At 38.6% G+C, this 144,179-nt stretch overlaps 3 protein-coding genes and 1 long non-coding RNA gene across 8 annotated transcripts in view; all 4 read left to right on the top strand.

Annotated features, from left to right (window-relative positions):
- The window catches only part of COLEC11 (collectin subfamily member 11), a 26,258-nt gene extending 17,558 nt beyond the window's left edge, over window positions 1-8,700 (top strand). For 3 of the 4 annotated variants that reach the window (XM_088136548.1, XM_007424692.4, XM_088136541.1), the window contains 4 exons: window positions 4,335-4,406; window positions 5,863-5,916; window positions 6,494-6,589; window positions 6,736-8,700. In XM_088136548.1, the coding sequence (XP_087992674.1) occupies window positions 4,335-4,406; window positions 5,863-5,916; window positions 6,494-6,589; window positions 6,736-7,145 (632 nt within the window). In that variant the 3' untranslated portion in view covers window positions 7,146-8,700. The remainder of the gene's footprint in view (window positions 1-4,334; window positions 4,407-5,862; window positions 5,917-6,493; window positions 6,590-6,735) is intronic. The other variant, XM_007424694.4, reaches the window with a different exon arrangement.
- Window positions 8,701-27,758: 19,058 nt separating this feature from the next.
- Window positions 27,759-44,151, top strand: ALLC (allantoicase). The gene is given in 10 exon segments (XM_088150125.1): window positions 27,759-27,848; window positions 28,543-28,594; window positions 29,158-29,241; window positions 32,447-32,560; window positions 34,475-34,554; window positions 36,214-36,346; window positions 37,329-37,484; window positions 39,385-39,458; window positions 40,889-40,997; window positions 43,757-44,151. Coding segments are annotated over 10 exon segments (1,287 nt in total).
- A 322-nt stretch (window positions 44,152-44,473) lies between these two features.
- DCDC2C (doublecortin domain containing 2C) lies at window positions 44,474-86,049 on the top strand. Its single transcript, XM_088150117.1, has 13 exons — window positions 44,474-44,772; window positions 49,321-49,372; window positions 51,074-51,150; window positions 54,648-54,779; window positions 56,142-56,279; window positions 60,995-61,043; window positions 65,211-65,361; window positions 69,380-69,480; window positions 73,614-73,676; window positions 74,022-74,078; window positions 75,604-75,627; window positions 79,694-79,754; window positions 85,958-86,049. The coding sequence occupies exons 1-13, from the start codon at window positions 44,474-44,476 to the stop codon at window positions 86,047-86,049; spliced, it is 1,296 nt and encodes a 431-aa protein (XP_088006243.1).
- Window positions 86,050-95,063: 9,014 nt separating this feature from the next.
- Window positions 95,064-104,274, top strand: LOC148217022 (uncharacterized). 2 transcript variants are annotated; one of them, XR_015797842.1, is made up of 6 exons: window positions 95,064-95,278; window positions 97,457-97,523; window positions 100,010-100,059; window positions 101,176-101,252; window positions 102,235-102,334; window positions 102,863-104,274. It is a non-coding gene; the product is annotated as an uncharacterized LOC148217022 (long non-coding RNA). The 2 variants fall into 2 exon arrangements; XR_015797841.1 differs by lacking the exon at window positions 101,176-101,252.
- Window positions 104,275-144,179: the final 39,905 nt, after the last annotated feature.

Raw genomic sequence — 144,179 nt, 5'->3', positions numbered from 1 at the left:
CTGTTACAAGGAGCAAATTAATTGTGTTTACATATAAAGTTGTACTTATGAGCTAGACATGTGTCTGTTTCATTTCAGAAGCAGCTATATGTAAGGAAGACCACAAGGAGAGTTGAAAGGCTGAAGAGTTCAGATGAATTTTTCCTCTTCCTTCTCAATTGTTCTTTAATGTTTTCTACTCTTGAACTTATTGCCAAATGTGGTTCCCCCCCCCCCCATCTTATGCTTTTCTGCATCAAATACTCTTCTGAGTCAATGTGGCTTCACATTTGACTGCTCTCTTCTGCTACCAGTTAAATCTCCTCTCCCCAGTCTAAACCAGGATAAAGGGTAACAAAATGTGTGAAAGCTAGAGACTGGCAGCTACAATCTGGTGTATCTTGATGGTGGAAAAACATGTACATCAGGTTCAAGTGGGTGCAGGCCAAACAAATCCAGCTTTTTTCCTAATGTGCTCATCACCTTTCCTGGAATATATGGAGATTTCCTCCAACTTTTCAGCCTGATAAATAGCCATAATTTTATTGAATGGTAATCAGCTGAAGAGGCACTGACAGGAACTTTTTGTATGCCTTGAAAATCTTCATGACTTCATCTTGAATGTGAGAATTCAAGGACTCTTAAGGTTTGTCTGCATTTGGGAATTTCTCACTTAAAAATAAATATTATTCAGTTTTTCTTAAGGGTGCAACTTCACCAGTCATGAAAACCTCAATTATACTTTGTCACAAGAGAATGATGATTATTTGAAGCAACTGCTTGCAAGACAGAGAAATTATTTGAAAGGGGCAGTTCAGACAGTGAATTTCATACAGTATTTGCAGGCTTTTACTGGTCAGCAAGAGGGAGCACTGATTGGTTCTTTCCTTGCATTTCAAGTCCGGCTGCCTGGAAGACAATTGCTGGCCAGTTTCAAATCCTTGGGAGGAACAGAAGAATGAAAACAGTGGGATGGAAAGTCCTCAGTTCCCTCACTAGAGGCTTGACTGGCATCACGAGTTGGTAGTCTTGGGTACAAGACAAAGGCCTTTGAGGGCCATTACCGATCTGTGGATGTCCTGGACATGCTGCTTCTGTATTATTCTTCCCCTCTATTCAAAGCTGTAGTTGTGACTAAAACAATAGTGGGCTAGCAAAGTTGGGAACTCCAGATAGAATGTATAGATATTTGTGTTTCTGCTTTCCTTTGCAGCTCTGGATATTGCATCACAGAAGCCATTTTCTCTCCCTCAGGATTGTAGTCTGGGGAGGGGAAGGATGTTTCCACCGTATCAGTGTTGGGACAATTAAGACCCAGACTTCCCAGTGAGCATGAGGAAGATTGCTTCAGTATATGCATATCTGTCTTATCTGGCAGTTGATAATACTGTATATGAGATGTCTTTTTTTTTTTGGAATGATCATGAGCTGCAAGCTACGTTTCAAAGTGTCCACTGATTAGATGCTTCTGCTACGTAGTCACAAACGGTTCTCATGTGTAATCCTTGTATTAATAAAAAAGGCTTGGCAGCCTCCATAATAACCCACAAAAGGAATATTAAAATCTCACAGTAAAGGCAGTTCTTTGCAACACTTTGTAATAGAGTTGAGACAAAAGGAACTGTTTAAAAATTGGTTGGCTAACAATAAGGAAAATACTTATCATATAATATAATCTGGTACTGAGATTATCATAAGTAGTTCTGTACTGGTTCATGTATTTTTTCGTGTATCTGCCCAGATTGAACCTGGGCCTGAGGTTATAATCCAATATGTTCGCTCAGTTTGGGGTGACTCACACTAAATTTATTTGGACTTGTTGCTGAGTTGACATGTATAGGATTTTAGCATGAAATATCTTAAACTAGAATGTGAGTTTCTAGAATGTGCCTCATTAAATGCTTGTATCATCTATCAGAAAACAGGCACTATAGTCTGCTGGAGGCTTCTGGCCATTACATGTGGAAGATCCTTCTCCTGTCTACCTCCCTCCAAATGTATCAGGGCTGTGGTGCTCAGTGATCCTAAGCAACACAGTCATCTTGCTGTCTTAAGACATCGAGAGACACCGGCTAGAAATCTGATAGAGAGATTCTTAGCTTTCTGTGCAAATTGGATCTCATCAGTGCAAAACTTTGGATTCAATTCCTGAAGTGCAGAGGGAGGTAGCACTTTTCTGCAATTCTTTAAAGCAGCTGCATTTTTTCCTGGGGTCAAATGCCAGTTGCAGAAGGAACCCACGCAATCCTGGTAAAAGAAGTAGCTGCTCTAAAGAGTTGCAGACAAGTGCTACAGTTGGGCTCTAAAGGACCATTTGGGAATGAATCCAACATGCTGTACAGGACTAAAGCAAACATCTGACTACCTGCCTAACAGTGAGCGCTTTCATCATACTGAATCTACATGTAAAGCAACTGTTTGTTTTTCTCCTTCAGCTTATTTTAAATGCTACAAAATATTTCTTTCAGTTGCATTCAGAGAATGGATCTAACTCCTTTCTGTAGATTCTGATACTGTGCATATCTATCAGCTGGAAAAGTCAGATGCTAAAAAGCTATGGAGAATATTTATAATGGGTTTGGCGTGGTAATGTGTATGTTTGCCTTTTATCCATTACAATTGCTGAGGCAGCCATGTGCCACATAAAGTGCTATACAGGATTGTCGTTAAAGCTGAAAAGTTGTCTTGCTTCTTATTGCTGTATGCCAGTCATACTTTGTGGAATTTTTTTGGACTGGATTTCTGAGGTTATTATGGACTCCTCAAGTTTCAAGTGGATATAGTGGAAGAGGGAAGGTGAACAGTACATCCCTTTTGTTTTCGGTTCCAGACAATATTGATCTTACACCTAAGCTGAAATCTAGCCTTTCCCAGCCTGGTGTCCTCCACATGTGTTCACCCTGGGTTGGCTGAAAGGAGCTGTAGGCCAACTACCCAGAAGCGCATCAGACTGGGGAGAATGCTGGAATCTCAGACTTGCTTTGCAAAGGTGCAACCTGTGCATTCCCATTGGATTAGGATTTGCAGGATGCTAATCTTTGGCACTGGAATTGGGCTCCTTCCATCAGCCTTGCCCCCTTTACCTTCCTTTACAGTTTCACACCAGGTTGAGATTGTTCTAAGTGCTGCTCCTTGAGACAAATGGGTGAGAATGGGGAGGAGGGGAGGACCTTCCAGATGGCTGGGGGTGGGGTGGGAGGTACTGGTTCTTCCTTTCCTCCATAGTGGGACACAGGGGAGTAGTGAGGCCAAACTGCCAGTCATGATTTGTGAAGAATGGGGGAGGGGAAATGGGAGCAAAACATTAAAGCCGGGAAGTGAGATGTTGGCAGTCCTGCTAATAGAAAACTACCCTACCAATCTGGAGGAAACGCTGTAGAAATGTCTTTACCGTGTTTCCTCTTGAATAGAGCTTAGCTCCCTGACCCATGTGTACCCCTGACCTCTGGGTCTAGAAAGGGCTTTTGTTCATTCATTCATTCATTCATTCATTCATTCATTCATTCATTCATTCATTCATTCAATTTATATGGCCACCCATCTCAACAAGTGACTCTGGGTGGCGAACAGAATTTAAAATAAATTAAAAACAATTAGGAACATTATAAAAATTAAAATACATGGCAGCCGAGAAACATCATAACCCAAATCACTAATATAATCAAGAAACGGGTCCCTGAACACATTTGGGACCCCAGGCCCAGGCCGCAAACCTGGTCTTTAGGACCTTACAAAAGGCCAGCAGGTTCGGGGCCATCCTGATCTCCAGAGGGGGAATGTTCCACAGGGTGAGTGCTGTGGCAGAAAAGGTACTCTTCTGGGCCCTGCCAGCTGGCATTCCTTAGCCAACAGGACCTGAAGCATGCCCATCCTGCCTGACCAGATTGGATGGGTAGAAACAACTGGGGAGAGACAGTCCCTCAGGTAAAATTTTCCAATACAGCATCGTTTGTACAGTAAATCTAATTTGTTGTTTCTCAAGCTTTAAGCTGAGTAAGTGAACAGAGGCCAATGATAAAGACGGCTTCATTTTATCTGGAGTTCTTTGGTTTATAAACACATGTTAGCATATTTTCGTCTTTCAGTTACCACTTCTGCACTCATTTTTTCTCTTTACCATATGCAGTCCAAGCAAATATGATACACTCTTCCTGTGGACCATAACTGGAAGTAATTCTTTCAGCACACATTTTTCCTTTTCATCCTGTCCTTTCTCTTGCAAATTCTGTTCCTTTTAGCTGTAACTAAGATTTAATTAGGACATGCTATGTAAAGACAAATATGGTGTTAGAGGTCCATAAAAACAGACTTGTGCTCTTAATTTGCCTTTAATTTTATATATCTATCTATCACAGGAGAAATGGGAGACAAAGGGCAGAAAGGTAGCATGGGACGACATGGAAAAATTGGTCCCATAGGCTCAAAAGGTATATTTTTCTTCATTCTGTAAGCTTTGAACAGTACGTTAAATTTATTTTTTTCTAATGGCCTATATTTAGGTATTTTTAAAGAATAAACTTTAAAAAATAACTTAAAAGTCACATACGAGGCTCAATAAAATGATAACTGTATGAATTTGAGTTTCTTGGATGCAGGACAGAGAAAATTAGAAATATTATCTATTCCTAATTAACTGATTTATAAACTATGTTAACCAGTATATTTTCAGTTAGTGTCAAGAAAAATTTAGTACGTTGATTAACGCTTATTGTCATATCCTTCAGGACATATTTTTATGACGGGTTGTCTAATATGTGGTTCCAGATTCATCTGCTATCATTCTTCAGCATTTTAGTTAAGCCCACGAAGCATGGCCACACCCAGTGTGGATAATGAATTACTGGAGTCCTCTCAGCTTTAGTCCACTTGGGGTTTACCCAGCATTTCAGCTGTGTAATGTGGTGGGAACCAAGAAGGACTTGACTCCCAGCTCATTATTACTATTCTGGTACAGCTGGGTAAGTAGATGAGATAATGCAAGGGTGTTGTTGATTACTGCCCCATACCTCCTCTTATATACTCACACATGGTAACACAATGCCTAGAACAGCCCAGGCTATCATTTAGCTCACCTCTTCTTCCTTGTGAGCAAGTGTGAGAGGGAGATGAGGCTAGCACTATTAGGAACGCCATCACCAGGACACTTAAGCATTGGCAGGTATTATGACAGGGTAGGGTGCTGGAACTCCCATCCCCACCTGCCAAAATAAGCTGGAGGGAGGCTGGCTTTTTCAGTGCCCTCCCCCAGATCTTATTCAGTCCTTTATCCAGGAAGAGATGAAGAGCCCCCATTTCCCATCTCCTCCAGTATGGAGAAGAATGTTTGGAGAGGAAAATCCTCATGAACTGTATGGTTGGGTAAGATGGAGGAACCCAGGGAGATCATCTTATAGAAATGTCCTGGAACATCTACAAACAGACTTGCTGAGTTGCCACTGATATTTGGATATGAATTCTCACTGCATCTGGAGAGTCCCAGGTTGCCATATTATGAACCCATTCATATTCTTCTAATAATGATTAATTTTACATATATAAATAACATGTGTTATTCAGTACTTCTAATATGCCTGTATCGCATATGCCACTGTCAGTGGCATTTTGCGAGTGACACAATAAAAAATCCTGATGCATCTTAAATTTTATTCCCCAGCAGGAATGTATTTTCTTCAAGAAATGGACAGATTTCATTCAATAAAATTCAATTTTGTATATTTTAATTTTGAAACACATTTATGTGTAAGTTACATTTGATTTCATTAGGCATTACTTTCACAGTTATGTATGGTTAAGATAATATCCAAGCTTGGTAATGTATTGATATCAGACAAATGCTACCCTGTTTGCTGAGAAGTTTAATTGTCTTTGTTTTTCCTTTCTTAGGACAAAAAGGAGATAATGGAGATATAGGTCCACCTGGTCCTAATGGAGAGCCAGGTAAATTATATCAGAACTGGCTGTAGTATCTCTCAAGACCCATTTTGCAATTAAATAACTCTGAAATTATGTGAAAAGGGTTAGTGTCTTATAAGTAGGCACAAGAAAGTATGACGAGGCATGTTATGTCTATGCCTGTGCAAGTCCTCCTCCGAAATTCAGCTAATACATATGAAGCAGCCTCTTATTTTCTCCATACAATTTCCCACCATGCAGGAGATTACAGGAAGGAATCTCAGTGAGAACAACCTAGCCGTAGTAGTGGTTTCATGTGGGTATCAGAGCAGAAAAGGACTGCTTGAACACAGTTATCTGGGTTCCCTGTTCAGAAGCAAGGTATCCCTGTGGTCCTTTCCATGGGGAAGCCTGTGTGGAGAAGATGAGCACTTGGAGCCAGAGTGATATAATCTGAGTTTATATGACTCTCAGGACTGGTTGTTGGTGAATGCAAGGGGAAGAGTACTCCAGTGATGCACTTACATCTGGCTTATGGGCTTCTTGTCAGAATCTGGTTGGGCTTGACGGGAAAAGAGCGTTGCATTAAGTAGGCCTTTGGGCTGTTCTTATGCTTCCTTAGGCATTCCTTGTGAATGTGGCCAGCTACGAACAGCCATTGGTAAAATGGATAATCAAGTGAGCCTGCTGACAACAGAGCTGAAGTTCATTAAAAAAGGTAGGGAAACATATTCCCCCTTCCCTTCTTAACTATAAGGAATTGCATTCAGAAGAACCTGGCTTGCTTTTTAGTTGGTCAGCTGTGTCTGTCTTCAATGGAATGCATTAAGTAGGTTTATAGAAATGCAAGTGCTCACTTTTCAGCACTGCCCTCCCCCGCAGCTGTTGCTGGTGTGCGTGAGACAGATAATAAGACATACCTGCTGGTGAAGGAGCAGAAGCGGTATGTGGACGCCCAGCTCTACTGCCAAGGAAGAGGAGGGACCCTGAGCATGCCCAAGGATGAAGCCACCAATAATCTCATTGCTTCTTACATCAGTCAAGCTGGCCTCAGCCGAGTTTTCATCGGCATTAATGACCTTGAGAAGGAAGGCAGCTTTGTGTACTCAGACCGATCCCCTATGCAGACCTTCAACAAGTGGAGCACCGGTGAACCAAATAACGCTTATGACGAGGAGGACTGTGTAGAAATGATAACCTCTGGGGGCTGGAATGATGTGGCTTGTCACATTACAATGAATTTTGTATGCGAATTTGACAAAGAAAATGTTTAATAAAGTTTCCCCCTGCCGTGCTCTCTATCTGATTTTTTTTGTGGGGGGGTGAATAACTTGGGCAGTCCAACTATCACTGTAACCAGGACTCCATTTCTGAATTGGGATTATATGGAAGTTGGTCTTTTGTTTATAAGATCCAAACGTTCCAGCAATCTTCTTCATATCAGTGTGTAAAACTGTCCCAGGATGTCCTCATCCTTGCTTTGATTCCCAAATTTTTCAAACAACCCCAACATCACCACACAAACACACACACACAATGAAAAACCTTTGTAACATTTTTCTTTCTTTGATGCAAGTTTTAAGTATGGTCCTTTCCCTCCATACTTGTGAGTATATGGGGGGGACAGGTAAGATAAAAAGAATGTAGGAAATAAACCCTAAATATTAGATAAGCCTATCTATAGTTACCCACTGTGTGGAGGGGAGGTAATATTTCTCATGTGTGTTTACTTCAGTCATATTTGGCATGAAGGTTTGCTTTTGTTACTAATAAAATGCCATTTTTGATGTTTTGATCTCAGAAAAACTAATTTTTTCATGATGAATTAGAAGTATCTCCTCTTCTGTCATTTTATCTGCAGGTGACATGAGCCCACAATATGTTCAGTACTTCTGCCTCAAAAAATAGTGTGTGTGTGTGTGCATGCATGGGGGGAATTGCATTGTTTGGGTGTCCATGCAATTAGTGAAAGTGTGAAACATCTCTTAGGTGAAGATATGTGGCTGCTGGATGGAGACTAGGTAAGCCCATTCCTGTACAATTCAGAAGGGAGTGTCTGTAACAATACAGTAAACTATTTTCCACAGCAATGCAACTCAGCAAATCCACTCATTTTTGAAATGAAGACTTTCATTTATTTCTGTAGGGCTTTGCAAAAGAGCTTCCCGGCTGATTGTGGCTGCCATGAATAGGCCAGGATCTAGATAGAAGTTGGCACACAGGAACATGAAATACTTTTAAGAGCACTGAGAAGTTGTTGAACAATGGCCAGTAAAATATAAACACCAGGAAAAGCAACAAAATATGTTGGCTTGTTAACTGACCCTAACCCTAATTACTCCTAAAGGTGATGGATTATAATATGCTTAAAAGTATATGACATTAGTATTGTACAGCTGTAAATATAATCTCGGTATTTCAAATATCAGTGTTTACCCTTTAGAAGGGAAGAGCAGAATTGACACAATTTGCATTCCTGTAATAAATATGGCCCACATCTAGGCAGTACTTAGGTATATCTAACCTATTTGAAATCACTGGGTCTTAAACTTAATGCTGTGGAGAAACCTATCGACCAGTGTTTGTCAACCTTAGCAACTTTAAGATGTGTGGACTTCAACTCCCAAAATTCCCTCAGCCAGCATGCTGGCTGGGGGAATTCTGGGAGTTGAAGTCTACATATCTTAAAGTTGCTAAGGCTGACAAACACTAGTATAGACCCTTGGGCCAAAAACCTCAATTTGTTCACTTTTTGAGCTGAATAAAAGATGTACAACTATTTTAGGATGTTTCAAATAATATGTCTATGATTTCTTTTTTTAAAGAAATCATAGACATATTTAAATTATCCTTGAAACAAGAGGTCGTATTTTTTTTCATAAATATAAAATGTCTTTAGGAGAATAGCAGTTTCTGAGAAATAGCACACTAGTTCCTCATATCCTCTATTATATTTAATGTTTAACATTTAAAATACTTGCAGCTGTAGATTTCCTGGACTAAATTAATTTAACTGAACAGTCTAGGTAGCATTTAATACGTTATAACTTGACAATAGGAAATTAAAAGAAGCAAGATTATAGAAAGTATAAAACTTTATTTTCTTAGGCTTAGGGTAGCTGCCATACCTGTGTTTGTGTATGTATGGTTGGGACTAGAGAAATAAATTCAAGGAGATCCCTGTTGTTCATTGCAATTTTGTGATGATCAGGCCTGGGCTGCAAAAGTCTGGATAACCAGCAGATGGCAGCAAGAGCTTAATGTTTTCTAAATCTCTAGGTTATCATCTAGTACAGCAGTTGTTGTAATCTTTGCATCCTAGGCCTGACAGCACATACAATTGTTAACATGTTTCTGCTTTATGCTTGCCATTGTTGGCAAAGAAAAGCTAAGAATCACCCATCCTGGTATTAAGTGGCAGCAACTTGACTTAATTAATGTTAACCATTTATTCCACCTGAGACTAAGATTGGGCACACCTGTAGATTAGCTCTTTGTGAAGGTCTGTATCTGTAATTAGGATGGCTGAGTTCTTAATCCCATGACAGAAGTACATTCAATGGAATGTAATGTGCTTCTACCTGGATTACAACTAAGGAGGTGCACATGAAATGACTGAAATTAAAATTAAATTTAGCCTTTTCTTTCTTATTTCATCAATGCATATAAATCTATGTGAAGTCTGAGATAAATCCCAGCTGTAAGAACTGGGTATTAATTTAATTGGCTTCTCAAGGTTCTTAGTGCTGGAAGTAAACTGAGATAGTTTATTAATATAAGTGAGTTACAAAAACTGACTCCAGCATGCAGACAGAACCTAAAACCGATTAACTGACTCTGCTTGACTTTTGGGGCAACCCTTACTCTCGTCTCTCCCACAAAGAGCATCAGTGGCTTACAGTTTCACAGCAGCACAAGGGAACAAGTCAGTTAACTAATATTTCTTCAGACTTGTCTATGGATAACCAACTGTGTATGCTTATTTAATAAATATAATAGAAGTAATAAAAATGGTCAATTTGAATATTTGCTATGATTGATTATAGTTCTGTTTTAGGCTCACTTTCCTATGCTATATTAAACTTACCTACATTGATTGTAACGGGATTTCTAAATAAGCCACTGCAGAATCGGTCCTAATGAGCTGTAGAGTACATTAGATGAACAAAACATTTTCAGTTAACATGAGTAGTCCTTATTTCCTCCACCACTATACCAGTGAACCCCCACAAATTGTTTCAGAGTTTTGTTTGTGGTCTAGTAGTAAAGATGTTAGATAAGGACCTGGGGGACCCACAGAAGCAGACTTGGTCAGTGGGTGGATCTTTAGCTCTCAGTTCAACTTATCTCACAAGGCAGTTGTGAGAAATGAAGTTCTATGTACTAGTGTTAATTTATTCAGTGCTTCAGATTCAGTCCCAAAAAGGTGTTTGTGGGGATGTGAACATAATTAAAGGAGTTATACTTTTTCCCCGGGATCATGTGACAGCTCCAGAAGACAGCCACAAGGTCCCCAGAAAAGATGAAGCTGCTTTAAAGAGTTGCAGACAAGATGCTTTATTGGCACTTCCATGTGCTCCAAGCCACTTTTTTGGAATTGAATCGGAAGTGCTTCATGGCCCACCTAATGCACACCATCTTGAGTTCATATAGGAAAGGAAAGATATAAATGACCAAAATTTAAAAAAAACAGTGGGGTACTGATCTCAAATAATTTAAAATTTAAATCGCTAAGATATAAGATACTTGCATACTTAGCTTAATATACACAAACTGGCAAGAGGTTCCACTAGATAATTGAGAACCTTTCCAATCCTTACAATCTGTGATTCTAAAACTGAACATGTGTTTCCAAAAAATTATTAGCAACTAGCACATGAATGCAAAGTAATTATTAAGAATGACTCAATAATTTTGTTTCTTGTATGTTTGCTTTCAAAATAATTATTGTTAACATCGTATGCATAAGAAAATAAAAAGTTTTATCTTATTTTGTTGTGAGTTTTTCTCCTGCTCCCAAATATCTTGCTGCAAAAGCTGAAATCTGATAATGTACCACTAATAAATTTTTAAGAGAATTTACCTGGTAATTTATCTAGCTTTACAAAGTTTGACTTTTTTCTTCTGTTACAGATGCTTCTCTTTCCACAGGTAAATTATACTCTCTATGTAGCCAACTATTCCCTTTTTGCCATATTAAACATTACAGTTTGGCAGCAAATCTTGGAAGCCTATCAAGGAGGACCACATCCAATGCTTTATATGCAACTCTGGGACCAGAACTTGTGAGTCTTTATTCTAACTTTTCAGTTGTCCTTTTGGGACCACATGGCCTCCACATGGATTCAGAATGAGTCTGTGGAGACCCAAAGCCCATGAATGCCTAGAATTCCAACACATTTGCAGGAAAAAGCTGATTCTATGGCCCTAGACTTTGACCATAAAGCACTGCACCAATTTTAAGACTGTAATGCTGGGCAGTCGAGGGGCTGAGAGATGTCAAAGTGCAAGGAAAGGCTCTTGGCAGTCCAGGTCCACTTGGGAACCTGTGTTACTCTCAAGCAGATCTGCTGTCTGGATGCAGTTCTATAACCCAATTGTCTGAAGACAGATTGCACTACAGCACTGAACTCTGCCTTTTTTGGACATGAGGCGGTGCTTGCATCAGAAGGGATGCTGCTGCTTTCATCAGGTTAATTGGTCTGACACCATTCCCCCACCCTCAGGCAGATGCCACTGCTTGATGGTCCTGAGATAACACTCACTGGAAGATAATCCAGAGAAAGAACCAATATCCTCATGTTGGTGCTCCTGTGGAGGGCTGCTAGAACCTTTGCCTTACATCCTAGAACTGACTACTTGGATCTAGATTTGGTTTATACTCCGACCTTGCTCTTTCCTTAAAGCCTTGGCTATTAGCATGATCTTGCTGTTCTTGCAGACTCTTGGACTGTAGCTTAGACCTTAGCTCTGCTTTGCCCCCTCATGTTTGTTCTTTAGCTAGAAAAATTTAGCAGGCTTAACTAAGTGCCTAGTACATAGACTTTTTTATGGAGACAAGACACCATTTCCTTTCAGATGTAAATATTGCTTTAGCCCATAGGACTGAGTTTGGCTTGCTGTTCCCTTTCCAATTTAGGGAATATGTTATCAATTATTCTTGTGCATAACTGGCCCCCATCATAGGAAGGCTAAGACAGGCTTCTCAGCAGGTTTGTGCTGTGGCCACTGACCAAACAGGAATATTGGTCTGAAGACAACATTTAAATTTGACATAGGCTTATTTTGATATACTGTATTTGATCTTATCTTAAAAGCAACAATATGGTTTTTGGTTACTGAACACATCAGGAAAGCTACTGTGACAAATGCCATAGCCACTATGCAGGGTAAAATAGTCGCTTCTAGATGGAACTTAACATTTCATGAAAAACTCTGAAGTGGGTCTCATGATCATTCCGGCATTGCTCAGGAAAATAGATGTGCAGAACAAAATGTATTGCCACATATTGCTCATATAGAACTATTGAAGACCTCAAGATGTTGTACCCATCATAAGCTGTAGGGAAGGGCTGTAAAACTATGTGACATTGTTCCTAGTATGAAAGGCATTAAAGTTTATACTATCTGTAACAAAAATATGTCCAGCAGGCTTGAAGTAATCTCTTCTGCTCATGACAATTAGTTGAAGTTGTGCTGGGTTAGCAAGCCATTTGGTTAAGCAATTTAGTCCTGAAGTTCATTCAGTGGTTTACACGGGAGTGATCTACTTAGGAAACAGAATCGAACAATTACTGAAATGGATGGGATCTTGATCCTGTCCATTTATGATGAACAGCAGGCCCTCCTTCAAGGCTATGAAAAGGGAACAGTTTTTAGGCAGCATTGCAGTAGAGTTCTTGAGGATTTTTCTATGGAAGAGAAGCAATTAGTGGCACATATCTGACTGACCGATGGAATAATGAGAACATTGACTCTTTCATGTGTGAGAGGGACAACAAAACTATTTTGCTTGTTTGGGACAACATTTGCAAGACTGGCTTCCTATATATTTTCTATTTTTGGCTTGCTTTAACAATATGTAACTTTGAGGCAGTATGTTGATAGCTGTTGTTTTTAATTTAGGGCACTTCCATTTTCCAGTCTGTCTGATCCCAGTGCTGTAGATCTCAGAACACAGAAGGCTGACAAGGAAGACCATAAGTCAAATGATGCTGTGCCTCCAGCTGATCAGTAAGGGATCACAAAATCCATAAAGTATTCAGTGACCTGCTTAAGCTACAGCAGGTCCTGGAGCAACAAAAATCCTCTCTTTCCCTCCTCCCCTTCCCTCAACATACAAAAAAGAAATAAAATAAATTGCAACCCCAATTGCAATTCTATCCATTTTCCAGAACATATTATGTATATCTTTCTGGCCATTTATAAAAACCAACAAACCAACATGAACAGCTGCTATAAACAGCCACAAAGCTCCATTCTTCTGCTCCATATAAAGACTATTGCTACCCTTGATTGGGAAAGGATAGCATTTTTGCCCATAGTGTCTGTAACCAAGATTTCATGTTTTTGTGGTGACTGAGATTGGAGGAAAGGAAACAGTATATTCTATAAATATAAATATAGAATATATTTATATCAATATATAGTTTATATTGATATAAATCAAAGGTTCCCAAACTATTTGGCATTCTGCTTCCTTTTTGATTTATTACTCTTAGCCTCCCCTCTTTTAACAACAAATTCATAATTAAAATTTAAAATAAACAGAAAAATTAAAACTTTATATTAAACTTTATATATGTCTTTTATTTTTAATTAAAAATAAAGCCAAATGATTACTTGTAGCAATCCCTGATCTTCCTGCTACAAATGCACTGGGATTTGCAGAGTCTTGTCTCCCTCCTTCACATCAGGCCACCCAGCCCACTTCCCTTAATTTTCCCGCTGCCTACACACCAATATTTGCAGGGCCTCCTCTTTCTCTTTTGCATCAGCCTGTCCACCCCCAGAACCTCCAGCACAGAGCAACCAAACTCCACAGTGCTTCTTCTTGCCACCAACTTGCCTACTCCCACCAATCTTACCAGTCTTTTAGGTTCTTAATTAGAAAAGCACTGTATTTTCAAAGCCAATTTTGTTGAAAAAGAACCATATCCTTCCCTCCTGTCCCAGAATGTCTTTCCAATTTGGGAACCCCTGTTCTAAAGCCTGCAGACAAGAAGCCTGAGCAGAGTGCTGACCTTTGCCTGGGGGTGAATGAATCCTGCAGCAACAACAAAAACATCCCCTCTCTCACAGCTTACCCAAAGAAGAGCCACCTTTGTTTTTTTAAGGACTTATGAACAGCTGGAGCCCGGAAGCTGGGAGGTGAGTTGAAACGAAGGTTCCCATCAGTACCAAAACTGGCTTCCCACAAAGTCTGTAGATCATTGCTGCAGACCAAAAGGGTGTGTGTGTATGGGGCGGGGCTGTGTGTGTGTGTATTTTTGTGATTATAGATGCATGCAATTGAGCTAGACCTTAATCAGTTCAGCTGTGGAATACAGACTAGAACAGTTTTTCTTAAGCTACTCCCAGGATCCCTTCCCACTTTTAAAAATGATGGAGGACCCCAAAAGAGCTTTTGTTTGTATGGGTTATATTTATCAGTATTTATCATATTAAAATTAAAAATTGAGAAATTTGAAAATATTTATTTGACTTTGCAGACCCCCTGAAAGAGACTCTCAGGGGTCTCCAGACCACACTAGGAGAACTGCTGGACTAGAATATGGGAATACTCAGTTCCAGAATTGATTCTGGGCCAGTACAGGGACTGCATGTACATGTTGCTAGGCTCTTCCACACAGCAGCCTCAAGATACTTATGTCTCATGTTGAAACTGGCTGGAAGTGAAGCTCACTTAAGAAATTACTGTCTGGATTTCAAGCCATTCTTAGCTTTGAACAACAATGCTGGCCAGGGCCTGGATATCTTCTGATTTATAGCACTAGGAACATCTACTTGCCTCCTAACCACCTTGTCTCCTAACTGCTCATTCCGAATGTTTTGAAAGAAGAAAAACAAATGATCTGAAAGAAGACCAGGTTGCATCATACATATTTGTTCTTAGTTTTAATTTAAAAATTTCAGATGACTTAAAGGAAATTACCAAGTGTTAGTAAGAAACAACTCCCAACACTACGAATAGCAGCTGTATTTAGTGCAATCATCACACTACAGTATACATTTTAGGAGAATGATATTACTATATTTCTTCTTAAGAGAATATTGAGTAATAGAAAATCTGAAATGTTGATCACTGTTCAGATGACTTTTCATATCAATTTGTCAAGCTATTTTTTTAACTTACAAATGAGTGTGTGAAAGTTACTCTCAGATTTTATATCGGAGATGGCAATAAATATTGACTGTCCAAAAATGTAGGTATATGTTCAGTATCAGCAGAAAGGTCACAACTCACAGAGATAGAGGAACTGTTTTACTGCAGACATGAAAGAAGTCATATACTGTATATGCAGAATTGCCTACAGCAGAACACAGGAACCAAGTCTTGTGTGTCTGTGTGTGTGTGTGTGTGAGAAAGAGAGAGAGAGAGAGCATCCCAGGGTTTCAAAACCTAGTATTTTTCCTTCCATCCTTTTGAGTCCAAGATTTGTGGCTGTTGTTTTTCTGACCTGAGAATTTGAGACATCTGTTCCATGTTTACATAATGGCTTTCTCTGTCCTGAAAATTATTGATTCTGTTCTTGTCAGCTTTAGCCCATACATTAATGATCCTTGCAGCAAGCAAGTAAAGCTAAAAGAAGGGGAGAGAGATAGGATTACCTCCCCCACCCCAATGTGAAGTTTTTCATTTTCTTGTTATGTTATGGAATTTTGTTTAGTTACTGTTGAAATGTGTTCCGTACAGTCCCATTCAGGAGGTATTAGAAGCAGTACTCTCCATTTTGAGCTGAGCAGTCCTGTCCCCTACAAAGTCACATTTGTGATGTCAGTTAAAATTCGGTATCCAGGTATAGAGAATGAATACTTGCATGGTGGAGGTCTCACATATGGCTTCTGGGCAATTTTGAACCCAGTTAACTTGAAGTGTTAACTGAGTATTGATTAAACTAGTTTGCAGTTTTATTCGCTCAAAAATCCATAGTCTGAGTACTGTTAAAACCATCCAAAATGATTGAGAGAGAGAGAGAGAGACAGACAGACAGACAGACAGACAGACAGACAGACAGAGACAAAATGTAATCAGGACACAGATTGGGAGAAAATGCAAAAATGCAAGACAATAATTGTGTTTAGGAGAGGAGACATGTTGCACTGTTGCAAATCTGATGGGTTTGTATTTCTTCAATACATACAAATACTGACTGGTTGGAGCCACAGACCCATTAAAATGTTAGCCAGTACTAATTGAAGCACAATGATTTCAGTGGATCTGTTTGGAACATATTAAAACTAGAGCCAGGCTGTATTTAAATACAAAAGGAACACTGTTGGCTTTCCCCACAACCGAATTAAAGTGCTATCCAGTCATCCTTGAGCTGGCAATCAGTTTACTGGCAGTTATACCAAGGGAGACAGCCTCTTCTACTTTATCTGCAAGTCCCCCGTGGCACAGGGTAGTAGCAGGAGGAGAGCTGGCCCCATGTTCCTCCAAAAGCTCTTCTGAGGGATGTTTTAAGAGTGGGCTTAGCTCTCTTTCAAAACTTTGCACAATCAAAAGTCTGGATTGTGGTGGTGTGGTGTAGTGTAGTGTAGCGTAAAAATGCTAATGCCATCCTGAAAAGCCTGGCAGCTGCCTGAAATAACCATTTCAGTTATTTTACAGGAAGTTGCAAAGAAGTGTCAGGTTCTGAGCACCAGTCCCTTCCCTTTGACCAGTGTGAGAGATGGATAAAATATGTTATTATTGACAAATAGTAGCTTGAGCATGCTAAGAGTGCAGCTGTGTGAGAGATAAGGAAGTAGTGTTAAGTGTTATGGTTATCAAATAGTGGCAGATGGAGAGGAAGTTGTCTCCTTGTGTGGGACAATGTAAATGCAAATTAATTTGGAGCAATCTTTATCAGTATAATGCAATTAGCTGAAACCTTGAGTAATTGCCATAGATGAGGTGGGAGGGACCAGGGAGAAATCCTAGAGCGGCCAGAAAGACTGTACACCCAGAGTACCTTAGCCAATGGGGAAAAGGGGATTTGCGATTGGGAATGTATATAATTAGGCCGGAGTGTGTATGTGGGTGTGGCTTCTTATTTGCAATGAAGCCCACCAGCCTTTGCAAACGCTTCCATTCTTCTGATTAACCCAGAGAGAGATTTGTGGTGCTTGTTTCACACACCAGCCACATCTCCAAGCCCAGACAGCTGATATCCTGTTTTAGAGAGGGAGAAGCATTGCTTTCAAACGTGCCAGGTCTCTAGTCCTAGGGATCAGATGTCTGGAGGATCATCACAGGTGAAGACTGAGTTCTCTCCCTTTACGGACACTTCTCCAAACCTGGGAATCAGAAGTCTGGACTGGGACTGGTGATAAATAAAATGGAAGAGCTGTCTATTTAATCACCAGTTTCCAAACCAGCAGATCAGATGATCGCCAGGACTGGAGAGGTAATAGGTAAGATGAGAGAACTTGGTTTGAAAGAAATGGACTTTTCCACTGCCCAAATCAGAATGATTCCAGGATTGGAGGAGATGGGGCATAACCTAACAGCCTGTTCAATAGGTGTTGAGTTGATCCTAGTACCTTCTGACATAGCATCTTGCAAAGGGCATCAGAAAATGATTATGGGTTGCTGCACACTTCAGGGGGAAAACCGTACATTAACACCTGCACTTAAGACAACTTAAGGTTCCCTCAGGTGTATGTTGAGGATGAGATAGAGGCAAAGTTGGAGGACATGGTAGAAAAAAGAAATTGTCCTGTGGTTAGAAAGACTCTAAACAGGGAAACCACCTATGAGTAAACACACAATAAGAGGAGGGATGGCTTTATTACATTATACTGATTCTTAGTTATACTGATACTTGCATATAGCCAATCAATATTTCTTTCCTCCTCTGAAAGGTACTCTAGCACAGCTATCAGGAATTGGCAGCTGACCACAGTTCTCTGGTACATCAGGATTAGATCCCCTTTGTGTGCGATTCTCCTCCCTTTGTACCGCACTATTTTTCCCAGTGAGCTATCCGATGGATCTGCCACTAACATCTCCAGGGTGAAGCAGTCCTGAGTGTGGAAATCAGTGCATGCCATCCAACTTGTGCAATGCGCAGTGTAATCATTTCTGTTGCCACACTGCCCTCTAGTGCCCCTGGGTGTGAAAACCAGGCAGTTGGGTTTGCTTTACCACAAGCACTAGTGTGTTAAATGCATTGAAATGTGACAAGAAACTTTCTGCTGCTTCCCGTGAGGGCTGACTGGGTAACTTCTGACTACTGCCATCTCTCTCCTCAGTATATAGGTGTGTAAGAGAGGAATACTTATGCATATCAAGCATTAAAATATTATTTATCTTATTTGAAAAAAAAAATAAGATATCTTATTAGAGCGTTATTTATCTTATCTGAAAAAACTGAACTGAAAACTAATTCTAAGATTAGCTTTGCCATTTCTCTTTGGCACGGTTCTATGCCTTTAATGACTACAGAATAAACACAGGGGCCTCCCTCACTGCTTTTTAAAGAACTGAGAGAAGATGACAGAAGTTTAACTACTTAAGGGACTGCCTGTCCAACACATATTTAAGCAGTGATTTCCCCCAGCTCCTCTGACAGAAAGCAAATATGATAACCATTACTAGAATTAGGGTAAGAAAGGCAGGCTTTTTAGCTGACGGTCACATTTAGAACTTATGAAACATACCTAAAATGTTATCATCTGAATACTTTCTCGCTCACAAAATTGCTCCTGATAGGTCATGACTTGTTCCAAAATACTTGTTTGCCAGAGGGCAAACATGGAGAAGCTCCCCTCACCAATCTGCTCTAAAGCCTTCAAGATATCAGGCTGGCTTCTTTTCTGCTGCAGCCACCAATTCATTTTTAATTCTGACACGGGGTCCAGAAATTGAAATAAAGCTGGCAGTTGATTTTTGCAGCATGACCAATTCCTGAGTGCAGGAATGGATGATGTTGTCCTCCTTCCACTCCCAGCTCACTGCAAATGCATCTTGCACCCATATTTTCCAGCTTTGATTCAAAACTGCTATTTTCCACCCTGAGCTGTTTTAAGTCCTTCGAAGCAGATGGCCTCCAGGACTACATTCCATTTTAGTGGAGCCCCAGCTCTGATTGGCTGCAGTGCCTGGCAGCCCCCCCCCCCACCGCTTCCCTCCAGTGGTGGCTATGTTGTCTGCTGGTGAACAGTTGCTAGGTTTTTAAGAAGCTTGTTGTTGATCAAACAATGGCCAGTTAAGTCAACAGACTATCCTTAACCTAGAAGCTCATGCTCCATTCAACCCTTAAATATCCTTTTGGACACCTTTTCTGTTTCTGCCCAGGCTGGGTGAAGCATACTCTCCTTCCTCTCCCATCCCCAATTACAGTACCACAAAACTTTCCTTCACTTTCCTTTATTTAAAAAAAAACATTTTAAAATCGCAATGCAATTTTGTTATTTTGCAATTTTGTTTCTAGGAAGCTGAATTATCATTTCTTCCTCATTACAAAGTTTTGTGGACCTATAGAAAAATGTAGGTGCAAAGAACAACCTGCTCCCTACTGCCTTGATTATTGTAGCATCACAGCAAGGATGGGACCACAAGGAGAAAAAAGTTAAAGGAAAGGGTCTCTATTAGTATCAGAGAAGATAATGTGTGTGTGTGTGTGGGGGGTGAAGGCATCCATGTGTGCAAACATCTGGGAAAGCTTCATGAGAACTAGTAAGAAGGGAACAATCCCTAAAAAGAAAAGGTAGGGACTAGTAGACCAGTCCATATGGGAGCCAGCCAATGAAGCTTGCCTTCCCTGCAAGAATGTGAAGAGCAAGAAGCAGTGGAAAGCCAATCAGGTTTGGTTGTGGACCTACCTAGTTTGGATTGAATACCAGCCCAACCCTGTTGCCAACTCATAACAATCCAGACTGGAATTTATGAAGTTGGAGTAAGAAACAGCTGGGAATATGGGATATAAGAATCTTAGGCTGAAGTGCAGAATCGCCTTACATATACATTGATACAATTGTGTCATAAAGTAATCTATTCCGGTCAAGCATTTAAGAATCAGAATAAATTATATTTATGCTGGTTTTGTGCATTTTGTTCAAAAGTATATGTGCATGTCATCCATTCACAACCATAGCAAATCAGTGCCTTTCTCATAAAGAGCAATGAGCTTATTATATTATTAAGGACTGATCAAAGAAAAAATATCTAGGACTATTATTGTCGTGCCCAAAAACAGAGGGAACAACTGAATATAACTGGATAGTAAATAAGGTTGAGGATTAAATCCTCTTAATTCCCCCAACAAACAATCTTGTATCACATCATTTTCCTTGATAATCATCTTTTAGACTGGAAGGCAGTTCACACATTCACTGGTAAATCACTGATGATGGTGAGAGGTGACTACACACACACATCATGCATATTCATGTTATGGTTTCTTTGAATTATCCACTGCAAACCATTATGTAGCACAGGGCCACCCTGTGTTTGATCTGGGTGTGATTCACCACTTGATGTAAACTTGTCTGCTTGAAAAAGCATTAGAATATTTTGAAGGTGGAGGGGGGAAGCAAATGTGAAATGAAGGCAGCACAGAAAACCTGTATTTTTAAAATATTTATAATAATATGGAGAGATTATTTTTATTCTGGACCAAAATAAAAGAAAAAAAATCCATTAAAATGTGTTTGCAAAAGAAGAGTATCTATAAGTATAAAGGCTTCCTACCAAAAGAGCCTTTGCCACTGCTGTTCTAAATACATAAAACATTTGAACTGTCTCATTCTTTTGTCTGAACTATTCCAAGATACTCTATTAAGCATATATAGGTTATGTGGTAAAATCAATAGTAATTTTCAAAATTAGAATGTATTATTACAAAAACCCATTGCAAGAGTGTAAGGACGGCAAATTACTTAATTACAGTAGAGTAACAATCAAACACATTCTTCGCCTTAGTTTTCAGACCATCTTTAGATCTGAAATAAAATATGTATTACAATCTCTCTAAATAGTAGAAGGAACATACATACTTGAATTAAGACAGTGGAGTCACCCAGTTCCTGCCACTAAACTGGCACTTCTTGTGGCAACACAGAAAGGATGATAAAAATATGCTTTCAAAACTGCTATCCAGATTATTGAATTGCAGTTCCAATTATCCCCAACCAAATGCTTTGGTTATCTTGAATTTGATTTGTTAGCAAGGTGGCAACTGTAATATGTTCCCCATATGTTGCCCCCTTTAGCGACCTGGCTGCAGCACTTTGCACTAACAGAGGTTAACAGTACATGGACAACTATGCCAGGTAATCTCTACTCAGATATCGCCAGCGTTGAATAAAGGAAGTCAGGACGTCAGGTATACCCCTAGGTTATGAACATGCTCCTTCATGAGGAATGTAGCCCCATCCTCCCAAATTTTGGTGACAAGGAACCATCTCCCTGCAGGGGCCCCATTTTGCCCAGATTCTTCTGACTCAAATGATAGAGAGAAATAGAGATGGGCATCATGAGCACACTGGTGAAATTTTATTCTAAATCTCCTGATGACTACCCAATAACCTCATATAGATACTGAAGATCCATAGAAATAGAACAGAAATCTGGGCTTCCCCACCATTCAGCTGCCATACAGCCAAAGGATGGTCACCCAGTTCTGTCCTCCAAATACAGCTTCACAGGCAGGAGTGGAACCACTTCAGTACAAGGTCTTCAGCTCCCAGTCTACAAAGCCAGTTCAGAAGAATACCATCGTTGGTTGGCTCAAAAGCTCCCAGGAAAGGGAGGGGAATCAACGTGTATTCTTGAGAAGGGGGAACACTACTGAGTCACTTAAGGCTTCTGATACCCGACCTGCCCAAAGATGTATTTACCAAATTCTAGTCAATCTCCTCTAGCTTGATTAAATCAGACATGAAGGCAGGAGTTGAGAGAGCAAGTAGACTAGTATTGCTATACGCTGTATCTGGAGTCACCCTTGAAAAGATTCCAGAAGTTACAACTGGTGCAAAGTATGGCAGCTAAACTTAAATTATGCAGGATTAAGGATCATGTGATATCTATACTGAAAGGTCTGCACTGGTTGTCCTTTGCTTACTATATGTAATTTAAAGGTTTAAACACTTAGGACCCGATTATCTGAGGGAACATAACCTGCTTGGCCCTTAAGAAGGAAGGGTGGTTTTGATGATGCCCCCTCTGTCAGAACATTATCTGGCACAGAGGAGACAGCTTTCTCCTTATGGCTTTCTATGGAATCTATTTCCTCAGGATTTCTGTTTGGCTCTCATGCTTTTATTTAAAAAATCTGTAACGTTGATTGATTGGCCACCCCATTCTGTTATGTCTCTGAGCAGCTTACAAAATACAACATCAAATACAGAAATCATCAAAAGTCTGGTTTAAAAAACCAGAACACCATATAAGGGGTTGCTCAGCCACGCTAACCCAGGGCTTGGGAATAGAAGCAGATGGTAAGAGCCCATTTAAATAGGGTCAGGGGGGGAGCTGTTGAATCTCAGGGGGAAAGGTGTTCCAGAGGGCAGGGATCATGAAAGAGAAGGCCTGTTTCCTGAATTCCACCAAATGGCATCACTTAATCAATGGGACCTGGATTATGCTGACTGTGTCAGACTGTATGAGGCAGGAAGAAACAATGGGGGATAGGTGATCCTTCAGGTATGCCATGAAGGGCTTATAGGTGATAAGCAGCACCCTGAATTGCAAATGGAAACCTACTGGCAGCCAGTGTAGCTTGCAGAGCAGGAATGTCATATGGGTGTCCCATGACTGGCCCATAACTGTTTGTGCTGAGGCATTCTGGCCAGTTCTAGCTTCTGAGTGATCTTCAAGTGCAGCCCTAGTTAGAGCTTATTTCAATAATCCAATAGTGAGGTGACCAAAGCAGAGTGACAATCTTTAGGGCCTCCTGGTCTAGGTATGGACACAACTAGTATACTAGATGAATTTGTACAAAGGCCCTCTTGGCTATAGCTGTCACCTGTACTTGAGGAAGAGCTGCAAATCCAAGATGAACTCCAAGTTGTGCATCAGTCTAAAAGGGAAGTGCAGTCCCATTCAGGACCAAAGATGGAACCACTCCAGAAGGGGGAGATGTGAGAAAATGTGAAACTAGGCTGAAACTGACAATTGTGGACATAACCCAAACATGAACCAAGCATGTACACAATGAGGGTAAAAGCCAGGAGTCTTGTCAAAAATAGTCCTTTAGAAAATAGATAAAGTTATGTGAAAGAAATGTCACCAGAAAACAGACAAAAGAGTCTGGGCATGGAGGGCAAGGAAACACCAATTCCATCAACAGCTACCAGAGTTGCAGATCAATAAGATGAGGATTTGGGGGATAAAAATCTGTGTATTCTGTTAGAATCTTGAGTGCCTCAGCTTTCAGTTGAAAGTTATTTGCAAATGTTCTAATTATTTCCCTGCTGTTGACCTGGTCTGTGTGTCTCATATGTTGTAGCCACACCTATCTGGACCACCCAGGTAGAGAGCAAGTGGGGATAGAGAATCCACATGCCTTGACTGTTGAATAGGAGAGGTGAGCATTGAGCCCCAAGGCATCCCACATAAGAGGAGTTTCTGGCTTGATTTCTCCCCCCACCCTGGCCAAGACTGGGTGGACCTGCCCACAAAGAAAGGAGAACCTCTGAAGCACCAGGCCCCTTGCTCCTTATCCAGAAGGATACCATGGTCAATGGTATTGAAAGCAACTGAGAGATCAAGTAGAACTAGTTTTGAGCAGCCCCATGATTTTCATGGAGACCACGAAATCCCAGACAAAGCAATCCCTATGAAATCCCCATGAACCACAGCAGAGTAGAGACTATCCTGGCAGTGGAGTGGGTGGTACACCGACTACATCCCCTTTCTGCCTTTGTGATTCAACACCAGGAACAGACTCTGAAGTCTTGCACCAGATCAGAAGAGTCTCCTGGTAACAACCCTGGAAGCTCTGTGGGCTACAGACACTCCATCCCCCATGCATGACAATCTGTTTGGGAGTTGTACTAAGTACCCAAAAAAACAAGCAAACAAACAAACCCAGAGCTGGATCAGACTGAGGCCAACCAGCTCACATACAGAAAACTCAATAATGAGATGGTTGGCCACTCAGCCACAATTAAACCATGTCTGATTTTTTTGCTTTTGAACCAACCACCACCAAAACAGAAAGCAGGCTGACACAGCAATCTGGATTCTGATGTTTGTAGGGCTGTCTCATTAGTGGGACTGCTAAGCAGCCATTTTTTTTTCATCAACTGACTCAGCACCATATTTCTTCTGTTTCAATACAACTAATTGCAAGGACAGAATTTGTAGACAAACTAAAACCTTTAATTCCCTTGATCACTCTGAGCCAACCTCTTCTTTTCATCACACTCAAGATGTCAGGCTTTTACCTTGGCCCCAGATATTAGGAAAGCCCACATTCTCATCCTGGGGTGCCACACCATTAAGATGGGGCAAATCCAAGGGGCAAGATTACAAAGAAAGAAATGTATGAAAATGTCTCTGCAAAACTCTGCCATTCCTAAATGAAGTAAAAAATCCCTAACGATCTCAGTGCCAATATATTTCACGTTTCTCAAACATAGATCTGGGTATCCTGCTTATTTCTACCTGCACTGACAGCCACAGGAAGACTGAGCCTTTATGGTTATTTGAGGGGAGGGAAGTTGAAGCTGCTATTCAGAAGCTGCAGGTGGAAACAATAACCAAGCATGCAGCTCTCAATGAATTATTTAAACAATTTCTCCCACACAGCTTTGCAGCTAAATAAATGTTAATAATTTAATACAATAAAAAAAATAAAGTCATGTACACTACTTCAGTGTATAAAATGATTTTACCTGGTTTCTGTTTAAGATGATACAAAGCAAAATGAATGGAAGTGTACTGTGCCTAAGTTGGCTTGGTGAATGCATAAGAAGGCATAAGAAACCCAGGAATGGGTAATTAATATCATCAACACTCAGAAGAAAAAAAACCCCTTTTTCTATTGTGCTCCCATGATTTTTGGGGAGTAATGGGAATCTGTTAACCTACCATGTCTTCTGACCATGCTTAGTCCTCATGACAGCAGGCCATCCACAATGGGGAAGGGCGGGGAATCAGAAGATGCAGTACATGTCAAAAAGAGGCTGATCTTCCATCACACACTTGTGGCCACCATCATGGTTTTTTTGATGCCCCTGCAGATGTCCCTACATTACAATGTTTTTTCCTTGTGCTTAAAAGGATTTCTTAAAGCCTTGTACTTTGGCATTTCCTTCAGCTTACTGTTATCTTCTCTGCATGGCTGTTTTTGCTACGTTAAGGACTAGCATATGTTTTACACAGAGAACTTTCTGAGGGACACTGGTTGGATTGCTTCCATTCATTCAGGGGGTCCATATTTAGCACAGCATATATGTCCTAATGCAATCAAGGTCATGCAGAGTTTCTACAGGCAGATGCAAAAGGTCCACCTTATCTTAAAAAATTTTAATTGATTAAGAAGTGACCTGCTGTCATAAAAGCCTGCCATCTTCACCTTTCTTTCCTCCTGGTGTGGGAAAAGAAAAAGAAGAAAGTACTATAGCCCTTGTCATCCTGTAGGAAGCAGGAAGTTTCATCACCAACAATTTGTACCATTATATACTGTAAATTCAGAGAACTTGTTTAAGCACAGTAAAAATTAGCTGTGCGTGGCTTATTATGAGAAACAAGTAATGTTAAAAAATTATGGATGAATATTGCTTTCAAAGCAAGAATTAAAAAGGAATTCAGTACAATAAGCTGTTTAGTTTAGCAATTTTTCATTAGAAATGGTCAGTGGAGGATATAATTGACTTGATATTTCATATGTCATCAATTGGATGATTATTACCTTTACCTGCTCTTACAAAGTTTCTGATATACCGATAAAAAGAATTTATTTTTTACAATCTTTTCTTTTCTTTTTTTTGAGATTTCTAACATATCATTTCATTTTACAGGCAACTGCAGACAAAAAAGAAACAAAAATATCAGCATGTCTCCCTTTCCATAAATGAATAAAGATTGTTCTAGATATGTCCACCAAATTCCAAACCATCTTTGTTTTAACGATAGCAGTGTCATTTAGAGCAGGAGTTCTTAAAATGTGAGTTGGGAGCTTTCAAGGTGTTGTTAGCAGCTGGCAAGGGTGTGTGAAGAGCCTTGATTTTTTTTCAAAAAAAGCCAATGAGCCTTGCACAGGTACAGTGGACATGGTAAACTTGTTCCAGGTTACAATGGAATAAAATAACTCCTGTCTCCTGTTTCACTGAAAAGAGTAGGTTTTCTGTCAAGATTGGGTCACGATACAAGGGAATGATAACTTTTTTGTTTCAGGCAACAGCAAATGTGCACACAAGGATCATGACAGTTTGTTGTACTGCCTGGGCTTTGTTACGTTAATTTAAAATCTGCCAGTTAGATACAAATATTAAGGAGTTTGAATCTGGGAATATTTATGATGTGTAAAAGGGTTGTACATATTTGTTGGAGTAAAAATGGGGTGGATATTTGGACAGAGGAGGAATTTCTCACAGAATCAATAAAATTTAATGTTTGCCTACTGATTGTATAACTAGCTTATTTTAGATTGTGTACCAATAACCCCCTTGAAACACTGCAGATTCATTAGAACTGCTGAGCAGCAAAACCGTTCAAAAAAGTAAGACTGATTTATTTTTACAATTTTTTCTTGAAATGCTGTGGCAAACGTTTCACAGTTAAGAATGTGTAAGTCTCTCTGTGTGCAAGAATATTAGTTCCTTACCTGGTCAATAGATTATGAAGAGGCCCAATTTAATAGTATTGAATTATTACCCAGATCACCCATTTGTTTCTTGGTTGAATCTGATTGTACCAGCTTCCACATCTGAACTGTTCCTTATATGGATTTTACTAATTCCTGCAGTAATGTGATTCATTATTTCTCACTTGCAACTTTGGGGAGATCTTGTTTGGGCATAAAGCCAGGTAATAAGTTATTATAACATTAATCTTAAAATAAAAGTAAAAATCCTCAACCCTACAAGCATGTAACAGAATCTGTCCTCCCATACCTTATTAACTGGTTAAATAGGAATTGGACAATGAAAATATAATGTTTGTTCAATGGAGAAAAAAAACCTGTTTCTTTCTAGAAATACAGCTCTGGACTAGATTTTTCAGTCTTCATAAATGACTCAGACCGAGAACAGTGAAGACTATGGGTAGGGTATTATTTGCAAGCTGTATTTAAGTTTTCATTAGTGAATTCAGCTGCAAAACGCTCTGACAGGATTTTTCACTTCTATTTCAGCAGTCTTGCCCTAATATAGGTGATGATGATGATGATGAAGAAGAAAAAGAATAGTTGCTGATGAATGAACCATATTCTGGGAGAAAAGGAAGGAATTACTTAAATAAATTAATTTCTGTTGGGGAAGTTCTTTTACTTAGAATTATCTTAAGATCTAAACCACTGCAAAAATACACTGCAGTGTATTATTTTCATACTAAATGTAATCAGTCTATAATACTATAATAATCATTTAAAATTACATAATTAATTCAGATTTCTTTACTTCTTAGGGTTTAAAGAATTTAAAAAAATGAACATACAGCAAGGAGATAATTGTTTATTTTTGTTATTTTCTAAAGTACTTATTTATTTCAATTTTATCTTTTGAAGAAAAAAATGGCTGTTCACCTCCAGGAAGAAAAATCTAATATTTTACCCGACTTTCTGAATTTGAATGATTTAGGATGCAACTCTACTGGAGGAAAGGTACGCTCAGTGCAATTCATTAAAACGAGTATGAGTTAGAAAAACAGGAATGTCATAAATGGAATACTCTCACTCCCAATTTTCCACACAGTAACCAAAGCAGTAATAGGCACCCTAGTACCATCCAGATGTTTTGGATTTCAGCTCCCATGTGCTGGAGAAAGCATGGCAAAGAGCAGTGGTAAATCTCATGGACACCCAATTGTCTACCCTGCCTTTACTCTTTAGAAATGAAATAGCTATTTTGATATTGGAGCCTGCTCATTTGAAAGTATTTCAATATAAGTAATAATAACAATGAATTGTTGGTTCTAGAAAGCATTTTCAAATAAATGTGCTATATAAAACAGGACACAGCTCTTAACTGAAGGTTTATAATCCACCAAAACAAATCCTATAACATGCACATAGACACTCATGGTAAAAAAAAAAAAAAATCCAATGTGCACACATTCACCATAGAAAGATGATACTGAAAACATACATATATAAATCTAAGTAATAATAAATATGGCTCTTTGCTTATAGACTACATTTGGCCCTTCATACTTTGCAGAAGCAAAAAAGAAGGAGGATGTACCAAGGGATCAGATTAGTTACTATTCTGGTTAACTCCAATGCTCTATGTAAAATAAAATTAGCAATCATTTTGCAACTGCTGTTATAATTCCTATTTTGTTTTATTTTTATAAAGATTTTATTTGCAACAGATGATTTCTTTGCTCCTGCAGAAAATCTCTTGAAGGTATGCTCTTTTCTGGAGTATGAATGGGCTGTGGTAAAGGTTATTAGAGGAAGTTAATAAAAATCAGGAATTGCATTTCAGGTGTTTATACATTCTTCACTTTTCAAGTAACTGGTATGAGGACTAGTTTCTTTCTTGGGCAATCCAAAGGAAAGCACTGTAGGGATTAGCTTCCTTGGGATGAAATGGTGTTGGAGAATTATGGTAGTCCAATATGTTTCTATAACGAGTATGTAGTACTCCTTCATGTGATGCACAATTGCTGAGTCTGAAAGGGGCCCACGCGCACAGGAATATACTTCTGTGCAAAAAGAAATTGTAATTCATTGTCCCACGAACAGCCTTTGGACAGGCATTAGTTTTCTTTAGATTGAGGCCCGAAATTAGAACATATATGGAAGCACTAAAAAGTCTTATTTCAATGTTTATTAACTATTAGGCAGTGAGGGGTTCTTCTCTTATGGAAATAAGATTTCTATAACTTTCAGAGTCTGTCAACTTGCTCAGAATACTGTAAGATGTTATAATGCAAAGCCAATTTTAGCCATCTTCATTGGTTATATTTTTCTAGAAACAAAGACCATGCTGATCTATTCACTGACTGGAAATGAAGAGATGGATGGGAGACCAGGAGAAAGCGTATTCCAGGTAACACAGGGGAGAAGAACTTCTGCTCAGCATCTTTGTTAGAATATTCCATAGCTATTAAGAATATATTATCTCGAGGGGGGTGGAGCTGGCGTCGCGGCGATACGGCGGGCGATCCTGGGCTCCCAGGATCGCAGCCGATATCTCCTCCCCCGGACGGTCCCGATGGACCTAAGCCGTCCCGTAGAGATGGCGATCGCAAAGGGCGCGTCCCGCGGATCTCAGGGACGCCGCAAGTCCCAGATTGATCCCGGGAGAAGCTCTTGAAGCCGGCGGAGGAGAGGCAGCCAAAATGGCTGCGAAAGCCGGGACAGCTCCAAAGGAAGAAGGAAGAGAGGGGTGTCAACTGGGTGAGATGGACTTTTATTATTCAACTATTCTTAGAGAACACCTTAAGTAACTTAAAGAGATTTTTAAAAGTGAAGAAAAGTGGATTAAGCGGCGAGATTGAGCCTTATAAAAAAAGGGGGGGAAATTTTTTTTCTTTTCAACTTTCCCTTTTTAGTGGAATTGGCAAGATGTTTTTTCTCTTAAAAAAATATATTTTTAACTGGATTGGCTTTTTCTTTTTAATACTCAATAACTTTTTATCTTAAGCCTTTTTTTTGACTAAGATTTTTTTATTGTTATAAGAAATTTATACTTTTTGATTATGAAATGGGGAAAGTGGAGTTAAGAGAAAGTAAATGAAAGAAAGATGCACTGCCATCTAGAGGCTCGACATAGTGCTTTTTTTCTTCTATTGTGATGCATGCTCAAGGACCCTGTGCTTTCTAAAAAGATAGTGGGATGTGCATGTTTATACAGGTGCCATCCGTAACTATAAACAAGAAAGTGGAGTTGAAAGCGATTTTGAAAATATCAAGATGGAAAGTTTGAGCTAGTCACAAGAGCCCTGATTAGTGGCAGTAGCTCTTCTTTCTGCTAGAAGCTCTGCTTTGCTCTCCATTCCCCCCTCAGTTGGATTTTTTTAAAGAGACTTAGTCTTTTCCCTCCTCTTCTTTTTTTTTTTCTCCTCTTGCTTCTTTTTTTTCTTATTTTTGGCAAGAACAAAGATAAAGAATCCTTTGACTCAATGAAGGTTTATCAAGATAATAAACTATACGAGAAACACAATGCAGAAAAAGATCTTTAAACTATTGAGGATGACTATAAAAAACTGGAAGAAGAGCTGCAGAAATTTCCACAAAAAAAAAGAAAAAAAGATATTAAAGCTAAAATGGACTTAATTAAACATAAAACGGGATCAATGGAAAAGGAAGAAATGGTACAAGAAATCAGAAACATTAAACAGAATTATTGTGAGGCTTATAAACTGAGAATTAAAAGGGTTAATCAACTGATAAATGAAGAGGGACAGACTTGTTCTTGGCACTGAGGGTGAGAAAAAGATTATACAAGATTATAATGGAAAATCGTACTAAGAGAATGCACAAAAAGAAGAAGTAAAACAATATTGAAAGAAACTACTTCAGATGTTTAAAGAAAAAACGAGGGGAATACAACAATGATGGAACTGACAGAAGCTTCAAAAAGCAGAATGTTTGAAAGGACATTTATTATTGCTTTCTCTTATCCAATAATATAGAAAAAGGAATAAACAGCTAGATATTTTGGGATATTGAATGAAAAGGGTGAACTTAAAATTATGCAAGCGCTGGAATAAAGTATAAATCTGAGATATATAGTTAAAAATTGTATTTGATTGTAAATGTTTCAAGAGATTAGACTAAAATTTATACATGGTTGAATATAGTAACATATAGATTTTAAACTAGAGACATTTTTGTTGAAACATGTAGTGAAGAATCTGGTTAGAACTGTAACCCGGTCAGAACTGTAACTGATATTGTAACTGATACTGGTTAGAACTGTAACTTTTAAGAATTGGAAAAATTAAAAAGTACTTATGCAGGAGGAAGTTATTGAAAATTATGGAATGTGCAGAGATGAGTTAAATTGAGATTTGAAATTAGAGTAAGAAGATAAGTAATTTTATATGACACTGAGAAAATATAGTAATGTAATGGATTAGGAAATTTTATAATAGAAATTTGATATTAATTATTATATATATACACATATAATCGATAGATGAAAATGTATTACTAATCCTATTGAAAGTTAAAATTTCTTGTAATAAATGATTCTATAGATTAGCTATGAATGATTAATAATTGTTAATTGATAAGTATACAAGTATATTTTGAATAGATGATGTGAGAATTTAAGATTAAGAAAGGGGCACCAACGAGTTGGTAACTGGTTGACACACGGTATAAAATGGAAGATGCTTTTTTTATGCCTTTCTATGTTTTTGCTTGTTCATGTATGTTTTGTGTTTGTTGTAAAAATAAAAAAATATTAAAAAAAAAAAGAATATATTATCTCTGCTTCCTTTTCCCCCGCCAAGGTAATTCCTGTAGATATGCTTTCAGGGCCCTTAAACTATCCCAAGAACTGTCCTCAGTCTCTATTTTTACCCATCACTAGTTGACGTTATCCAGCAATCCACATGCTCCTTGACAGTTCAGCAATTATTGTAGACATCCATACTGATAACGAAATTATTCCAAGAAAACATATTAATAGAATAATTGTGTGGGAGGAGAACAGTTCCCAAACAATAGATTAGATCATCTTGAATTTAAAAGAAATAAAACCCAATGTATTTCTTATCCTTCATATATTTATGTTTGGTCATGGGTAGAATTTACCACACGCTGTTCCATTTAAGTCCTCTCAAAATGATATCCTTAAATGGACAAAGATGTTTGTGAGCAATCATTGAGAAGGTTTCACCAACTTCTAATGCGTATTAATAAACCACCACCACACACTAAATTGATTTTTTAATTCACCTTCAGCTTTTTCTCCCTTGAGGATATTCAGACTTTATTATCTGTTTTATATTTGGGAGTAATTAGAAGTATTACCCACAACTAGGTTTTGGCACTTGGGGAATGCATCAACAATTGAACATTTACCACAGACACGATTCCGCTCTATTACTTAAAAAAGAAAAAACAGATGTGAATAGCATTCAAAAACTCCAGTCTTAAGTGCTGCCATGCATTATAGTTTGGTTTTTGTGTGTGTCAACTTTCTTGGTTATACTAAATTCATACTTACAAGTTTCTTGAATCTGTATTAACTTTGGTGGAGCCCTACTGTTTCTTTCTTAAAGTATGTCTTTGAATTTTAGGTCATGATCGGTTGGGAATGCCAGGCATTATTTGTGGGTTTGATGTAGATACATCTTATTTAGCTGGCAACTGTGCTCCATGGATATCAATTCAAGCAGCTTGTTTGAAATCAGGTAATTAAATTATTCCATAGCTAACAGAGGGCTTGGCGCACTAGACAGCTATGCAAAGGTGCTCCTTGCTATGGCTGCTGCCTGTGAATCCACTGGCAGATGAACATCAAGGAGGATTCCCAGATTGTTCTTTAGGAGGCGGGAGGACAATCCTTTCCCAAACTGGCTGAATCTCAATTTTTGAATCCACTTTCCTATTTACCATCAGCACCTCCATCTTGTCTGGATTCAGTTTTAACTTTTTCTGTCTCATCCAGCTGATTATTAAACTTAGGCAACATTCAAGATATCAACTGCTTTTTTGGAACTGGATGGTAACCAGTAAAGACTTGGGTATCATCACCATACTGATATCCCACTCCAGAACTCCAGCTGATCTCCCCCAGTGGTTTCATGTAGATGTTGAAAAACACAGGGAAAAAAATGGAATCCTATGGGAAATCATACATCAATGATTTAGACACTGAAGAGTAGTCCCCCAGCAACAACTTCTGGGCAGAATCTGACAGGATGGACAGGAACCATTGTAAAATGGTGTCCTCAAGACCCAATCCTATCAGACAGCAGTAAGGGAGAACAGGGGGTCTTCTGCTCTCAGTTGTTTGATCCCATGAAATGATCATTTCAGGGAATTGGAGAACTGGCAGCAAAGTAGCTGTTTCCCCCTCTTTTATCCCCCCCCCCCAAACTTTTCCTGCAATCCATGGCAAGAGATGCAGGGGAAGAAGGAGGAAAGTAGGTCTTTTGGGCAGCAGTTCTCCCATCCTGTGGATCACTCTGTGGGATTGGAAAACCCACACCAAAAAGACTTCTTCCCCCCACCACACCCTCTTCATCACGGGGTACAGCAGCTGAAAGTCACTTCCTCCCACTACCCTACACCCAAACAGAAGAGAAAGTAGTTGGAAACATCTACTTAATTGTCATCCCCTGAGGTTAGTGGCCCTAGCCATCTGCAGATTAAGCACTGCAGTACCTAATCTGCAGAAGATGGGTAGACAGCCATTCCCCCCTCTTTCCCTCCTTTGACAGTTCTTCAATCCCACAGACCACCATAAGATAGGAGAACTGGTGAATAAAGAGGTGTTTCCTCCCCCCTTCCCTTTTTCTTGTTATCTGGCAGCCTGGATATTTGTTTTCAGGTCTGGCAAGTCTAGCAGGAGAAATGGGAGAGGTGGGTCTTTCCTACTACAGGACAGCCTTGCTTCTCCTGCTACCAAAAGAAAAATGGTCCTGGAGAACAGTGGCTAAAGATCAAAGGGTATGTGTGTGTGTGTGTGTGTGTGTGTGTGTGTGTGCCCCCAGCAGCATCAGTTGGTCAATAGAAGCAAGGCAAGTCCCCACTCCTAACCTTGCCTCAGTCTGAGGTGCCACAGACAGTCGAAACTATAAGGTTTGTTTTGGCAGAAGATGGAAGGTACCACTGCAGGAAGTGCAGGAAAATATGAGTGCAAGGTGGGTCAAGTAAATGGAAACCAAAGTCATTGGTTTCTTCTGGAAAGACTTAGCAATACATCTTCCTGCTGCAATCTGTTAGTAACCTGTGCAGAAGAACCCTAAATCTTCTCCCTTGAACTGCTACTAATCCAAAGACTAGGCACATTTTCCATCTGTGGCTATCGGTATTAACGGGGGAAGCAGTTGGGTCTCTGAAAGAAAATATCAACTCCCTTTCCTGCATGGAATGGCCCCAGTCTAAATCAGAATCCCCTGCAACAGCTTTTAAAGTGGAGATTCCTTTGGGCCAGGGTCACATGTAATTTGATTCTCAGTCTTTCTCCAACAAGCCCTTTCTTGGCAGCATAACATAAGAAAATATGGCAGGGAGCCATTTTCAGTATGTTATGCTGTGGGCAGAAAGATCTGGGTTTTGACAGAGTGGTCTTTTATATTTCTGGTGTATTTTCTTTCCAGAAGAGGTACCACTGCTTCCCCTAAGAGGGAACCGAATAGGAACTACAGCTTCAGAGGAAGAGTTGGAGGCTGCCAAGGAGGTACTGTGGCTCCTGAGCAGAAGAAAACACTAGATAATGGCTCACCCCTTCATTTTACATACTGAAACTGCAGTGCATAACGAAACATTTCTTGACTAATTAGCATTGTGGAAAGGACCTTATGAGAGAACTCTCTGGCTATTATAAAGGATCAAGGAACTGAAGCACAGTAAGGGAGGGGCCCACACTGTGGCAAGAAGTAGCCAGTGATGGAAACGATCTATCCTATTGCTGTTCAGTGATGGAAACGATCTATCCTATTGCTGTTCCTTCTTTTTTGCTTTGCTTTGGCTCCCATTTTTCTCCTCCCGTTTCCTCAAATGTAATCTCCCTGTATCTCTGAGTGCCCTCTTTCCTGTTTCTGTCTAGATTTTTTTCATGTTGTTTCTGTATTCACCTCATGTCTGTTGATCTTTGCTGAGTTTAAGGACAATAATGGGCATGTTTCAGTCTCCTAGCAATTCACACATGGGATCATGCAACGTAAGGCTTGAAAAACAGACGCCAAATTCACGCATTTCTCATTCTGCTGGAAAGAAGTGTAGTGTAGACTTAATAGCTCTAGTCACATCTTCCCTTCCATAAGTTCATTCTGTGCACAGAAGGGGGATGATGCTGAAGCAAGATCATGCCCTGAAATTAACTGAGTGCATCAATGCATAAGAATCTACATGCATACAACTGTAGACTTGTAGATGTCCCTTTACAGAGTGTGCGTTGGACATTCTGATCTCAGGAACGGGATTAACAGAAAGTTTGAGATTTGTCAAAGAGATTTGACAGCGGGCACAGCCCCATTCTGAAACACCTAAAAAGAACTGTGCTACAAATTTTGTCTAAGGAATAACTTTGTTTCACAGAACACTGTTTTGTGCAAGTTCAAAATATTATTTTTCTTTGTAGAAGGTATAGTGATTCTTTTCTTTAAGAAGGTTTGTTTGCCTGTATTTTTCATAATTCTAGTTTCAATATTGTTTTCCACCAATTTATCTAGGAAAATCCCAAAGCTTTGCAAAGTCCTGATTCTTCTGTAGATTTCTTTTAAAAAATGGTAACATTATCAGTCATCCAATCTTACACTAAGAAGGCCATATTTCCAACAAGTTTCAGGTCAACACTGACCAATTTTGCACTGAATTTAACCATTCTCAGTAAATGCTTTTTGTAGAGTAAGACTTTTTGTATTTTATAGCTTTCTTGGTTTAGCTTGTTGACCAGTGAAACCTCTTGACAAGTTAAATGTATGCAGGCCTGTATATTATATTTCATAATTCTTTAATTACTACAGCTTCAAGCCAGGCTCAACAATGCAATAAAATAATTTCCTAACATAACATAATACTAACTTGGTCCTATTAGTTATTGTTCTTTTAAAGAAAGTTGATAAAACATTAGAACTTTTGTGCCTCAAAGATAAGAAGTTTAGGTAGTACTGTTCCTATATTTATGATATTCTCAAAACTGTTTTGGAATCTTTAAAACTGACCAATAAATGCAGATGCACTGCAATTTGAATCATGTAGAGAAATGTGTTTTTGAAACAATAATGGCAAAACAAAAAGCTAAAATATATAGGATTGACTTATTAGTTCAATTATATTAAAATAATTCTAAATAAAATTGTTGACACAAAGACAAATAAGTAATGCTTATTTTCAGATGAAGTCACATGAATGGACTGTTTTGGTTCCTGTATCAGAAACAAAATCAGGAAATCTTGATACTGGCCATAACTATTTTTTTGTGAATTCAAAGCAAAGGTGGACTCATCTAAGATTCAACTTATATCCTGGTAAGACCTATGTAAGATGTGAATCAAAAGGCATTTGGCTGTCTGTTTCATTCAGTCCTATTCATGAATAGTGTTAATGAACATAATTATGGGCACTAAAAAGAGATAAAAATCTTCCTTTAGATTGAAGTTTTAGATTAATGTTTCCTTTATTTTACACTTATGTGTGTGATCTTGTACACATGCATGTAAATATGTCTTGCTCTTAGACAAAACTGCTGGGATAATTCCTACCTTACTATGAGATTTAATGGAATTTTGAATAAAATGAAACAGAGCATATGTTTGTGTTCTTAATAAAATTATGAATAAGTGGATCTCTTTTCTGTAATTATGAAATAATTGGTTCTGTCTGTATGTCATATTTTCAGTAATAAACCAGCAATAGAATTTTAATTTTAATGTCAAATCCAAGTAAGTGTATTACCTATAATTATTGATTACAAACCATACAATTAAGCGTCATGAAGATTGAACACATTTAAATGCAAATTTATATAAATCCTAAAAGGTGATATAAAGTATGCAAATGTTTGTATCAGTTGCAAGAGCTATCAAGTAAATTGATCTCCTGCGTAGCTAGTATATTTTCCAGTTCTTTCTTTCAGATGATGGTTTCCTATAAAGGTCTATAAATAGTGAAACTGTTAGGATGCTTCATATGGGTGTTCTGTAGTTGCATTCTGCAGTGGGATCCTTGACTCGATGTCATGTGCAAGACTGAACTTAATGTTGCCATTTCATTTTCAAGAATGGTATCATGGGTGCTTTGATTTATTCTAATGTAAACTCACATTTCATTTAATCAGTGCACTGATTAATGAATGCAGTTGAATTCTATTGTAGTATTTATACAGTATTTGTATATTTAATGTGGTTTTATCTTCTTTTTTGGTATTCTTTACAGTATATTGTTAGCTGCCTTGAGAATTCTATAAATAGAAAAATCAGACATTAATTGATTATTTTTCTTTTCCTGCAGATGGTGGAATTGCACGTTTAAAAGTATATGGTACAATGTTGAAAGACTGGTCACTTTGTGGCCTGAATCACTTGAATGACTTGGTAGCAACAGTGAATGGAGGAATTTGTATTGGATATAGTGATGCTCAACTGGGTCACCCCCAAAATATCATAGGCAAGAGCAAGAATGGACATGGTTGAAGGCTATTTTTTTAGATTTCATTTAATCCAACTACTACAGCATAGTATGGTAATCAAAGAACCATGAATCATGAAAACCATTCCTCAAAACACTAGTGTTGTTGTTCACACGTAGTACATTACTGTAAATGAAACATTTATTTATGTTAATTATGCTTGTGTTTGGCTCCCAGTAAACACAGCTGAGATGAACAGGCTCTGGGCAGAGGTAGTATTTGGTTAATTCATTCTGTTTTTTCTGAGAAAACCATTATTTTGCTAAACAAGACTTCTTTGATTGTTTAAAATTGACTTCTCCAGTTTATAAATGTACTGGAAAAGCAAGACTGTACATGTTGGATATAAATGTTCAGATACATTGCTTTTATGCTCTTCAATTTTCTTGAAGACATTCAGGTTCCATCTGATAATGATTTGTGGTGGTGTTTTTAAGCAAATATTTATAAGTTGCAATTGAAAATACAGAAGTTGACCACAGGGAAAATGTGGAAGATCCATACAGTACTAGCTCAGTGTTTCCTAAGTCAGCAGGACTTTGTAGGAATTAAAGTCTAACAGATTCGAAGGGTACAAGATTGGAGAGGCTGTACAAGTCATTTACAGAAAAGGAGTTACAGGGAATCCCAGAGTTAAGAACGCCCAGTTTAAGGACGATCCATAGTTAAGAATGGAGCCTACTGTAGCAAAATTGAAATTAAATACACAATGATTCAAATTAAATACACAATGGTTCAAGTTAATTATACAATATTACTGTTCCGTCTTACATACAAATTCAACATAAGGACAGACATTGGAAATGGAACTTGTTCTTAAACTGGGGACTACCTGTATTAAAAATATGACAACTTTGGGATCCTCATGCTTTTCATTGTAGCTTTTTATCACCAACTTTAAAACACACTAAAACTTACTGTCATGCAAAATGAAAGTGCAGAAAGCATAAAAGAATAGAGTGAAAATCATACCTAAATGAAAGATTGTGTTAGACAAATGCAGTTAAATAAGACGCTAATGTATATATACTTAATATATGAAACAATCAAGTATAATTTGACATTAAACTAATTTCTAAGACTATATTTATATATTGATTAATAAAGACCTGCTTCTGATTAATTGTCCAACATTTACATAGAAATAAGAATGCTTCTTTTAAGGTATTGTTTTATGATTCAAGCTTATTATGATCTAAGGCATGACTTCAAATAGCATATCCAAGAATTTGATGCACTGGATAAAATGTTTGATTATTTCTGTAAGCAACAGATCCATATGCCATATCTCAAAAAATCCCCTTCAAAATCCATGGTTTCAAAAGATCCATCATATGGGCAATTTAATGCAGACAAATCCATAGCCTCCTTGGATATGCAGAGCTAATTGTGGGCTCTTCAGGATCTAGGAACAGGAAAATATAATTCTTCTGCAAAAGTTTCTGCAACATTTATTTATATACAAGTTTAATTAAACTAAATAGTAATCAACTGATCACAACTATATCAGTAGGCAGTTAAGCTTAATGGCTCTGTTAAATGAAGAAAAAATCTCTCCCTTCCAAACAAATTAAAATAATTGCAGATGATATGTAAAGGTGAGCAAACTCTCAGATCCAAAATGTCATTTCTGTAAAATAGTTTGGCTCAGATCTCATGAGATTGCCAAATCCTGAATGACTGTGGCAATTTCATCTCAAAATTGTATAAAATATGTAAGAATGTCAAAATCTGGCAAGATTTCATCATTTTTTTCTTAAAAACATTTTAATTTAATGTTATCAAATTGTGGGTGCTGTTCTGGTTGACCTTGGCAACTTCAAGTACTGTGCTGCTCACCCCTAGTTTACACTTTTGAATTCTTTTGTATTGGCATAGGAATAGGAAAAGCAAAGTCCATGAAAGATGGATGGGAAACGAGAAGAAATTTGGAAAGACCACCAATTTTAAAAGTAAGAATTCGTCAGTTACAATTAACAGCTTATTACTAAATACAGTGGTACCTCAGGTCACGAACGCTTCTGTTCACGAACAATTTGGGTCACGAACAGCTCCATTCGCAAAATTTTGCTTCCGTTCGCGAACGCCGGATCGGGTGACGAACAGGATCCACAGCCATTTTCCCTGCCGTGACACGTTGTCATGGCTTCCTGTAGGGAGGGGGACTCTCCCTCCAAGCAATAACCGCCTCCCCACTCGCCTTCCTGTCCTCCATGCCTCAAGCAAGGTTAGCGTTCTCTCTCTTCGTACTGTACTTTGTGTCATATTTTTGTGGTTTAAAAAAAAAAATACATATGGTTCAGAATGGATTAACCATATTTACATTGGAGCTTATGGGAAAATTTGATTCAGGTTGCGACCAAAATCGGTTGGCGACCAAATTCGGAGGGGTCAGAATGGATTAACCGTATTTACATTGAACCTTATGGGAAAATTTGATTCGGGTCGCAACCAAAATCGGTTGGCGACCAAATTCGGAGGGGTCAGAACGGATTAACCGTATTTACATTGAACCTTATGGGAAAATTTGATTTGGGATGCGACCAAAATCGGTTGGCGACCAAATTCGGAGGGGTCAGAATGGATTAACCGTATTTACATTGAACCTTATGGGAAAATTTGATTTGGGACGCGACCAAAATCGGTTGGCGACCAAATTCGGAGGGGTCAGAATGGATTAACCGTATTTACATTGAACCTTATGGGAAAATTTGATTCGGGTCGTGACCAGAGTCGTGGAACGAATTAATTTCGTGAACCGAGGTACCACTGTATAGTTTTCGCACGACAGGATATTGATCTCCAAAGCAAAAGAATACGCAACATCTAGCATTCTTTACCTATTTGCCAATATATTTTTCCTAATATTTTTCAAGTAACTGCATCATTTATATAATGAATGAATTATAATGAATACATAGACCAGAATACCGGAAGCAGGAAGTGTTTATATACTACTTCATGTTAGGTGAAAACATGCTTTTAAAATTTTGGGATTGGAATGCACAAATGTATTTTCTGCAAGCGTCATGGGTATTGGTCTTCCTATCTGCATGGCAGGATCTGTTCTTCTGGAGGGCAGGTGGCAGCTAATCAGTGTAATAGAGCTGATCTAGAAACTGGCTTATGTTGGTAGAATAAAATGGGAGGAAGAACGAGTCTGCTATCTTGAGCTTTTGGAGAAAACTTGGAATGTATATAGCAAACCAATATAAATTAATAAATCATATATAAGGCACAAATCTGTTTAGCTATATCATTATGTTTCACAAGGGGAGAATGTGCCTGCAGGTGTAAGCAAATCGTGCTTCCTGTTCCCTGAATTAAAAAAAAAATGAGGAAGAAATCCTCTTCTAAATAAAAGTCTTCTTTTTTATTCCAGGTTGATGACAAGGGAATGCTCCTCATACCAGGAAATGAATGGGCAATCTTTAGACTGGGTCATTCAGGCACAGTAACTCACATAGAAATAGATACCAGTCATTTTAAAGGTAAATTATGTGCCAGTTTCAAGGATCTTCTAAATGTCTTCTATATGGAGAAGTTCATTACTATCCCAAAAATACTTTTTCTGAAAAATAGGCATGAACACATTTTGGCATCTTTTGTTAAAAGGTAGCAATTTTATACTAGGTTTAGCATAAATGTTTGTAACATTCATTACCCAATAGTTCAGCTTTCAAAATTTCACAGATCATTCTATAACTCATATATTATCTAATCCATGTTTCTTTCAAGTACACGTAACTGTATGCTTACCCTAAATAAATGCCTTAGGTTTACTTGCCCAGCGACTGCCCCCAAACATCACTGCTCTAGAGGAGATCTGCATGGAGGAATGGGCCAAAATACCAGCAACAGTGTGTGAAAACCTTGTGAAGACTTACAGAAAACGTTTGACCTGTCATTGCCAACAAAGGATATATAACAAAGTATTGAGATGAACTTCTGATATTGACCAAATACTTATTTTCCACCATGATTTGCAAATAAATTCTTTAAAAATCAGACAATGTGATTTTCTGGATTTTTTCCCCCATTTTGTCTCTCATAGTTGAGGTATACCTATGATGAAAATTACAGGCCTCTCTCATCTTTTTAAGTGGGAGAACTTGCACAATTGGTGGCTGACTACATAGTTTTTTGCCCCACTGTATAAGAGGAAAGACATGAAAATTATAACCATGTAATAAAATGCTTTTTTTCTAAATTGTTTGTCAATATATAATTAAAACACGTTTGAATTGCTCATAATACATCAAACCCCTATATATCTTTTTTCATATATGTAATATATCTTTTTAAAGATATATTACATTTGAGAAAATCCAGTATACATAACAGTACGTGGTATAATTTATGTAGGCTTTATAGTATGAGTCTGTTTTTGGAAGTAATTTTTACAAATCTGAAAATATGTACTCTGAGGAACTGTGCATAGGGTAAAAGTGTTTCTAAAAAATACTAAGTTTATCAAAACCAATTGTAAAAATATCACCATGTGATGAATATTACACAGCTTATTTGGATTTTGTGTACTGAAGCCAATATTTTAATAATTCTTTTTCTTAGAATTGAAATAAAACAATTTTTTTTAATTGTAAGCCACCCAGAGTCACCCTCTGGGGGCGATGGGCAGCATAAAAATTTAATAATAAATAAATAAATGTTGACTCTTTTAATTCTCTTCTCACTGATGTTTTTTTATGAATTAAAATGTAATAAAATATTTATATTTCTGACTGTGTATATATGCAAACATAATAGTTTGTGCTTCAATTTATTTCAGAGTTAGGCACTGGAGTGCCCATGTTGCTCGTCTCTCCCTTTCTTGGCATTGACCAGATTCCTGTCTCACCTAATTTTTAAAATATTCTTTTAATTGAAGAGAATGGAAAGTTCCACTTGACCAGGAGGGAGGGAAACCTGAGAATGGAGAGGCCAGCAACAGTCTGAGCCATTCCCCAATGGACTCTCCCGCAGGGATTCTTTGCGGGATCTTTTTTTCTGCAGCCTCTGGAAAGATCTAACCCATTTTTAACTCAATCTTTTTTTCTTTTTGGTGGCTTCTCCTTCCAACACCAAATTTAGTCCAGTTCTGTTCAGCTCCCAAAGCATCGTCCTGCTGATGGACAGATAGGCTTCTAGGCCTTTTGATATAATGCATTTCCTTTCCAACAATCCACTGTGTTGGAACAGAATAACTCATGCTGTTTCCCACTCATTACTTTCTGTGATATGTCTACATGTGATAAGTAATGCAAAACAACCTGTTCTGCCCCAAATCCAACCAAGCTATTTCCAGGTAGGCAGTTTTACCACTCAGTAGAGAGGCATTTGCAGCATGACTTCCTCCAACGGGAATCAACCCAGGCACGCCATTTTTATTTACAAGAAATTTGGGGGCCATGATTAGGTGCCAAGTGGGAAAACACTAAGAAGCTGAAAAAAATCCAGAAAAAAAGGAGTTTTCTGTTTGCAATGTGAAACAGCACACATTTCTCAATTAAATTTATTTTCATCCATTTTTCTTTCAAATCTCTAAATACAACTCGCTATAGCAGACTTGCTGTTTTTATCCTATTTACTTCAACCCCGAAAAAGGAGGGGGGGTGCTAGAGAAAATGTTGTTATTATGTGCCCATTCATGTTTCAGTAATCGCAGATGTCTGAGCCAAAAGATTCTCAGTTACCCTTCACTTTCCTGAAAGCTGATAACTTGATCATTTGACCCACTCTTGCTCATATAAATGGAAGTGGACTGATTGCAGATCTAGCCGTCAGTGGACATGCCGCCAGCCTGCACTGGGTGGTAAAGGCAATATGGATGGAAAACAAGGGCTGTTTCGACCATAAATAGCAACACCTAAATACATAAACACGTAAATAAGCAGGAAGTGGAGGTGGGGAGGTGATGTTTAAATTTTTATTATTATTTGAAAGCAGAGATTTGAAAGTCGCACTGACTGTCTAGAACAGTGCTTTTCTGAATCTTGGCAACTTCATACTGTGTGGATTTCAACTCCCAGAATTCTCCAGCCAGCATGCTGGCTGGGGAATTCTGGGAGTTGAAGTTCACACTGCTTGAAGTTGCCAAGGTTGAGAAATAGTGGTCTAGAAAACAAGGAAGGGTCGCTCCCGGTTATCACTTGCACGGGGACCATTTAGTGCAGGCCTCTAGCTTAGATTGGAAGTTGAAAAAACATAGCGGGAAAAGGCAACGGCAAACCACGTCCACATTTTTGCTCAGGAAATCGCACCGGCTTGTCTTCCAACTCACCAGGCTCGAGCTCCATTGAAGGGGAAAAAGAGACGCGCGGTGGGATTCCTAGTCCACGGAGCAACAAAAAGGAGTTTGGGAGTCCCCTGAGTGTTGGGGGAGAGTTAGCCAGCCATCTCCAGCCTGCCATCGGCTGCGGCGGGACGACTCGTCCGGTATCTGCGGGAAGCTGCTGCGAACCGCGGGCGGCGCTCCCAGCCTCACGTTTCCCGCCTTTTAAGTCCCAGACCTGGGAATCCCGCCGTCGGAATTCCTGGGACTTCCAGACTAAGGTTTGCAGCGCGCCGGCTTCTCGCCTTCATTTTCCCCCAATAATGTTTCCAGGCAACTACTCCACCTTGCAGGATGCTTGCCATAAGCTGTGAGTCACAATCCTTCCCCTTCACGTGACGTCTGGCCCGGTGGATTGAGGTTAAGGTGGGCGAGACAAAGCTGCCCATCGGAGGACTTGTCGGGGGTGGGGGGGGGGGCTTGGGGTAGGGGGATCAGTGTTGGTGACACTATGAGGTAGGAGGTTGGGGAAGCAGGATCTTTTAAACTAGGGGCTGGGCAGTCTCTGAGGCCTCCTTTTCTATCCCACTTACTTTGCTTTAGGAGTAGATGGGAGGTTTATGTGGTGACTATTGTTCGGATGTACCGCGGTGTTCTCTGTCTTCCCCAGCCCCTGCCTGAAGTAGTAGATTCAGCATGGTGGGAGCAACCCGACCTCATGCGTTGTACAGTTTGACAGATTCCACCCCTGCCCGGACAATTTGGGTCTACCGAAATGGTGATCCATTCTACTTGGGGAGGAAGTTTATAATCAACCACCGATACGTGCCCACCTTTGAAGCTTTCATGATACAGCTGAATGAAGGTGTGCCAACACCCTTTGGGGTGCGGAACCTGTATACACCCCGGCAAGGGCATGTTATTACAGACCTACCTGACTTGCAGCAGGGAGGTAGATACGTGGTTGCTGGCAGGGAAAAGTTTAGGAAGCTGAAGTAAGTATGAAGACAGTATAATCTCAGTCCTTTGGACAGTACATCCCAACCTGCGAAGTTTCTTTTTCCTCCCCTTCCCCCTCAGTTTTATTAGATAACAATCCAAGGCAGTACGAATTCCAAAGAAAATTGGTACATTGCTAATTTTGAACCACTTTCCAGTATTCCCAAAGAAAAAAGAGACGCTGATGGCAAAAGACCAGGCCTGGCAGTTTAGCGTAAAACTGGGAAAATATTAGTGGGAAATTCAAAGGTCCTTGTTGCAAAGGTTTTTCTGCATCCTTTTGCTGTGTAAACAACATTGCCTTTGCAGTACTCATAATCCGCAAGAGAAACTGATGAAGTCAGTGGATACGTAGCTTGCCTGATACGTATCTTCTAGGCCCTAAATTCACTGAATAATGGTTTTAAAATCCCACTGAATAGAGACATGCCCCAAATTGTTAGGTAATCTAAAATTCTTACAGAAGAAATATTTCCTTCTTTATATTTTTCTTTCTCCGCTGTATTGTACCTTTCGATAGGGAGTCCATCTTTGGAAGTATATGACTGTCCTGCCTCCAACACAACTCTGTTTGCTGTGTTTCATATTCCTTGTTCCTTCCTCTGCCTTGGATTTATCTAATTATTTTAAGGGCTTGAGTACAATATGAAATTCAATCTGCTCTCTTTCCCTTGCCATTCTCTTACCTGGATAGGGGAAGAGTTGCAAAGAGATAAGAAAAGATAGCTGTATTCACACAACATACTTAACTAGATCCATTACACACTTAGTGGCCACCTAAGCTTGGTTAGTTTTATCTTTGGCCAGATGTTGTGCCATTGCATGTTGTGTGATCATTCAGGAACCATAAGCTCAATAACCAAGCTGTGTGTTTTGTGAATATAGCCTATGAATAGAGAGCTCTTTTCTCATATGCTTTTTCTTGCTGGAGCAGGGAAATTAGGAGCAGAGCTACAACAGTATAGACCAGTAGCAGATCCTTCTAGCTGAAGGATCTCTCCTTTGGGTCACATACTTTCTCTTCTCTTTAAATAATTTTACAGAAAGTGGAGAACGGCAGAAGCATTGATTTGGCTTAAATAATAGCTAATTATTTGTGGAGTGGTGGTGAATGGCTTGACACTAGCCTGTTTACCAGTGGCCAGCTGGTAAAATCATTTGCTTACCAGGAACCCATATTTACATCAGTTTAACAATTGCCTACATTGAATTGAAAGGACTAAGAAGATGGTTGCATTTTTAATGATAACTTTTGATTTTCAGTCAGGGTTAAAATTTTACTGTCATAAAATTGGAAATGACTTCAGATATAATCCATAATCTCAACTTGTTCTCATGGTATTTCACCTATATGCAGAATGATTCATAGTTAAGACTCATTTATATCACTGAGACTCACATCCAAGTAAATGCAAACTGGATTCCACATTTGTTGAGCTGTAATTTATTGCTGAGTTTGCTGAAACTTGGTACATCTAGCTTTGGTCAGTTTATGAGATTTGGTGTTCATGCCAAATGAAATAGGCTGCTGCCTGCAATTCCCACTGTCAGATAGTGATACATTATTTTATGTTATTATGTAGTGATGTGCTTACTGTGTGATACCTGGTCAGTCTATTTACAGAGCACAGAGGACATAATTTTAGCCTCTATTCCTTTATCCCAGCAAAAGGAAATAGAATTGTCAAAGATTCATTACTATTATTGCTATAATTTAAAGTAAAAAAATAGAAATAACCCATGGTGCATTGCAGGTTCTATTGTATCAACCATGCTGTTTAATATCTACAGTAAACTACAGTATTGAGAAAAGCTGTGGTAAGGATTTGGAGTCTGATATCCTTAATGATGATACCCAATTATATCACTCTTTTCATTTTGAAGCCCAAAATGGCAATTTTAATTTTTTTTAATTTTATTTTTTTTCCTAGAATCATAATGAACTGAATTATAATAAATTGAACATCAGTGTGGATACAGCTAATTTTTGATGGATAGTGTGGTTCATCTTGTGGTGGTTGTTGCTTTGTTCTTGATGGAATCATGTTTGCATAGAAAGTTGGCTGGTGTGGGTCTTCCGGGCTGTGTGGCCGTGTTCTTGAAGTTTTGTTTCCTAACGTTTTGCCAGCACCTGTGACTGTGGGTGCTAATCACCCCCAGCAGCCCCTTGTTAACAATTCAATAGAAGAAAAAACCCTGACTAATCCCCAGGAAGATACACACAGATGCTGACACCAAAACAAGCAGCCACTCAGTAACTCAACCCCCCACACACACCCCCAATCCCCCCTTTCCCCCCCCTCAGATCTCTGTAAATACCCACAGAAGGGTCACATTATCCTGGGCACAGAAAGAACTGCTCCTGTCTGTGCTCCTGCACTCTGAAGATGCTGGTCACAAGTGCTGGCGAAACGTTAGGAAACAAAACTTCAAGAACATGGCCACACAGCCCGGAAGACCCACACTAGCCATCGTATCCCGGCCGTGAAAGCCTTCGACAATAGAAAGATCAGACCTCTTGCCAGCTTTCCAGAATTTGCTAATGAATTCCCAGATACCAAATGGTGAGAGTTCCTTTTCCATCTTAGTTAGCTATGGCAGCTGTGTCCATTTCAGCAAAATGTGATCAAGCCACAATGCTCTGTGCTCTTGTAGATCTCTAGAGAGAACCACGAAAATATATGGTGGCCCGGTTCTCATGACATGCTTAACTTGAAAAGTAGGTGAGGGTTTCATGTGTCCTGCGAATACTAAAAAGAGTCTGTTGACAAGAGTCCCTAAGGAGGTTGGATTTAGCACAAAATTGACCCAGTTGTGCATAAACTAATTCCCTACAGACATCTAACTTAAATACAAATTATCTACCTGAAGGTTAACTTCAGAGCTTCTGTTGGGACTTCAGTTCTTGGGTTGTTTTGGTTTGTCCCTCTGTGTCCCTTCCCCCTCCCCCACAGAAGGTCACAAAGGGTAGAAACCTTTTTCTCTCTGTAGGAAAACAAACTAAAAATGTCAGGAAGTGGAGAAGAAACTGACAGCCTCTTATGGCTGAGGAATAAACGCATGGCTGGTGAGTGATTGAGTTGATCATGTGCTGCCAATTCCTGAAGGGGAGGCAATTGACAGAGAGAATGGAATTATGGTTGGTAGTGTTTGCAAACAGGGCCTGTAAGTAGGACTAGTATGGTACAAGTTACAACTGGCTGCAGTCAGCAAGAATGTAGGACTCCTCAAAAAACTGAATTGGTTGTGAGTCAGTTTCTGTGTCAATTGTAAACTGTACCAATGTGGAGAATTGGGGTGATTGTCCTTTCCTCACCCCAAGCAGTTTAAAATTTCCATCCTCCTCCTGAGAAGCTTTGAGTGATGCCAACAGTGGCAGGGAATAGGAAAATTCATTTTTTTCCCCTTTGCCTTGGGATAAAAATAAACAAACTGTATTTGACTCTCTCTAATTGCTGCTTTCAACTTCAGTATCTCATCTATCAAGTTAAAACTCTCTCCATGGCTGTGAAAATTGTGATAAAATGTGTAAATCTCTTGTTAGAGGAACATATAGTTTTAAAAAGTGATTAATAATAAAAACAGATCCAGTAAAATAGGCATAAGTGGGAGTTTATTATCTGTTTAGCTTTTAGATCAAAAAAGCTTTTTTTCCCCTTTCTGCTTATACTGTCCATTATTTTGGCAGGTAATTAAGTAATATTGAAATTCCATGGCTTATAGATGTGTCAAATATATGTAAAGATGTGAGCAGCGAAATTGTTCATATTAAATTAATATTTGTAAATGGTGACATTTGAAGTAAACAAAAACTACAGCACAAGTTATTTTGATGTAGTAAGGTATTGTTATTTTACTTTTTTTTTTTTTTGCTGCATAGGTATTTTCTGTGAAATAGCTATTGTGAGAACCCCAGTATTATTATGTGTAGGTTTTAGAGGACTGGTAAATGGCTAAATATGTGCACACTGTACTAGGTCACTGATATAGGTTTAGGGTTAGGATTAGTTAATAATATATATTAAGACTCACTTAATCTGAGTCCGACCTGTGTATCTGTCAGCCTTCCCAGGCAGGCCAGACAGGAAACATGACCAGATGAGCTAATTCTACTTTATTGTAAAGCTACATAAGCAGAATCTTGCAAGTTTGAAAGTACAATTCTCTCACTGTCTTCTTTACAGCCTGAGAAGCTAGGGAGGATCCATCCTGAGCCTCTTGCTCCACGCATTATGAACCTGCAGGCTATGCCCTCTCTTATCTGACGATTCTCTAGGCAGCATCTCTTTGCCCCATCTCTCAAGTTCTTTCCCACATACCATTATAGTATCTCTCTTTTAATCTTGTTCTTTTAATCTTCTTTACTAGATACATTTTTTCCCAGTAATGGTATAACTTAGTTCTGGCATTTGATTGAAGAGAATCTGTGTAAATTGAGCGTCTACATAAGACAAGATTGGTCTGTTGGACAAGATTGCTCTATTGGACCACATTCACAAGGTTGATTGACAAATTAGTGAGACTATATTATATTTTTCTTGCAGTTACTCTGAAATAGGGACAAAGAAACCTCAAAGAAAGAAGAGGGATGAGGTGGTGAGTATCTCATCAGTACCATGTTCAATAATTTCTGGAGAAAACAATGACTCAGTTTTATTAACTTATCATATACCAATTTAATTTAATTCAGTACATTATTGTTTAGTAAAATATAGATATCCTGAATTTATTTTACTACTTTATATGCCATAGAGTTCACATATTTAGCCTACATTTGATTACAATACCGTAAAAATAAATGATATAATTGGTTGATTAAACCATAATACATGTGGGTGTGGGTGTGGGTGTGTGTGTGTATACATGCCCTGACCTTTCTCCTCTCACTTTCTCTAAGTGGAAGGAAAGCATATAATTACTATAAGTTGTAGTCATTGGAAAAGAAGACAAGCTGATCCTTGAACTAGAGAGCCAATATATATAATCAACTGATTTGAGTAATTCTGAAAATACCTTCACGTTTCACAAGAATTGCAGGGCCACTGATAGTTTAAAACCATGCTGTGTAATGGGAAAACACCCCCTCCCCTCCCCCCTCCTCCTCCTCCTCCCCCTCCCCCTCCTCCCCTTCCTCCTCCTCCCCCTCCCCCTCCTCCCCTTCCTCCTCCTCCTCCCCCTCCCCCTCCTCCTTCCACTCTCTGACAGCCAAAAGGAACATGGCAGTGATATCTCTAGAGGTGCACATTAAGCTGTAATGTGGTTTGGCAAAGCCTGTTGTAAGAACCTAACCACTGCATTTTATTCAGTAATCCAAGGACATTCAATCTGGGGCTTACTGTAATATGAAACCAGTCATAGAATTGTGGAATTGGAACATGAAGCAGGTGAATGTACAAAACTCTTATTCGGAATCTTCCAGTTGAGCAAAAGTTGCAATGAACTGACCATTCTCTGCAGAGCACAATTCAAATAAAATAATATAAAAACAGTAGGAAAAAACAGGTCCCTTGCTTGGTCCCTTGTTTTTCACCTTAGGGCCCCACAGGTAGATGAGGTGATAGTCCATGCTCACTGTTATCTAAGATATATACAGAAAAATGGCCAAGGGAGTGATTTGTGGGCCTATACAGACAGCCATACAAACTAAGAAAGAACAGCATAGAAAAGGTTCATTTTAACACAGCTCATAAAGAGGAGCTACAGAGGTATACTTGTCTACCAGCCTGTTTGATTTGTTTTTGTTCTCCCTTACCCATGCTGTACACATAGTGAATGTTCTTGCATTCAGCAACTACCAGCATCCAGAATTGTTTCTGACTGCAGATGCAGCATCTTGTCTGACTCAATCAGTGACAGGAGCTCAGCAGCAGAAGTACCGAGCAGCATTTGTTACTGAGCATCTGCACAAGAAACAGCTTTCTCTTTCATAGTAGCGCCCCCACACCCCCATTCTCTCCTCATCTAGTCTCTGCTGCCAATAGCAGCAAGCATGGAACTATGGGTTTTGATGGAAAAGAATGTTTTAAAAATTGAAGGCAACTGCAATTTATAAAGCAACAAGACATGGAACTTTATGTGTAAGAACTGTGAGTGTCATTCAGTCTGGATAATCAAAACAGAGTCCTGGATAATATTTGTTTAATTCTAAGAGAATGCTTTTTGCAATATGTTCTAGTTAGAATTCGAATAATTAGAAAGGTACTCGGATTCAAGTCTGAACTTGTCCACAGTTGTAGAGATGTGTGGAGCAAAGATGAACTGGCCTTTCAGATTCTGGATTCTCTCTGTCTCTTGCAGATTCGACCAGTAGTCCATAGTAATATAAAAGTACCTTCCAAATGGCAATCAATTTATAATAAACCAAGAAATATTAAGTGAGTATTTACTTTTAAAATTGTTAGCACAGTATAAGTTTTTAACAGTTCTTTTATTGCAATATATGTCCAGTTGAAAAAAAGGATATATGAAGATGGCTTGTGGGTTGGGCTGGAACTGAAATCCTTGTTCAATGTAGAATATCATCATCATCATCATCATCATCTCCAGGGAGGCACTATTATGACATGGTTGTGGGGCTTCCATGCTCAAAGGAGGATGAGAGCTATGCCAGAGGTTCAACCAAACTGGACAGGTCTCATCAGAGGAGCCAGACGAAGAGTGTCTCTCCCATAAACAATATGGTGAGATGTAATTTACAGAAACCCATACTGGATCAGTCGTTGCCTGGATCAACAAGGACTGCACTAGGTGTTCTAGTTCCTGGACATCTGGTGACAAGTGGGCTACAGGACTCAGGACTGCCAAGGTGAAGAAGATCACTACAAATACCTGGGCATCCTTCAGGCTGACAACATCAAGCACACTGAAGTCAAGAAGGTTAGTAGTGAATACATCAGAAAAGTGAAGAAGATCTTAAAATCCAAACTCAGTGGAGGAAATACCATCAAGGCGATTAATACCTGGGCAATTCCAGTCATTAGATATACAGCTGGAATAGTGGACTGGATTCAAGCAGAACTAGAAGCCCTGGATAGGAAGACCAGAAAAATAATGACAGTGAATCATGCCCTTCATCCACGCAGCAATGTTGACAGACTCTACTTACCAAGGAGCATAGGTGGGTGTGGAATGTTGCAAGCACACCAGACAGTCAAAGAAGAAAAAATGGCATTGGAAGAATATCTGAAGGACAGTGAAGAAGATGCACTGAACCTAGTACACCATAAAGGCTTATTGAATACCAAAGAAATCAAACTGCACAAGACCAAGCCTTAAGAACAAATGCATACAAAACCAGAATTGAGAAGACAGCAATAGACAGCAAATGCCGCCTCTGCAAAGAAGTTGAAGAAACAGAAGACCACCTATTTAGCTGCTGCACAGACTGACAACAAACAACAGCATGACAAAGTAGCAACAATGGTGCACTGGAATATCTGCAAGAAATACCATTTGCCTGCAAGCAAGAACTGGTGGACCCCAAAACAGACAAAGTAATAGAAAATGAAGAAGCTAAAATGCTCTGGGACTTTAGAATTCAAACAGACAAGCACCTGCCACATAACATCCCAGACTTAACAATTGTTGATAAGAAAGACAAAAAAGTCTGGATAGCGGACATTGCAATACCTGGAGACAGCAGACTAGAAGAGAAAGAACTGGAGAAAATCACAAAATATAAAGACCTGCAAATAGAAGTAGAATGACTATGGCAAAAGATAGATATGGAAAGATAGTATCAATAGTTATAGGCACCTTAGATGCAATCCCCAAACATCTGGAGCACCACTTGAAGATTATTTGCATTGACAAAATCACCATCAGTCAATTGCAAAAGGCAGCTTTACTTGGACCAGCTTACATTTTATTTATTTTTATTTATTTGTTTAAACCATTTATATGGCTACCCAACTCACTCATGGTGACTCCGGGTGGCTTACAAAAATTACATCCTGCAACAATACCTTTAACACCATCGAACAACATCTGCCTATCCCAGGTCCTTGGGAAGGACTTGATAGGTGGATAAAAATGCCAAATCCAGTCTGAACATCTGGCTGTGCGACCAACAACAACAGCAACAACAACAACAATAATTTATTAAACTTTTATGCCACCTGACTCTCAATGACACTGGGTGGCTCACAACAATCAAACAAAGAAGTAAGTTTGGGCCTTCATTGTGCTTCTTTCTTACTTGCCTCATAGGGCTTTTGTGGGGATAGGGGGAAGACAACTTTGCATGCTGCCCTGGACTCTTTGGAGCATGTGTGGGATCAAGCAAAAAAGTTATAAACCAATTTCCCCCAAACAGGTATATTTGTTTATCTGATGGGCAAAAGTCTGGGGAAAAGTATTGCAAGCAAATTAAAGATGTCAGTTTGGTTTATGTAGGCGGATGCAGACATTGGTCTTTCTTGGTTTTTATTACGGTAAGATCTTGATTCCAACTTGACCACTTTAGCAGACAACAAATTCTAATTAGGTTTTCTATAGAAGATCCTGAGGAACTCATATTTTATGTGCTCAGTATTGACCTTTGAGTAATTTATCTCACTTTCCTGCAATTGCGCTTACAAGGATGATGCTATGCTGATAAATCAGCACTAATATCAATCTTAGTTTTTCAAAATTTTGGGGTATATAAAAAAAGAAAAGGCAGGGGCAACATTTTATAATATACACAAATGGGCTGGATTATGCCCTTAGTATGAATGGATATTGGGTCTTTCCTTAAATCTATATAAGTGCCACTAAAATTCATTTCATCAAAGAACATTTTTAATATATGTATAATGAGATTTCCACTAGATGGCCCCAAATATCTTATAAATAAACTTTCATTGCTTTAGAATCCTGTTTTAAAGAATCAGCCAGACATAAATATTTGGCCTGAAACCAGGTTTACATAGTTGATTTAGGAGGTTAGTGAATACATTGTAATTTTGGTATGTTACTGTACTAAGAATGATATTGGAATGTTTTTACTAGATAATATACAACAGTTATAATAATACTTAAAGCAACAATCTACAGTTGCTGCGAATAGTTTCAGTGATATATTGCTGTAGAGATAGAAATAGGACATGAAACCAAAAAGTACATGAATTTTCCAGAATTATATGGTATAATAGTATTCTTCACCCCTCCAGGTCAGTTGTATTATATAGCTTTTCATGTAACAGAGCAGATATACCCTTAAGTAATTTGCTTAAGGGAATTAATAACAGCATTGAGAACAATCCTTTGCATAGCAACACTTGTTAGAAATTCCATCTCCCTACATACATGTATGCTTGGAAAGAAAATGGAGGAATGGAAATTCTGGAATAGCGATATTGCATGCATAAATTATCCAAACTTTCTTTTTTTTAATTAAGATGTTTGTATCCTAATCTCAGTTGTATTTACTTAGAAGTATAAGTCCCATTGATTTCATTTTAACAATGTCTGAGTCAGTATACTTGAGTCCCACAGTAGTTCCATGTATCATTGCAGGTTGAGGAAGAATCATTTTCTCATACAAGCTTCAGTGGGAAAATCAATTGATTCTATTAGCTTTTTAAAAGGATTGTACTTTATTTCCTCTGGGAATTATTGAGGACATCTTCAATTGGTATAGAGAGAAAATAATTAAATTTTCAAAGGCTGTATCTTTCTTGAGTTCTTCAGCTAGACATATTTTACTTTTGCAAATATGAACATTAACAACCTAAGGAGTTTAGAATTTATTCAATAAATTAAGATGTGAAATTTACTGCTGGATCTGGGTGGATCCTTAAATGAAATATCGTCAAAGTGATTTGCTTATGTATTATTCTCAATAACATGTCCTATTAAAAACAGGTTTATATATGTTTGTTTTTGACAGTGTTTTCACAAATGGAGATATCTTGATACCACCTGTGAAAATCCTTATACCTAAATTTACACTAAATAATTGGAATGGTGTCCTTGGACTTGTAAATGAAAAAGTAGTTCCTCGCTCTGGGGGTATTCATAGGTAAGATAATCTTATAATAACATTCTTATAAGAGTGGCTTAGTATATTAATTTTTACCCCTTCTAAAAGTGCAGTTTTAATTAGATCTTTAGGGCAACTGTGATAATCAGAATACTATTTTGCAGAAATTTAAAATGGTGCAGGCACAGCCTCACACTGTTACTCATTAAAGTGACCTGGCTTTTTGCAGGTTTCCATGTGAGCCTAAGAAAAAATGAGATAAAGTTATTGCAACTCTTAAAACGTATTTATCTTTTTCTCAGGCTTGCACACAATCTGTGCTTGTGCTTGCACAAGTTCTGAAGTACTTCTGAATTGTTTTTGAAACCCTAATCTCTACCACAAAAAGCACTAATAGTTCAGAACAAATTTGCTGCTGAATCAAATGTATTAAAATGCTTTGCAGAATAGCTAAATACCAAGCGCTCTCATAATCAGGATATGAGGATAATAGTTCTCACACACTGTTGTTACCTGGTTGCTACTAGTTGGTGGCTGACTGCTCTAGTACAAATACCACATTCCTTAAGCTCTCAATGCTCCCCCAGATCATTGTTCTCCAGAGAGCCAAGTAACTAGGAATCACTGTTGGGAGTCCCCTCTCCCCATAAACTACACTTTAATTTAGGTTTTACAAAGTAAACATGGTTTATATTAAGACTTGCATTGAGGAGTTGAAAGTTCAAACAGTGGTTAATGTTGACAAAGGAAGAAAGAGGTCTCCATAGGGCCCTTTCTGATTCGTAAACCATAGTTTGGAAGAAGCCGTTTTTTCATTTGTTTTTGCTCTTAAACATTTAAAACTCCTGTCAGTCTGCGTGCAAGTCAGTGGAACATAAGATTTCTACATGAGTCTTGGGGTGCGTGATTTGGCTTACAACTTAAATAACCACGTTTCTTTGCAGCAGTGCCAGCAGGTAGCACTGCGTGGTTCTGATAAGCCATTGTTTCTCTGCACTTGCCTTCCACTTGCATTAAAGATCTAATACTGACTTATACTGAAAGGTTATTTTAATGTATATTGCTTTTTTCCACCCAACCTAAAATTTGGAGTTAAAAGCAATAACTACTAATTTTCTCAATATTAGAACCAGAAAATTATCTGTCTACTTTGGTCATTGTTTCTGTATACTTTTTATAGCCATTGTGTCTTAATTCTCCTTTTATAATAATTCCATTCTGTTCCTTCTTGGGTCCTGAGATTCCTCAAGTTTACCAGTTCTTCTCTCTGTTTTGGTTTTACGTAATTCGTTGAAGACCAAAATTAGAACGCAAAATATAAAAATAAATGATTCATAGTTAGTAAAGTTTATAATGTATTTAGGCATGCTTATACCCATATTAATTTGCTTTCCTTTGTAGATTGTTTACTTTAAATGGTCAGCCTGTATACGGACCTGATAAATTAGAAGATAACCAATTTTATATTGCATGTGGCAAAGAAAGATTCCAACGTTTGCCATACTGGCAGCATCCTAAAGTTCCAGAAAATATTCGTCGGTAAGCTTTCTCTTATCTAAACTGATCTTATGTTGCTGGGTTGCTGGCAACCAGCTCTCTAGCTGAGCCAAACCCCCCTTATTTTTGCTAGAGTTAAGATAAAGATTCATGATTATTTGGATTGTATGTATTTTGCAGGAGTTATTTTTGCTGAAATGAAAAATATGAAGTTAACTTGCAGATTAACTGTTTGAGTCCTGTTTTAACCCAAAGCTTTTTAAACACACTCATTTTTCACTGTTACTTCTGATTTGTTTAATATTAGTTTGCTGGAATAATAAAGTACCTATTTAAAATAGAAAATGATAACTTAATTGTTTCTATGTCAATAATATTGAGTTATAACATTGAAAGATTTTTTTAACAATGGTATCTTTATAATTGTTGCTGTTCCTTTATTTTAACTATTGAAGGCATAGTTCTAATTAATGTTAGTTACTGATTTTGTTTTATTTCACATATAAGATTTGTAAAATATTATAAAGCAAATTCTAATTCCCCTGCTGTGCCACAAGGTACAATAGATACCATTATTTTAAAAAGTAATAGATATATTGTTGATACATTCCATAATTTATAGATTTGGAGATGATTCATATAGAGGATTCAAGAAATACCACTCTGAATCTATTGTATTCTGAATAATCTTCTGCTTACCTTTAAGGAGGTCTTTCTCCTCCATGAAAAAAGCAGACTGAGTTTAATAGGTAATGATAGAGACACTACTCTAAATAGAGCAGAGCAGCCTTTAAAAAGGTGAAAGTTCAAACTAAGTTAGGCTGGTTTTCACCATTTTTCTCTAATATTTCTTATGGTATCTCTCTCTCTTTTTTTACTCCCTGTTTTTATTTCATGGGACTAAACCATCCCTAAACCATCTTCTTCTCTAAATTCTTGATTTGATAAGCTGTAGTAAGGCAGATGTGTTCAGATCTAGTGGGGAAAAAACACTTTATAATCCACCAAAAAGTATCCAGAGATTCACAGGCAACTACTTTCAGTGCACTCAGTTCAGTATATTGCTGGAGATGCAGCTTCAAAAAACATCCATTCTTTATAATGGTCTTTATGATTCACATATGTGGACAGAACTGCATTAGGAACCCTCCAGAGTTGACAGAAATGTGTGATGGGGACCCTGCCTTACATGTACCATGCAATTAGGTACAATTCCTGCTGAACCCCTTCAGTGATGACATGTTTTTCCTTGAGTTCTTTGTTTTGTTAACAGTTATTATATGGTTTATTGCCTTAGAGATCCTGTTTTGCAAAGTGCCAGCATTGCTCAAAAGTAAACTTAGGATGAACAAAAACTGTGGGGCTTTTTGCCTCAGTGAAGATCACGCAGTACATTCTTGTAACTATTCTTCACACTTGTTCCACTGTGGCCACTTTTTGGGAGCAAGTTCAAAAGCAGTAGACTTGAAAACTGATGTAGCTCTCTCGCTTAACCGCCAATGAATCCCCTCCACTTCAGTACATAATCTTTGATGTTTGTAGAAAACTAAAATCACCACAATTATTACCTACTATACCTATGTACCATATTCAACATACACATTCAAATGGAAGGAGAGTCCATCTATTAAGCTTTAGTTTCTTTTTGAAACTGCAAGTAATAAGGAAGCAGAACAGATTATATACAGGGAACAATCTTGTTTTTAAAAAATGAAGCAAAGTTACCTGATCCATTTTTTGTGGAAAAATTTTTCGCAGATTTATTAGCTGCAACTCTGCTGCAGTTGGTATATGTACCCATCATACGAAGCCACCACAGAATGTGGAGTTGGATCTGTTGAGGTGGAACTGTGATCCATAAAAACTTATGAGATACAAATGTATTGTTTTTATGATGCTACAAGATTCTTTATTGTTTAGATATTACCTGATGTTACCATAAAATGTTTTTTCTTCAGAGGCAGGGTATTTACCCATTAAAAAAAACACTGCATAAAAAGTATGCAAGCACGTTTTCTTCTAGATTGGGAGCTTCCTTAATGTCAGTCTACAGAGAACAGTATGAAATAGTGGAAATTGTTTAAGAAATTAGTAGTTTATATAACCAGTGAATATTTGAATATCAAGTGACATTTGTAACTTGAGGAAAGAAGGTGGGGAGTTGGTACTTCTTTATAAACCCAGTGGTCATACAAATATTTTCATGCTTTTCAGTATCATCATACCACATTTTTCTAAGAAGAATGAAGTTGGTAAAAGTAGCCATACAAATGCAAAGTTCAAGTGTTAGTTTATGGACTGTAAAAATGTGTAAACACTGATTGATTGAAATCAGAAGGGCTGGAGATGAGGCAGTAGTTACTTAATGAGATAAAGCTGTTAGGAAGAGTAAATTACAGGTATCTCCAACCTAAAATTTTTTCAATGTGTTTGGCTCAGTAATTTTTCAGGTATAGACCAGGACTCCTAGGCATGCACAATCGTCAAATATCAGTAAGATGAACTAATTACCCAAGATAATTTTTGCCATCTAACTGAAACTTTTATGGGGCTGAAAGATGTAACTGTAAATAAACACAGGAGGTACTAACAAAGGATGTTTTGCTTCACAGCATGCTGGTTTATTTATTAAAAGAAACTTAAAAATGTCACGTGAAACAAGGACCATGAAAGATAACAAAGGGAAAAAATGGTGCCTACAGGCTATATGAGGAGAACGTTCCAGAAATAAAGTTATGGATGGACTGTAATAATAGTAACTAGGGATGTGTTAAACTCACCAATTCAGCAATGAACTGCTTCAGAAAACTCCAGAATGTTCCATTCCCTTCTAGACCTTGCCAAAGTTCCTCCAGACCATGATGTTTTATGGGCGATTTGACAGTTTCTGGAAGTACCGTATTTTTCCGACTATAAGACGATACTTTTTTCTAAAATCCTTACCCTAAAAACTGAAGGGCGTCTTATTCAAGGAAGTCAGCCGAGAATCGCGCGGTTCCAAACTGCCCATACTTTGTTTCTGCAGAGTGTAAGGTTTGCCCCGTTCGACAGAGAAACTCCCGTGACACGTGTGGTTCACAAAAGAGGTTTACTCATGCGTAACGTAGCAGTCACAAGCAGAGCCAGGACTGGCTTGGTACAATTGCATCACTCGTTATATTCCCCCCTTCCCGCGCTTTTTTCCGCCCTGCGATCGCGTTACCACTGCGGATTATCGGCCCCCCAATAATCCCTCTTGATTGTCCATGATGGCAGGTTCGGTCAGGGTCCATTGTCCTTGATTGGCAGTCCCCCTCCGGCTTGGGTTGGTCCCCCCCCCGTTACGTGCAAGCCCGAGGGTTCTGTGTTGCGCGGCGAACTTGTTTCGCTGCCTGCGGCCCCGTTCATTGTTGGCTCGCGCCGTTATCAGTGTATAGTTAAAACTTCCGCTGCGGTTTTCCTGTTTGGCTGGGCGCAGGTGGCCCATTAATTAGCGGCGCTTTCAGTTCCTCTTTCCCTCGCTAGCTGCTGCCGGTGGAGTTCGCGTGGTCTGGCTGCGAGCTTCCCCGAAGCCCCGTGCTGAGCGAGCTTCCCCGAAGCCCCGTGCTGACCGAACCTGACACAGAGAGGCTTCCTCCTATTGCTAGCCTCCAATCACGAGTGAAATAGCTTGTCTCCCAAACAGACTTCCTCCAATCACAAGCCTGATGTAACTGACGTCAGCTGATGCTGAACAAACCAATTAGAGGAAGGCTGTTTGCAGAGACAAGCTATCTGCAGTTTCACTCGTGCTTGAATGTAATCAGTTAAGCAAAAGAGCCTGGAAATAGAGCTGCAGAGAGACGGTTTGGACCTCCTCCCACCGAGTGTATCAGGTCAATGTTAACTAATTACTAAATAAAAATGTGTTCTGCACTATCTTTAAAAAATTGATTTTTAAATTTTGGGCTGGAAAAGTGGGGGTCGTCTTGTACATGGGGGCGTCTTATTGTCGGAAAAATACGGTAATTGCCAAACTGCAATCTAGAACTGATCTGAAGGGTCCTGTGAGTGGTCTAGCTCTGAAACAGGCCTGTTTCATTCAGAACTCCATGATATCTCAAAGGTTCCCTTCCTTTATCTATGTGCTTTGCACATCCATAGCAGTAACAGTTTAAGTTACAAGCAGTTTGAACTGCTTCACATCAGAAAAGAAAAATGGGAATGAAGTGCTTTCAAGACAATGTCTAAGAGTAAATAAATTCCTGAAAGGCAAGGTCTAGGAAGAATTTCTAGGCCCTAATGTTAGATCATGCCCTTAAATTAAGGGTGAACAGTGTCCAGTACTGAAATGCCTTCGGTACAGCTTCCAGAGCCCCTCCAAAAGATGTCAACATACTGAAAGTTTTAATGTGTCCTACTGGTAAATTATTAAATACACAGTAAATAATTATACTATATTAATTAAATTAAATTTGAACAGATTTAGTTTTTATCCTGGCTTTATTGATTTCTTTGTCCTTATCCTTGGCTCATAAAAGATTGCATACTAGTGCCTTAAATCCTAGGATGTCCTTGTAAAGGTTTTTTATTCTTTCCCCTTTTTACTTTCTTAAAAATTTTGCTCATGCTCACTACTGAGATTACAATAGTCTGTGGCCAACTAATCTGAAATTTATTGTATGAATTTGAATGGTAGTTCTGACTCTAATTATATTAAATAAAGATTATTGCAATGATACTATTCATTGCTACATTTATAAATAATTACTTTAGGTAAATTGTCCTTTGCATTTTAGAGCTTTTTCACATTCACCAGAACCTCCAGAAAAGCCCCCTCTGAAAAAGGTAAGAATTTGTTTTAAAATACTATGAAATATGCAGTACGTGTATAATGTTAACACTGAATACTGTTTGAGCTCAATTGGATGTTGTAGTTGACCTGAATTTATATGAGGGACTTCTCAATCCAAATGATTTTCATTTACTACTCTACCATTCTACATATCATGTATTGCAAGATGTAATACCTTTTTTTAAGTAAATTGATTCTATATATGAGAATTGTGTCAAATTGAACAGCAGTTTAAGATGGATTTACACATTATTTTAAACATGATATCCTAGTTGTTTCTATCATGAGTTTTAACACATCCAGACTGATAGCCATTTGAATCACAAAACAGTGGATTGTGTGTGTGAGTATACATAAATACACAGATACACACATATAAACACACACTCACGCACGCACACACACACACACATATATGTTATCAAGTGTATAGTCCAGAAGCCATTTTAAGTATTACTTTCTTTATTGAAGCTAGTCCTCTTTTAAGAGTTGGATAAAGAGCAAAAAAAAAAAAAAGGAAAATGAACCTTGCCATGCTGAAACATTTGTTTTAATCCATGTAACATGGGTGTACGGTTATGGCTTTTTTTAAGAGTCAAAAACCTTAGAGGCATCAGCTGCAGGGTTAGAATGGGGGGAAAAGCATTGAAAGTAGCAACAGCAATGGTAGTAGTAGCAGTTTGTATGGGTATATCAGAAGTCAGCAATTTTTTCAGGCACCAGGCAAAATTACAAGATTCTCTGTGAAGGTGCAGCACCAAAAGCAATAATGCAAAACAACAGCAACAAAAACCTTGTATGTCTCTCTGTGTGTGTCTGTGTGTGTTCTTCCCATAGAAGCGCAAAAGATTTTGGTATTCTGTGAAATGTCATGATATTTTCAAATTCTTGCTAAAAATCTTGTAAGTTTTCATCTTGTAAATTTTCAGACATTTTCAGATACTTTCAGATAAAAAAAGTATGGTGAAATCTGACATTCATCAAACTTGGGAATTGAAACCATTTTTTAAAAGAAAAAAATACTTTTGGAATCCCACTGATGGCATTTGGTCTATTATCGGTGATATGATGGGGTTGAGTTTTACATGATCAGCGCCTGGGTTGTGTACTAGAAAAATTAAAATGCAGAGTAAACTATTAATAAAAAGTAACATAAAATTAATTTTAAATGCAAAGTGCAGCTTTATTTTATAGTTTTCTCTTTTTAAGAGAGGCATATATAGACATCTTTTTCATCCTTTCTTGTTTTTAAAAGCTTGTGTTTATTCTTTTCAACTTACGGGATTATTGCAAAGAAGTAAAAAATGGTGAGACTATATTTATTTCTCTGAAAACTGAAAAGAACAAGACCAAATTTGGGGTAGTGGAGAAACTGGCAAAAAACCCCAGATTGAGTCTGAGAATAGATCAGTTGAAGAGAATAGGTAGAGAATGTGTAGCTGTGGAGTCCTTGGGGTTCTCTGAGCTTGGTTGCTCAGCGGACCAACCCCAAGGACTCCACAGATCAGATGAGGCTGGAAACCAAAGACAAAAGGATTATGGAAAAATTCCCCCAGTAGATCCCTATGAGGGGGCAGTTGGGCAGTTCCTTGTCTTGTTGGCAGCTCTTTTATTGTAAGCCCTTCCTTGTGCCTCCCGGGCATATGAACCAGCACAGAACATAAGCAAGCACTCCCATGCTTCATTGCACACACACACACACGCATCATGTTCCTTCATTACCCAGCAGAAAATACTGGCCATTGCTGGTAAGGAGATTAGAAACAATTCCAGAAGCTGTACTCGCCATGCCTTCCTTATCTTGTTTTTAAAAAGTTAGGATGGAGTGACTGAACAAGGCCTGGCTTTCTGATGAAGGTAACTCAACAGTCATGTATACTCATTCCATTCTTCCTCATGTTTTTTCAACCTCCAATTCATAAAATCTTCATTATTTGGAAAAGATTCTCGTTGTATGTAAATAATTTCAGATTGTACCTAAGGGTAAGCCCCACTGAATTTAATATGAATAATTTCATTACTCTCTCAGTTGTTTTAAACTTGCATTTTAGTTGTCCGGTAAATGGCATTCTCATATTTAAAAAATCACATCCAAAGATTTGTTTTTAAATTTTGTATTTTTAACCAAAGCTTTGATATATAGAGTAGCAAAAACATAGAATCATCTTGGTTTTATACATTAAAACTTTATTTACCTAGTTTTTTCACATTTGTGGTAAAGTAAAAACCATAAAACAAATAAAAAAGGCTTTAGGAGGCAGAAATAGGGATTTATTTACATGTCATTCATGTATAGTAGAATATTATATGTCTCTCTGTATACCGATATAGATGTATATGAGAATTAATTCGGTGAAAATATGTGCTGGTGAACATGTGTGCGTAACTTAACTTACTGATAAGTAGAAAAGGGATATAATATTTTAAATATTTTAGTTAAATTTAAGACAAAATTGTACGTCATTATGGATTATATACTTTTTATCATTTTGATGAAGCCTCCAGTTGCTGTGGACACTCACGCTAAAGAAACCCTATCCTTGGGCTTATCCCTGAACATAGAAAGGGTACTCCATTTTCTTATAACAGCCTGAGACTTTGGGACAGGAGGAAAATGGGGAGCCTGCTGTTATAAGAGATAAAGGTTTCACCACCATTTATGTATTTGTTTGTTTATTGCATTTAATAGCAGTCAAATAATTGAATGATAAAATCACAAAACAATGCACAACATAATAGCAATAAGATACACAACAATTAAATAACAAGTATCAAAGATTGCTCAGTATGTAAATGTAACTGGGATGCTCTCTGAAACAGTCTGATCTTTAACATCTTCCTGAAAGCCTTCGAAGAGAGTGCCAGTCTGATCTCCACCAGCAGACTATTTCAAAGCACAGGTGCTACTACTCAGAAGCAGTGCCTTCTGGTTTGGCTCCCCTGATCTCCTGGAAGTGTGGGTCTACAAGGAGTTTCTCTGTAAACTGTTTCATAGGTCAGGTTGATTCAGGTTGGAGTAGGCTTTGCGCCTCAGTGCTGGGGCGATTGGGCCTCATGTCACAGGGCTGGGGTGGCCGTGGCTTCACACTGCAGTGCTGGGGGCAGCAGAGTGCAGAAAGGCAGGTGGGGTTTGTTGAAATGCACCCTGCTGTCATAAATGCAGGTAGGTGGGCTGCCAGGTACCCAAATTTTGATCATGTAACTGCAGGGGCACTCCAACAGCCGTAACTTCGATGACTGGGTGTAAATACCATTCATTCAGTGCTGTTATAAATTTGAACAGTTGCTGAACAAACGGTCATTAAGCAAGGATACTCTCTTATTTTCTAAATCATAAATTCCTAACAAAGGAAAGAGATGTGCTATGTGTTGTGATTCTCCAGTCCACTACTCATTGTTAAACAATCACCACTGGACTATGAGTACAAGTTAAAGGGATCATGGAGAAACAAAATCACATATGATTTTATTTTATTTTATTTTATTTATTTTTTATTGCCTTCAAGTCAGCGTTGACTCCTGGTGACTGCCTGGAGTAGTCCCTGCAGTCTTCTTGGCAAGGTTTTTCAGAAATGGTTTGTCATTGCTTGCTTCCCAGGGCTGAGAGAGAGTGACTGGCCCAAGGTCACCCAGTTGGCTTCATGCTCTAGGCAGGACTAGAACTCATGGTCTCCCAGTTTCTTGTCTGATGCCTTAACCACTACACCAAACTGGCTCTCACATATGATAAATCCTACAATAGTAAATATTTTATAAACAATGCCTTTTTAGATCTGCACTACTTTCTGAATCACTAACAAAAATATCTGTTGTATGTATAATAATATCTCAGCCAGAATCAATCCACTGCAGGATGAAGGTCTTCTTCACTGAAGGTTATGGAGCATAATCTTCCAAGCTGGTCCAGTGCAGGTTGGTAGGTTTGGTAGATAGATGTTTTTTGACTTCCCGATCTAGGACTGAGAGAGAACGATTGGCCTAAAGCCATCTGGCCAACCTCTGTGCCTAAGAGAGAACTAGATCCTGGATCTCCCCACTTGTAGTCCAATATCATAACCTCTACACCACACTGGCTCTGAGAGAGAGAGGGAGAGATCGAGAGAGATCTGAACCCAAAATAAATAGATCCACCATTTTGGGATTTTTTGTATTTGTTTCAGCCTCCTGGAGAAGCACCTAAACAAGGACATCGCGTTCTGACTCCCATGCAAGTATCAACACAAGGAGAAGGAGATAGGATTTCTGTTTTTTATGCAAAACCTGAGAAAACAAGTCATGGAAAGGCTCCTAGACCGCTGTCTCCCAATGATGGTAACATGACATAATGTAGATGGTGCCTAAGATTTCAAAATGACATTGGGTCTTTCCCCACTTGCACCTAATTGTGGCACAGATTTGATCTGGCAATATCGTTTTTTTGTTGTGTCCCCATGATGATTCGTTAATCATGTCCCCAGTCACAAATAAGACAGGGTTAAGTCATCCTTAGGTATACTGGTATTAAAGTGGTGTTTTCCCCTTATTCCAACCTGAAGATACATGAAGTTATATACAGTCTATTAAACTTTATCACCAACATTTTGGAGGGAAATCAAATGTCAGTAGCGATTGGGAGCAGAGACAATAGATATAAGTTACGGACTGCCAGTGAAGACAGCAACTTTCATGCCAATATTCTTTTTGCCAACTCAGGGATGGGTGGACAGCATTTCAACACAGCAGTGGGAAAAGGCCCTTTATATTTATAGCTGTATATTCTTCTTATGCTGCTGAAACGAACATAATTGGTGCTTACACCAAACTATTTTACTTAAATTGTATATGACAGTAATTGCAAATCAATGGTATCCAAATGCAAGTTTCATTTTAAAAATTTGAAATTTAGCTCTAGGAGCTCAACAGAAGAACTTGCTCTTTAAGAATATTAATCCTTTTTCCATACCTCTCTAAACTATTTGCCTTAAAATCAGTTGTTCAAAGAAAAAGCCTCAAAATTTACACTTAGCGTAGGCATCTCTTCCCTGAGCCTAAACAGTTACTTAGAGCTACAGACTATGTTGATTTAATTCTACTTCATTCCCAAAACAATGTAACATAACAGTTCTTTAAGAATTGTGTAGCAAAAATTTCTTATTATATTTTGCACAACATGGGTAGACAGTTCCTTCAGACCCTTCTCATTTGCCATTGAAATTTGGCAGTAAAACACATTGCCAAATTTCAGTTATAAACTGCTTGGATCCAGTGTTCAGTTACTTCAAAGTATTGGAGCTAAGGTTAGGAAAAGGAACTTGACAAATGAAAAGTATCCATTTTAAGATTTAAAGATGCATTAAATTAAAACTTCAGATATATTTTTGAATTGTTTATATTTTAAAATGTTCTCATTTCTTTGGAAACAGCCCATCTAATGACTATATGATTATGTATTTGTGTTTAATGTACAATTATGTTAAAAAGTATTTACTCCTTTCTGGATTTTCTGAATTTTTGCATATCTTTGCTGCTGATTGTTATCAAAATTACATGTGAAAAGGGAATTTGAGTGAACAAATAACCCCAAGGTTTCAAATTTGTTTCATTTTTCATAAACAGAGTAATCTGACATGTAATTTGTCAGAGTGAAAAAGTAAATCCTCCTCCTTCCAGTTTGTTTGATTTAGTTAAAGGGTTAAGTAGGACCAACAAGTATTTCAATAAACCGTCAGAGCTGATTTGATCCAGCCTCACTCTGTATATATCACACAAACTTTGATTTTTCCTAGTGGCACATATGCCCACTCAGAAGAAATTTCTGAAGACCTCCGTAGAAATAGCATTGATATCTGTCTGTCTGGAAGAAATTACGAAATCATACATGAAGCTTTAGAGTCCACCAGTCTATAGTCAGAGACATAGTTGTGAAATGGAAAATATTTGGAACAATAGGAAACAGCCATCCTGTCAAAATTTCTCCAAGAGCACAGCATAAAATTGTCCAGGAGGTCACAAAGAACCCCAGAATAGTATCCAGAGATCTGCAGGCTTCTCTCACCTTGGTTAAAGTTAGTGTATATGACTCCAACATCGAGAAATGAAAAATGGGATTCATGGGAAAGTAGCAAGACAGAAGTCATGGCTCACAAGAAGGACATTAATGCTCATCTCAAGTTTGCCAGAAAAAAAACTGGATAACTCTCTTGTGAAGAAATGTTCTATGGACAGATGAATCAAAAGTGCAACTTTTCGGGCTACATGAGGTTATGGCTGTTAGAAACCAAATATGGCATTCCAAAATAAGAATCTCATACCACCTGTCAAGCATAGAGGTGGTAGGGTCATAGTTTAGGGAAACTTTGCTGCTTCAGGATCTGGATGATGTGCCATTATTTAAAGAAGGGTGAATTCTGTTTGCTTCAGACAATTCTAAAGAAGAATCAGGTCATCTGTCTACCAGCTGAAGCAGAAACTCAGGTGGGTCATTGAAGAAGGTAGTGATCCGAAACATACTAGTAAGTCTACAAGAACATGGATAAAGAAAAACAAATTGTCTTGGAATAACAATATCAAAGTCATAAAACCCATGCAGATGTTACGGCGGCCCTGAAGTGAGTGGTTCATGCTAGAAAACCTTCAAATGCTACTGAAATTAAGCAGTTTGCCATGGAGAATGGGCCACATTTCCTATTTAGTGATGTGAGGGACTGCACACCAGTTACAGCAGACATTTGGATCGCAGTTATTGAAGCTAAGAGTGGTACAACCCCTAGCTGAATCTAAGGAGACAATGTCTTTTTCACACTTGTACATCACATGTTAGAGGACTTTGTTTATGCAATAAATGAAACAAGCACCAAGCTTTCATGTTGTTTGTTCGTTCATTCCCTTTATGTCTCAGTAGATCCACATGAAGAGAGCCAGTTTGGTGTAGAGGTTAAGGCACCAGGCTAGAAACTGGGAGACTGTGAATTCTAGTCTCGCCTGAGACACAAAGCCAGCTGGGTGACCTTGGGCGAGGCTCTCTACTCAGCCCTAGGAAGCAGGCAAGGGCAAACCACTTCTGAAGATCTGGCCAAGAAAACTGCAGGGACTTGTCAAGGTTTGACTTGACTAGAAGGCACCCAATAAATAAATAAATAAATGACCCACATGAAGCCTGGATAATATTTAATGGCAAAAAAAAAAAAAAATCAGAAAATTTGGACTGAGAATAATTCTTTTTCACAGATGTCTATAAAGCTGATTCATAATGCAGCTGTATATTGTTGTGTAGAGATTTCTAGTAATAATACGCAAAAGAACAAAAGAGAAATAGTTCATGTTCCAGTTGTAAAAGCTTAAGCATGAAAGAAAGCTCAAACACCCCTCATCACAGAAAATACTCAGATGAAGTTGTGGAAGAATTGAACATTTTACTGGTTTGGGTAGGTAGAGAATTTTATTCTGAGGAAAGATGCTGAATTAAAGCTGGAAGTTATAGATTGAGACAGCTTTGATTGCTATTTTTTTCAGTAACTTTACAATTGCATGATAGGCAAAAAATGGTAAAGCCTTTAACAACATTATACCTGCTGGTTTGGGAATGTAAGTTGTTAAGAGAATACTATCCCTATCAGTAAATAAATCAACCCAAGAGTACAAAAATTTAGATAACTATGTCAGAAATGTAGCTGTAGTGGGACAACAAAGTGGGCAATGCTGAAGTATTACTGATCCTTAAAAGTCTCAGATGACACCACCTAAAATATTGTAATATTATACTAATGCTGTAGTATAATCACAATATCAAAAAAATAACTTTGTTTAAAATATGTACTTTTCTAATAGGTATTTTCCTATTGTGATGAATGTATGCACCTTACTTTCACTGGTACATGCACTTTTCTGTGCTTTTTTTATTATATTCATTTTTGTTCTTTGTTTTTAAAAAAACAATTACAAAAGTTAAAGGATTAGTTCCTTTTTTGTCCATACTGGTTTAGGTAGTGTAGATTGGATCAATTTGCCTTGAAATACAAATTGAACCCACACATATATAAAATATAGCTGCACAGCTTATAGCAGAAGGCTGAACATGTAGTAATTCAAATATTTCTGTTATTTATCAATCCTTGCAAAGTTGAATAATATCTCCTTTTACTTACTCATTTACTAATAAGGATTAATACAAAAAATACTATTTTCAAAACTATTATTAGGCGACTGTTGCTTAAAAATAAGGTTCAGATTTCTGTTGATAAAGCTTAGCAAAAACAATTATTTTTCATCTATAGATAAATATTTGTAGAATGTTTATTAGTGGTTCCATAGGGTAGGATAAATTGCTTTTCTTTAATTGATTCATTTTCAGGGCATAGTGTCTATATAGCTCGAAAATCCCCAAGAGAAATTGAAGGGGCTCATCAGATTCAAGAAGACAAAGATGTTCAAGTGGAAATACCCATTGATCAGGTAGGTTTAAAGTAGATTTTTCCTGAATGAATTTATTAGAACTCTGATTCCTAGCTGCCTATGTTTGCTTTCCTTTCAGGGCTGTTAAGAAAATTAAAACATTCCTGTACCAGACCCAATTTTATGGAAAATCTTGTCACCTGGGTCTCCATTTCAGATCTTAAGTTGCAGACAGCTTAACTTTTTTGGGGGGGAGGGGTGTTTTTTTTAAGTGAACATAAATGGTAATAGACACCAATATTAATATGTATACTAAAAAAAAAAAGTCTTGCCGTATCTTCAGAAATAAAATACTACTGATGTGAACATCTTTAGAAGTCTCTGACTTTGTAAAGATTCATCTGTGACCTTGGCACTTTTATATACCTATTGGAAAGTTGGCCTAGTTCTAGTTCAAGACTCTTGAGTGCTGACTTACATAATCAGAAAATACTCAAAGTCACGCCTTGCTTAGTTAAGATGATTTCCAGATGGATGACTTTTGTACCTAGTCTAAAGATGCCATGCAGCTATTCCTTCTTCCCTCTTTAACTGATTTTCTCAGGTAAGAAAAAAAGTCAGAAGTGACAATGGAACTATATAAGTAAATTACAAATAAAGGATGTCATTGTTTAGACTTTATAACATTCTGCAAATGAGGCAGGACAGTTGCACAAACATCTCAAATGGAAGCACTCATAATTGTTGCTTGCTTTGAAAAAGATCATATATTTTAGTGTTATTTTAAAGGTATTACTAACCATTACGATTGTTAAGGCATTTCAGAGTTTTGCAGTTCCATGTGGTGTGAAGTACCTCTTTTGAATTCTTTGCACATCTGTATTGGATATGATTCATATTTGACAAAAATAAAATTTGTATCTTCTTGTTTTAGAGTCAGGCTAAATTAACAGATCCTGTAGATTTTTAACAGTGAACCTACAGTGTTTTCATTAAGTTAATTTTGGGTTTTACCAAATCAAGATTTTAATTGTAAGTAGAAGTCTTTAAAAAAAATTTAAAGCCTTTAAGGTAGAATGATGGAGAAGACAGAGGATGAAATTTAATAGTATATACTTGCCAAGAGGCTGTGCATTTTTAATGGAACAAACTTCAACAGTATGTATCCCCAAAATCTTCTCCGTAGAAATGGGGAGAAAGTGCTTTTGTGTGACTAAATGCCTGCTTGTATGACAGAGCTCAGAATCCGGAGTGCTGTTTATTCTGTGAAACTATTAAAAAGTGGGATTTGGAGACCCTTAAAGCAAATGTTTCAGAAGAGGAAAATATAGGGAAGTAGCAGCAAGAACTCTGGTTAGAATTCTCCAGTTCATTTGCATACATGTGTGAACAGAACCAAGACAGTTAAGAGTCTCCAGAGAGCTTTGTTTAAGATCCAAAGGAATGAATCAAGTTTACTAAGGAAGCTTCATACTTCGATAAAATGTGTGCTTCTCCTGAGTTTTCTGTCCTCGTGCTGACAAAAAAGAAAGGAAGCAGGCAGGCAGGCAATATTCTATCTATAGGGGACAAACTGAAAGGAAGAGACTAAGAGGATAAATATTCCAGTCAGGAGGAAGTAGAACAGAAACACAGAGTAATCTCTTGCTTTCTCTTACCGGTCAGTAGGATAAAAACTCCAAAGAGTTATTTATTGCTGCTGGAGCAACATCTTGAAAAACACGTGCCTGCTTTCTAGTATTTAGGTACAGTTTCTATATGATCAAGGCAGTAGCTACAAAGAGAAAAATATTAAGAGATTAAATGAAACATACCATCTGAAGCAGAAAAAGTTGTGTGGTACCTTCTGAAATGCTAGAAAACCAAAATTTAAAAATGTGTAACATCTATTTGTAGGGTTACTTTATCTGGATTGCAAAAATGCAGAAAATGACAAGATGGCAGCAAAGAGGGGTGTTCATATCTTTTCTGCCATCTACTGGCCAGGTATGGTTATGCCTCCTATTTCAAAGAAGCTGCAACATACAGTATATTCTCTATTTTCTTGGACTTCTACTGATTGTCTAGTTTCCTGGGCTTTTGATTGGCCATTGTTAAAGGGAGAGTGTTAGAACAGAAAAAACTTTTTCTCATCAAGCATAACCAGCCTTACTTTTTAATATAAATTAGCTGCTACCTTTTTCTCAGCAGAGAAAATGAGACATATTTTCATACTGCATTTTGTACTTCTCACGCAATTGTTTTAATTACAAGTGTTTGCTGAGGGGTTTTGTATGTGTATGAGTCAGCCTTGACTCCTGATGACTGCTTGGTTTCCTGGCAGGATTTTTGGAAGTGGTTTGCCCTTGACAAGCCATATTTTTCATGACATTTTGGTTAAAAATTTGAGGATCTGCTTATCTGCAGATGGACTTATTCATGAGTATATATGGGAAATACAGCATAAATGTATTTTAAAACGTACATTTATGTACTTGCAGATAAGCTCATCTGGTTAAGGCAAACCCAATTTTTTGGGTATATTTTGGCACTTGAAATTCTTGGTTTATCCGCAAGTACATATGGTATATTTCTGGCTGTACTGTTTGGATTATTGGCAATTATCCCAGAGTCACACAACCATTTTTATATTAAAATTATGTATGCTTTTATTATTGGCAGCTAGGACACAAATCCATATTGCTAGAAAGTAATAGATTTCTCTGTTCAAAAATGGCTTAACAGTGTCTGGGTCATTGCTTTGTCAGAAATCTGTTTTACTAAGCCATGATTATTAGAGGAATTAACACTTTGTGAGAAACCAAATCAGAATTACGGTACTAGCAGAATTAAGAGTCTTTTGAAGGAATCTACTTTCATTCTTTGCACATGTCAATGACTTTGTGTCCTGTCCTTTTTAGTTTTGTATAGCGTTTTCTCAAACGAATAGATTAGGAACAGCTCTTGTCTTTGAACAGAGAAGCTCCCTCAAATAATGTCAAACTTTTTTTGGGTCAAAAAAAGTCACTTTGCAGACTGGAAATGCAGTGCTCTGCTTACAGTTCAACTTGCTGTTATAGTACCATTTCATGCAACCTTTTTTTTTCTGACTTAAATTCTAAACTGACATTAAGATGTTCTATTACGACAAACCAAAAAAAGAGGTTAAACTTTTTTTAAAAAAATCTTCACATACTGTACATAAAGTATTTCAATGTCACAAATTATTTGAGGTTACTGAGATTTGGGCTTAGTTCTCATTCTGAAGCACAGTTAATATTGTAGTAGGAGAAACCATAGACGTAAAAGGTTTTTAATATAAAAATGAGCATCTCAAGCAACAATTAGGCTAGAATTCTTAGTGTCTTACATTTTTATGTATCGGATATATTTTAAGCAAAAATGCTTTCAAGCGGTCTTTTCAAGTTCATTTGCTATGCGTTGTAAGAACTGGACTTTAGATTTGCTTGAACAAAGTATAAAAAGCAGGTTTGAAAAGGTAAACAGCATGGCTCATTTTTTCTGATTGTGATAAAGTACTTCAGGAAGGCTTATATTTTATTTCTTTCTGATCATGGAAATCATAACTGGATTTTATTCTAATAAAGGCTATAGCTGAGGTTGTCCAGGACATGGAAATTTATTCATATCCTGGGATTACAATAAAACAGGTTAATTGTGTTACTATTTTTGCAACACTGGAGAACAATATAGGTATTTAAGTTCCAGTGCTTTTGAGGGAAATAAATCACTGCTTGATTTTTTTTCCTGATTTGTGATAAAATAATGTAGCGTAAATTTCATTTTACTGAATTCTGTTCATAAAACTCTTAACTGGACTTTATCCTAACCAAGGCTATAGCTGAGGCTATCCAGGATGAGAAAATGTATTTGCATCCTGGGATTAGAGAAGAACAGGTTAGTTTTGTTAACTGTTTTTCCAGCATTTGAAAGCAATATTTGTTATTTAAAATGAAATCTCAGGTATAAGCCCTTGCTTGTCAGTTTGCTAAAAGAAAAAAATATTGTGACATTTGCACAGGTTTTGTGTTTATATTTGTTACTTGAAAGAATTGAGTCTTAGATTTGCTACACAGAAAGTTTATTCTTCAGTAAGGGAATAGCTGACTGGTTTTTTCCTTATCTGTAATAAAAAGATGAAAGTTGTTTACTTTTGTTTATATAAAACTGAATTGGAATTTATGTTATCCGAGGTTCCAGCTGAGGTCATCCAGGATGAGGAGATTTATTCAGATCTTGGGAGTATAAAAGACCAGGTTTGTTTTGATTTGTTTATTTATTTATTTACTTTTATTTTTAAAGTATTGGGGAATAACATTAGACGTGTAAAATGAAATTCTGATTCTGACTTAAAGCTTTTCCATTTTAAAATAGAAAAACAATCCTAGCAAGGAAAATCATTTAGGACATTTCAGGTCTCGGCACCTGCATTTGCTGTACATAAGAAGCGGCCTTCAGGATCACTAACAAAGGGCAAAATGTAATTTTTTTTTTTTTTAATAACAGACAGAAGTTACTTTTTTCTAATTCATGGTAATGTAGGAAAACTTTGATTTATTTTCATATTTTATGCAAATATAACTAGAATTTATCTTACCAAGGCTCCAGCTGAGATTGTTCAGGATGAGACAATTGATGCTGAGAATATAGAGGAACAGGTCAGTTTTACTTTTGTTTTTTACAATACCAGAAAGCAAACGTTGATATTTAACATGAAATCTCAGTTTTGAGTGCTTGCTTCCTAGTTTGTTCAACAGAGAAATGAGCGTTAAATAACCAGAACTACTGATACGTGATAGTTGATCTGATTAACAGCTAAAAAAAAAATTACAGCACAAACATTTTGCCAGTCACTCCAGCTGAAGAGTAGCATAGCTTCGGGCAGATTGAGATCCATGTGTTCAACTGTTCAGTGGTTCAGTCATATTTATCATTTTGCAAGTAGGCACAATTGTATGGTTTCTATTTTTAATTTTCTTTCTGTATTTGATTTAAAAATATATTACACATTATGTTACCATTTCAATTTCATTTCTACCTTATTCAGCTTAACAGCGACTGTAAAGTATTGCACATATATGTATGTCTGTATGTATAGTAGCACAGAATAGCTCAGTCAGTGGTCTATGCAAGAGTTTGCTGTTTTAATCAGAATGGCAAAAATAGCACACACGTTTCACCCCTTTGGGGCATGCATGCAACATCACAACACGTAGAACAGGGGTAGGGCTTGCATCACAACACCGCCACACTGTTTTCATCAATCTGGCTCTCCTCACGTGGATGCATGGGGCTACATAATTCAGCTCTGGCAGATGGTAATCCCCTGAGGACACAAGCAGTCTCTTATGGAGAGCAAAAACACTGTGCTTACCCTCCAAATGATTTTACCTAGAGCAATTTTGACCATTGTCTCTCTGACCTTCCTCAAGTATCGTGAAAGATAGGGGAGGGGAGGCAGATAGTGGAAAGCAGCCTGCAAACAGACACGTTGCTTCTTCTGGTAGGGCTTTGGCGGAACTCCAGATCTCACTCCCTGAATTTTCTTTGAAAAAGCAAGACCTTCACGAGTTTCTTGAATACCCCGAGTGAGGGGGTATACTTGGTAGGAGGGAATTCCACAGTAAGGGGGAATGTGCAGAGAAGGTCCGCCTCCAGACCCCTACTGTCACACCTAAGTGGGGGTGGGCACTCTTAGCAGTTCTCTCTGCAAGTACATCTTGGGCAGGTGGATAGTATTTGGAGTAATGGTTTCACCAATAACTAGGCCCCAAGCTGTGCGAGATTGTAAAGGTTGTAACCAGCACTCTGATGACACACAGTAATAAACCAGCAACCAAAGCATCTTCCACAGGACTGATGTTATATCACTGTTTTGGGCCATAGAGCATGAGCGCGAGTGCCTGAAGACACAAGGTTACTTTAGCTGTAATACAAGCTTCATTTAAACTGTTATTATTCTAACATAAATCTGTGTACTCTTCATTTTTGTTGCAAGATAATTTTTAAATACTAGTGACCCAGAATGTAGTGAAGAAACTAGCTTGTTCCTTGTAGAACCTATACTAGAATAAAACTCTACTCCGCTATAATGACTATGCATAAGATATAGCAAATGTTGTACATCTTAGATTTAGACAATAGAAAGCTGAAAAACTAATACTTACTGCTTTTTTCATGTAGGCAAAAGAAGGTGAGAAACTTCAGGTCAGTGTTAAGTATCTAATTTTTTCAGTCAATAAAACTTAACGAAATAGCAAAATCTGAAATACCTGAGTAGGGAAATTACTGACTTGCTTTTGCTTTATAGTCTCAGCATGTGGCTGAACTGGCATGGCAGCTAAGCAGGGTCCCTTTGGTTAGTACTCGGATGGGAGATTGCGTGGAAATCCCAGGCTGTAGACTAGGTTGGAAGTAAAAAGATATATCCTAGAAGAAGGCAATGGCAAGCTATTAACTTCTTATTCCCCTCAAAATTACATGGATATGTCACTAGGAGTCTAGCTCAACTCAAAGGGGATATTAATTTTCTTTGTTTATAGTAAGCATTTCTTCAAGTGAGTTAGTTTATTAAATCAGATGGTGAAACAGCTTATTTCATATTGCTTTGACCACAGAACAGAGAGAATGGAATCTTTTATATTATGTTTCTCACTTTTCCATATATTCAGCTGTGATTTCAGTCAGATTAATTTCACTATAGGGAAAAACTGGCTATATACAATAGAAGAAATAACTTGCAATCTTGCCTGGTCCGTTGCAATGTTCCATTGATATATGAGATTAGAGAAAGCATTGATAGGTTATTGAGGAAATAGTTCATCAATTTTAGCTTCTACTGTGAAATCCTTGTTTTTCTTGTCTAATATTTATAATATATCAAAATTGAATTGAAGCTAGTGCCATGATGCAAATAAAATAAAGGCTTTCTCATTGTTCTTTAAAAATTGTAATTTTTACACAGCCTCAAGTTCAGTCATTCCTTCAGAATATTTGGAATAAACAACAACATATTTTTCGTAGTTTTGAATAAACAGAAGATTTCTTTTAAAAAACCTAACTCAATGGTCCTGTCAAAAAGATAACTAAAGGTTTCATTCTCTGATAAAATTACTTTCCTTCTGTCAAGATTCAGTTTTCAAATGAGAGACCATTAGGCCCTGACATGAATTATAGTCCTTCCTATTTACCTAAGTGCTTAAATTTTCCTATATTATCTATAAAGTTATATATCTGTACAACATTTGCTTTGGCAACAGTTACAAAGCATTTGCTTCTATTGGATTAAGCAAGGTATGTGGTTTAAATACTTGCAAAGATCCATAGGAATAATTTATTACTATTGATTATTTCAGCAATCCACTATCAGTGGAAGAGTACTTTTTAATTAATAATGCCAAATCTGTCAATAAAGTACATATTGCTTGATGAAGCATTTTGTCTCCCACTGAAATTGTGTGACTTTAAAAAATTAAATCTATATTGATTTTCTAATTGGTTTTCCATGCATTACCCACAAAATCCTTTTAAGTGAATATCTCTGCTTGCTTTCCTGATACAACTTAGTGCCTACAGTTACATACAGTATTTTAGAACTCCTATGAAAGATTATATGACATTATTTCACTAGAGTTGTTATGCATCAGCTGCAACCTGAAAGAGATGTATAGAAATAACTTGCAATTAAAGTTTTTTAATCTGGGGCTGCAGCTCTGCCTACAATGGGATTTTTGGCACAGTCCTACACATACCTACTCAGTAGCAAGCCCTGTTCAGTAGGCCTTATTCCAGAGTAAGTGTGTACAGGATTGCAGCCTTAGAGAGCCTAGTGTTTTGCAAAAATAATGGATTTTAAACAGATCAGATGTATGCAAGATAACACCCTAGGACTTTTATCTGAATGCCTGTGTAAGTGTTAAGAAAATTACTGGAAGAATTTTCAGTAGTACTTCATGTAGTATCATGAAGGCTAATATGTTTGAGAAATATTTATGCTGAATATAAAGTATGTCTGGATATAAACATTCCCAAAGATTTCAAAGTAAGTTTTTTAGTATACATGATCAAAAGAAAATTTATTGAATCCCACATTTAGTTCTGCTGAATTAAAAAAAAAAGAATTTAATCAATTTTTAAAAGTTTTTAGTTCCTTGGGTTTAAGGAATATCATGCATTCTTTTATTCTGCGTTTAATGTGTATAACTGTTCTCAAACAATCACATCTTGCCTTCCTAGTCAATCTCTTGCAATCCCACTCAATATATTTCAGTTCTTTGCATTAATCATTTCAGTTCTGAAGAACAGAGACTATTATATAATAAGTGTATGTTGTCTTTGACAAAAGTGTACGTTGTCTTTGTCTTTGACAAAAGAATGACAAAAGTTAGCATTATTATAAATCGTAAACAAACTATAAGAATACCTTGTTTAGCACATTAGAAAAATAGATGTATTACAGCAATGATTACAGTGACATATGTGAAACATACTAAAATGTCATAGGGATTGGAGTTGCTTGATTTTTCCGATCTGTAGGGTAGTCCGTTGCCTTTTCATTGCATTTAAATAAAATCTATTAAAAACTATAACTGTAATCATGCCTGTGTTTCCTTTCCTCACATGTTATCATTTCCAAAGACATCCCCAGAATCAAAGACTTTCATCAAAAGGATGAAAGCAGCAGCACCCCATTGCAGCATAAGCTCCACCTTCTTTGTACGCCCATGGGATGTCATGACACCTGCACAACGGCGGCAGAGCTTGTGTTCCGATAGCTCAATGCTTCTTTCATCATTCCCAGCCCCCTTGGCCACAGATGCTTCTGCCTTTTTCCTACATCCTTCCTTTCCCCACAAGGAGACTCTTCTCATTTCTGCTCATCCATAAAAACGCTATCTATACAATAAGCACAAACGGGCATTTGTGTTTACAGCGCTGAATGGCATGAGAGCAGATAGAGGACTTAGCGAGCTGATATAAATCATACCAAAAAAAGGACTTTAATATTAAGGCTTAGCACAGTATAAGGCACGCGTATCTTAATCTGCCAGCCCATCTGGTTAGCAAAATCTGGTGTGGCACTTTTTTGGCCATGTGCCAGCATGGTCAGGCAGTTGTGTTGACCTGCCAGCTTGACTGTAGCTGTTACTTTCTTAAGCCCGTCTGTTGGGCAGTTTCTGGGGCATTTTAGCTGTCTACCTACCTGGTCTGGCTACCTGCTCTGCCTCATCCCGCCACTTGGGTAGATGGCTGCCATGCCAGCTCCTTGGACTAAGGCCTTGAGATTCACCCCTGATTCTTTTGCATTCTCCCGTTTTCAGTTCTTAGGCTGTTCCATACCTCTGGACCCTGAAAACAGGTTCCAAAAGGTTCCAGTAGTGTAGCTATAGGTGAGATGCTAGGGTATCCTGTCTTCCTGATATTTTTCTTCCCCTGGCGTTTTTACAACACAGGCTGGTACTTGAAAGTGCTCTTAATAAGAACAGTTTAACTATCTCCTAATGTTTTGGGGTCTCCCCCCTTCATGAACTTTTAAACTGACTATAGTCCTAGGCTCCTGCTTTGTGTGAGATTAGGTGCTCCTTTCTGCCACACTGCCACAAAAGAGCCCCCTGGGTAGTGACTAACATGGTATTTCTTCACATTGCCCAGGCTGTTCATATCTGAAGCACCTCTTTGTAGAGGGTGTAGCTTCTGTTCCTTTCTCTAGTTCTGTGAGACTAATTTTGGAAAGTCCAAAACACTTCCAGAATGATCAAAACACCTACTTTACACTTAAATTTCTGACTCAAAGCACTTGTGTTCAAAGTGGTACAAATTCAAAACATTTTCTACATTATTGGAAAGGCTGGGATCCATGTGAATTCAAAGAAAAATAGTATGTTTGTTACCAGTTGACCCAGCCCTCCTTACCATGGTCTTCTGGAACATCTGCCGATTCTCAGGAACGGATCTAGTGTGGCTGCAGAAGTTTCAGCAGATACAAGATGCAACCATAGTGTGTTTGTGTGTGTGCGTATGTGTGTGTGTGTATAGATAGATAGTATTATATAATATTAATGGTAATAGTATATTGTTATATATTATATTATTAATGTGTAATATTAATATTATATTGTATTATATATTTATATTGAAATATATATGTATATACACATACATACATACATACACACATATATTGTGTGTGTGTGTATACATCTCTACAATATATAAACCTTGCTATTCCACAGTTATGACTTTCTTGTTCTCTAATGGGTGATTTCTGTTGCAGGAGAAAAAAGGTGTTTTCAAAAAAGTGTTTGGATTCTTTTTCAGTAGATCAAAGAAAACAGGTATGTCATATTTACTGTTTCAACATCATACATGCCTTCAGACAACAGCATATAACGCACAGTTGATCAAGCATTATTACTGCATTCTTAACATCAACAATGGATAATGAGATAGATGCTTAGGAAAATTTCACAAGCAGGAAAAAAGTTATATTCTCTTGGCTAATTTCAAAGTTAAATATTGCGAGATTCAGGACAGATCCAGTGCCTTTTGATACAGCACATAGTTAATTTGTGGAATTTGCTGCTTCAAAATTTAGTGATGGCCAAAAACTCTGTATGGACTTAACTAGAAGTAGACAAATTGAAAGAGAGTAAGGCTGTCATTGACTGATTTTTTTCCTTCCTTCCTTCCTTCCTTCCTTCCTTCCTTCCTTCCTTCCTTCCTTCCTTCCTTCCTTCCTTCCTTCCTTCCTTCCTTCCTTCCTTCCTTCCTTCCTTCCTTCCTCCCTCCCTCCCTCCCTCCCTCCCTCCCTCCCTCCCTCTCCCTCTCCCTCTCCCTCTCCCTCTCCCTCTCCCTCTCCCTCTCCCTCTCCCTCTCCCTCTCCCTCACAATGGGACAGTATATTTTTTGTACCACTTGCAGTGCATGAGACGCATGATCAGGGATGTGCTGCTCATAGGCTGCTCAACAGCATTTGGCTATGGTGGAACAGAATCCTGGATTAGCTGGGCCCTTGGCCTGATCCATAGGCGTTTTCACATCTTAGCCCTTGGCTGTTATAATTAGTAAGAGGTTTATACCTGTAGTCATCTCAGCATTCTTTGATCAGTTCTGACTTGTGGATATTTTGTAAGATGAGACAGAACAATGTGGCCTTTTTCTTTGTCCCAAATGTACCACCTGACACTTTCTTTGAAAGAGCAAAATCTTTTTTGATTTTTATGAAATGTGTTTTTCTTATTCCCTCCTAATAATCAACCTGTGTTAGATCTTCCTTATTTATTTTATTTATTTATTTATGCAATTTCTGTAGCTGCTCATCTCAGTCCAGAAGCATGCCTTAACAGCCAGTTTAAGATCTTTTGATATGTGTACATGTGCATTTATTACATTAATTCTTCATATTTTTGTGGATACATTTAACATTTTCTTAGGTATGCAGCGAAAAGTGAATAGTATGAAATGGAGAAGAGTTGTCTGCTGCCCCTCTGGTAGCTTGCACAAATGCTCATTTGATCCATAGGTAAAAAGTCATACAAAGGATGCCTTCCTGGTATCCCATTACAGGAGGTGGGATAAATCCTGTGCCTTTGAGAAAACAGTTGGGAGGGGCACATAATCCCAGAATTTAGATATACTGTAGAGAACAACGGAGTGAGCACATGGGTGTTAACAGTCATTTCTGAGTGGGATATGCAAAACATTCATGTATGAACCCTTCTGTGCATGGAGCAAGTGGTTTGGGGTGCTGAAACATGCGTGTTGAGATGTTTTGTTCCAGACAGGGGTCAAAATGAAGTTCTGGGTAGAAGAGTTTCAAGTCAACTGTTTTAGCTGCTGTGATTGGAAGTTGCCTTACTTCTTCTTCTGTCTAGGCCATAGTAGGAGGGACTGTTCATGTTCCTCCTACTATTGACATAGGCTGGGTGGGGGGTGATCTGAGTTGAGTTTTGGAGCAAGGCAGCAGGCATTTGTGAGAGAGCCATTCTGGAACTGTCACTGGAGAATGAGCTACACAGAGGAAGAAATGGCTGCGAGGGACCATTGGATTCAGCACTGGACTGGTGCTTCTGCTCGAGTGGTAGTGACCAGTGGTAAGTACCTGGGTGCTTGCCTGCCTGCCTCTGAGGCAACCTCCACCACCTCAACCCCATTTATTTTAGTTTACTTCTTTTAGTTTCAGTATTGATTCAATATTATGGGCAGGTGGTGGTTTTAGTCAGATAGAAAGAGAGAGAAGGATTTCTCTGCTTCCTCGCATTCCACTGTCTGCAAGAGATCAAAAATACAGAACTTCACGTTTTGCCTCGCATTCCTTTCAGTTAAATTATTTATACCTCCAGAGAAAATGTTGCTTTGAGCTCAAGGAAGGATAGGGTAATGCTAGCAGTTCTGGGTTGTAAAAATCTGGGCAACAGTTAGACAGGAAAAGAAAGTTAGCATTTCTGTCTCTCTTTGCTGCTGTCTAGTGGTTGTTCAGATTTTTGCAGGCCAAGATGTTCATTCAGAATACCAGTGTTTCCTACAAAACTGTTCAGCTGAATTTGGCCATCCTGAAATGGCTTGACAGAATTTCCAAAATGCAGTGTTTGGGTTCAATAGAACATGTTTTCTGTTTTGCAGAAACAGAAAACAGTTGCAGCAATTACTGTCTATATTATAGCATTCTTCTTACCCATATATGCCTATGCCCTGGTGCCCTCAGTTGTTGAAAGTCCATTCTGGAAGTTTATATCAGGAATTCTGAAACAAGTACTTGTTAAATATCTAAGTAGGACCATGCAGAATTTGAACCTCAAGCAGGTAAAAGTTCTTTAGATCTGCTACAGGTACTCTCTCTATACCTGCAGCTCTTTAAAGGAGCCACACCTTTTCCTGGGCTTACATGGTAATTGTGTGATTTTAGGAATATATGTGTTTGAATTCAGAAGGCTTTAAGGAGGTAGCAACAGGGCATCCTTGTACATCCTAAGCATAACACCTTATCATTTTGGCAATTGCTCTAATACATTTTCATTAATGGATTGTTTCACTAATGTATCTGGAAATGTTGCATGGATGTATCCTTATGCTAGCAACTCATTTCAGGTTTTGCTAGCGTAGCAGGGCTTCCAGTAGATTTTGACTACTACACACAAATATACACTTTTGAATATTATACATTAAGGACTCCGTCCTTTTGCTCTTTAAATCAAGATAACCTCATGTATTCCATTTTGGTGTTTAAATTTTTAAAGGGTTTCCCTCTCTCCTGCATCTCATGTACGTATGTATGTGTTTGAGAGCGCATATCTAAATACACTATGATATTTTTAAATTAAAAAAAAACAATATATTGAAATATTGTAATGCAGTGCTGGACATTAAGAAGCATAATTTTTAAAGTGATCTGGAATCCCAGTGTGGCTGATATCTATCTCGTTTTTTATCAAGTTTTATGAGTATCATTATCACATAGATTTTTTAAAAAAAGGTCATAAGTGACTTGACCCATATATAGTTAGAACATTATTGTTATTGTTAATTCATGCACAATCCCTATCCAGAGCTATCCATAATTAGTTGTGGTACATGCAGACAAAAGTCAATAAACAAAAAAAGACATCTTTTTGGAACTCTTGCACTTTCCGTTATCCACTGGATATTAGCATTGTGATTTTGGGTGACCCTGCCTCTTTTGAATCCAGCTTATACATGTCACAGTTCTCGTTCTGTGTATTGTTGAAGTTTGGATTGAGATGGTGTAGCCCCATTTATTTTCAGCCTCCCCTCCAGCATCTTCTTGCTGTACTTTCTCAAGAATTGCCTCCCTCCTTTGAGGCTTGGATTTTCAATTGACCACTTACTATTTCTTAGGTTTATCAACTGTTTTTCCTTATGAATTACTCTTAATATGTTCAGATGTTGTTCTGGGTAGAAATTTTGCATATGGTTGAATATTCACCTCTGAAGTTTCATTTCTTCTTTTTCATTCTTTCCTTTTTCATTATGTGTTTTTAAATGTTTATTTTATGTTTTATTTTCTTCAATAAGAAATAAGAGATTTGATTTGCATATCAAGTTCATGAAATTGGCAAGTATCACTGTACATGTAAGGCTTACTTTGCATTATTTCTATTCTGAATTTTATTCTGCCCTTGGGAAGAATTTCCTTTATAATTGCGTTAATTGTAAAATCATTAGTTTATTTGATCAAACTTAATGAGACTGTTAATATTGCCTGTTTCTAGAATACTGGCAACAGCAATAAATTATCTGACAGCATATTTATTAAAATATATCTGATTTTCCTATTTGCAGTGATATATTTAATTGGATGAAAATAAAATAAACATACCAGTTTCATGTACACCATACGCATTGTTTTTCCTACTTTCCATATGGAGTCTTCTAAAGATTTTTTTTCTTCCTTAATCCCTTCTTTGAAATGTCTCTGCATTAAGTCTCTAGACATAGGCAAAGATACCAAAATACCCTAAAGTTAATTTTATGATATTCAGGCCTTTACGTTAAAATTCATATAGTAACAAGAACAGCCTATTTACTCTTCCTTTCACATCAGGTTTCATTTCTTGGTTGATTAGGTTTAGGTAGATAACTGAGTATCATGAATTTAATGAGAAAAATGCTTTGTACTCTCAATTACTTTTCTTGGTGAAAAGGTATAATTGTAGACACTTAGTCCTGAGTATTATTATTTCATTTATATTGCAGATGTAGTAGTACACTGTGTCAATAAAATTGTCTAACACAACCGATTAGAATATCCTGTTTTTATTCCCATTGCCATATTGTGGAAACATTTCAGGTTTGCCTCAGGCTGCAAATATTCAGCAATTAACGGGCATGCCATTTCCAGGGAAGTGATAATGTGTGAAATCCCATTTGTCTTGATAGGCAAATGCCTTCTTTTATGCCGCTTTAAGACTTCCATATACTGGATCAGGGCTGTGAATTGATTTCATTTAATTTTCTATTCTGTGCAATCTATAGGATGAGGGTTTCTACAGATTTTATAAAGAGAACTTTATTATATCTTGGTTATTGTGCAAAGGTATCCAAAAGGTGCATATTTACTGTACAATAACCCCTAAACTCTAGAACGTGCAGGACTTAGTTATCAGGAAACCCTATTTAGAAATCAGAATGTCAATTTGTCAGCATAAATTGGTACTAGAAATTAGTGCTGTCTTTAAGGGGTTATATGTTCTTTCTCTATGTGGGGTAACAATGTATTTAATTATGGTATCACATGTTTGCCTGTATGGGAGCACTGAGATACTCAACGGAAGATGGGAATGGGAGCCTGAGAATGAAGTAGAGTTTTATCATGAATGAGCTGTCAGATGTAGGATTCTGCCTCATTTGTTGATCTTGCTAGAAGGTTTGTAGGAAATGAAGTAAGAGACTGCAGTCAGAAATATTTCTGCTGCATGTAAGTCAGTGATAATGAAATCATGCCGAACTGTATTAAAATGTTCCATCTAAAGCTATTTTGACAGTCGATCTAGAAAATTGGAGACAGAAATCCAGGCTTAATTTTTGTTTAGTCATGAAGTCTTATGCATAGAAAGGCATTAAAAAATACAGTATTGAGTTATCTTTTGCCATGACACACAGTTCAGCGTAGCCAATGCCGTAGCCAAAACACAATAACGTGTTTTTCCCTCTGTCTGCTAACAATAGCTAGTAATCAGAGCAGGGGTAGGAATCTCATAATGTCATAACAGGAAGCAGGCAATATTAGACATTAAAGAGAGAATCAGGCAGGCAGCTGACTTTTTGGCAGCAGACTCATGTTACAAAGCCTGATCATTCTGCTTGAAACATTAATTCTAATCTTATTGATAATTTTGAACCTGGAAATATTCCACAGCCTAAGTTATCCACACCATAAGTTTAAGGATTAAAATGGGATACTTCCACGTACAGTACCATTAACTTTCTTGGAGGAAGGGCACAGGGACTTGAGATTATTGAATAAATAAATGTTACAGAGTATGCATGCAGTATAGGGTGCATATATTTAATTCATGTTTTCCTCTGGGTGTTTCCTGTAGGCCTGATTTTCTTGCAGTATTGAATATTCCTAAGTCTAGATGTTGAAATCATATTGATAATCTATCATTGTCTATTAAATACTTTCAACAGTTATTTCCAGTACCCCCCACCCCCAGTATTCCATAATATTCAAATAAGAACTTGAATATGGGAGTAATAACACCTACTTCCAGTGAAGTCAGTTGTAAAAGACTAAAAAAAAAAAAAATCGCAAAGTTCCTTGTACTTCCAACAGATTGTGTTGGTTGGTTATTAGCTATTTCGTGAAATCATGATGCACTTTTACTGAGAGGTATTGTATTGTGGCATATTCTGCTTTTTATTCTTATTGATAAATTTAAAACATTGATACATTTCAACCAACAGTGAACCATTTCACAACGGTGGTATTGTTCATTCACATAAGAGAAACAGTTTCTTGCCATAGAAATGAATAGAATTTGCTTTACTATTTGAATAACATGCACACAATTTTTAGATATAAAAGAAAATGATGAAAAACAAGATGTGAAGAAACAAATGGGTTACTCTCCAGACAATGACCAGTGGGATATCTATGATTATGATTGAAGGAACTATTTCAAGCATCTTGCTGTCTGTTGTTATAAAGGTATAATATAAAAGTTTGATATTTTATACATATTTTCTATATACTAAGCCTACCAGATCTGGCTTCAGAAGTCCCAATTATGACTAGAAGGCAGCAAAGAGATGTGGAAAACTCTGTTTATTGCTACGTTCTGGTCAACTGAATTTTTGTAGCTCTTGTAGCTCTGGTAGTCTTATTGTACATACTTAACACATATTGGTAAAATGCTCTAGATAAAATTTACTAAATTTAACCTTTAATAAAGATAGAAATTATTTTTGTTATTATTAATCATGGGCAGTACATTCCTATATATTTATTTACATTAAATTTACTTAAAAGCCAGTTCCATTGAGTTCCATGGAGCATACTCCTAGTTAAATAGCTGTAGAATTGCAGTGCTGTAATACTAACCTGGAATAAACACATTTCATTAATGAGGAGTTATTCTGAAATAGTAGTATATAAGATTGCCCTGTTGGTATTAAAGGGTAGAGCAATACCTTTAATGTTGATTAGCCTGCATATTCTTTTAGGTTAAAATAATTATTGCATTATTCAGAACTAACCTAATAGTTCTTGTCCCTGAAGCATATTCATCAGGCTATAAGTAATAAATATTCCAGGAAATATATGGCAGTTAACTTCGTATTTACTATCGCAGTAATATTATGAACCAGTAATAATGCATTCTTTTCTTTTATAGGTTTCTAATCTTGAAAATCATGTTTACTGATGATATATTCTACACCATCATTTAAAAGTTTTAACTATTTCATCTTTCACGCACCATTAAAATGTAGACTTCAGCTATGGGTTGCCTGCTTTTCATTTGTTGGTATATGTTCCCCATTAAGGTTTGGTAAGAATGGAGATGTGAAATAGTTGAACAAAACTGCAACATACAGCGATTTTCACTATGCAAGTTGTTGATGATTAATTCTTTTGTAATTTCCTGATGAACTATTTTTCTGTGTCTGCATAATCAGCAAGCCTGCTGTGTAATATAATTGCACTTGGAAGAGAATTACCACCTCATGAGATGAATAAGCTTGATTATTAAATCTGATAGATTGAAGAAATAATGTTCAAACATCCAAACAGAATAGCGTGCTGTTCTTTTCCTGTGATTTGAGGATCTTTCTAAAGAACAGACCAATGTTTTAGGAACGCTCTAGTTTGATGCAATTTATAACATCTGAATTTTTTAAAAAATATATTCTTATAGAAAAATAAAGGAATTTCACCCCAGTTAAATTAATAATATCAGCCTTGATAGGGGGTTAGCAAAACATAATTCACTGAGTGTTAAGAAACAAATTCCTCACAGATCTCATAAAGAAATATATGCTGTTAAATCTAATTCCTAAATTGGATATGAAATGTGGTTATACCCTGGCAATTCATATCTGCAGAAAAAGACTTCTGTATGTAACATGAATTCTCTCTCTCTCTCTCTCTCTCTCTCTCTCTCTTTTTGCATGAAAAAGAGATCTTTTCTTAATCACATTTTTTTCCAATGGTAGCTATTGGTGTTTTCCTTTCTATTATGTTTTAAAATATTACATTGTTTTTTGAACCCATAGCTGTTCTCAGAAATTACAAATATTTGTATAACCAGCCAAATCCTAAAAGAGAATGGACAAGCTTAAGCTGGAGACATGGGACAACTTTTGGAGCTATTCATTGTTCAAGTATTTTTGCAAACGTCGCTATCTGCACTCTTTCCCCAGTTCAGTTAGTAGATATAGAAGAAGAACCAAATTTAAACCATCATTCACACTACTTTTTCATGGGTGGCATAATTATGGGAGGAAAATTTTTGCCAAAGCCAGGAAATTTGAGGCAGAGGTATGGGGAACATCTTATGTTCTATCTGAACCCCTGTGATTGTTTGAAGAAAAGGATTTTTTACATATACTTTGTACTGCCAGATATGCTTATTTGACCATTTACTCCAAGAAAATTAAAGATTTATTTCCAAGAAAGTTTGTATAGAATAGAATTATTAATGATTGGATATCACTTTTTTTTTCAGAAATGTCACAGATGAAACAAAGTTGCCTTATTTTCTCTTTGTCTCTAGTCTTTTCCAACATTTTTCTTGTGCCACTCCTGAGAATATTGGCATCTGAAGGCTGTAAACTCTTCATGTACAGTATATGAGGTCCAAAAGCAAGGTGAAATCTCAAGGAACATGAGCATGTGTGGAGGGAGTGACTTTTTGATAATCAAGATGAAAAGACTCAGCATTTTTAAGTTGTCTTATCGGATGGATGGATTGATTAGATTTATATCCTGTCTCTCATTCAAGAGTTCAAGGTGGCATACATGGCACTACCTCCTCCTAGTTTCCCCTACAACGACAGCCCTATGATGTGGGTTGGGCTGAGAGAGAGGGACTGGTCCAGATTTGCTCCCTGAGCTTCCATGGCTTGTGTAGATTAGAACTTGAATCTCAATTTTGGAGCCTCTGCTCTTCACAGGGATTCAAATTAAAGCAGTGCTTTAGTGCTGGCTGGGAGATTCTGAGAGTTGAAGTCCATACTTAAAGTTGCCAAGTTTGAAAAATTGAATTAAAGCATTCCAATCCTCCCCACCCAAATGACTGTGTGTCTCCATTTGAACACATTTGATGAAAGGGAACAACCACCTCTTTGGGCAAATGATTCTATGCTCGAACTGTTCTTACTGTAAGGATGTTGTTTTTTCCCCTAATATTCAATCGGAATTTGCCTTTCTGTAATTTAAATCTAACAGTTTTTGTCCTGAACTTTGGAATGGGGGTGAGAGAGACTGCTCTTGACTTTGTGTGACAGCCTTTCAGATATTTGAAGAGTGCTGTCATCTTTCTTCTCAGTCATTTTTTCATAAGGCTACACATATTCAGCTCCTTCAAGGTCTTTTCACGAGGCTTTGTCTAGTCCCTCAATCATCCTTGTTGGTCTTCTTTGAATATGTTCTAATTTCCCTTAATCTTTAAGATATGGTTCCCAGTACTTAGCTGTGGTTTCTGAACAAAGCAGAACAAAGTATAATCATTCCTTCCCAATGTCTTGAAAATTGCACTTTCTTTGAATCAGCTTAAAATTGTATTTGCCTTTTTAGCAGCCACATCACATTTCTAGCTCATATCCAGTTTATAGTCAACTATGATTTCAAGATCTTTGTGACAAGTACAACTGCTAAGCAAGTTATCTCCCATCTTATGCCTGATTTATATTTCTTAAGTGAAGATGTTTGAACATCTCTTAAATTTTATTATGTTACTTTCATCCTATCTTGCCAATTTGTTGAGATTGTTGTCAATTTTATTTCTGTCTTCTAGGATATTAGCTGTCCCACTCAATTTTGGGTAATCTTCAAATCTGATAAGTATTTTCTCCACTTGTTTATCCAGATAATTAATAAAAATATTTTAGACTAGAGGGCAATTATGATTTTGAGGCAAATTATGTATTCCCTGCATTATCATGTCATTCACTGTACACTTAACATGCTAATCAACTTATCGTGGAATACTTTGTCAAACGTTTTCCTGAAATCAAGATATATTATGCCTATAGCTCTCCCACAATCTATTAAGGAAGTTAAAAGCAAGATTTATTACTGAGAAATCAATGCTGACTTCTGGCTAATTACCAAATTGTTTTTACAGAAATTAGAGATCAATGTCTTTATGTTTTACTCTAGTGTCTTCTTGGGTATCACTATCAGACTGCCTAGTCTGTAGTTTAGTTGAACTTTCCTTTTCTTTTTTCTGAAGACAGGGACAATTTTCTCTTCCAGGCATATGGCACTTCACCAGTCCTCAGGATTTTGAAAGATAAGGATTCAGCTAGACCATCAGCCACTTCCTTCATTACTCAGAATTTCATTTTATCTGGACCTAAACCCATTCAAAGTAAAGAGGTATTCCCTGACTGTGTTTCAGTTCAGTTTTCACAATGACCTTGTGGAACATACTTTTTTTGTCAGGGAATACTAAATGAAAATAAGAGTTAAATACCTCTATCTTTTCATTGTTCTCTGTTGGTATTTGGCCTTTTTCTTTGAAAAGCTGACTCTTTATTCCTTATGTTTTGAATGTGTCTAAAAATCCCTTTTTTATTCTTAGTGTTCTTTGCTAACCTCAGCTCATTCTGAGGTTTTGCTTTTCTGACAATAGCTCTAAACTTTAAGTTATCAATCTGCACTCACCCTTTATGATCTAGTCCTCTTGCATTCACAAAAAAAGGACATTGGCACAAAGAATACACTTTTTTCTACATTTTTTCCCTCATTGGAATTATTGGCAATTGGACTTTTAGCATCTGCTTCTTTAGCAAGTCCCATCCATCTTCAGTTCCTTTTCCTATTGGATTCTTCTGCCACAGGATCCTAAATTAATTGCTTTGTATTTATTAAAATCCACCTTTTTGAAGTCCTGCAAAAATGATTATACTCACTTTTGGTTTCCCTTAAAATTAAGAACTCCGGGATTGCATGGTAACTTTCTGCCAATGTTCCTCCTACTACCACTTCCTCAACTCTGTCTTCCCTATTGATTAATATGAAGTCAAGGATAACTAATCCTCTTTCTCATTCTCTGCAGGAGAATGTTGTCAGCAAGAGAGGTCAGGACTTTCATGGAAGGACTGTGTTTGACATGTAATTACAATTCTTCATCGCTACTATGTACAGTCTGTGTACAAAAGCCAGATATACAAGTAATTGAATCTTGCATCAGCATTGGTAATAAGATGGTATCATCTACATGAGGGAGGAGGTTAGTTTAGGGGACTTAAAATATTAAAAGGAAACATCCCAAAAGTTTAGGAGCAGGTGGGATGCTGTAATGGGCTGTGAGAATAACCTTGAGGAAGAAGAGAAAGAGCCGCAGCCAAGGCAACAGTCAGATAAGAGAAACCTGAACCCAAAGCAGGAATGAAATTTGAGAAAGCGTCTCAGGCTTGACCCTTCCTAGTTCTCTTTAGGATAAATGTATGGAGGGGGGTAGGCACATTCAAACTTGCAAAATTTTGTTATTGTAGCCCTATCATAAACATAGTTTTAGTATGACTTTGGTGTTCAAGTCTGATCTGCTTCCAAGGCCAGACAGATGTTCTCATTGAAACATTTGTTTTCTCTGCCTAATATCTAAAACAGCCATAAGCCACATATACCAATTGTTCTTTGAGGATGAAACTTACCTACGGGAGATTGATAGTTTGGCTTCCCTGAAAAAGGAGGCTTTAAGTAACCTTCATATGGAGGATCAGAGATCCCAAGAATACAGACACTTGAGGTTTCAAAGCCAGAAATGCTAGGCTATAAAGTTGGACTCATAAGATTAACTGATCTACTTGGAAGCAAGGCCTTGTTTGCTACAACACAGCTGAGGAAAGGTGGCACATATAGTTCTTCAGTATATAGCAGCCCAGTGGTGGAGGTATATCTGTAACAGATGAGCACAAACAGCATTTTGAAATGTGTAGCAGAGAAATTGGAGAAAGGATGATTCTGAATATCTTGAGGGGAAGAATTAATCAGAGGCTGGCCTCTTAGCAGTGACAGCAGCTGTGCTAATGAAGAAGCCCAAAGAGATGTTGTTCACTCTTGATAGCTTTCCCAAGGCAACTGCACATGTACCTTGATTATCCAAGGATAAGAACATCACATTCCACAAAACACATCTCCAAGATTTTCCTCTCCTTTGGAAGAATTCTATCAAATTCCAATAGAAGAGGATATCTGTAGCTCAGGGTTGAACTGTGGAGTCCTTGGCGCTCTCTGTGCTTGGCTGTTTGCCTGCAGATGTTTCATTACCCAACTAGGTAACATCATTAGAGAATTGATGATGATACCTAGATGAGTAATGAAACGTCTGCAAGCAAACATCCAAGCTCAGCACTGAGGACTCAGCAGTTCTATCAAATTGTATGAGAACTCAGGTGGGGGAGCAGGGGATGCAGAATTTTTTGGTCTGGTCTGTGATTTATTGTCCTTGATCTGTCTTTTTGCTGGTTGGTTGGTTGGTTTAACAGAAGCAGGACAGTAGCTAGGCTCCAAAGCAGACTCAACTGACATTCACAGTTCTCCATTGTGACAGAACAGTAGAGGAAAGCAAACAATAAGAGACAGAGAGATTATCTATTTCCATACCATTGGCTGAAAAGGCCTTTAACAAGAAGTTATGGTCATGATATCTGAAGTCTTTTACTGGCCTAAGGTCACTCATTCCCTGTGAAAATGTAGCATAGAACTTTGCCATCGCTTAAACTCCACATATATAATTGCTATATATTTCTTCCTTTTAGGCTCCAGTTATTTCTTCTATCTTTGAATGTACTACTACACTTTATACAGCTCAAATCTCTTCTATTAGGTTCCAAATTTTAGTATACTGGGTTTGTAACAAAAGATGAAAAGCAACCATTGTGGCATCAAGCTAACATAACATAATCTATTACGTTGATTTAAGTTATTGGCTGTCACTTTGAATATATAGAAGATCATATTATATGTTAGAGGCTTCTTACTTTATGATATAACCAATTGTAATATATAACCTTATCAGTTGTTTTATACTAAGTGCTCCATTTAGTTATAAGCACATAATAAACTGCAGCTAACACATTTATATAGATCTCAGATTATTAGGAGCGATATGCCAATTGCGTTGATTATAGAACATTATGGAAGTACTGTACATCAAAATAGCTATTGATATAGCCTAGTATTACTAACCATCTTGAATCAAATGATTTTTCCACAAAGCAACACTATTTTGGACTGCCAAGTATTTTGTTTTGTATCTACAGGAAAATAAAAAAGCTTATCAATGTACTTTGTGTCTCAGTAGGATTTTAAGAATTGTCTGACAAACCATTCAAGATGGAATCATAAGCTAAACTGAACAAATGGATGAATAGTTAATTACAAGAAACTCTTGAGAGCTGTAAAATCCAAAATAAAAAGACAGAATTTACTGAATAAAAATAATGTTTTGTAATATTTAGTTGGTTTTTCCTTTTTAGCTTCTGGAAGCCCTTTGATAATAAGTAAGGCTACTATATGTGGGCTGCTAACATACAGATAAGTAGTAGATGGCAGTAATGCATTGTTTTCTGTATTTATTTGGTATCATCTAGTGGATCCTCTGATTTTTGCGGCCCAGGTATGGTTGATTGCTTGATTATGTACCATCAAGTTGTTTTCAACTCCTAACCACATAGATTTTCCCCATGATGATCTATCCTTAACCTGTTCTTTCAAGTCTCCCAATGGTGCATACCATTGCCACTGTAACTGAGCCTGTCCACTTTGCTGCTGGTTATCCTCTTCTTCTCTTGCCTTCCACCTTTCCCAACATTAGAACCTTCTCCAGAGAGCTAGGTCTTTGCATAGTGTCTGAAGTAGGATAATTTGAGCCTGTCATTTGTACCTTGAGTGAGAACTCTGGGTTGATTTGTTCAATGATCCATTTGTTTGTTTTCTTGGCTGCCCACGGTATTCTCAGGAGTCTTCTCCAACACCAAAGTTCAAAGGTGTCAATAGTCTTCCTATCCTGCTTCTTCAAAGTCCAACTTTTGCTTCCATAGAGTGTCACAGGAAATACCGTGGCTTGCACGATTCTGATCTTTGTAGCTATAGAGACATCATGAAATTTGAATATCGTTTCCCAGGTATGGTAGCCCTATAAATAAATTTTATTTTTAATTTAATTTTATTTTTTACTAAATTTATTATGGTCATAATATACAGCATTTACAGCAGCTTACCGTATCCAAATATGCAATTACAAACAATTTTAAAAAACATGAAGACCTGATAGACCGGACTAAAAACAACCATACCAATAAAAACACTACAGAGCTCCACAGGCCCATTGCCCCCAGGCCTGGGAACATAGCCAGGTCTTAAGGGCCTTCCAGGATGATTTACCTATCTCTGGGTGAATGCTACTCCAGAGGGCGGAGGCAACAACAGAAGCACATTTCCTTGGTCCCACAAGGTGACATTTAGTTGAGTGGACCTGGACAATTGGAGATAGGTGGTCCTTCAGATAGCCAAACTCTATGCTTTAAAAAGCTTTATAGGTGACGACCAGCATGCTGAATTGCACTTGGAAGCCAACCGGTAGCCAATATAGCTCATGAAGTAGTGGTATATAAGCATTGCAAGAAGTGCCCGTTACTGTTTGCACAGCTGCATTTTGAACCAGCTGTAGCTTCTGGCTGGCCTTCAAGAGTAGCCTCACATAGACTACATTGCAGTAGTCCAGTTGAAGAGTGACGAGGGCATGAGTGATTGAAAGGTCTCCTAGTCCTTTCAGGAAAGGGTTTAACTGGTGCACCAGATGAACCTGTGCAAAGGCCCTCCAGGCTGCTGCTGCCACCTGCTAATCAAGCAATAGCTGAGTCCAGAAGGACCCTCAAGTTACACCCCAGTCTTGTATGGGGAAATGCTATCCCATCCTAGACTAGTGGTGGAACTGTCCCGTCCTGGAGAGCCAAACAGCCACCATCAATCAGTCTTGTGAGGATTGAGCCAAAGTATGTTCTTCCCCATCCAGACCTGAATAGCCCCCAGACATTGGGTCAACACATTGACAGCTTTACCTGCACAGCCTAGGGTTTGAACATGAATGATAGAACTATATATTCATGTAAGTACTGTAGATGGAAATAAGCCATACAGCTGTTTATGAATAGGATAAGAAATTCTAAGTTAAAAATACAACTGAAAAATAATAATAGAGTTGAAATTTTCTGCTCCAGAAATATCCCATAAACCTTTATAGCTCTCCTTTCATGTATCATCTTTCATTGATCTGTCAGCTTTTCCAGCTGCACCAAAATTTCTATTTCCTTATCAAGTATAGCATATGGCAACCTGTGAAAAGATTAAGGATGGAATCATACATATACACATTACAAAGTGCAGGATAGTGTCTGCCATGCTGTGTTGACGTCCCTATTTCCCCCTGACTGTTAAAAATATATTTAGCAATAAGCTAGCAATCTCTGGTCTAGCCTGATGCGTTTCACTTTGCTGAAGTAACTGCTGACAGATCCAGAGAAACAGCACAAGGACATCTGGTTTCTGAGGAATGAATATCAAGATAGCTCCCAGTCATTTCTGAAATGGATTTTTGAAATTATGACTCACTGGCAAATTAAAGGATTTTGAAATATTGATATGCACGAAACTGAGCTGTAATGAAAGGTCAGTGTGCTTTCTTTCAAGTAAGGAGATAGTATATGTACAAATGAGAGACACACTGCTCTAATTTTTTCTAGCTCCACTGGCGACTTGCTGACCTGTTAACATATTTGGGAATTTCTGATGTTTTGCCATTGTTTTCAGAAATGGCACCTTTTGGAGCATTGTTAAATCTGTTAAAAGTAACAGTAACAAATGAACCTCAGGAGCATCACTAAACAGTAGTGAGAGAGTTTCTAATTATCCTTTCAATTCCCATATCCCTCCCCTCCATGTCCCTTCATATGTCACCTTCTAGAACCCCTTTCTTGTAAATGCCTTATCATTTTCAACCTCTCATACCTTTTCTAACAGACTAATACTATACATGTCTATTCACAACTCCCACTAAATATTAGGTACGCATGCAGATTTGATCACTTGGCCCATCCTGATCTGGGCAGCTTAGCCACGGGCTTGCATTTCTGCTGCTCTTCTGTTGCTATCAGAGACTTTATCAGTTCCTTAAAAATTGTATATTTTATATATAGTTTTTCCATAATGAGATCTAGGAATCTCTGGCAAAGCTCTAGCCATTTGAGGGTTACTGGAAAAGTAAGTCAAGTGAATTACTTAGTCCACACTACCCTTGATCAGAATAAATTACTGGCATCCCTTGTTGAGTTACAAGCCTTGTAGGAGGACAGCCGTGTTAGTCTTACGGTAGCCAAAAATCAGGAGACATCTAGTAGCACCTTTTCAGACTCATACATTTCATTAAAAGGCATTCATGACTGCAGCTCACTTCATAAGATGCAAGATGAAAAATGCAAGATGAAGCTGCATTTCATCTAATGAAGTGAGCTGCAAATCACGAACCTTATGCCTTTTTATAAAATATGTTAATCTGAAAAGGTACTATCAGGCTGTTGATTTTGAGTTACAGGCAGCAATCCTAAATCTTCTCTCTAGCAAGGGGAGGCAGTCTTTTCAGCCATACCCAGTAAGTGCCCTGGACTGAAGACCGTGCACAGATGTTTACGCATGTACGTCCTATTTGTATGAATACACCCATGTGCCATTTACAGCTCCAAGCAACTGCTAGCATTCTAGAGGCCTGAAAGTTGCATTAAGAAGAGTATTAAGAAGGGTGGGGGCCAGATAAGAAAGAGTGGTTGACACTTTCACAGGCTGCAAAAACAACTTTAAAACTCCCTTGCAGTCTCCCATTCTGAGGTTCATGCTCTATCTCAGGAATGCAAAACCTGTTTTCCTTGGTTCCTTTTGCAGCCCCTCGAGCTATCGCAGAATGGAGGGGGGGGGTTTTTTCCAACTTTTTGGGCCCTCTTTAGGTGGCCAAATGAATGCCTTAATTTTTTTATTTATTCTGAAGGTACTTCCCCAGTGAATCTGTATATTCCTCATGCAGCCAGTCCACTCTTCGTTGTAATTCTTGAAGAGAAAGGTCGTGCTGAACAATCTTCTTTTGCAACTTCTGGAACTTCTCTTCAGAAGGTGTGATAAAATGGAGCATTCCTCATATCTATTGTGTAGGTCACACAATCGGATATTAAATTAGTGAGGGGGAAAAAATAAACATATGAGTCACCAATTACCACATAGGTTTACTCATGTGATAGTAGAAAGGGAAACAGGATCTATTTTCATTTTTTTATTGCCCTTTCAGCAAATGGTCAATTAGTCTTGATGATGATCAAACTGCTAAAGTGTAAGGCATAAAAGTCCCTGCTTAGTGAGGTGTGTGTCCTTCACTCATACCCAGTTCAAACACAGGCCGCTTGGTGACTGATAACACTGTCAGTTTGTGATTAAAACCAGATACATCATCACATACTTAATGACAAGCCATCTAGCTCTGTTCCAGACAAAACAAACATTCTGGATTAGTCTAAACCAAAATGCTATCTACGAGAAAATAAATAAACATGAGGATACTGCTAAAAATACAATTTTACAAATTTGGGGGAATATAGGCTTGTTTGTTGAGAGGTTTCTGGTTTTTACCAAGGGTACTAACAACTTACTTGCTCAGTGATGGGGTAATTCCAAAGAACATAACTCTACTTTTTTTTAAGAGGATGGTGTCAGGTCAAATAATGCACTAGAAATGCAGTCCTCCCTTGAGAAATACAGAAATAATCAATGCATTGCATGTACATAAAATATACATTATTTCTACAGATGGGTAATTTTTAGCGTGGAGATCTTCATACAGACAGACAGACATTCAGAAGGGAAGTAAGTCTAGGTAAGTCACTGAATGTGTTTCTATATGCTTTAATTTGGAGACTGTTTATTATTTATACAGCTTTCACAAATAGAAATAACAATGTGTGCACTGGTGAATCTGTCTTAGCTGCGATTTCTTTTTCTTCTAGCCAGATAGCTCAGCTTTTTTCACAATTATTTTTTTAGTCAAGGTTTGGCACTAACTCGTTTCTAGTTTGCAAGGAACTGTTCTGCTTTTAATTCTTGATTCTGCAGTTGGACTGGCAGTTTGCACAGTCCACTTACATCCAGAGGAAAAGTTAGCCTACTGAAGAACAATGTAATCCACTAGAATATATAGGGTCCAAGTACAGTGGTACCTCGGGATACGAACGCCTCTACTAACGAATATTTCGGGTTACGACCAGCTTCGGCAGGAAAATTTTACCTTGGGTTATGAACTTGCCTCTACTTACGAACCGGATCCGCGGCCATTTTCCCTGCTGTCACACAGTCGCGGCTTCCTGTGGGCGAGGTCGCGGTAGCAAGGAGATGTTCGGTGAGGCTCGTGGTGTGTTTTGCGGTGTTTTGTGAAGGTTTTTGGTGTGCGTGTTAGCATGGCTCCAAAGAAAATGCAGAGCAGGCTTGGCGGGAGTCAGGCTCTGAAGAGGAAATTGCCTCGGGTTGCGACCAAATTCGGGCGGAGGGCGGAACGGATTAACCGGATTTACATTGAACCCTATGGGGAAATTTGCCTCGGGTTGCGACCAAATTCGGAGGGCGGAACGGATTAACCAGATTTACATTGAACCCTATGGGAAACTTTACCTCGACTTGAGACCAACTCGAGTTGCAACCAGAGTCACAGAACGGATTAAGTTCGTATCCTGAGGTACCACTGTATATGCTGTCTCCTGCTGATTAAATGTCTTTTTATTTACTTTGAGGCAGATTTTGCAGCCTTACATATACAGTACATCTTTGAAGTACACGTATACAAACACAGATACGTTTTGAGAACATTTCCTACAAAACATCCGGGGGGACCAAAGTTTTTTTTTTCAGAGTATTTTAAAAGAATGATAGTTATAAGAAAGCTAAAAGAAGAGGCTTTCTTATAACTATCATTCTTTTAAAATACTCTGGAAAAAAAATGATCACGTTAGTGCTAATTGAGCCATTGACATGATGTTAAGCCAGCCCGACAGGTCAGGACCTTGCTGATAAAGAAAATATGCATAAGATTACAGTGCATATCTTACTGATTTCAGTAGGAAAATGAAGAACAATCCTTAATCTCTTCCACTGAAATCCATTGGCCTGTCATTAAAGTGTGCTTAAATTTCACTGTACACTATATTTGTTATCTATAATGGAACAGCTGGGATCAAAATAGAATGAAAGTTTCAGGTAACTCCAAGAACTCCACTGAAGAATAGTCTTGCACAAAAGTCCTGTTGAAGTCAGGCCTGCCAAATGATATATGAAACAGCAGCAGGCTTGGCACTTGTAGCTGAAATATTTCACTTTGATTGTGAATTATTGGGATTAAGGTCATCAGTTGCAAATATAAAAAATAATTCCCTTACAAAAGTGATTCATTAGCACTACATCATTGGGTAAGAAAAGCTGGTTGTACCTCTGCTTTTCTATGACATAGATCAGTGTTTCCTAACCTGGGCAGCTTTGGGATGTATAACTTCAATTCCCAGAACTCCCCAGCCAATATGATCGTTGCCAAGAATTCTGGGAGTTGAAATCCACACATCTCAGTCTACCTCCCCCCACTTCCCCTCCATGCACCAAATTCTCCCTCAACCAGATCTGGAGGTATCTGAATGTCCCACTCAGGGTATGCATTCTGTTGATGGATGAGATTCAGCTGGATATTTCCCATTGTGCTGGGCCCAATAGGAGAATAAGAATTGATAATATGATGGCTACAAAAATCAAATAATGTGTTTCACAAGATAAAATATTCTACAGCATTACTATTGTCAGAGCAGATTATTCTAACTGGAGAAGTTAAACTGAAAAGCATTCCGTGTTAAATATATATAGGCACAATCTTGCTCAAGTTAAGCTCTGTTAAACTTTATTGATTTTGCAGTGATAAAGTAAGTGAAGCTCAATTCTCCCACTAAAATCTAAATGATATAAAAGTGCTGGAATTTCCATGTACACACATACAGATCCTCGGGTTTTAATTTTAATTTCATTTGGACTATTTGCTTTGGCTCTTAGGAGCAGTTAATTAGCCCATCTTACACAACCATGGTGATTAGACAGACGAAAAGCGTTGTGTGAACATTTAAGTGAAACTAAACGTAAAATAAAAATCTTCCTAACAAGTTTAAATTGTGAATATGGCTGACAGCTCAAAATTGCCCAAAGTTGATCTAGGTTCATCTTCACTTCAGCAAAATGCTGGAAATACGAGGGAACATCATGTCCCAATCAGTGCTCACCTACAGCAGAAAAACCAAAGACTCCCCCTCCTTATCTTCTTACTCTTTTATCCTGTAGACGTGTAAAGAACCTTCAACCTGGTGACCTCCTTCCAAGCTGAATACAAGGTAAGCACAAACCTTCTGAAATTTCTCACCGTTCAGAAATGACCAAATAAACTTAACTGCTCTGTTCTCCGTAGTGAGGGAGAGAAAAAGAACAGTAAGGCACCTCAAGAACCTCTGCGTTCACTGAGAAGTGTCTGCAGCCTGGGGATTTTCCCAGACTATGGGTTCTCCTGATATACATCTTGGGAAAAAACGTACTTGATCTTAGGGAACATTCACTGGTAGAGGGCTACCAAATTAAAACCAGACAGTTCTTACCAGGAATCTGAACTGCTAATTTACAAAGAGCTTTTGACATTAGCCTGATGCCCCCAGGAAATGAGAGCAAGGCCAAAATTGCTCTCCATATTAGAATATCTCACTCCATTATTATTGGAACTTTCATCTTCACAGTGCTGGTGATGTAACAAAGCCCCATGACATTGCAAGAGGGGCAGGGTGAGGTACTTTGTTGGTGATTCTTTTATTTTATATGCCTAGTTCAGGAAATGCTTCTTTGTTTTGCTGTCCACCTCAAGAGGATTTTTTTCCAGACATTATGGATCAGTTAAAACAAAGGTTAGCCTTTTCAGAAAGGGATTGGCTGATCAATCACCGGCAAAAGAGTTCCCTGGCAAAGGAGGAGCTTTTTTAAAAGAAGGATCAGGTTTCTATTGTTTGAAGGAGAAAATTAATAAGTCACATGAATACTTTCACATTATTCAGTTTGACTGAGAAATGCAGTGATGACTAATGTTCCTTCTCATGCCATTCAGTCCCCTTGACTCCTAGAAATCAATTTCTGTCTTCATTTTCCCCATTCCCAGTGAGTTCATAAACCATAAGACACTGAGGCCATTTCCACAGCAATGATTTATAGAGTCTTATAGCGTCATCCAGCCATTGCTGTGGCGATATATCAGTAATGAAGACAGGATTTCTATTAACACAGCAATGGCTGGATGATGTTATAAGATGCCATAAATCAGTAATGCAGAAAGGGCCTGAGGCCTTTTTTGCATGCATGTCTCCAAGCACTGCCCTGGCTCTCTGTAGTAGATAAAAAAACCACTACTTGGTAATTGAGCTGTCTGTACTATGACCATCATGGGGTATGACTCACTTTGTTTTATCCAGATCTGGAGGTAGATGCCACCAGAACTGACCAAACTTGCCTTATCTCTGCAAATCACTCCTCCTGCTATTTGAGCAAGGTAAAAATATGTGCTGGCACATCTAATTGTTAGCAAAGAAAGTCCTTTGATAAAGGTTTTGGCAGTGAGTGAGGAAACTATGCCTTTACCATCATCCTTCTGGCAGAAAGAAATTAAAAGCCTCCTCCCCCAGTCGCACGCTTCTGGTTGCTGTAAATACATCATAAACCTGGGGTAATCAGAGCAACCAGGGTTGGTGGGAGGAAAGGGCGCAAGTCCTGTTTTACTCGTTGTTCTACAGCTGATCTTTGCAAGGTGAAGAAGGAGTGAAATAAGACCGCCTTTCTGGAAGAATGGAAGAGTGCTTGGCTGACCAGCATGGGGAATTAAACCAGTGAAGGGTAGAAATGAAGCCAAGGACTTGTAAAGCTGGATGGGAAGTTAGAGGATTGTGAAAAGCATGAGCTCTTCAACTCCCCTAACAGAAGAACTGACTCTCGGGGATGGAGAAGCGTTTTTGGGTATCTGATCCCTTGAAGCTTCTCTAATAGAGATCAATTCGCTGGGAGAAATTGTTGGGGGGTTTTTCCCCCAGGTGCACAAACAAAGGCAAGAGAAAAGCCATCATGATGGCTGGGGCATAATTTGGGGCGCTGTGTTTGGCATCTAAATTTGAGTTTAATGAAGCACTCCAGATCATTGTAACCCATTTATATAGAGACGCTGTTATTCTAGAACAGACTTGCTACAGGTAATAGGACTCTTTTTGCTCAAGAGATAAAATCTGAGGTGTGCAGTCTGAGGATTTTCCATTTTCAGCATCTCTACTAAATGCAGACACAGACACATGCGTGCACATACATTAGTGAAATTTGATCTGTGACAGTCATGTTGCAAGAAAAGACCAGTTGCTAACTAATGAGTATGACTGAGGAGGGAATATAGTCAGGCAATTGCCTTGTGATGAATAATGATTTCTGTGGTCTGTTCAGCATTTTTTATTATACAAGTCTGCCGCTTTCAGCACTCTTTCGTCTTCTAGGTGAAGCAATCAACAACTGTTAAAATCTTGTTACACAAGAAGGTGGATACTGCTTTTCACTGCACTTGATCCTTGGCTGCCACTGTTGTCACCCTCTGAGGTAAGGAGGCCAGCTCAGGAAGGAGACACCACAAGAAGTCCTAGAATTCTACTCTCTTGATAAAGGCTGTAATAACAGAATATTGAAAGCCTGATGGTGTTTCCCCTTCCCTCCCTCTTATACCAAAGAGAATCAAGGTGGGGTGATCTTGAGCTTCTTTCTCATGCTGTCTTGCCTTCCCAGACTGGGCTCGTGTTTTGCTAACGGTCTCCACATAACTTCTCCAAGGTCATCTCTGTGCTCCTCTACACCGCTACTTTTGAACTGAGTAATTCAAGATAACTGTAATACCTATTAATATAGCTTTGCTGTTCTTCTTATTGACTTTTTCCTAGGAGAGTGTGTACTTTATGAGAAAAATTCTGATTGTCAGTGTGAGGATGAACCAATTTATCCTTCCTGTATTCCCAAAAGACTTGATGAACCATAAATACTTTTTGGGATCCAAATACTAATCTCTAGGGGCAGCACTTTGCTGAGGAGAACGGTCATATGTGAAAGACAGATGTCTTTTTTTCTTGGCTCTAGAACACAAAGGAAGAGAACAACAAACTGGCTTTGCAAATCCAAACCTTTTGAGACTTTTATCCACTGGGCTCCATCTCCATCTCCAGCCACCCTGAGGCAAAAGTTTGCAGTGCTCCTAGCTGGTTTTTGGAATGTTAAGAATAATAAAATGTTTTAAAGCATTGGTATCCTGAGTTTCTCTTAGTGATAATCATACCAAGTCACACCAAAACAGCATAAAATTCACCTGCAAGGCCAGTACATGCAGATTGCTGATAGAAGTCAAGTTATGATTTCTCTTCCTCCAGAATTCACCCTCAGTCATGTGATCCCAATCCAAGCAAAACCCAAGAAAACAAACCGTTGGCACTCTTCTACACCTACTTTTGAAAAGATTTTATTTATTAATCACAAGCTGATCTTCTTAGTGAAAAGTAAGGAGGCAGAGACTTCCAAAAAGCTGGCAAGGTTATGTGAAATGATAACATTCTCTCACACATTGCCGTTCTTTGGGTAGATAAGCAAAAGGGCATGCGTGTTGTGACTGCTTTCTCCTTTAGTTCTCCACGAGGTCAGCTTCCTTGGGCAAGCGTGCACATTTCCAGGCAATCATACTGGGCTGCAGTCCCCCAAGCACAATTTTTATTTTCTAAGAATTCATCCTGTGCAAATGTGAGACCTAGAAGCATTCTTGGGAATAGGATTATTCTTTAGCATACCCTAGATTCCCATTTATTTATTTCTTAATTACAGGAAGCTAAAAAATAATAATAATAAATCAGGCTGGGCTCCATGGATGCCAAGAAGGTATCCTAGGCTGCCACACTGAGGATTTGCTTCGTTTCAAAAATGTGATTCCCCAAAAAGCCACTAAATTCCAGTTTTTCTTTTGGAATTTGGCTGCAGGCCGTAATTAATTCTGACCCATGGGTTAAGAGGTGGGCTGAGATGATGATGACGATGATGTAATCATGCCTTAGGGCCTAGAAGCTTGAAACCCGGCTGCAAGTTCCAGCATCTTTCAGATGTACAAAGCTCATCTCTTTTAGCTGCCTTTCAGCATCTGGGGCTAGACTAACTGGGGATTACTGTTACCATATTAAAATTATTTATGTTTGTTGCAATTAATATTTTTCCTTGTATTTCAGGTTTGGATTTGGGACAGAGTTTGTTTAGAAGGGCTAGTATCCATCTGAATAAAATAAACATTACCTACTGCCAACAAGCCTATGCCTTAATTTTTTTTAAAGTGTTACTGAAATTTCCCAAAGTCATTAGCTAGTTGTTGCTAACTATCATTGCCTCTGAGCATGATTGTTGGCACATTTTATTTTCCAAATGCCTTCATGATACTAATTAAGCCTCAAATGTTAGCATTATTGGGTTGATAATGGGCCAACAATCACAAAACCCCATAAGAAGCAACTTCTAAACATGTGCATTAAAAAAAAAAAACCTTCAGAGAAGAAAAGGAAGCAGATAAAAGGCTTTGTCTGAAGTAAAAACTGTATTAGAGGTGTTATCTCAAAAGCATCATTTTCACACCCTCTGTGTTAGAAGGAAATTAAATTCAGCAGTTTACTTACAATAGATCCTCAGTGTGATATTGCTGTTTGAAAGAGCTAGACTTCTCTCAGTGTATGTCTTCAACTGATACATTTTCAAATTAACAAACATTTAATGTATACAAGCTAGGTTTACGCTGGATTGGCAATCTGCTACAGCAGATTTTGATATCACAAATCCATATTTAAAACTTCTTTGCCCTTATTGCTTTTGTGGGATGTGGGCTGGGTACCCTGTTTTGAGTGTCCCAGATCCTCTTAGGGATTGGGTGGAAGAAGCAAATGTAGTGAATTGTGATTGGATTTTGCGGATATAATTACTCATTCACTCCAAGTTGGGAGCTAGATGGACAGAACCTACTGACATGAGAGAGTGACATCTTGCAATCTTACCTGTGAATCTCAAGGAAGGTACGTAGTTTTTGGTGATCACAGCTCTGCCCTCTCTGCATTGCACCCCTACTCCACCTGGTTTGGGAAAGCAACCACAGAGGGGTCTGGGAGATACTTTGTGATATCGCTGCTGCAAGAGCTGCTCTGGTTGCCAGTGTGTGTCCAACTGCAGTTCCGTGCTGGTTGTTACTTTCAAAGCCCTACATGGATCAGAGCCCGGGTATCGAAGGTACCACCTTTTCTAGATAGTTTCTGCCCAGGTAACCCAAGTGGGCCTCCTTAAGAGTCTGGGAGGAATGGCAGGAGAAGGGCCCATGAACGTGGCCTTCTAGAGGACCTTTGGGACTGACAATGGAATCAGTGGTACCTATACTTGCTATGTTAACTTTAATGTCATTGTAAATGTATTATATATTGTTGTTGTTTTATGTATTTTTAATATTTGTGAAATGTCTAGGATCCATTACGGTCGAGGCCAGGATAAATTACACAAATAAATAAATATTACCATATTACTACATCTAGTGGCAAGGTTTATTTAGCGACTCAATTTTGTTATGATTTTATGAAGGAATTTGAAAAATTGCACAACATTGTAATCTTGGTAATTAATTTTATTGCTAGTTTTATTGTCTATTTCCCCAAAGACTTATGAAATGGTACAGTGGAAGAAATTAATTGAATTGAAGTGTCATAAAAGCATTTGTAATAAATAAACAAATAAACAAATAGTCAGTTGCCAGATTTACTATTTGCTAAAGTACTAGAAAAATAAAGCACATCTTTTTGGGGAACAATGGTATTTAAATATATGGGAAATGAGAGTCACTGAGGTTTTAACAGCAAGGAGTCTTGAAGAATCCTTTAGTTATGGATTATTTTGCCAACGCTTCATCTCCATTTTTTATTATATTGTCAAAGTAATTACTAATAGATTACTTCCATCTAGACAAATGTATTTTTGGGGGGACAGAAATATTGACTATGGGCATTTAAATCATATTTCTCTCCTTAAGATTAGACATATACTAAAAACATGTAAACTTCTTTCTTTTTTTTAAACTTGCTCTTAGATCTTGGCTTTGTTTGTTATTGTTATTATGCTTTTTAAAATTTTCCAAGTTTTGTTGATATATCATATATTATTATTATTAATAATAATAATAATTAATAGTGTCAAAATGGTTAATGTGAAATATTCCAAGTACCCTGGAGCTGCATTTCCTAAAACTCTAGTCAATATGAATAAATACATGTTTATTATAAATTCACTAAGTTTATGACTGTATCTCTAAGGAACAGTGTTGAAGCAAAAATGAAATTGTTGCTTTATACGAAACAACTAGGTTGAACTGTACAAAATAGTGAGAAACTAAGAATGTTCCATGTCTGAAATAATCACTTCCTTTTTTGATTAAAATTAATTAATTGATGAATTTCTAGGCTGCTCCATTCAGTCAACTTGAAAGAAAAATATTTTTTCTCAAATAAATTACTTTAAAAAGGAAGAACTTTCTTAGATTCACTAAGAATAAACAAGACAGGTATGATGGTGGCCTTAAATTCATCTTCCTTTCAGGTAAATATATCCTTATGTCACTTTACTATTATATTTATATATATATATATATTTTCCCTGGTGGCTCAAGGCATCTTCCTTTTGGAGGGAATGTCTCCCCTCATTTTCACCATAGCACTCTAGTGAAGTAAGTTGAGACATTTATTTCTTGGAGATCTTTCTGCATCACCCAGCTGGAGAGACTGAGGGTAGCTTTCAAAAAGAGAGAGTAAGTGGCCCAAGTTGAGCTCCATCTTCATGGGGCTGAACCTCAGTCTCTCTGGCTGAAATCCAGCACTTTCCCCTCACTGCTACTCTGTATTGCAGCCTGTGGCAAATCAATGAACCAAACTGTACTGCACATTCCCAAGTCTCACGCTTATACATAGCAGTGACTTCTAAGGCGCATAAGGAAGGCATCTGTACAATCTCCTAGCGGGACGCACTGCACAGGAAAGTTAAACATCACCAGTATCAAAACTGCTTCAGGGAGCTGACAGGACTTGTGTAATTTGTTTTGACATTTTTATAACGCCCTATAAAATGCATAGCAGGCGTGTACTTGTTCGATGCAGGGATGTATTTAGGGGAGGAAATGGTTTAATATAAAGTAATCAGGAACAAATGTCACTTCTTGTTTTCTTAAAGGCAAACATGGCTACAAAATTAATTGTCTGAAAGGAAAACGGGTCTTTGGGGCACTCAGTAAAAGCAAAAGCTCAATATAATCCATTTCAAAACATTTGGGGCCTTCTTGAGCAGAATCCTAATGATTCCAAGATGCCAGAAAAGGAACAGATGGGTCCACGCATTGACTAGGCATCTCTGTGTCCGAAATAATATTGTATCACTAACCTATGAGTTGATCCAAATATTGGCTGCAGAGAACAAATGTTTGAGAAGGGACTCAACAGCCAATACAAGGCCAGATGTCCTGAGACAGTAAATGGAAATGCAACAGATAAACCAACAAACAACAACAACCAATTGTGAGTATTCCTAGGCGGACAGGAAGATGTCAAAAACCTATGGTCACTTGGTGGAATTTTCTTTTCACAGAGAATTTATTAGTGTGATGGATTATTTAAACAGGGTCTGCTTGACAGAGAGTTACAGTCATGTGAAAAAGAAAGTACACCCTCTTTGAGTTCTATGGTTTTACGTATCAGGACATAACAAAAATCATCTGGTCCTTAGCAGTTCTCAAAAGTAGGTAAATACAACCTCAGATGAACAACAACACATGACATATTACACTATGTCATCATTTATTTTACAAAAAGAAAGCCAAAATGGAGAAGCCATGTGTGAAAAACTAAGTACGCCTTATGATTCAATAGCTTGTAGAACCACCTTTAGCAGCAATAACGATGTAATCATTTTCTGTATGACTTTATCAGTCTCTTACATCATTGTGGAGGAATTTTGGCCCACTGTTCTTTACAACATTGCTTCAGTTCGTGGAGGATTGCGGGCATTTGTTTATGCACAGCTCTCTTGAGGTCCTGCCACAGCATTTCAGTCGGGTTGAGGTCTGGACTTTGACTGGGCCATTGCAACACCTTGATTCTTTTCTTTTTCAGCCATTCTGTCGTAGATTTGCTGGTGTGCTTGGGATCATTGTCCTATTGCATGACCCAATGTCGGCCAAGCTTTAGCTGTCGGACAGATGGCCTCACATTTGACTCTAGAATCCTTTGGTATACAGAGGAGTTCATGGTCGACTCAATGACTGCAAGGTGCCCAGGTGCTATGGCTGCAAAACAAGCCCAAATCATCACCCCTCCACCACCGTGCTTGACGGTTGGTATGAGATGTTTGTGCTGATATGCTGTGTTTGGTTTTCACCAAATGTGGTGCTGTGCATTATGGCCAGCCATCTCCACTTTGGTCTCATCTGTCCAAAGGACAGTGTTCTAGAAGTCTTGTGATTTGTTCAGATGCAACTTTGCAAACCTAAGCCATGCTGCCATGTTCTTTTTAGAGAGAAGAGGCTTTCTCCTGGGAACCCTTCCAAACAAACCACACTTGTTCAGTCTTTTTCTAATTGTGCTGTCATGAACTTTAACATTTCACATGCTAACTGAGGCCTATAGAGTCTGAGATGTAACTCTTGAATTTTTTGCAATTGCTCTGAGCATTGCACAGTCTGACCTGGGGGTGAATTTGCTGGGACATCCACTCCTGGGAAGATTGGCAACTGTCTTGAATGTTTTCCACTTGTGAATCATCTTCCTCACTGTAGAATGATGGACTTTAAATTGTTTGGAAATGGCCTTATAACCCTTCCCAGTTTGATGGGCAGCAACAATTGCTTCTCTAAGATCATTGCTGATGTCTTTACTCTTTGGTATTGTGTTAACACACACCTCAATACTCAAGACCAACAAACTCCTAAAACTTCGGCTTTTATACAGGGAGTCACACTTGCTGATGATCAATTGATCAAGGGCATTCGATAAGCAGCACCTGGCTGCTACTCAGCCTCTTCATACCTATGGGAGCAGTAAGGGTGTACTTAGTTTTTCACACATGGCTTCTCCATTTTGGCTTTCTTTTTGTAAAATAAATGATGACATGGTGTAATATGCCATGTGTTGTTGTTCACCTGAGGTTGTATTTACCTATTTTTGAGAACTGCTGAGGACCAGATGATTTTTATTATGACCTGATACATAAAACTATAGAACTCAAAGAGGGTGTACTTTCTTTTTCATACAACTGTATATAACTATATCTACAGAATATAGAAAGCAGTTAGCATGGCTCCTGAGCCATTGGGGCAGGGGTACCCACAGGGGGGTAAAAAAAGTCAGTATTGTGGCCTCAACGCTGCAATCAAGTCTTTCCTCTTTTTGCTGTGTTGCACCTGAAAAAGAGGTGGGCTTCAAATGCACGGTCATGTCTACCATCTTGACTTTTTTGAACTCCTCTGATTTAAGGGGAAAAATATCAGATTGGCTTCTCTAACACTTTTTCACGTGGGTCTGATGAATATAATTCTCTGCTTCGCCCCAATTCCACATGCTGAATTGTTCCTCCTATATCCTGCACCCTCCTTTTCCTCTTTCAACAAACACAGGGTAGCATTCATATGTCTTGCGAGAGGTCTTCCCCCCAAGCAACTTCTAATATTCGAGGGCATTTGCCCAGTCTCAGGTTTCCTGGCAAGCAAGGGGTGGAAGGAAGAAAAGAAAGTATTCAAAGATAAAACATCATCACAGAACACTTTTATTTTACTTATTTATTTATTCAATTTGGAAGGCCACCTGACTCTCATATGACTTGAATAGTTAAAAGGAAAAAATAAAAATAAAGAAGGTGTATCCCCGGACAAAATCACCCATTGCATTACCAGAAACAGAAGAAAAATCCATCAGGGTCTCAACAAACAATGTAACCAAGTTTTAAAAGATTTTAAAGATTTGCGGAACCCTTATGAGATGGGAGCCATACAAATCTCCACTTCTGGAATCACACTCAATGCCACTGTTTAAGTGAGGAGACCTGGAGCCCCCCAGAGCAAAAGCTGCAGAGTGTCCTCTTCCCAAAAATGGCCACAAGTTTCCCCCAGTTCCACTGCAAGCAATAGCGGGCCAATAGTGATGGAAAATGGGAGGCTATTCACTTTAGAGTTAATTATAACACTGTGTTTCTGGGCTATGGATGGTTTTAATTGCAATTTAAAATGGTTACAATGGTCTTTTTCACTTTACATTACATGAGTCATTTTATTAAGCTGGGTTTTATTTATTGTTTCAGCTTATATCCTTCTTTCCACACTTAGAGCGCTCAGGGGAGCAAACAGACAAAACAAAACAATTATGACGATACAGTGTTTCACATCTGAAGGCAAAACAAAGCTATGGAAGGGTGTGTGTAGGTAGTTAGGGATGTCCAAGAAACAGTCACTGGCTTCAAAATGGCAGCCGTGACTGGACAAAGTCCCACTCTTTTTACATTCAGGCAGAACGTGCGCCAATTAAAAAGAGGCAGGATTTTGCTTGCCCAGTTGTGCCCACTATTTTGAAGTCATGCTGTGGATACCCCTGCATATACAGGTAGTCCTCATTTAGCAACTGCCTCATACAGTGACTGTTTACAGTTACTGTGGTGATGAAAAAGTAACCTTGCGACCAATCCTTGCATTTACGACCTTTGCAGATCCATAAAGCAAAGGAAGTCTGAAGTAACATCATAAGCACAGTCATAGTTTCACTTAGCGACTGCTTTGCTTAACAACTGAGTTGCCAGTCCCAATTGTGGTTGCTAAATGAGAACTACCTGTAGTGTCAGTCTCTAAGTCAAACACACCATTTCATGGAATTGTGAGGCAGGAAAGACAGCCGCACAACCCTAGGAAAAGGTGTAAATTGTCTGAGTCATTGTAGACAAGTGCTATGTTTGTGCCCTCAAAAGCACAATAGCCTCCAAAGCAGAATCTGAAGTGCTGCAGAGCCCCTCAAATTGTCATTCGGCCAATGTGGCTAGTCCCACCCCCCACCCCCTTTTTTCTCATGGAGCAGAGAACCCATGTATTTTAGTATCTTTCCTATGTTTTGTTTCTTTTTTGCAATATGTTGCTGTGTACATGGACACATCTTCAGGGAGTTTTTCCAAGCTAATGACATCCTCTTTTGTAACACTTCCAGCATACTGAGCACGTTTTGAGAACATCTCTAGCAATTTTCCATTTCTCTGCTCCCAGATCCACTTGAAGATATTTGCACAATATTTCCCTTAGGAATGCTGCATGTTCTGCTTCGTTATATTTTCATGATAGGGAAAACCCAGAGACTATCCTGTTGCCTATGAGTATTGACATTCTTGCAGTAATCTTATTGAAAATTATTGGAAATGCTTAGTGTACAATACAGAATGGGATTAAAGAAATGTATTCTGAAAATATTTGATGTAAAGATAGTAACCAGAAGCAGTTTTAATGTTTATAAATAAATTGATGTAATAACCAGCTGGGGACAATGGGAGGGAATTTAGAACTTAATAGTGTTTTCACTGATTGTTTTTAGCATTTATTTTTATGTTTTCCTTTTCCTTTTTTTTTATAAGATCATGTACATTTATTTTAGGTAATGATAAATAATGGTGACATCAATCTAAATATTACAGTTTAGAGCTATGTAGTAATTTACAATTATTTCTGAAGATGATAAATGATTTTAGTTCTATATACGCAATTATTTAATCAATGAAATAATGGATACTAAATTGTATGACAATTGTAAAGTCTCTCTTTATGTGCTGAGATCTTATTTTTCAGCCACTATGTCTTTTCTCATTTTCTTCTTCTTTTCTTTAATGCAGTCATTTATTTTATTCTTTAAATGTTTTAAAATAAATAAATAAATAAATGAGGGGGGGAATGCATTATAAGAAGGAAAAAGGAAACTCCAACAGTATTCTGAGTTTAGAGAAGGTCATGAATATTCTGATCGTTAAAAAAAAGTGGGTAGCTCTACATTTGGAAGCACTATCATTCCACTGACTACAATATTTTAAATTGATTGATTAGTTAATATCCCAATCCCCTGAAGAGCTTTCAAAGAAACTACCCTCCCCCTTCCCATTTGATTTAGAGAATATAGAGCTTCCACTTAATTTTAGGATGGAAATCCAGGTGTCTGGGAAATTATGTTTCCAATGATGCTGATTCCGGAAATGGCACCGTAGGAAATATGCTACTAGGAATTTCCTATCATGTAGGCACCCATTGTCTTTGGTGAGAGAATGGTCAGGCATATGTGTACTGTATACAGATCATCCAAATTTTAAAAGGTACATAGATGTATGATATGCACAAGTAAGGCATGTGCACAGTTCTATGCCATTATGTGTACACATAACATCGCATCTGATGTGTGTGTGTGTGTGCGCGCGCGCATGCACCTTTCCCCACCTTTGTGCCATAATTGTTCTTAAACATCACAACTCTCTTCCTTGCACATTACATCATGGCATCAGAAAAGCTCCCTGCCTTAGTGTGAGCTGAACGTGGACACTGACAAATAATTTGCCTATGGTTATCCTCTTGGAATTTGGGCACTTAAATACGTTCCTTCATTATCCTCCTTGATTACAGGCTTCCCATGCAGAGATCTGGCTTTTCTCTCTGTCATCTGTTTAAATTGAATTGTACTTGTCAGAGTTGTACATCATTGAACTTTGCTGCCCTGGAAACACTTATGGTTTATTCAGAGATGAGATGCATCCTCAGGCAAACACACTCACACTCACACAGACACACACACACACACAGGGGCAAGCATGAACCGTGTCTGCCGTAGACCATACTGTAAAAAGGTTGTTTGTAGTATTTCCTATTTTGCTGCTTCAGCTAATTTGATCATAGCCCAGCTGTACAAGTTTGATTTTGGGATGTGTTTTGGTTAGAGTAGCCCAGGACTGCTTTTTAATCATAGGCTAGAACTTTAGAAATAACTTCCACTGCTGTTTTAGAAAAATAATTCAGGTTTCATCATTGCTGCAAATAATGTGGATATTCTGCTGTAAAGATGCAGTGAGAGAGAGGCATGCCTAAATGACTGAGCAGACCTATGAGTCTTGCATTCAGAATGTTCTCTAGGATGCTGAGATGCATCCATAGTCTACAGCCTAATCTGGCACAATAAAAATCCCATCTCGCAGGTCTGATGGGGTGGACCCATACTTGCAGACAATCACCTAACTTGAAAGTGCTACTAACCATCAAATTCGGACCATGCTGCACCGATACAGATACAGGAGTCCAATTCTATGGCAGACCCAGATGTCAACTCTGTCCTTCTATCCAGAGGTGTTTGAAGTCAAAAGATGAGGGATGTGTCTGCCCAATCAAAGCACTGGCTTTTTAACATGTGCATTGCACAACTTAAATCATGCAGTTGTGGGCCCTATCTTGACTTTTTCGACCCCCATGTGCTACTGCCTTTCCCATGCATCTCATCAGGGGTATCTGTGGAGGTGGAGCAAAAGGCCAAGGTGGTGGGTTGACCACACAATTGAAGCCCAGCCCATTGTTCATGCATCAGTGATGTATGCTTGTAAAAAGGGGTGGGTTTCAGTCATATGGCCATGCCTACCATCTTGCCCTTTTGCCCCCCCTGCAGATGCCCCTGGGTCTCATTAAGTCAGTTGTGTTTCACTAAAGCTAAAGGAAGAATACGTTTGTTAAATCTTTCATGGGCCACAAGAGTCTTTGCTATCTAAAGGAGAGTCATTGTGTCTAAATGTATGTCTAGACATGAAAACACACAAATATCATTTTTTATGCAGTCCATGTCCTGTTTCTTGATACTCTCTTTGTCTTTTCCTCAGTGATGAATAAGCAACATGTATTTGCTTTCCTATACTCTGGCTGGTTTACAATAATCAGATTAAAAGTACAATAAACCAAACAATCCAATGCGATAAAAAAACAACCCCCATAAAAAAAGCAGTCCAGTCACCATAAAATTCTCATATCAACAGCAATCAAATCAAACAGTCCTGAAAAATCAAGCTCCAAGTGCACTACTGAAACAAACCATCTTCACAGCTTTGTGGAAAATCAGGAAAGAATGTGCCAGAATGCTCCAGAGGGAGAATATTGCACAGCCTGAAGGCCAGCACCGAGGAGCTAACCTTTGGCCCATGTCCCCTTGCATCCCCTCCCTGCAGATTCTACCTGGGGGGGATAGTCCCTAAGGTTTCCTGGAGCCAAATCCATGAAGGGTTTTGAGGCCAAAACCAGCACGTTGAATTGGACTTCAAAACCTGTTGATAACCAGAGAATGGTATTATATTACAAGAATAGTTCTTGCCCACTAACATTCTGATTGATGATGATGATCATCATCATCAACATCAAGTTGTTGTTGCCTCTTAGTGACCACATAGGCAGATTTTCTCCATGACAATCTGTCCCTAACCTGGTCCTTCAGCTTTTCCAATGATGCACCTGTGGCTACTGTAGCTGAGTCCATCCACCTTGCTGCTGGTTGTCCTCATCTCTTTCTTTCCACTTATCCCAGCATTAGAGCCTTCTCCAGAGAGCTGGGTCTTTGCATATTGTGTCTGAAGCAGGATAATTTGAGCCTGATAACATTGTGGACTCAACTGTAGTTCTCAGGTTGTCTTCAAAGGCAGCCCCTGGACAATGCATTACAGTAGCCCAATTGTATGATGATGAAGGTATGAGTCACTGTTTAAGGACTATTTGGTCTGGGTAGGACACAGTTGGTATGCCAGCCTAAGCTAAGTGAAGGACTCCTGGCCATAGCTTACATCTACTATTCCAACAGGACCTCTGAGTCCAGGAGGATGCCAGGTTGTGGACCTGCTCCTTTAGGGGGAGGGCAATCCTATCCAAAGCTACCACCTAGGCCATCATTGAGCCAAGATGTTTCTGGACAAATAATAACACTGTCTTGCTAAGGTTCAGCTGACCTTGTTATGGCTCATCCAAATCTTTACACCCTCCATGCACCAGGTCAGGACTGCCGTAGTATCTCTGACTTCCTCTGGGATGGCAATATGTAACAGAAGTGTTCTGTGTGAGTGTGTGAGTATTTTTGAAAGCATGAATTTGACCTAAACAATGATTAGTGAAGTGGGTTTTATAACTATAACACAAAGATTCACTTACAGGACATACACTATAGTGATAGGGAAACCTATCAGAAGGGGTGCCAAAAGAGCATGTGCTCTATGTGTATGTTTGTGCATGCCTGGAATGAAAAATTGCAGGAAGTGAGCTCAGATTATCAATCTCTTAGACAAAAAGCTGGCAGAGTGATAACTATCTATATCCTACTGCTCCCTTGTGATCAATAGGCCATCAAATGTAAGTTTAATAAATTATTATTATTATTATTATTATTATTATTATTATTATTATTTACTGAAGAGTCAATGCCATTGGATCTAGACCTCCAACAATAACAGTATCATCAGTGTACTGGTGATATCTCACCCCAAACCAATGGGTGTCTTTTCCTAGTGGCTTTAGATAAGTGTTAAATACCAGTGAGGAGAGAACCCAACTCTATGGCAGCCTACATTACAGCAACCATGAATTTGACTACTTTTTCCACATTATGACTGCCTTGAATGTTCCACTGAGATAGGAGTGAAATATCTGCAGAATGGTATCCCCAACTTTCAACTCTTGCACGTGGTCCAGCAAAATGCTATGGTTGATAGTATCAAAAAGTCTAAGTGTATCAGGTGGATCCACTTGCCAGGTCCCCTATCAGAGGTAATCTACCAGAGCCACCGCTGCTGTTTTCTCCCATGCCTGGGTCTGAATCCTGACCGGAAAGGATCTAGATAAAATGTTTCACCCAGGATCCTCTGTCTAATCTTCACCACCTGTAAACGTGTCATGAACAATTGCTGTAACCCTCTGTGGCATCCTATCTGATGGAGGACATGAAACCTGGGTAAGCAATTCTCTGACAAAATTCCAGCCTCATCTTCATCTGCTGAGGTTTCAGTGATGCATGCTGGGTCTGGCTGTTCATCCACCACTGCACTGTGGATGGGTGTCGTCTTATTTTGCATAGACCTGATATTTATCATGCAGCCTGAGGCCAAGTCAACCAACAAAATGAAGTTGACTTCATCATAACCACTGAGATTCTCAGCAAATGGTCACATGAACAGGCACAATGTGCCCTGAACATGTGGATGGGAAAGAAGGAGGGAGAACTCCTAGCAATTTATTTCCTTCCCTTTTGTGTGCAAACTTCTGTTAGTGGGGGCGGAGCACTAATTCAATGCCTTCTTTGCACTCTCCTATTGGCGAGCTGGAAGGAGCGTTCATTGGCTCAGAGTGTTCTTGGCATATCTTCAATGTTCCAAAGCCAGCAGAAGTTCAACAATTGTGGGGTAACTTCAAAGGGAAGTGGGTAGGATGTGGGAATGCCCTACATTTCCCAATTACGTATTGTACTCTGAGGGTTTTTTTCCTAAACATGTTTTGTCTTAAAAAGCAACTCAGAGAACATCTTGAAGTACCACTTAAGATAGGCAATTAAACCCCCATCTGTTACATGACAGTGACTTCAAGACTGAAATTTACAAGAGGGATTTAGTAAAAACTATACATAGTGTGGCATTAGTGGAGCAGAGCAGAGGGAGAACTCTGGACTTAGTGCTGAAATAGTAAATTATAGTTACAGCATTTGCTCGCAGTTTGAAATCATAAAATCCAAATGATTACGCAGTTAAATGATTATATATCCTGCAAAATTCTGTATATATAATAAAATGGGATTCACAGCGGTAATGTTCAGATTTCAGTCTTTGGCTACTTCCAGAGAATAAAATTCATCATGAAATGTAAATTGGAATGTATTATGCTGGAGCTACATTTCTAGCAAATCTTTTCATTGTAATACTCTGACCTGCAATTTTGAAAGTGAGCCCAGAAAGGAAGGACAACGTGCTTTTCAGAGACAAACAACTTACGCAGGTTTTCCCCCCAGAATCTGCAAGTCCTGCTTGAGCATAGACAACAATGCAACTAGATAAATAATATATACTTTAGGGAGAGGTGAAACTGGTTTCTGATCACTTTTGTTAAAATGACTGCTTTCCATGGTGTGTGTGTGTGTGTGTGTGTCAAAAAAGGCAAGGTGGTAGAGGCATCACTGTGATTCAAGCCCACCCATTTTGTACATGCTTGTGACAGACACATATAGAGAAGGGATGGGACTTGCATTATGATGCTGGGACCACCATCATGCCTGTTTTGATGCCCACACACACACACACACACACACACGTGGATGCCATTGATTGCTTGTCTCCATTTCTCATGTGTGTGTGCATGGGATATCGATCTGAGCTCAAGCTGGAACTTGCTGCTGATCAGGTCAATGAATTTCTACCTACTTTTCAAATTTCCCCAGAAGCCACTGTTTTCCAACAGTCGCTTATTTTGGTATGTGGACTATTAGTTATATTGTAGTTTTAAAAAACACAAAGTCAACAAGAAGCATTCTGAAAAAGTAAATATTAAAAGCATGATGTATTTTTATTTCCTGTGAACCTGCTGTTCATAAACCTACTGTTAACATTTTAGCAGAGAGCTTTGCAAAGTAAAAGAATATGGAGAACGGAGAATCCCCGTGTGAATTATGTTTCCTGAGCAACAGGTAATGGGAGATTCTGACATTTGCCCTATTGTGGGGAGTATCTGGCGTGGAATGTGTGTACTTCGGATTCATTTGTGTAGCTACCCTTGTGCGTGTTATGCTGAAATGCAAGAAAGCTTCATCCTTCCTTCCTGTTTTTTTTTTCTCTTGTAAATGTGCAGAATTACCCTTTGTAGCTGTTCTCAGATCAGTCCTTTCTGATAGGGTGACAGTATAGTGTGAATTCATTCTTCATACACACACACACATTCATTCATCATGCTGTTCCCTTTTCCATAACATAATATTATGCCACGTTCAGAAAAGGGTAAGTAATAATAAGTGGAAGCAATTAAAGGCATGAAGATAAGAGAAAGGGAAATTAACTATATCGTTTCCATTACCTCTCCATATCTTTCTCTCTGAACTTCTACCAAGTGCACACCCCACTTTGTACATTGCCTTTTGTTCTTTAAACTTCTCACCTCTCTGTTTTTGAAGATCTCGTCAACTCCATCCTCTGCTCCTTTCTAGATCTTCACTGGAATAAGAGAGAAGATCATTTAATGTAACCTGCCAACTAAATTGGACAACATTCATAAGGAACAAGCTGTATCACATCAGGCACACTCTTGGAGTTAATTAAGCAACATGTTTAGAACCCTCTGTTTGTCTTTCTTTCACTAACGAAGCAAGTTGAGGAGCAATCACTATGGATGTTCTCTCTACCTCAACCCCCCCCCCCCAAAAACATGGTGCAAAGAACATTGTCTCATATATTTATTTAGGGGCTGACCTGTGAAAATCTGGCACTCTTTTAAAAACTGACCCATGCGGTTTTGCCTTCCAAGTAACTGCTTTTTTTTTTTTTTTCATTTTGTCCTTCTCGTGCAATAAGGTTCTTCATTTCCATAGTGTTGTGCATGGTGACTGCAGGTACCAACACAATCCATATTGCTTTCAAGTCGGTATATCAGTCGTAATTAATATTGACTCAGTCTGCCTGGAATCCTCTTTCTCTTGGAGAATTTATTTAGTTTAACTTGTTTGGTTTTCTGAAAAGAAAGGAAGATCAAAGTCAGCAAAGGAAAGGGCCGTTACTCAGTGGCAGGTGACATGCTTCGCACACAAAAGGTTGCAGGTTCAATCCCAGCATCTACACATTGGCTGAATTCCTGAAGAACCACCACCAGCCAGTACAGGGCTAAATGGTCTGATTGAGCACAAGCCGTTTCTTATATTCTTTCTTCACCAATAGCCTCTGGCTGAGTTAGAACTACAATTCCCAGATTTCCCAGCCAGATGTGGGGCATGGTCAGGGAAGATCTGAGGATTGCAGTCCTAACTTATCTGGAAGGAACAGATTGGGGATGGCTACTCCAGAGTATTGCATTGTCTAGGGTTTGGGAACTTATTTTTCCTCCAGCCTGTGTGCTGCTACACACTGGCAGTGTGTAATTCCACTGTCTTCCCTAACCCATTTCTCTATCAGCTCTTCTCAAACATGTGGCTGAATTTCAGGGAGCACATCAGAGAAGAAGGAAACATCCACTTTCCCCCTCCAGCTTCAGTTATAGCAAGAAGCGCCTGGCTCTCTTTTCTTCAGTTACCGGGAGCAGAATCTGTGATGATTCCTCCATCTATGCGCAGTCTGCCTTGCTGCCTTTGCACAGACCCATCTGACCCAGATACCTCTTCATTGGGAAAAATGATCCAGTGCGTGGTAGAGCCCAGAGGCTACAGACCAAGTTCAGGCTCTGACATTTGTAGTTAGGGAGACTAGGTAGCAGAAAATGGGAAAAACCTGGCTGGAGAATCAGAAGAGCTGCTGCCAGCAAAAGTAGACTCTCTTGAGCTAAACAGGCTAACATTCCCACCTGGCACATGATTACTTCTTGGGTTTAGTCAAGCCCCTGGCGCTCTGGTGCCAACCCATCTGAATGTTCTCTTAACATGGCAGATTAAGGGCATCAGTATAGCTCAAGAGTATCTTTTATGTATGTATTGAGTATGTATGTCTTATGTATGTACATATGCACATACTTACCAATGTATACATACACACTGTTGCTTTTAAGTACAACCTCTTCTTCCCTTCCAGCAACTAACCATCTGAATGCAGCTGGGGTGGGATTATTTATTATTTATCCTTTATTTATTTATTTATTCTGCAAGACAATACTTCCACCCCCAAAAAAGTTTAGAAACATGAATAGCAATCCCAAATTAACAAGAAAAACACCACCCTCAAAGAAATGTCTATGTGTCTGTGTGTATCTCTAAAAACTAGCCCATAAAGGAGTAAATGCTGAATCAATATAGTATTGGTAGATCTGTACTATATCTTCTCATTTTTCTGTGATCTACATTTATCCCTTTTATTGCTTTTTATATTAAGATAGATGGTATAGATATCATCTTCACTGCTCTAAAGAAAAAGCCTTCCACTTCCAAAAGACGTTTTACTGAGTTGTCGTGGTCTAGGAGCACCCTTGCCTCTCCACCAGAACCAGTGCAAATACTTGCAAAAAACACAGGGATATTTAACTCAGTATGCAGAAGATTTGACAACAGCATCTTTAGCAGATGAACAGATGAACTGGAGCTGCCCACGTGTCAGATCTTTCTATTTAGCAGAATATTTTGGCTGTGGCTCTTCGCCATCACTTACTACCTGATCTTTTAAATTGGGAGTTGCCAGGGATTCAGCATGGCCACTAGTCCTGATAGCAGGTTGCTGGTTTTAGAAGCAGAGGCTGCAGGAGTGGGAGACAGTGTTTTGCTTGTTGGATTTCATTTGGGTTCTGGTGAGCGACGGTGCCACCGTTTGCTGGAAGGGATAATCCAGAGTAGCTCTCCTCTTGTTCTTCGCCCCTCAAAGAAAAACATCTTTGTAAAACTTAAGATTGAGAAATAGCACCAGGAGTGCTTCACCATTTCAGAACGAGTCCTGAACGAACAACCAAGAATCTTGTGGCTCTTGAAAGACTAACAAAGGAAAAGACTGCTTAAATGAATGATTTCCCAGGACATCTGCAGGAGGAGGGAGGGGAGGGGGTAAAAAAAAAAAAAAACCAAGGAGGCAGTTGTGATTGCAGAGTCAAAGCCCTCTCCCTTTTGTACGTGTGTTGATATCTCATGCATGTACAAAAGGGTAGGGCTTTGACTGCGGGGTCAAGACCACCATCTTCACTTTTTGACCCCCCGTTTCCTTGCAGACATTGCTGTCTTATTTGAAGAGGACTCACAGTCATTGTGCATATGGAAAGCGTAGAAATGACAGTGGAACCAGAAGTGTTTTCTCTTAGCGCCCTAGATTACATGGCATTTCAATCCTCGCCAGAATTCTTGGATTGCATCATGGGACTTTTCAAAAATGACTCAGTACAATATTATGAATCTTATCAGAACTGGCACTGAACGAAGTGAGATAGAGCAAGCAAGCAAGAGAAACCACCACCGCAATTTGTGCTGGATAAATTCCACCATCCTGCTACGACTTGATCTTTTATCTCCCTTTTCCTCTCAGGCATTGTGTCAGAAACAGATGTTGGATAAAATCCTTCATCTGGAGAATATAGATTTTATTTCCCGTGAACTAGACAATATATTAAGCATAAAAAGCGTGTGCCCTTCCAGATGAAATGTGAACTCTTAACATTCCTCACCATTGGCCTTGCTGCTTGCAGTAGTTGGTTGCTACAGATCAGCCACATCTCTTGTGGAAAGCTATGTGTTCCTTACTCCTGTTTAAAACACACGATCAGATGGGCCTGCATGCATTCATTCTTCAATCGTTTATCTATCTATCCATTCATTTTTAATTAGCAACTGCAGGGGATCAATCGGAATCAGGAGCACAACGGGGAGATAAGCATCAATGTTTTCCTCTTGCACGGTTTTTGTAAGGAACGTGGCTTCCTCCCCAAGCTGTTTGAAAGGGAGATACCAGAGTAGGGATAACTGTTGTAGTTTCTTTTTGAAATGGCATGAGGAAAAGTACTCACCTTTTTATCTGCATCAGAGTCCTGCAGTTGGTCTTTACAGAAAAATTAAGAAATGCAGGGAGGATTGTTTGTTTTAAGTATGACTTAGATTGGTCTTACAAGAAGAGGGCTTAAAAAGATAGCTTTATGCAGGCAATTGCTGCTGGCCAGCCTGATCTACCACAGTTTTGGTGGGTAACATTACTGTATTGTTGGACTCCTTTATCAAGAAGTTTCTGAAAAGTTCAGTCCAAGAATTTGGCCTATTGGATTTAGTCATGCCCTCTGAAGCAGCAGAGAACGTCCTGGCCTTTAGCTATTTCAAGAATGCTGTCCGAAGTCCCTCTTTGGCCCAGGCTAAATGAACCCAGCACCTTCAAAGGACGTTTTCCATATCTTTGACCTTCCTAATTGCCCTCCTTGACCCACTTCCAGTTTGCTCCCGTCTTTCTTAAAGCATGATGTTCAGAGCTGGACACACAATATTCCAGATAAAGTGTGATGAATGCAGAAGGAGCTGTTACTTGCCGTGATTTGGGAATACTAATTTTGTTTCATAAGAGTCTCTCAAGTATTTGTTTGAAGCAATCAAGAAGAAGGAAGTTGCTGTTACCCAGTCTGGTCACAGGATGTCAGTGTTTGTCCATAGTCACACTAACCGTCACCAGGCATAAGACTGCTTCCAGAAGAGAGTGCAGGTATGTCTATGGATTTATGTCAAATCATGTCTTCTGTTTCTTTAATTAGCGAATAAAAGATTCAGCATGGCTCAGACTAGTTCCCTTCCTTCCTTTAGAAATTTTTAAAATGATATCTTATGTCACATCTCCTGATGTTGATGCCTTCCTGATATATTTGCTTACAAGGCCCATCAGGGTTAGCTGAGGGAGATGGGAAGTTTAATCTCATACATAGGGAGGACACCAGGTTTGGAAATTGGTCAAAGATGAATATTACTATAAGACTTGAAAGAAAGAAACACTCCATTTGACTATTTGCTGTCTCTCTCTCTCTCTCTCTCTCTCCCCGCCCAAGCCATATTGACTAGAGTGGTAGGTTATAGTCCATAGTCTTCAAAGAAGAGAACTTCATTTGTCAAGTGGATTGATTCAGGTTATTATTATTATTGTTATTCCAACTCCCAGTGGCAGTTGTAAAATAAATACTGTTACATAATTTATAAAATGCGTAAGTATAAATTATATATATCTTTGTGTAATATGGTACTCTATCTCTCTTTCTTTTCACATATATACAAAGAGAAAGAAAACACCATATCACTTATTTTACGTCTTATTTCTTATTAGATTTTTATTCCACCTTTATTTTTTGTCAACTCAAGGCAGTATACAAAACCTAATGCTCCTCCCTCCTACTTTTGGTATAACAACAACCTTGTGAGGTAGGTTGGGCTGGGAGAGAGTGATTGGCCCAAAGTGACCCAGGGAGCTTTCAAGCTGAGATGGACTAGAACTTAGATCTCCCCCTTTCTAGTCCAGCACTGTACCACACTGGTATTTTCTCTTTCTTTCTCTTTATATGTGTCTGTGTATTTATACATTCCTAAATACAAATTATAGATATCTTTGTAAAAGTCCCTGAGCAACTTTGAGGGACTCTCAACCAAACCTGCCTTACAGGGTTGTTGTGGGGAAAAATGGGTGGAGGACCAAGGTATGCACTACCTTGAGCCCCTGAATGAAAGGCAGGATATCAACCTCATTAATAAATAAAGAGAAATAAAATATAATGATAAGAAAGAACACCAGAAAGATACTAATTATGCATACAGTACACTTTGATTTGTAATATCATCACATAAGAGCTACGGCATTATATGGCAACGAATTCACGCCAGTTCAGTCAAATTTATTGTGGGTACGCATTGCTGTATCACCTTCCAAGCTATGTTTCCAAGACAGTTTTCAATCAGGGTGAACCGTTTGTCCTCCAGGACCTTTCCTATGGCCTTCCATGGAAGCTCAGGCTCTCTCTGTCCTTCATTTATGAGCCGTTCCTGACTTAACAGCTCTTGCAGCCACTGAGGCCTCTGCTGGCCTCTTGAAAGGCCCTTGAAGAAGCAAGGGACCTCTCAGTGCAAAAACCAGAATATCAAGTAACCCAGCATAATGAGGAGCCTCTGGGGTAACTGGGTTTTGAAAAAAACAAGGCCTTCCAGAAGATCAGCTGGGGCTGCAATACTGGCAATCCATGGGAAGGGAGAGGTGGAGAATTAATGTTCCTTTTTTTATAGGGCTACCAGATCATTTGCTAAATGGTAGCAAAGAGACATAGAGAACTTTTAACTCTCGAAATTGTTTGGAGCCCAGATCTGATCGTTGCTGTTGTTTAGTAGTTCAGTTACTACCTTTGAGACTCGACAGACAACCATTTATAGGACTGCCTGTCTGTAACTGCATCTTTGAATTCTTGTAAGCTCATGCTTGTTGTACCAGTAATAGTATCTAGCCATCTTATCTTCTGCTGGCTTCTTTTTAAAGTATATTGGACATTATGTGTCCAATATACTTAAGCTTTAGATTCATTACTAGAACCTTCAGTGATCAGTTGTTTTACTTCATTTAGTATTGAATCATTTGTTCTTCTTATGGTCCAAAGTACTCTCAACAATTTTCTCCAACACCACAGTTCAAAGGGATTGATTTTTCTTTGTTCAGCTTTTCTGATGATCCAGCTTTCCCAATTCCCATTCATCATACATTATGACTGGGAAGGCAATTTCCTTGACAATATGTACCTTTGCTGGCAGTGTGGTGTCTCTGGATTTTAATATTTGTCTAGATTTGTCACAGTCTTTCTCCCAAGTAGCAGATGTCTCTCTATTCCATGGATACAGAATACCATGCTTCTGAATTTTTTTGCTGAGGAAAATAAAGTCTGTGACCACATCTACTACTTTTTCACCAGTTGCATTGGGCTGGCACTAGACTTGATATAACCTTAATTTAATATGGAATATCAGACCAGCTTTTGTATTCTTGTCTTTGAGTTGCAAGAAGAGATTCCTTAGATCTTCTTCACTTCCAGCTATGAAAATGGTATCATCAGTGTATCTGAGGTTGTTAAATTCCTTCCAGCAATTTTAATCCCAGTTTCTGTCTCTTTTAAATCCAACGTTTCTCAGATATTTTGCATAGGGTGGCAGTATATAATTTGGTGCATCTCTTTCCTAATTTTGAATCAGTTAATTACTCCATATGCTACTCTAATCATTGCTTCTTGGTAAGCATATAGGTTTTCAACAGGCAGATTGGATGTATATCTACAAAGTCAAAATCTTAGTATAACCAATAAAGCAAAAATATATATCTTTGTGAAATTGTCTTGTCTTTTCCATTATTCATTTGATGTTTGCAGTGTGACCCCAATACCTCTGTTGGTACTGAAACCAGGTTATACTTTCGATAGTTTTTGTCCATATACAGTATTGGTAAAAATCTGGACTGCAAAATTTTGAGTATTATTGTATTGGCATGTGAGATTAAGTTCAACTGTTCAGTAGTTTGAACTTTCTTTAGTACTGCCCTTTTTTGGTACTGGAATATACCGTATTTTTCCATGAATAAGATGCCCCCATGTATAAGACAACCCCCACTTTTCCAACACAAAATTAAGAAATCAATATTTTAAAGTTTAAAGCAGAACACATTTTTATTCAGTAATTAGGTAACATTTACATGCTACACTCAGTGGGAGGAGGTCCAAACTGTCTCTTTGCAGCTCTATTTCCATGCTCTTTTGCATAACTGATTACAGTCAGTTTGAATTTTGCAGAGTAAGACATTCGCTTATTTATTTTTTTATTTTCCGACATCTTTATGGGCTCAGAATGCTCTGACATTACCTGTCCCTGTCGCATCTGCGCACTGCCTACGCGCTCTCCACCTCCAACGGGATGTGTTCCAATTGGTTCGTTCAGCATCAGCTGACGTCAGTTACATAAGGCTCGTGATTGGAGGAAGCCTGCTTGCAGAGACCAAGTATGGGCAGTTTTGCAACCGCACAGTTCTCTCCTCGGCTTACTTCCTTGCATAAGATGCCCTTCCATTTTTAGTGTAACGATTTTAGAAAAAAGTATCGTCTTATACATGGAAAAATACAGTAGGTTAATGTTTTCCCATCCTCTCGTCACTCCTGTGTTTTCCATTCCTGCTTACAAACTGCGAGCAGCATTTTTACAGCACCAATTTGCAGGATTGGTATTTCAACTCCTGCAGCTTGGTTATTAGGAATGACTTCACTTTTGAGAGTGACTGGCTCTAACACTACTTTTATATGTATTGGGGATTTGGGGGTCTTTTTTGCACAGTTGTTCCACATTTTTGGGCCATCTCTTCTGTATACAGTAACTTTTTTCTCCTTTAGTTCTGACTTCTTTTTTTTTTATATCATGACCATCTTTATGTACTGTAACTGATTCCTTGATTTCTCTGATTTTCTTAAATAAATCTCTTGCCCTTCCTGGTCCATTGTTATCCTCAATTTCTTTGTATTGATGTATTCTCTTGTCTTCTAGAATTGAACATTTAGGCAAGTAAATTTTCCTGTTACTAACATCCTTTGCTTCTCACCTCTCCTCAGCTATTTTCAACATATCAATTGTGTATGCAGCCATTTCATCTTTTTCTTTTTACAATGAGGAATATTTTTTATTGCTTCATCTTTAATATAATAAATTTCAATCCAGAAGCCTTCAGTAATTCTATTCATCAAATCTAGTCTACGAAATCTCTTTTTTACCAATGCTCATATGCAATAATGCTGAGATCATTTCTTGTGGCTTAATGATTTAGTTTCCTTTGGGTTTTTGTTTTCTTTTCTTTTTAAGCTGCAATTTTACAAGACGTTAATAATTTCAGCCACAGTCTACACCAGGCCTTGTTTTTGTTGACTTTATAAAGGAGTTCTTTCAACTTTGCTTGCAAAGTACATAATCAATATGATTTTGATGCCTATCCACTGATGTCCACGTGTAAAATAACCTTTTAAGTTGTTGGAAAAAGGTATTTGCTAAGTTGGCCTGTTAACTGCTCTGTTTGTACACTGAGGCTAAATGTTTAGGTTATTCCAGATGTTATCTTCCAACTTGAACATTGCAGTTACCTATGATGTATAGCATTTGTTGTTGTTGTTGTGTCATCAAAATGTTGCAAGTTGGCATAGAACTATTCAATATCAGATCTTTCTGCATCTGTGGCTGGAGCATGGATTTGGTCACCATAATACTGAAAGCCTTACCTTGGATTCAGACTGAAATAATCCTGTCATTTTGGACGTTGCACCTGACTATATCTGGTTTGTTCATTGTGGCTGCTCCGTATGTTCTATGTTGTGGGTTTGTTTTTGTCCACAATAGATTTGATACTCCTCTGCTGTGAAATGACCCATTCCAGTCCATTTTATCTTTGTAGCTCTACTTTTTATCATTGTCAGCTGCTTTTAAATTGCAGTGGAAGAGCAGAAAAGAGGCTTTATGTGGGCAGATCTATGTATACACTAATGGGATGTTGAGTTGCAACTGTCATATCCATATGGTGTTGCACATGTGAAACACTTCCCTGTACCACTAACAGTGAGAATGTTTGTTTCTCCAGGTTCACATGGAAGAAGTGTCAGTAATTGTTGTTGCTATGGTTGTTGTTTGATTAGATACTAAAATTATAGTACACTGGTTAAAACAGATGAAGTCATATTTAAAATCCTGGGAATAATATGGTTTGGCTGGTGTTAAATTAACAATATAAAGATATCAGGCTAACTGTCTTGGGTGAGTTAGAAGTGAGATTGCTCCTGAGTAATTTCTCAGAGAGTGTTAAAAGCAATTGAATAATTTCTCTTGGAAAAATAGGCATATCTCCAAATGCATTGGGAACTATATTCTGGTGGCCAGGTGCCATCTTTGTCATGCTAATCTCTCTCCAGTTGCAATGCTGAAGAAGGTCCCCTACAGGGAGAGCCTCTGAGGATGACCCACAACAATTTGATAGAGGAACAAGGTTAGCTTCAGATACCTAAACTGTAGCTTAGATAACTTCTAGGCTCTTTCAGAAGAGAAGGCAGCTTGGAGCATTGTGTCAGAATCAGTACTCAAAATCTTATGGAATTATCATGAGACCTGCATAGACAATGGAGGAGACTTTCATGAATGATCCGTTTCATTACATTTGTTCATGTTTGATTTCTTTTACTAATAAGCCACCTGGGAGGAATTGCTTTTAAACATGGTCTAGAAGTTTAAACAGACACCAACACAAATTTGGAAAATGATTGTTTTTCTTGTAGATATTCGTGTTTTCTCAAAGAATCAAATCTTTCCTTTGCCATCTGTGAAATGGGAATAATAATGATTTGATTCATTAGTTTGCTATGAGAATAACTGAAAACTAACCAAACACATTCTTATTTAAAAGTATGATTAAAATCATTACAAGGAACATATGCTTAAGGGGTTCAATGGCATTCCTCTCTCACAAATTGTATATGTATATATATATATATGTTTTAAGCTGAGGATTACTATTATTATTCACAAAATATTATAAATATGAGCAAAAAACATTTCCACATAACCTTATACAAAGGATATCTTTTTCTTCTTTCTTGGATAACGTAGTCTCATTCAGGGACCTTGTTGAGGGTGGAAATCAGAGATCCCAACATTTTACCTTGCTACTTCTCACTTGGGCACTTCTCTCCCATGAAATATATTGCTATTTATAGCCCTTCTGTGTCTCTTGGTTGTTAATGGATCTCCTAGCCACTCCACGATCCCTTCAATTCTAATTTATACAAAGCATCCCATGGTTTCCAATATACTCTGGTCCGCTGAAACCTTGTTTCAGGTAGGTTATTACAGTGTCTTTGATGACTTTTTGAAATCAATGCGGCCAATAAGATTTCCTTCTAATTCATGATGCTTCTATTTTGGAAGGTCCTATGAGACAGTCTAGGCTGGCCAGACCCATAAAAAGGTTAATTGATTTGAGTAGCTGTAGATGTTCCAATCACTGTGGGATATGGGTTAGGATGAGTATAACCTTGAATGTACTTAGAGATTTATAGCCCAACTCTAAGATCTTAAATAAGTGTTCCCAGGTGTATTGGAACTGCACTGAGACTCTTCCTAGAACTAATAAAACAGTATAATGCTATGGATAAAGAAAAGGTAAGGTCTCCTTGAGTCAAGCTTGACTCCTGGCAACTCCATGGACACATCCATGTTGAGTTTTGGGCAACAATATGAAAGCAGTTGGCCACTGCCTTTTTCCAGGATGTTTTTTCAACTTCTCAGTTTAGTCCACACTCTGGGATTTCCTGCGACCTCCATCTAAGCACTAATCATGTCTCACCCTGATTAGCTTTTTCTAGATCAGCCAAGGTCACTTAGTTGCCACCATGAAGAGGGCCAAATCCAGAAGGAACAAAGTGAGACAATAATAGATATACACCAACACCTTGAGGAAAGAGAACATTTATACCTTTAAATGCTCAGGAGTCTGTGGGAAGAAGCCCTGAAAGACTGTTGCTGTCTATGTTGACAGGGTTGCTCTAAATGGACCAATGAGCTGTCTAAGTAGAAAGCAGCTTCCTATATTTATTGTATATGCCAGTTTTGATTTTGGATTTCAGAGTGATATCTCCTTTCTGGCCTTTAATTTTATGCAGAACTCCTTTGCTTTGGTGAAAGTGCTATTTGAACCTATTCACTGTTGTAAAATGCATCCTTCCCTTCCCTTCCCTTCCCTTCCCTTCCCTTCCCTTCCCTTCCCTTCCCTTCCCTTCCCTTCCCTTCCCTTCCCTTCCCTTCCCTTCCCTTCCCTTCCCATCCCATGCATTTTTAAAACACAAATATTTCTCAAAATAGTAGATATATTTAAATATGCATGTTCTCTTAAAATACATATTTAAAGTGCCAAAAACTACATCATAACATTAACAGAAGAGCAAAATCTGAAAAGGCCCCAACCCGATCCTTTCAGAATGGACCTTACGATACAACTGTATGGTCCTTGAGAGGACACCCCAGTCAGATGGATTATTAAAAGCTTTCTCTTCCTCAGAGGTTCTTATATCTTCAGACAGTGCAGACCTTATAACAGGGTAGGCAAATTCTGATTTTTGGATTGGAAACAGCCTCTGAATCTCTTTTAAGGTCCCAGAGCCACCTTTGTCTGCCCTTCTAAATTTCACTTTCCCTTCATTTTGCCATATGAAATTCATGAAAAGTATACAGTCCCCCTAACATAGCTTTTTTACAAAATCCATAGCTCAGAATACCTTCTCCACAAAAGAAAGTCCTGCCTCCATCCCAGTGCATGTTTTACCCTAACCCTGAAGAATAAAAGAAGAGAGAGAGAGAGAGAGTGAGAGAGAGAAGAGAGAGGAAACAGGAAGGCAAAAACCAATCGCTCAAGGATGTTAAGTCCCTGAATACCTTAGGAAGGGAAGGCTGCATTAGCAGCAGCAGCCTTGTGTCTCTCCTGCATCAGGAACTCTGGCTGGGTAAATTTAGATGCCCCAACAAATGCCTCTCTCATTGTGAGAGAGGAAAAGTGGTGAGGACACATGAGTAAGAGGACTGCTTGAGGCACGAGGGAGACAGCAACCATGGCCAAGAAGAGTGGGCAAACCCAGATAGGGTCCTACCTGAGAGGGCTGTGTGGATGTGCAGGCATGACAGAAGCTGAGCAGCTCCCCAACAGATCACAAGCCTGAGAGGCCCAGGTGGAGAAGGAAGTTGGAGGAGAAGTGGGGAGAGTTTTTCCCCTTTACCTCATCCCTTTGTTGAGTGCTGGAGGGAGAGCTCACGAAAGAACTAAGAAGCAGTAGAGGGGAATCCAGGGGGGTTGGGACAAGAAGGAAGCTGGCAAGAGAATCCTGCTCTCGCCCAGTGGGTCAGCTGAGAAGAATCTGCAGGGCCAGGCCCCAAGCCAAGGAGGAGAAGACTTGGGAGGAGCTGTAAGCAGACTGAGAGGGAGAGATGGCATTGCTTCAGCAGGAGAAGGTGGGGACAACGATTCTAGAAGGACAGCTGTCAGAGTCCCCAAAGAGAAGCCGAGAGAAACTCATGGCCACCAACCTTGTAACCCAGACGCTTCAAAAGAGAGGCACTGGAAACAGCAAGCAGTGGTTCTGGGGAGGGCTGGGAGGAGGGTAGTAAAATATCCACATTTAAGAGTGGAGTAAAGCAGGAAGGAGGCAGATAATGGAAGAAAAGTGGGAACCTGAGAAGTGAAGTGAAGCACCCAGTGTTTGAAAGAGAAAGAAATGAATAAGGATAGTGCAAAGAGATTTAAAAAGTTACAAGCGTTCAAGCCTAAACACAGGCATGAAGCTGTAGTAAGTTCAAGGACATGGGAAAGACAGCATGGAATAGAAGACTGGAACAAGTGTCTAGCTTTGTAATAGAAGATAAAGATAAGAACAGATGAACGGAAGAAAGACAAGACAAGACAAGACAAAATAAGATAGGAAAGAATAAACTCCTAGAAATAAGAAGGGATAAAAGATCAAGGTACAATGAATAAGAAATCACAATCACATATGAAACAAAAACAAAAAACAAATACCTAGGTGTTCTTCCTAAGATGTAAGAGGTGGTTGGTTTGAAACCCAGCAGAAATGTTCCTTTTCTGACTCATTATTTTCTTTCCTTCAGCCATGCTATGCCCCCCCCCAAATAAATGCAGAATTCCACCATTTCATCGTTTCTTGAGTCACTGGAGCCACTCTGCTATTTGAACTCTGATGGTAAATGAAGGTCTAGAAGTTATTACACAGCAAAGGAGCTGGCAAGGAAATAATTTTTATTTTAAAGGTGGCTGTTGTATTCATGTATCTCTGTGTGCATTTTGATGCTTTCATTTTTAATTTATATTTTTAACTTTGTGTGTGCAGCTGTGTATAAAATTACTAGGTCAAATCAATCCACAGTAGGATGAAGACCTTTTTACTGAAGGTTATGGACTGTAATCTAGCAGTCCAGTGTGGGTTGTAGATAGATGTTCTTTGACTTCCCCGTCTGGGGCTGGGAAAGTGACTGGCCCAAAGTCACCCAGCCAGCTTCCATACCTGAGGGAGAACTTGGGTGTCTCTGCTTCTAGTCGAGCAGTTTTACCACTGCACCAGACTGGCTTCCATAAGAAGGAAAATGTCACCTAGCAGAGGAAGGTAGGAAGGCCCAGCAATGGGAAATTGTCCAACAGGAAGATGTGGCAGCCTGCTGTCTGTCTGGACTGCATACCTTGCAAGCTGTTGCTAAAGCGTCTCAGTCTGGACAGGATTTTCTTAAGTTGGTTTGGACTTAAGCTACCATGAGCACAGGACAGGAGCAGCCTAAACAATACGGGTGGAGATGCTCTAGGCCTTGCGCAGAGAGAGTGAGCGTGAAGCAATTGGGAACAGTTGGCCTTGAGAAAAGATGACTGGGGTGTGGGGGATAAATAACAGCACTTTTTAAATATCTCATGGACTATCACACACAAGCGGGTTAGTCCTTTCCTCAAAAGTTTCAGAGTACAAGATATGAAGTAATGGATTAACGTTACAAGAAGGCAATTTCGGACTGAATGGTAGAACAAGAATCTTCGCAACAGTAAACTCAGATTGACAATGGAACCAAGAGGAGGGTTCAGCTTCCCTTGATTGAATGTGTTTGATCAGAAGCTCAATGATCAGTTAGAGCAGTGTTTTTCAAACTTGGCCACCTGAAGATGTGTGGACTTCAACTCCCAGAATTCCCCAGCCAGCCATGCTGGCTGGGGAATCCTGGGACTTGAAGTCCACACATCTTCAAGTGGCCAAGGTTGAGAAACACTGGGTTAGAGATACTTTAATTGGATTCCTACACTGAAGCAGGATCTCGACTCAGTGGGCTGCATGGCCTCTTGCAAGTTTATGTTTCTAATAAAATAAACCTTTTAATCACTAAGAAAACTGTTTCATAATTTCTACCAATGGGATGCTTCAGAAATAATCTAGAAATAAATCATCCCATGGGAGTTTGCTACATACCCCTTTGAATCCAGACCAGCTTTGCCCACTCTCCTAGTCCTCATGGGGCCCTTCCCTTCCCTGTGTTTTCTGGCATGAATCCCTTGTTTTTCAGAGAGAGCAGGCTACCAGGTCCAGGGAATTCGGATTCTGAGCTAAACAGAATGCTTAAGAGGGATAGGCACTGGGCCATCTTTTTTATTCTCCTGGGCTGTATTCCCTCAGAGGAATACATTGAAGCAGACAGCAAAAAGTAGATGGGTATACTTCTTTAGACATGACTGTTTTTTCTCTTTCTGATACTCTATTTTCTGTCTTTCCTAAGCAACAGGTTTAGAGATTTAATCTAATCTGCAGGGAAATGAGGGTAACGGTTGAACCAATCTTGGCTTAGAAGTTTTGCAATTAGCCCAAATTTCCTTGCAGGCCATATGGACATCTAAGATCACAGTTCCCAGCTTAAGAACGAGTTCTGTTCCCAAGGTCTGTCCTTAAGTCGAATTTGTATGTAAGTCAGAATAGTATTATTGTACAATACTGTATAAGTAGTATTGTGTAAAGAACTTGAACCATTGTGTATTTAACTTGAATTTTGCTACAGTAGGCTCCATTCTTAACAATGGGTCATCCGTAAACTGGGTGTTCTTAAGCTGGGGACTACCTGTATTGAGAAGGAAAGGTAAGTTAACAAAGTAACACGAAAAGGGCCATCTGGGTTTTTGAAATTTTCCTTTCAAATGCTTGCCTGCCCTTGCCAATTTTCAAGGGAAATGTTGAAAAGCCCACCTTGTCAGTAATTATTGGATTCAGCATTTGCGTGTTGGTAAGAGACAGACTACCTGTGAATTGGTGGGAAAATAGGGAGAAAAAGAGGCAATGGACTTTATAACCTACCCAGCTTTTTACTCCCTGGTTTCTGGGAATCAGCTAATGTGAACTCAGTTTCTGAGTTTTATAAGCATCAGAAAAAAAAACCTTACAAAGAAGGAAACTGGGAATGGTAAAGTGATTAAAACAACTGCTTCATTATTAGTCTATGTGGTACTAGTTTTGTATAATGAGCTGCATAATTATACAGTGCAAAACCCCTGAAGCCTTATATTATATGAATTAGATACTTAAATTGCAAAATAGATCTGATCAGTGCATGAGAAAAAACACACAATTTGCAAAATAATCTCTGTATTTTTAGTTTAAAACAGGCTATGACTGCAACATAGGCTGCTTAACAAAGAAATGCCTGCCTCCAAAGGGGATCCATGACTGGATCTTTATCTGAGCAAAATACATCTGTGGATATCGGATGTCAGAAGCAGAGATTGAGCTACTTTTCTCGATGTTATTGGTTCCTGGAGTAATCCCCTCCTTTTTTTCTTCCCTCTCACCATTACTGATGCAATACTAGTAAGAGGAAAGTGAAAAGCAGGGAAGCACCCAGAAAGGATGTTCACTTTCCCAGAGTAAAATTGAAGCCCACAAAAGACTTTGGGGAGCTCTTGTAATACTCATTTTATCTCTGAGGTATGCATTACAACCTGCAAAATCCACACCACAGTCTTAGAGATTTCAATGGCACATTTCACAACTTCTGCTTTAGTATTGAGAATTCATCAATCCTCGTACATTTATTAATTTATTGTTAAGATGGATAAGGTCTCTAGATGTCAAGTGGTAGCTTTAAAATAAGATGCTATCATCTAAAAACATAGCGCTACAAAAGTCAACAAATAAAAACATGAAAATCAGCATGATACATGATACTAATATAAAATTAGACACAAATGAGGATCTAAATTTTTAATGGTTTTAAAGACCTGAGAGAACCACAGAACCTTAACCTGCCCATGAAAAGAAACATGTGGATGCCAGACAAAATTCTACAGGGATGGTGATCTTAAACCAGATGGGGAGGCTCCAAAAATGAGTATTTAATTTTTACATTTCTTATCTTGATAACATACTGATAAGATCTATTCATAATGGCTTTCCTCTCAACATTGATAAATGCTAAGTTAAAATATGGAATGGCTGGATACTATTATGGTGCAATTCTTAGATCTCAACATGTATAACCCTGAGAACTTCCCAAGAGGAAAACTAGTATTATACTGTAATTGTCAAAATAGGAGGGGAGAAGGCCAACCCTACAAAAACAGACAATATAATCTCTGCTTTCTTGTGATCTGTTTAGATTCACTTGTGAAGCCTAGTAACAACCACTGTGGTGTAAAGGACTACAAGTTAATAAATTACCTGTGTAGGGGTCATGGCAATGGTAAAGGAGAATAGGAATTAATCTACCCAAACATGACACTATTGCAAAAATGAGGCAAATTAATTGAACTAGTTTACAAAGATTCATATTCAGTCTATCTTGTATTCCTGTTCAAATGATATATTGCCACATAAAACTCAATACATAAGGAGTGGTGAGTAATCCCTCCCTCTTCTACAGTGGGGCAAAAAAGTATTTAGTCAGCCACCAATTGTGCAAGTTCTCCCACTTAAAAAGATGAGAGAGGCCTGTAATTTTCATCATAGGTATACCTCAACTATGAGAAACAAAATGGGGGAAAAAATCCAGAAAATCACATTGTCTGATTTTTAAAGAATTTATTTGCAAATCATGGTGGAAAATAAGTATTTGGTCACCTACAAACAAGCAAGATGTCTGGCACTCACAGACCTGTAACTACTTCTTTAAGAGGCTCCACTGTCCTCCACTTGTTACCTGTAGTAATGGCACCTGTTTGACCTTGTTATCAGTATAAAAGACCCCTGTCCACAACCTCAAACATTCAAACTCCAAACTCCACTATGGCCAAGACCAAAGAGCTGTTGAAGGACACCAGAAACAAAATTGTAGACCTGCACCAGGCTGGGAAGACTGAATCTGCAATAGGCAAGCAGCTTGGTGCGAAGACATCAACTGTGGGAGCAATAATTAGAAAATGGAAGACATACAAGACCACTGATAATCTCCCTCGATTTGGGGCTCCACGCAAGATCTCACCCCGTGGGGTCAAAATGATCACAAGAACGGTGAGCAAAAATCCCAGAACCACACGGGGGGACCTAGTGAATGACCTGCAGAGAGCTGGGACCAAAGTAACAAAGGCTACCATCAGTAACACACTACGCCGCCAGGGACTCAAATCCTGCAGTGCCAGGCGTGTCCCCCTGCTTAAGCCAGTACATGTCCGGGCCCGTCTGAAGTTTGCTAGAGAGCATTTGGATGATCCAGAAGAGGATTGGGAGAATGTCATATGGTCAGATGAAACCAAAGTAGAATGTTTTGGTCTAAACTCAACTCGTCGTGTTTGGAGGAGAGATAATGCCGAGTTGCATCCAAAGAACACCATACCTACTGTGAAGCATGGGGGTGGAAACATCATGCTTTGGGGCTGTTTTTCTGCAAAGGGACCAGGACGACTGATCCGTGTAAAGGAAAGAATGAATGGGGCCATGTATCGTGAGATTTTGAGTGAACACCTCCTTCCATCAGCAAGGGCATTGAAGATGAAACGTGGCTGGGTCTTTCAGCATGGCAGTGATCCCAAACACACCGCCCGGGCAACGAAGGAGTGGCTCCGTAAGAAGCATTTCAAGGTCCTGGAGTGGCCTAGCCAGTCTCCAGATCTCAACCCCATGGAAAACCTTTGGAGGGAGTTGAAAGTCCGTGTTGCCCAGCGACAGCCCCAAAACATCACTGCTCTAGAGGAGATCTGCATGGAGGAATGGGCCAAAATACCAGCAACAGTGTGTGAAAACCTTGTGAAGACTTACAGAAAACGTTTGACCTCTGTCATTGCCAACAAAGGATATATAACAAAGTATTGAGATGAACTTTTGATATTGACCAAATACTTATTTTCCACCAGGATTTGCAAATAAATTCTTTAAAAATCAGACAATGTGATTTTCTGGATTTTTCCCCCCATTTTGTCTCTCATAGTTGAGGTATACCTATGATGAAAATTACAGTCCTCTCTCATCTTTTTAAGTGGGAGAACTTGCACAATTGGTGGCTGACTAAATACTTTTTTGCCCCACTGTATGTCCTGCTGCAGATGTTTCTGAAGAGCCAGCTCCATGCATATCCCACAGCTGCTGCCATATCCTTCACGTACATGTGAAAGTTTCCATATACTGTAACCTTGCAACCTGATAGCACAGGGTCCCTGTTGATAAGGAAATATTTGTATGTAGAACTAACCTTGCTGCTGCAGTCACTCTCTACCTATAGATGACTAAATGTTGACCGATATCTCAGAGAGGAGATGGGTTGAAGAAGATTTATGGAGTCATTTAGAAGCTAACCAAGATCTCTTATTCACTGATTTCTCATATAGTGGGAATACAATTCCATAACAATATTTCAAGAGTTTTCTATATTGAAAATTCTGTACGCAATATATAATAACATATTTTAACTATATCCAGTTAATTTTTTTTTAACTACACCCAGTTAATTTTTTAACTACACGCAGTCAGAAAGATAGGCAGGACACTAGCATACAAAATCTAATCAGATTTAGGGGAGATCTTTTCAGTTCACAATTGGCTCTGTCATTTTAAAAAGGAGGAGATCTATAAAAGACATTTCATTATGAGAGTGTTATGTCAGAGGTGCAACAGAAATGGCAGAGAGAAGAATGAAGAAGGCTGAAAATTGCTGAGGGGATGTGTGACCCATCTGTATTTCTTACATGGATGTGACTCTCTAAGGTCTCATGTTCTTTTTCCTTTCTAGTCTTCTGAGGGAAGGGCCAGAATCTCAGTGGTAAAACACTAGCTTTATATTTAGAAGGTCCCAGGTTCAATCTGGAGATTATTTTAGGAAGGGCTAGAGAAGACCATCTGAACATTTGTTCCCAATGCTAGGCTAGATGGACCACTGATCTTCCTATGTTACAAACGTCTTACAAACGTTTCTGGCGGTGTCTGGGATTGAAACTGGGATTCTCTGAACACAAAGTGTGTGCTTGTGCAAAGAATTAAACTATGACTGATGTCACAAAAGACCCTGCCGTCTTCTTTCTTTCATCATGTCACTTCCTGGTCCTTGCCAACAATTCATAAACAGGCTGATGTGATACCAGAACCAGCCAAAGACCACACTATGGATATTGGTGCAGGCGATTGGCTCTGAAGTTTTGAAGGAAGAATATTATTTGCATTAGGAGTAAATGTTCACCTGGCTTTTTAAAATGAAAATGTAGCTTATCTTTCTCAGAGCTGATTCACCTTAGTTCACTCTTGGGGAAGAAAAGAAAAGAAATGAGTAATCTGTTCACAGATAAGACCTTTGACCACAATCAGAGTAACTACTTGTGGTTTTTTACCCCTGCAGCTACAACTAGCTACATCTGCGATATGACGATGACACCACAGGAGCAATTACGTACTACCCCCTTGTGTAATGCTCAATCTAATGACCACTCATAGGGAACATTACAATGTTACCCTGTGACATTACATTTCAAAAACAGGCAGGAAACATTCTCTTTTTATTTGCTGAAATGTTTAATGACTTGTGAAATCAACAGCCACAAAATTCAGCCTGCTTTTCTCTTTGCTAGTAGGAAGTTGAAAATTTTCTTTGTATATTGGCTGTTTGGTCTATGATCTGCTTCATGTGAGACTTTTGTAGAACTGCATTTGAACCTTACAACCTAATTCTAAGAAAGGCAGTGACTGATGTTTAACCCATTTCCAAGGGCAGAGTGGGAAGTTGAACTTGCAGTTCAAAAATAGGTCCATCTTTTAAGGATAAAAAAACTATTCAATTGTTGATTTAATACAATTTTTCATCATCTACCTTTTTTGTACTACAATTTATTTGTAAGCACGTTCATATGCTTGTGCATATTGGAGGCTCATGTGCTTGTGCATATGGGGGCAAGGAAAAGTTGTTTTAAAACGTGGACAGCTTTGTAAGACTACAAATAAAAAAAATGTGGAGCAAAATCAAAGCTGCAACTGAAACTTTACTGAGTACAAATTCAAAATGAATCTGAGTTATCTTTAATCAAAATAGCTATGTAATGTTGAGAAAAGACAAGATAATTTCAGTAATTAGAGAATCCTCTCAAGAAAGGTGATTCTTTTCCCCAATAGTCACAGGATTATTCATTTTAAAGCATTATTTCAGTGTTAAGATTCAAAGACGAAACTCAGGCAACTGAGGAACTGATGCAAACGAAAAAATTAGTAACATTGATCAGATATATTTGTCAGAACTGTAGACAGAATCTTTTGCTTGCATTGTTTATCTCAATGCCCAAAATCATTATGAATAGGACGGTCTATAAATTTGATTTATAACTAACTAACTAACTAACTTACATAATGTTGCTGTTGCCAAAGTTATATTTTTTCCTAATAAGCTTTTAAATATCATGTGCTGAGTATTTTCTTTAAATAAGTAGCCACTGTTTCATGTAAAGAAGCATGCCAAGAATATTTAATAGTTCATTCCGTTCATGGCTTTCAAAGAGATTGGTGGACTATTGCTCTTCTGAGCTATTTTGTCTCAGACTAACTTAACATTGCCCGAGGAAAACATTACACACCAAGTGCCGCTACCAGCAAACATCTGCTACGTTGTTTGCTGCAGGCTTCCAGACAACTGGTTGTATTTGGTGACAGTAATTCTCCAGCCTGAACTCTTAGCTAAACTCCTTTAGAGATTTGTGGCACACAAGCTCAAATCATGTGTTAAATGGGAAGCTTGTGACTGGCTCTCTCAAAATGCAGATGTTTGTTTCAAAGCAACCCCAGGGACTATGTCTGATAGGCATAACAGCATGTGGGAGCAAAGGCCGACCTCTTTCGCCCACTGTTCTGATCTATGTTGTTCTCCCCAAGCCATTGGTAGTACTCGGTAGGAGGGAATACATTTTTCCTGCTACGTTAAAAACTTATTTTGGAATATGTATGATTTAGATAGGCAAAAATGGTTTGGACAAGGGAATTCGATACTCCTGTAGTCATCAGCTAGGTAGCCTGTCCCCTTGCGATTCCTTTAGGAGAAAAATAAAAACTACAGATCTCCTGTGTAATGTGTCATATGGCTCTTGTTGTGCACCATAAGGGTTGAAGTTTGGTTTTGCTGTTTCTCCTTTCTCAATGATTAGCCAACTTTCATTAGACATAAATCCACAGAACTGATATCACTCTATAAGGGTCCTTTGCTGGCAAAAGTTTCTTTGCTTTTTATGTTTGCAAAGTAAAAACAAAATCCACCCGGTCTATATCCATAGAACGCAAGCAATCAGCCACTAATAGAAAAAAAAATGTATGCCAAATGCTGATAAATGCAGAGTCTAGGCTGTTTCAGTGGCAGCTGACTTTCACAGTAACGCAAATGGAAATATGCTGAAACATCACAAGCCAAACAATTTTTACAACTGGGAAAAACTGAATAGTGAACAGTCAGTATCTGGAGCAACTTAAAGCCTAGTTGCAGCATATTCATGATGAAGGCTTTCCCATGTTTTTCCTTTATTGCTGTTGGTCTCGGTCTTCAACTTACATAAACAAGGAACCACACAGCATGACTTATATTTATATTTGGGGAAGCCAAGTATAAATTGGTTTAGAATTATTGTTTGTGTCAGATTGGTGTCTCATTGATGGAAGAGGCTTCCATCAGATGAATGAGATAGGAAGTGGTTTTTCTTTCCCTCTCCTGCTCTCTGCACTCCTCTTACCCTTTTCTGAAAGAGTTCCCACTTCCCTGGAGCAGATTTTGAGGGTGCAATAGGCTGATGAAGGGTGGGGAATCACTAACTGTTACCTTCCTTTCCCCTCCAGAGATGAGAGCCTTTGGTGGAACAGAACACTTTAGGCAACAGAGGGTTACCGACTGGATACAACCCAAAGATCCTGTAGACTGCTGTGTCTTACCATGTAAGAGAAGTAAAATGATCTTGCATTTGCAATATTGAACGTGAGCTTTCTACTTCATTCTACTTTTGAGGGAAATTATTATAATTGTTCAGGTCTGCATGAGCCTGGATATGCTATGGGCTAGAACCAAAGTAGAATTAGGTCAACATGAGCATGCTAAAGGCAGGGGCTGCCTGAATCGTTCCCCATTGGAGATGAGCGGGATTTTCTACAATACTACACTGAGCATAGAGGTGCTCTGGAATCAAACTCAAGGGTAAAATTCCTTTTATGCTTTCTTGCTCCTCTTTCAAGATTTCTGAAGCATCTCCCAACTGGGGATGATTATTCCTTGTTCTATTTTAATCACCTGTAATTCTAAATTTAATTTGATATTAAATACTCTAATCGAGTAAGCGTGTGGTGTGATAGGGTGTGGGTGGGTGTGGATGTGTACATTTGGAATAATGCAAGTGTCATGGGTAATGCTTGTAACAGCCTGGAACACATTCACCTGGTGGAGAGTGTACCTGCCCTTGTATGACCTGCCCTTGTAGAGTGAAGTATGCCTATTTCCTGGACATACACTCCAGATGACCTTGGAAAAGAAACATATCCCAATCAGAAGCTGTACACGTTCGAGGCCATGTGCAGTATCACCAGAAGACCTTGGAAATGCCCATAATTTTGACTGCATTTTGTACATTCTCTGTGCAATATTTATTTATTTTATTTTTATTTTATCATATTTATATGTGCTGACTTTCAGATGCACATTCTCTAGCCAATATCATGCCAATTCTCCAAGAGACTTAGCCTGGGGTCCTAATTTTTGTTCAGAGGTAGCCAGCCTATTGTCTGCAGGCTTCATTTGGTCTACTGTGTCACTGTATGTGACTTATGGTATCTTCTTCTACCAATCAACTGACAGCCGAAAAGGAAGCCAGGCAGTTCACCCGTCCCCAGGCATCAGCTAAGAAGCTTGCAGGCTGAAGAGAGTTTTAACCGATCCCCTTTGCCCTTGATGCAAATAACCTCCAACCTGCAGCTTTATTAATTTGAGGCAAAATTTTAATAATTGCTCCCATGGGAGGGGGGTGTATTCTAATAATGCTCACTTTCATATGAAGCTCTGCCCACTTCTCTTTGTAGCCTAGCTGTGTAAATGGAGCAAATCCCAAGTGGCCCACTGACCAGATTTGGTGGCCTGCAGGGAATTAACACCTCCTTTTGCTCTGAACCCCTCAATAGCTAGCAATGGCAGAATTTTGAGCCTTTGGATGACTTCCCTGCATGGTTGGCTGACTTAGTTTGAGGCAGCTCACCTTTATACAAGCCTGGTACAGAGTAATGGGCATCGTGTAGAACAATGCTCTGAAGAGAAATAAACATTTCCACAGCGACGGGATGTATGACACCTTCCTGGAATCCTCTCCCCACACATGAAATCCATAGTGAAGTGCTGTAATGGCCTCGTTTCTTCATGTTTCCTCAGCTCTTTCTAGGAATAGTTGTTTAATTTTTTTTCCCCCGAAGACTAAAAAAATAGGCCATTAAAATTAAGCATCTCTGGGATGAACTGGCCTGTAGACTGTAGGTATAATATATTGGAGGAACAAATTGACATTTACTGTTTTAATCATATTATCACTATAGTGGTAAAACAAACAGAAGCATAACATTATAATCTTGATTGTCCAGGTCTCCAGCTTTGTATAAAAACATGGAAAATACACAGTCGTTTTAATGGCTTTAGAATGCCAGCAGCCATTTGCAGATGGGAGCTAGAGACGACAGTCCTACTAAATGTCACTTTTATTGACAAGAAGGAAATATCTTTAAACACTCACCCAAAAGCTAAATTTCAAAGAATTTAATTAATATGCCGCAGAGGTGCTGCACTGGCAGTTTCCACAGACATGCGATTACTGTATTCAATTGCCTCATAAAATATTCACTCCTGTAATATCCATATTAAATTCCATTTGTAGGGAGGGGTGGGATATGAGTTAGCTGAGTTAAACGTGAACTTTGAGTAGGAATTTAAGTCACCAGCATAGAAACAATGGACTTGTAAAAATAACAGATTCTTAGACACCTCAAAGAGGAAAAATTATATTACTGCAGAGGTTCTCAAATTTTGCAATCAATACATTGAATTTGTTCAACACTCCCCTCCCCTGAATAAAATTAATGATTTCACTGGGGCTAGTATTTGACAAAAAAATAAGGTTTAATCTGTATATCAAATAAAATAATGATACAGGTAGTCTTCGTTTAGCAACTACAAATGGGACCAGCAGCTTGTTCATTAAGCAAAGCGGTTGCTAAGTGAAACCACAACTGAGCTTATACAATCTCCTTCAGCTTTCCTTTGCTTAACAGACCTGTGAAGGTTGTAAATGTGAGGATTGGTCACAAAGTTACTTTTTCATCATCATTATAACTGCGAACAGTCACTAAATGAGGCAGTTGCTAAACAAGGAATACCTGTATAACCATACAATTGCATAAAATAAAACTGGTTCACTGGAAATAAAGAATTCTCCCCACACCCAAATGGGAGAGGATGAGTTTGATTACTTTTGCACTATTCTTGAAATTTGGATTTCATCTTGAAGAAGTTGCTGTCATTCATGAAATTCAAGGATAGGAAGAAAAAAAAAAAGAAGAAAAGGAATTTCCTTGCCTTAAACTAGTTTTTCTTAAACTGCTTTTAAAATACTGCAGCTTGCAAAAGACTAGCAAGCTATAAATTGCTTTTAGCGCTCTCACTTCCAGGGCAGATACACAAGTTAATAATAAGAGCTCATTTTTCTCTTCAGCTTGTGCTTGAAAATCCCTTCCCCCACTGTTGGAATCTCTTCCTATTCATACCCTAAGAGCCTTCCTTTGATAATAATTCTCTCTGCAGAGTACAGGTGATACTCGAGTTATGACTGCAATTGGGCCTGGGATTGCAGCTGCTAAGTGATGCGGTCATAAAGTGCAATGTCATGTGACTGCATCACTTAGCAACAGCAATCCAGGCAGTCCCAGTTGTTGTTATAACCCAAGATGTGTGGATCATTAAGTGGGAAGTGAAGGGAGTCCCAGGTAAGGAGTGCAGGGGTGCTCCAGGGGTGTTGGGGAGGCCCTGGGAGGCCCGGCACAGGCCATGTGCAAGTCGGAGAATGGGGTGCTTGGTATGGTGCTTGCTCAAAAAGGCTGGGGAATGAGGGCGCAGTGTGCATGCAATTGCATGGAGGCCAGGGAAAGAGGGTATAGGGTGCATGCGTGTGTGCAATCACAGAGGCTGTGGAAAGTGGATGTGGGGTGCTGTGTGATTACACATAGGCCAGGGAAAGAGGGTGTGGGGTGTGTGCGTGTGTATGTGTGAGTGCAGGGAGGCCAAGAAAAGAGGGTGTGGGGTGGGTGCAAGTGCAGGGAGGCCAGGGAAAGAGGGCACAGGGTGTGAGCGAAAGGGGGGAAGGAGGGTAGGCGCATGTAAGTGAGTGAAGAAAGGTGGGGGGAGACTTACTCCAGTGACTTGCAACCTTCCTTGCCAGCTTCCCATTGACTTTGCTTGGGGGAAGCCAACACAGAAGGTTGCAAATGGTGATCACGTGACTGCGGGACACTGCAACTGGTCATAAGTGCAAGCTGGTTGCCAGGCACCCAAATTTTGTTCACACGACCGTTGGGGCACTGCAACAGTCGGAACTTTGAGTACTGGTTGTAAGTCCCTTCATTCAGCACCATCATAACTTTGAATGGTCGTTGAACAAATGATTGTAACTCAAGGACTACCTG

The sequence above is a fragment of the Python bivittatus genome, unplaced genomic scaffold (genome assembly GCF_059951505.1).
Source record: "Python bivittatus isolate LINGU-HERP-01145 unplaced genomic scaffold, Pbiv_v1 ctg000020_np1212, whole genome shotgun sequence".
NCBI classification, from domain to species: domain Eukaryota; kingdom Metazoa; phylum Chordata; class Lepidosauria; order Squamata; family Pythonidae; genus Python; species Python bivittatus.
This window is presented reverse-complemented; position numbering and strand designations above follow the sequence as displayed.

Bases quoted from the DNA above. Each gene is read 5' to 3' on its own strand.
- DCDC2C (XM_088150117.1), top strand. From the start codon at position 44,474: ATGGTGGGAGCAACCCGACCTCATGCGTTGTACAGTTTGACAGATTCC. The intron at 49,373-51,073 runs GTGAGTATCTCA...TGTCTCTTGCAG, and splicing joins GAAAGAAGAGGGATGAGGTG to ATTCGACCAGTAGTCCATAG. The intron at 51,151-54,647 runs GTGAGTATTTAC...TGTTTTTGACAG, and splicing joins AATAAACCAAGAAATATTAA to TGTTTTCACAAATGGAGATA.